At 45.5% G+C, this 144,179-nt stretch overlaps 1 long non-coding RNA gene across 4 annotated transcripts; it reads right to left on the bottom strand.

Moving 5' to 3' along the window:
• Window positions 1–35,120: 35,120 nt before the first annotated feature.
• On the bottom strand, window positions 35,121–97,938 carry LOC134965084 (uncharacterized). Of its 4 annotated transcripts, none has more exons than XR_010188307.1 (6): window positions 97,607–97,938; window positions 88,183–88,258; window positions 62,493–62,634; window positions 61,779–61,991; window positions 59,225–59,400; window positions 35,121–35,652 (listed from the first exon to the last, which is right to left on the bottom strand). It is a non-coding gene; the product is annotated as an uncharacterized LOC134965084 (long non-coding RNA). The 4 variants fall into 4 exon arrangements; XR_010188305.1 differs by having other exon boundaries at window positions 62,452–62,634; XR_010188306.1 differs by lacking the exon at window positions 97,607–97,938 and adding an exon at window positions 88,724–88,812 and having other exon boundaries at window positions 62,452–62,634.
• Window positions 97,939–144,179: the final 46,241 nt, after the last annotated feature.

Genomic DNA, 144,179 nt, shown 5'->3' on the forward strand with positions numbered 1-144,179 from the left:
TTATGCATCCTATATTTATGTTTCTTACTAGTATGAGGAATAAATACTCAAATCAAATGCCAATTTCTAGCCTTTGTCGTCATCATTGATCACATAATCAAGCCACTATCCCTATAGAATTTTCCCAAATGCATAGTAATGCATTATTGAGCGGTAAACTAACCAAGGTGTTAGGAAAAGGATTCATTTGTTTTTACAGCTGTGGAACCTGACAAATTGTGAAAAGATAGTCTACTGCACAAACACAATAGTGCATTTAAGATGTATTTCTTTTGTACAGTATCTGCGAAGATAAATATCACTGTACTAAATGACACTATAACATTTTTGAAGTTTAAATGTGTTTAAATTGCCCTGTACTTCAATGTTATTTTAGTTTTTTGTTTTTCAGTGTGAAAAACTTTCATCTCCATGGGAGCATATTGTAAATGCAAAGTGATGCGTTGAAAGAGGATTTTAATTACCTACCGGTAAATCCTTTTCTCGTAGTCCATAAGGGATACTGCGGTTGACTTAGGGGGTGATTCAGACCTGATCGCTCCCTAGCATTTTTGCTGGGCTGCTATCAGGTCAGAACTGCACATGCACCGCAATGTGCAGGCGTGTCGCACGGGTACAAAGTGGATCGTTGCTGTGCAATGGGTTTTTACGAAGGATCCATTCTCACAGTGGTTTGCAAGGAGATTGACAGGAAGAAGACATTTGTGGGTGGCAACTGACCATGCAGCAGCTCGGCATAGTTGCAACGCCGAGACTCCATGGGAAGCCGCCCAGGAAGACCCCACCGATCTTGTAGAGTGGGCCTTCAGAGATCGTGGAACAGGTAAGGCTGCCGACACATAGGCCTGTTGGACAGTCAGCCTAATCCAACGAGCAATGGACTGCTTAGAAGCAGGGCAAACCTTTTTTTTGCATCGTAAAGCACAAACAAGGAATCAGTCTTTCAGATCCGAGCCGTCCTCTTGATATAGACCTTCAAGACTTGCACAGCATCCAATGCCTCCGGAAGAGCCAACACTGGATGGAATCACAATGGGCTGGTTCAGGTGAAATGCAGAGACAACCTTCGGCAGGAACGGCTTTCTAGTCCTGAGCTCAGCTTTGTCTTCATAAAAGACCAAATAAGGACTTTTACACTAAAAGGCCCCCAATTCTGAGGCACGCTGAGCAGAAGCCAGGATCAGTAACATTACAGTCTTCCTTGTAAGGTACTTGTCTTCTACCATCAGCAAAGGTTCGAATCAGGAGGACTGTAGAAATTCCAATACAACATTCAAATCCCAAGGTGCCATGGGTGGCACAAAATGAGGTTGTATGTGGAGTATCCCTTGCAGGAAGGTCTGAACCTCCAGCAACACGGTCAACTTCTTCTGGAAGAAAAGTGAGAGGGCTGAAATCTGGACCTTTAATGGAACCCAGGCATAAGGCCATCCACACCAGCCTGCAGTAAATGTAAGAAACATCCTAAGTGGAATACAGCAGGCGCGTATGTGTGTTCCTTGCACCAAGAGACATATCTTTTCTAGATATGATGGTAGTGTTTTGACGTTACAGGTTGTCTGTCCTGAACCATGGTTGCAATAACATTCTTGGAAAGGACTTTTTGAGCTAAGATGTTCCGCTCAACTTCCATGCCATAAAAAGAAGTTGCAGTAAGTCCGGGTAGATGAACGGCCCCTGTTGCAGAAGATCTTTTCTGAGCAGCAGAGGCCAAGGGTCTGTAACGGACATGTCCAGAAGATCCGCGTACAACGCCCTCCGAGGCCAATCATGGGCAATCAGAATTGCCTGGACACCCTGATTTGCTTAAGCACCCTCGGGAGCAATGGAATCGGAGGAAACAGGTAAATGAGCCGGTACGGCCATCCAGATGTCAGCACATCCACAGCCCTCGCTTGAGGGTCCGTGGTCCTGGAGCAATACCAAGTAAGCTTCTTGTTGAGTCGAGACGACATCATGTCTATCTGAGGGCGATCCCACAGGGTGATGATCTGTTGAAACACCTACTGATGCAGGCCGCACTCCCCTGGGTGGAGATCGTGATGACTCAAGAAGTCTGCTTTCCAGTTGTCCACCCCCGGAATGAAGATGGCGCACATCGCCCTTGCATTTCTTTCTGCCCAAAGGAGTATCTTTGACACCTCTCGCATGCAGGCTCTGCTTTTTGTCCCTCCTTGTCGATTTATGTACTCAGACTGGACTTGGATTGCCCGATCCCTGAGCAGAGGAGCGGCCTGAAGCAGAGTATTGTAGATCGCCTAAAGTTCCAGAATGTTGATTGGAAGAAGGGCTTCATGGGTGGACCATCTGCCCTGTAACTGAGCCCCCGGAGTTACAGCTCCCCATCCCCTCAGACTCGCATCCATCATGGGGAGGATCCAATTTTGAATCCCAAAACTCTGACCTTCCAGTAGGTTTGAGGACTGTAACCACCACAGGTGGGGATCCTGGCCTTAGGTGACAGCCGTATTAGCCGGTGCATCTGAAGATGTGATCCGGACCACTTGCTCAGGAGCTCCACCTGAAATGTTTTGGCATGGAACCTTTCGTATTGGATGGCCTCGTATGAGGCTACCGTCTTTCCCAACAATTTTATGCAAAGATGGATGAGTAGGTCATAGGACCAGTCGGACCATCTCCTGGAGTGTCCTTGTTTTGTCCTCTTGGAGGAACACTTACTGAGCCACAGTATCCAGACACATACAGAGGAATAGGAGCTGCTGAGTAGGCTCCAGGTGGGACTTCTGTAAATTGAGAATCCACCTGTGTTGTGACAGCAGCTGAATAGTGCGGCCTATATTGAGCAGTAGAAGCTCCCTGGATCTCGCTTTTATCAAGAGTTCATTCAGGTGAGGGACAATATTGAATCCCTGAACTCTGAGCTGGAACATTATTTCTGAAAACACCTTCGTGAAGATCCTTGGAGCTGTAGACAGGCCAAAGGGTAGCACCTGGAACTGGTAGTGATCGTTCAGCAGGGCAAACCATAGGCAAGCCTGGTGGGGTGGACAAATTGGGATATGGAGATAAGTGTCCTTTATATCCAGGGAGATCATGAACTCCCATTCTTCCAGACCCGCAATCACTGCTCGCAGGGATTCCAACTTTAGGTAAGGGTTCAAGGATTTCAGATTCAGAACAGGTCTTACCGAACCATCCGGCTTGGTTACCACAACCCTGTCCCTGTTGTTGTAATGGCACTGGAACAATGACATGGGACTGTACCAACTTTTGGATGGCCAGCTGTAGGGTAACTCGAGTATCCTTCAAAGCTGGTAAGCTTGATTTGAAAAACCGTTGGGGAGGAGTGCTGTCGAAGTCCAGCTTGTAGCCCTGAGAACTGAGGTCCTTTACCCAGGTATCCTGGCAGGAGCTTTCCAAGATAGGGCTGTAGTGACGCAGTCGAGCTCACACCACATGCTGAGGTTTTAGTGGAAGCTGCACTGGTGCTTGGTTCATGAGAACTAGCGGCAGCTGGTTTTCTTGTCTTACCTCTGGTACCTCATGTCGCATTAGAGGCACCCCGGTACTGTTCAGGAATCTAGCAGACCAAAAGGACTGGGTAGATGGACCCTGGTAGGGTCGTCTCGCAGGTGGGGCTCCAGAGGGGAGAAACCTAGATTTACCTGCAGTAACCTTAGAAATCCATGTATCTAACTCAACCCCAAACAGCAATTTCCCTGAAAAAGGGAGAGACTCCACACTGCGCTTGGAATCTGCATCTGCAATCCACTGACACAGCCACAAAGCCCTTTGCACTGACACTGACATGGCAGTGGTCCTAGCATTAATAATGCCTATCTCTTTGATAGAGTCACACAGGACGCATGTAGTGTCTTGAATGCTTTTCACGAGGGTCACTGTAGGCATATCCTCTGCAAGTACCTCTTGAATTTGAGTAGCCCAGGTATGTATGGCATTAGTAATCCAACAACCTGCTATTACAGGTCTTTGTGACACACCAGCCGCTGTATAAATAGACTTCAGTGTAGTTTCTATTTTTCTATCCCCAGGATCTTTAAGTTGGGAGGAGCCAGGGGCAGGTAACACACCTTTTTGGAGAGACTCGAGACTAAGACATCTACGGCTGGGGGTTCTTCCCAATGTTTTCTACCTTCAGGTGTAAATGGGAAAGTACACAAAAATCACCTGGTAACCTGAAATTTATTTTCAGGATTCTTCCAGGCTTGCTTAAACATCTCCTCTAATTCTGGAGAATCAGGGAATGTGACACTGAGTTTTTCTATGCTAAGAAGAAACACTGCGATGTTGAAGCATCATCCAAAGGGAGTTTTAACACATCCCTGATGGCCAGTATGAGGGGCTCAATACCTTGTGCCAGAGTGGAATCCTCAGGAACAGGATCCACATCCTCACCTCTTCCTGTACTTCTTCCTCAGAGTCTCAGAACAAATCAGGTTGTCCACGCTTAGGTGGCCCTGAATTAAGGAGGGGGGTGTTTGTCTGCCTTAGCAGTTAAGTCAGCAACAGCCTGTTGCAGCTGTTGTGTTTGCTGTGTATTAGCAGTGAGTTGGGATGACATATCAGACATCATAGATTTCATGGTACTGAGCCAGGCAGGCTCCCGATTCCTTCCCCCCTCCAACATCTTCACTAACTTCAGAAGATTGACTACATAGCACACATGATAATGAACCAGTGGATGAGGGAGAGAATCTGGTGTGACATACACTGCACAGCTTGTGTTTTACAAGGTTTACAGTAAATAACACACAAAGATACAATAGCAAGTCTGCCCTTACTGTATGTGAGAAGAAGACATAGAATGAGGGAGGGACAGCACACCAAACCCTGACTAACTCGGTAAGCTGTACAGGCTTCTACTGATATAAATCACAGCATAACCAGATTATATGGTCCTTTACAGGACACTAGGATTGTGTACAATAGCGGCTCTCCCTCTTGTTACACCTCGGTACCAGTTTCCTGTGTATCCTGGAGGAGCTGTGTGTCCTTGCTGCTACAGCAGTAAGCAGAGGAAGGGGCCAAAAGCCGCTGGTCCCACTCTGAGGAAGCTCCACCCCCTACAATGGTGTCGGAGCTTGTGTAAATCTTTATACTGGCAAAGTCTCCTTACTGTATAAAACATCACATGAATGTTAGTTCTACATTATCACTGCCAGTGTACACAGGGTGGCTGAAGCGGGACCCCCCGTGGAGGGTCCCGTATGCTGTCCCTGTGCTGCGCCGCTCCAAGAACCGGGGAAACACCATAGTGGGGCCCCCGGTGGGTACTCAACACTGTGTGCAGCGTGCTGCGATTGCCAAGGCGCAGTGCCCCTGGGTACTACCAACCTCTTAGGAAGGTGGTCCTGCAGTGGGGAAGCAGCTCTGATGCCTTACAGATGCCGGTAACCGCCCCCCCCCCCCCCCAACTCCCACGGTGCAGATATACTGTTACCCCAACAGTATATCGAAAGCAAAAAGGTTTAAAATAAACTGTGGAAAACTCTCTCTGGAGCTCCAGAGTGCATCCTCTCCTGAGGGCACATTTTTCTAAACTGGCTGTAGGAGGGGGCATAGAGGTGAGGAGCCAGCACACCCAGTTGAAGAAAATTAAAGTGCACCGGCTCCTTTGGACCCCATCTATACCCCATCGTACTAAGTCATCCCCTTTTTCCCTTATAGATGTTAGAGAAATATACGTTATGGTAAGAACTTACCATTGATAATGGTATTTCTCCTATGTCCACAGGTTTCCACAGGATAATAATGGGATATCATGGAGCGACAGCGAATTGGCACCAAACGATCACAAGTTTTCAGTCCTCCCAGGATGCGACAGGCTCGTCCATTATCCCCGCCCACTGGCTCAGGCAAATCAGTTGTATTCGAAAGCATTTAGGCAGGAGCATTATGTAGAACCCTATTCAGGCAAGAAGAACACACATGCACACCCTTCCATGCAAGAGGGAAGAGTTTAGTGAGTATAAAGATTCTCAAATCAGGTGCGTCAGGGTGGGATCCCTGTGGAAACCTGTGGACATAGGAGAAATACTGTGGCGGAGGCCCGCACCATCAGGCGGATGGTTTCTGTTGTGGTTTGGAGGCTGGCCCTCTGGTGGCCTATTGCTTCTTTGCCTTACCAAACTTATTGTATTGGGGCTGCTTAGCATCACTTTTTCCTTTTGTTTTTCCTTGCCACCAACATGGCCGAATCCCCGAACTCCTTGATCTTCGGTTATAATTGGCAGGAAACCTGACCTTCTTGGATTCCGCTTCTGACTCCAGAATATCTGTCAATTGCTTACTAAACAGAATATTCCCTACAAAAGGCAAAGATTCCAGAACCTTCTTAGATTCGGAATCAGCTTTCCATGTACGTAGCCAAATTGCTCTGTGAGCAGCTACCATTAAGGCTGATGCTTTTGGAAGCAATAGTACCCATATCTATTGCTGCTTCATCTAAGAATACCGCAGCCTGCTTCATGTGAGCTATATGGGATTCCTGCTCCCTAGTAGGTGTCGAAAGCTCGTTTTCTAGTTCGTCAGCCCATTCAGCTACTGCCTTTGCCATCCAAGCTGAAACCATAGCTGGCCTTATGACTGCCCCTCACAGAGAAAATATGGTTTTCTAAAACCCATCCACTCTTCTGTCTGACATCATTTAATGATGTTGACGGTAAAGGCAAAATAGATTTTCGCACTAATCGAATGACATGCGTATCTACCTTAGGAGGCATTTCCCTTTTTAAACAATCCCCAGCTGGAAAAGGGTAATAGGAATCCCATTTCTTTGGAATTCTATATTTTTTATTGGGTGTCGCCCAAGCTTCCTCCATAATTTCCGTCAGCTGATCTGACCCTGGAAACTCGACCCTAACTGTTTTGGGACGTTTAAATACAGGTGCCTTAGTTTTTAATACCGGCTCTGCTGAATCCTCTAGAGACAGAATAGCCTTCATTGCTCTAATTAATTCAGCTATATCCTCTGAGCTGAAACCTTCTACCTGTTCTTCATATGCTGAAGCAGAGTATATAGAGCTATCATTATCTCATGTATTATCCTGTGTAGCCTGTGAATTTGATGATATATTTACCCTTGGTTTATCAGCTTGTTTACTTGGAGAAGCTGTAGGGGCTATACCATAAGAGGGAAGCTGCATGTATGGGTTAATAGTGTAACCTACCCCTGAAACTGAAGCTGTAGGGACTACCCGTTCAGCTATACTGGACAATGTTTGTGCAAACATAGCCCAAGGTGGATCTACCTGCCGCTGAGCAGGGATCTGCCTTGCAATCTGCTGAAACGCAAAACAATTTGCACATAACCCATCATGTGCCAGATCCTGAGAGGATAATCCCACTTTGCATGACAAACATGTTATGAGTGTTGGTGTTGTAACCTTGTCACCTTTGCCACTCTTAGACATGATATTCAGCTTTTCACAGTGTACTACACAATTTGTGACTGTAATCACTTTAAAGTGATATCAATCTGACCCCAACCCATGCACCAGCATTGAGGCTCAGAAGAAAACCCACTGACAAACATATATAAAGTCAGCAATCACACTAGCAGTCAGTCACGTTACATATTAGTCATATGAGCACATAATCAACTACAAACACATTTCAAAGTATGTAGGAGTACATATTACTGAATTCTGTTCTATACAGTTATTTAACGTATTCAGATGCATAGCGAAGAAAACCACAGTAATGTACACAGACTCATATGCAATAGGTACTAAAGTTAACTATTCATACTGATAAAAAGTAGATAGAAATTTTGTGCTGTATAACCCGTACTCAGTAGTGCAGATGTATACACTTAGCGCTGTCACCTACAGAGTGAGAGCAGCTGATCTTGGGGAGCTGATCCCAATTTCCCCACAAAATAAAAGAATCAAACAAAGAATAAGACAGCGCTTCTCACTTTGTATAAGAATCTGTTTACTTTATATCATAAAAAATATATATAATTTACTTACATACACAAATATCACACTAAGATTCCGGCCAGTACCAATAAACTAAAAATGTACAACAATAAAACAATACCAAATTAAGAAATCTAAAAATAGCACATTAATACCCTGTAGGTAATTAATTATACTTTCAATGTTGCATATTTAGCACATATAATTAAATATTCAGTTGTTATTGAACCCACATACAGACAACTCTAGATGTTAGTCCAGCAAACAGCAGGTAAGTATTTGGTGTGTCCGCATGCAAAACAGCACAAGATGTTAGTCAAGCAGATATTAATGGAGCCGGTGTAAATGTTAGTAGTCCATCAGTATTAAGCAGGCTGATTTTTGGTGCAATTAGCATATAGTTAGCAATACAGCTGGCTATCTGGTCTCAGCTGATTTTCCAAATGACACTTGTGAAAGGCAAGAACAATTACCGCAGTCCAGTACTCAGTAGAGTGGGATACCGGGAGACTCACCCCACTTCCAAGATCGATCAATACGTTAGCGAACACCGAGTGAATCCAGACGCTACTAGTTTACACTGCTACGGGAACTTTTAGTGAACACAGACGCACTGTGCATGCAGACGCATCGGTCAGATGCCTGTACAGAGACCCTGTTTCCTCGCGGTAGAACTTAGTGTACACAGACGCAGCGGCCTATGCTGCGACCGAGACCCCACGTGGTGGCGTCTGAGACGGAAGTGAGGCAATCAGTTCATGGTGGGAGACTGGCGGAAACTGGGCATGAACTGGGGGGAGGGGCGACCAGGAGAGCGTCTAACTCCCCATGCTGACATCAACCCTAGGAATCGCAGCCTCATACTAATCCTGGTGCTTATGACCCCTAAAGCCTTGCGCTGGAGCACCCGTGGTGGCGACGCGCCAGCTACTGTTTGGTAGTCTCCTCCCAGCTGTGTCCGTTATTCCCCTACTAAGAGGAACCGATGCCTTACCTTCTCCCCGTGCTTCGGCCACAGCCTGGTAACGTCTGCTGGACCTGCTATTTATATCCGATACAGATGCCCGTTGAGACAGCACTTGTACCGTGGGTAAGCGTTGTTGCGACCAGATGGAGAGTTGTTGGAGCTACTCTTTCCAATATGCATCTAAGACGCTGTTAGGAAAGATCACTCAGAAAACGTATTAAGACTATAAAAATAAAATAAGAAAGCTTAGGGCTGCCAAGTACAGCAGCCCTGTGACCATGGTCCGGCTTCTGCAGCACCAAACAAAAAACTGATTTGCCTGAGCCAATGGGCGGGGTTATATGGACGAGCCCGTTGCATCCTGGGAGGACTGAAATCTTGTGATCGTTTGGTGCTAATACGCTGTCGCTCCATCATATCCCATTGCTATCCTGTGGATAACCTGTGGACCCTGCCGGAAAAAGAAGCATTTGCATAGGTGTTTAAACTTTCAGCTTAAAAAACAGTAACAATGTAACAAGTAGAGATGAGCGGTTCGGATTTTAAGAAATCCGAACCGCTCTGAACTTCCAGGATCCAAGCCAATTGAGCCAGAGCGCGGATCTGCCCAGCTGTCATGGATACCAATTAGAGCTGAAACCTTGAGGTCCTACTATCAGATCTCGCGGTGTTGGTTTGGGCGCCAGTTTCAAAAATCCCACTGAAATCAATCAACGCATCCCCATAGAATACAATGGGGCAAAATGGCTGACCCACTGCACTAATGACACTGCTAGCAACACGCCCACGCTACCAGCACCCCCACACTGAGGATACCACTGGTATTCCCGCACTGCTGACACTTCTGGAGCCCCTGCATTGATGACATTGCTGGCACTCCAGCACTGCAGACACAACAGGCACCCCCACACTGCTGACACTACTGACATCCCCCGCATTGAAGGCACTGCCGGCACACCCACTCTGCCAGCACCCCCACACTGAGGATACCACCAGTACTCCTGCACTAAGAACACTGTCGGCACTCTCGCACTGCCAACACCCCCACACTGGAGACATTGCTGGCACTCCTGCACTGCCAACACAACTAACACCCCCACAATGCTGACTCAGCCGGCACCTTCACACTGCAGATACCAATGACAACCCCCACACTGAGGACATCGCTGGCACTCCTGCACTGCAGATGCTGCCAACACCCCCACATTGAGTATTTTTCCAATTTTCTACTAGGTGACAGATCTAGCTCCAGCATCACTTTCATGTTTGCCTACTTGTGTAACACATCCTATGCTTTCTCTTACTATGAATTTTAACCTGTTTCCTCAATCTGAGCACTTTGAGGTGGTTCTTGGTGAAGATTGTTTTTTTTCCCCAGACTCTGCTCATTGACACTGCCAGGGTTAAGACTTCTCTGGCTGGTAGTTTCCAACCCCATCCTGACAGTTAGGCATGTCTTTCTTTCCACAGCTGTGTATAATCCTGAGGCACATCTTTGTGCTCTTACCCTTTTTCCCATATAAATCAATCAATCAATCAATCAATCAATCAATCGTATACCTCAACTAAAGCATTTGCAAGCACGTTTGTTGTTCTGGGACTTACTCATTTGTATCGCCAGAAAGATCCTGTAGACGACATGAAATTAATCTTTGTATTTGTTTTTGTTAAGGTATATTGGATACATGCCAATTATATTTTTCCATTGGCTGTTGTGGCACTTGTTTAGCTGTTTAATCAGCTCTACTCTTTCCTTGTGTGTCTTGATCTGAATTGCCTATGTGTATGCTTGCTATTTCATTATTGAGCAACATGCTTGCTTTTCCATTTGGGTATTGTGTGCTTTGAGTGTTCCATTTCAAGTTATTAAGTTACTTATTTTCTACAGTGCCCCAAAGTAATATACCACCCAAATGTGAATCTGAACTCAATATATTATGTTTACTAATTTTCTTTCCAAATGACATACCCCTGCGAGTGATTCTTAGTTCTGTCAACTGCTCTGATGAATGTGATGGAGTAAAGTTCTGCGGTATTGCTTTTCCTTCACACTTTGACTCTCTTGATAGTCACCTTGGGGAGTGCTGCAGGATTTGATAAAGTGTGTTTTTAGTTTGATAAAAGTATGGGCTGGCAGTGCTAGTGCCCATTTTCTGAGTTTGTGCAATGTAATTAGCTAAGTCTGTTGGCAATTTATCAATGTGACAACTGTATGAGGTAAACGCAAGTAAAGTGGGCTTCCCAAAACAATGTGTTTTTTTTTCAACAATAGTATTGTTGTAGCAGCAGCTGCCCTGATGCAAACCATCATGGATTTAGCTACTGGATCAAGAGGTGAGCTATAGTAAACAGATGTTTTTTATGTATGAGGACTTTTGCACCCGCCGAGTAGCTCCCTGCCTGCACAGATGACTACCTGCCACTGTGGCCCGCCCCAGCAATGGTCCGGAAATGCCTGCATTGTCCAGACCGTGCCCCCCATGGTGTTCTAATGCCATTGGCGCGGCCCCTCTCGTCCAGCGACCACTTTGCCTGTCAATCAGACAGAGGCGATCGCACCAGGGAAATGCTTTTGCATCTCACTGGGAGCACATACGCAGTGCTCCCACTGCGCGGGGGCACACCACAAATGGCTGCAGAGTGCGATCTCTGCTGTTGGAGCAACTGCCTCTGAATTAGGCCCACAGTTTCTTAGCTGAGAAGGTATTATTGTACTTGCAGTGTACACTACCAAGATTTCAGAGTCTGGATTGGTTCTGTGTTGAGCTATAGTTCAATGTTCAATGTAATCTGGACAAGTAATCAAAAATGTAAACTGCACCATATTTACGATGTCTAGTGGTTAAACCTAAAGTATGTTAAGAGCCAGAGCAGATACAAGTATTCTCCATCTGAAATGGAATCTCCACAGTGCCATCAAAGGAGTTCCAAGTTTCCAAGCAGCCTGTCTTCATGTACCAAATTTAAATCAATGAATTAAAATAAAAATTGCTGGAATGTTGTGTCCCACCACCTGTGATCTTGACCCTGCCTCAAACAAGCTTCTAATAGGGTGCTTAGACATAACTGGCTCTGTATTTTAAAAAAAATGTTCAATGGTCTTTTCCTGACCCACTAAAGGAAACAATTGTTAGACCTGTTCTTAAAAAAACTCATTTAGATCCTAACTGCATGACCAACTACAGGCCGGTATCAAACTAGAGTTGTGTGTGGACCATCATGTTTTGGTTTTAATTCACCATCATGAATTGGCTTTGTCAAAACCACCCTTAAGTGTTTTGTTTCAGATTTGGTTTTTTGTTTGAACTAAAAATTGAAAAAAATTTATAATCATTGATAAAAATTAATAAAACGCAATAGAAACAGCTAAAATCATGTAATTTGTACCTGTTTACATGCAATCCAAAATGCAAATTTTAAAACCCCAAAATGATTCCAATCTGGAGCTCAATTTGACTTGGAACCCCACACATCTCTATATCAAACCTTCCTTTTCTAGGAAAGGTAATTGAGAAAGTGATTGCTGCTGCTAGATTGGCTTGCATGCAGGCCAATCTAGCGGGTCACTCACTTCACCCGCTGGGTGAAATGAGCGGCCCCCCCGTGTCCCCCCGCATGCTCAGCACACATCGCGCTGTGCTGAGCGGCGGGAGAGATGTGTACTGAGCGGTTCGCTCAGCACACATCTCTCCTGCATCGGCCCGTCTATATGGGACTTTACTTTTTTTCTTCTTATATTGAAGAGGTGAATTAACTATTTGATTATTTGTTTTTATCTTATGTAGTTTCTTTATTGTTTTATTTGTTATATGCTAACATTTTCAATATGAGTTTGTTTAATATACTTTATGGCATCTATAATGGAGGTAAACAAGTTAACTAGTGAATCAAGAGTAAAAATAATAATTTGAGCTTCTAATATAAAAGTTGAGTGTCATTATTGGATGTTCGATCTTGAAAACTTCTTTGCTGAATGAAACGTGTCAATGGAATAACAAGAACAACTTTTATCCCTGCCATTTGCAAGGTACCATTTTCATATATAGTACATATAGAACTTTGAGATTAATTACACTAAGAAAAAACTTTGATTTGTCAGCGTTGTCCACCTGACCAGATGCAGAGCCTTTCCTGTCATACTAATGTATAAACCAGAGTTTTGACTATATAAAGTATATGACAAATACAAAGAATCTATTAGACATATGTTCTTTGTATTATTCTAATCATTTTTATAGTCAAAACTTTCAGGTGGAAAGTCTATGACAGGTGAGGTAATGCCCCACCTGTCTACCTTTTTCACACATCTCTTATCAAATCTCACCAAATTTCAAGCTGTATAGTCTGCTGCATCTTTATATAATGCCTACATGAACCCATTGGGTCATACTGTATATTGTGTGTAAATCTTGCTCTGGTTCTTGCCAGTGCCTCCTGAGCTATTTACCTCATTGCATGTCCCTGATCATGGAATGGTATGTTTATGGGATTCATTTTGATGATTTATCCCTATGGAAATAGTATTCTATCACTAACCTTATACCTGTGCCTAAAAGATCTGTGTGACACACAAATATGACAATGAAATACATTATAACACAATCTGATTGCATTTATACTTCATTTCGGAGAGGCGTAATGTGGATGGGACAGTGCGTATTAACATACAGTAGGCAGGGTTCAGGAAGGACTTGTTCACACAAATATGGCCTATGTAGACATTCATGTAGGTGTAAATATGACTTTTCAGAGGTGTATCTTTTGTGCACCTACTACAGGACACTAATAATGAGGACTTTGGCATTGTTGAAGCACATGCATTTCATGATGTGTACAGTTCTGCACATGAGCAGAAATAAAAAAAAAATGACATACTCTTTTTTTACACAGAGTTTACTTCCAATTCTGCATCAGTCCCAGTGTTTACAGAAATTAACTACTGTAGATAAAAAAGCACATCAGATATATGAATGTTCTGAAGCAGGGCTACCATCCCTCCTTCGCTCACAGGGGAATTTCTAAGTGTGACAGAATTAGCTCTGCAGATACAATAGATATACCCTGATGGGTTCTACAGACCTCATTCACATCTGGATCACAGCCAGCAATGATCAATTGGACATTAACATGGTGCACTACAATATTGAGTAAATTAGCAAGTTGTATCTAATCATGAATAGAATCAAGGATTGAGTTAGCAAGTAGAGTTACAGATTCAAAAGCTTTATCTGCTTCATAAACTTACTATCAGCAGATATCTGTTTCACATATGCATAATAACATAACACACACACCTATCTATCTATCTATCTATCTACCTATCTATCTATCCAACTATACATTTCAGTTTAACTTTTATCAGGGACAAGATAATAGGCACAAAAACAGTATATTACCTTAATAGAAGACACATGAAGTGTGCAGAACACATGTGGTGAAACACTTCTGGGACTGGTCCGCATAGATGATGTCATCAGTTGTTGCCCCATCTATGACGCAGCTCATCATTCTGGAGAACTTTGCCAAAGAATTTAGGTGACATGATTAATCAGTAAACAAGGAAGCTTTATAACCTCCAGCACAGCAGAAACAGGACAAACATGTCTGATAGTTGTGCCAGAGGGAGTTTTGAGAGTCTCACTTTCCATACTTGACCATAGTCATGAACTACGCTGAAAGCATACTGTAGTCAGTGTATATGTTGACAAAATAGCCTGAAGGGAGGGTACATACTCTTGTTAATGCTATGAGCTCTGTAAGCTGAGTTGGCTGGAAGTGTTTTATCTGCTATTACTTAGTGTGGTCTGACTACTGTAAAGACAGATTTTCATTCACCTGGTTTGTTATAAAAGCATGTACCATCAATAAAAGATTTTACATTAGGACTGTGTAGGGGAATTAATTTGAAACACTGGTTTCAACAATAAAATGAAATCCAGTAATATGTAATCACTGACCTATTACTCAAAAAAAGGGGGTGCTCTCTTCTGGGGTATATGGGCACATCCAAAAACACAGCAGCTAGTAAAACAACACACCAGTCCAGGTTTTTTTTTGCACTCCAGCTGTAGATCATTTTATTGTGCAGTATTAAACAAAACATAAAAATAATTCGGAACCCATCTGGGCACTAGCTGAACATAATAGATTCCCTCTCTCAGAGTGGCAGGACCTTTTGCCCCTACTACAAACATAGGCATATGCACAGTACTTACAATTAGTAAATCACAGTGTCTCACAACAAGCTTGCTGCCTGTTTCCCCAAGCAGTGAGTTCTGAGCCAAACCCTGACCAAACTTATATCAGCCTCCTGCAGATGGAGGCCCTAATTAGCCTACTCTCAGGCTGAAGGCCTAAAGACCTGAAATGGGCCTTGTGGATGGAGTACTCCCTTCCATCTCAAACCCACAACCTGGGACACATATCCAGCTTTTACTAAAAAGGGTGAGACTGCCAATGAGTACTATAGATGGTTACACCATCCAGATAAGCAGTAGCATATTGTCTATTGGGCCTTAGAATGCTATCCATTATCCTCAGAAAGGTAGCAGCTGCCCCATGTAAAACAAATGGCAACATCTTGTATTGGAACAACCCTTATTATGCAGATAAAAAATGTCTTTACTTTGGCATTCTTGGTTAACAGCACATGGCAATAGCCATTCCCATCTGGCTTCGGAATAAGAACAATGGAACTTGACCACTCACCATGTGACTATTCAATTACCCCCAACTCCAACTTTCTTTTTCCATTTCTTTAGAATTTCCATTGAGCTTCTAGTATTCTGTAAGGCTTTAGGTTAACCTTAACTGCTGGGTCAATGTTTAAGTCATGTTTAATGACTGTTGTTTTATCCGGTATGTCTGAGAGCAAAACTTTATTTCCTATGAGAAATTTTTTAGCCTCCTGCTGTTGAACACTTGAGAGGATTTTAGCTATTGTTACTTTGGGAATTAAAAGCACTGGGTTTACTGGAGGTGCTGATATGGCTACATAGATGTTCTATCCTTCCAAGGCTTTATAAGATTTACACGGTAATTCTGTTTTGGCTTTGTTTACCCAGGCCGGTACACCTTAGAATTAACTTCCCCCACCTTTTTAGTATTTCAAAGGGTCCATGCCCTTAGGCAAAAATTTAATTTCACTGTTGGAATCAAAACAAGCACTCTGTCCCCAGGAGCAAAGGTGCATAACTGGACACTGATTGTACAACTGCTGCTGTGCCTGTTGAGCCTGTTCCATGTGGCACATGCTCAATAATAGTTTTATAAGGACTGGATTGCCCCTCCAATATCTCTTTGGAAATGTCCAGTAATCCCCTTGGGTGTCTCTTATACAACTCAAAAGGTGGATTAGGAAGCCTCGCTTATGGCCAGCAATAAATAAGGTAGTAAATAATCCCAATCTCTTCCACCTTTATCCACTATTTTCTTTAATATGTGTTTTAAAGTTGTGTTAAACCTCTCCACTAACCCATCATTCTGGGGGTGATACACAGAGGTTCTTAACTGAGTAATTTTAAATAAGCGGCATCATTCTTTCATGATTTTTTACATAAATGGGGTACGTTGATCAGTTAGGATCTCCTTAGGTATTCTCAATCTTCTAAATATATGTACTAGTTCTCTAGCAATAGTCTTTGTTGACATTTTTAGCAATGGTATTGCTTCTGGGTATTTGGTAGCATAATCCACTATCACCAAAAAATATTCATGGGCCAAAACATATTGATGGCAGATTTTATTAGTGGCCCAACCAAATCCATTGCTATTCTTTCAAAACCAACATCAATATTGGGTAATGGGAAAAGCAGACTTTTAAAATGTGGCCTTGGAACATGATACTGATATTCAGGACATGATGCACAGTATTCAGATACCACTTTATGGATCCCAGTCCAGAAAAACCTCTGTAAAATTATCTTAGTGGTTTTTTCTACTCCTAGATGACCGACAGTTATGTGACGATGAACTAGGTAAAATACTGTTCTTCTATATGCCTTGTGGACTACCAATTGTACACTATATCTTCCCCTTTCTTAGTCACTTGATACAAAAAAATCATGTATGACAACTTACTATCAGGGTCTATGGGGTTTCTGACAATCACTATTACATTCTCTCTAGCTTTTACAAGAGTAGGGTTATTTAGCAGCTGTAAGGCAGAGATCTCTTTTCTGATTTCAAGATCAGGCAGACAATCAACTGGTCCAACAACATTTTCTATTTCAGTAGGAGGTATATCATTCTGTACCCCTCTACTTTTCTGATCATTCTCTGGCTTGCATACAAAGACAAGGTAGCAGATGCACAATTTAAACACTACCAATTAATTAATAATAAATTATTGCAATAAAATTGTGCATTGTGAGTGAGGTTCTTTGCATAGTTATGGCCATAAATAACACTGCTCAACAATTTTTTTCTATAGTCAAGGATATTTGAATGAATTTAGGGTAATTTGAGGGTGCTGATTGGTTTTCCCAGATTGGCTCTATTTTTTTTAGATATTGCATATACCCTGAAATTGCATTTTCCCCATACGCGCTTTAGACCTGCTTGTCGTAGTAGTTGTGGTTTGATCTTCATTGTGTACTTACTTCATCTGATACTTTTAGTTACTTGTTTCTTTGCTCACAAACATAATTAAAGAGCAAAATTGGAACTTCCGGTTCCGGCATGGGAGAGTGAGCAGCTTCTCCCCGCGGCTCCGTTCCCCACACTGACCCACGAGTCTATCCACCCTGTCAGCCTCACGTACACACCGTTCCTGCTCCCTCCGCCACCCTGACGCGGTGATGGACAAATTTGTAGCGGTACAGACTCCGCTTAAACAGCCCTCTGCACCGCAGCAGCAGCACCAGGAGAAGTGGCGGGGAGATCACAATATGGCGTATATCACGGACAACGCCCAGGGGACACCAGCAGCAAAGAAGCCGATTTCAGACTCTCCTACCAGGGATAATACAAAATCAGGTATCTCTTCACTATCCTATGACGATTTAGTGTCAGCAATACAAACTACCATGTCTCCGTTACTTCAGAAAGCAGTCACGGATATCACTGTGCAGATCGGTCACCTCTCTAATAGGGTGCAAGTAACAGAGGCACACATAGGTGACAATATGGACAATATACATGCTTTACAGGAGTCGGTGCACACATTGGAGCTTGACAACAAACGTTTATCTGAGAAAATAGACAATATTGAAAATAGAACAAGAAGAAATAATTTAAGGCTTTCTGGGCTACCAGAGACTATAAAGGGACAGCAGCTAGATAATTTTGTATATAACACGCTACCTAAACTGCTGCACATTGAATCAGCCTGCGCAGACATGGTGATAGAAAGAGTTCATAGAATTGGTACCCTGACATCACAATCACCACAGAAACCAAGAGTGGTGATATTTAAAACCTTGAATTTTTTACATAAGCAAGCCATTTTGTCTGCTTCCAGAAAAATTCAACTTCAATGGGAAGGCTGCCCCCTACGCATATTTCAGGATTTCTCGGTTGAACTTTCCAGGGCTAGACGTTCTTTTTCTACAGTGTCCACCACTTTGATACAAGCAAACATCGTAAATTCTATGATATTTCCTGCACGACTTAGAATTTTCACAGACTCTGGATTTCGTGACTTTAGTACTGCTGCTGATGCTGAGGACTACGTGAAAGAAGAGGCTGCTGGATGTGGTTCTGAGGACATTACTGACTCTTCCCCTGGATGATCGCTATCCTCCCCCTCTCTCAATGATATGATATATCAAGGAGCTGTTTGCTATATTTTGCTGCTGCAGATAGATATTTTTCCTATTTCTCTATTTTTCTATTCTTCTATGATGTCTGTTTCTATTTGGTAAAAGATGGCTGTCTTACTAAATTGCTGGGTTAGAGCACTATTACTAATGACTTCACAGTTGTATTTTGATCTGCCATGGAATCTGTTTCGGTTGCTATATTTTTTCCTATTTTTTTTAATTCTTTTACGTTTCTCAGTCTATAAATAGTCGTGGGTTCTGACAAACAACAAGTTTTATGGGAAGAACTTACCCTTGTTAAAACTCTTTCTGCGAGGTACACTGGGCTCCACAGACAACGGGGTGTAGAGTAGGATCTTGATCCGAGGCACCAACAGGCTCAAAGCTTTGACCTTCTTCCCAAGATGCATAGCGCCGCCTCCTATATCACCCCGCCTCCCAGCACAGGAGCTCAGTTTAGTTAACCAGCCCAATGCAGTAGCAGGAAAAGAGACGACAACGGTTAGTAGCCACATACACCACACTCTCACGACAAGAGAAGTGTCAGCGGCTAATGCCATATCAACCCAAAGAAGCTAAGTGCGTGAGGGTGGGCGCCTTGTGGAGCCCAGTGTACCTCGCAGAAAGAGTTTTAACAAGGGTAAGTTCTTACCATAAAACTTGTTTTCTGCTGCGGGGTACACTGGGCTCCACAAGTCTGGACAATGGGGATGTCCTAAAGCAGTTCCTTATGGGAGGGGACGCACTGTAGCGGGCACAAGAACCCGGCGTCCAAAGGAAGCATCCTGGGAAGCGGCAGTATCGAAGGCATAGAACCTTATGAACGTGTTCCCAGAGGACCACGTAGCCGCCTTGCACAATTGATCAAGGGTCGCCCCACGTTGGGCCACCCAAGAAGGTCCAACAGACTGAGTAGAATGGGCCGTAATGTGAACAGGAGCTGACAGACCAGCCTTCACATAAGCATGCGCAATCACCATTCTGATCCACCTGGCCAGGGTCTGCTTGTGAGCAGGCCAGCCACGTTTGTGAAATCCAAACAAAACAAAGAGAGAATCAGACTTTCAAATAGAAGCAGTTCTCTTCACATAGATACGGAGAGCCCGTACCACATCCAAAGACCGCTCTTTGGGAGACAAATCAGGAGAAACAAAAGCTGGAACCACAATCTCCTGATTAAGGTGGAACGAAGAAACCACCTTAGGCAAATATCCGGGACGAGTCCTAAGAACCGCCCGGTCATGGTGAAAAATCAGATATGGGGAACTACAAGACAAGGCACCCAAATCCGACACTTTTCTAGCAGAGGCAATAACCAACAGAAACACCACCTTAAGGGAAAGCCACTTAAGGTCAGCTGAACCAAGAGGTTCAAATGGAGACTCTTGTAACGCCTCCAAAACCACGGACAAGTCCCAAGGAGCCACAGGCGGGACATAGGGAGGTTGGATATGCAACAATCCCTGAGTGAAAGTATGAACATCAGGTAAAGTCGCAATTTTTCTCTGAAACCACACTGACAAAGCAGAAATATAAACCTTGAGGGAGGCCAGACGCAGGCCTAAATCTAGGCCCTGCTGTAGAAAAGCCAAAAGTTTGGCTGTACTAAACTTTGAAGCGTCATAATGGTTAAATGCGCACCAAACAAAGTAGGAATGCCAGACCCGATGGTAAATCCGAGCAGAGGCCGGTTTCCGGGCCCGCAACATAGTTTTAATGACCTCTTCAGAAAAACCCTTAGCTCTTAAGATGGAAGCTTCAAGAGCGACGCCGTCAAAGACAGCTGGGCTAGGTCCTGGTAGACACAGGGGCCCTGAACGAGGAGGTCTGGGTGTTGTGGAAGTAGAAGTGGACGCTCTGATGATAGGCCTTGCAGGTCTGAGAACCAGTGCCGTCTGGGCCACGCCGGAGCTTAGAGAAGCAGATTTCCCTTTTCTTGCTTGAACTTCCAAATTACCCTGGGCAGGAGTGACACCGGAGAGAACACGTACGGCAGCCAAAACCTCCACGGCACTGCCAGCGCATCCACAAATGCTGCTTGAGGATCCCTTGTCCTTGCTCCGAAGACCGGAACCTTGTGATTGTGTCGAGACGCCATCAGATCCACATCTGGAAGACCCCACCTTTCCACGAGGAGTTGAAACACTTCTGGATGGAGGCCCCACTCGCCGGCATGCACGTCCTGACGACTGAGAAAGTCCGCTTCCCAATTCAGGACTCCCGGAATGAATATTGCCGATATTGCCGGTAGATGGCGTTCTGCCCAACGTAGAATGAGTGAGGCTTCCTTCATTGCCAAACGGCTTCGAGTGCCGCCTTGATGATTTATGTAAGCCACTCTGGTGGCGTTGTCCGACTGTACTTGAACAGGACGGTTCTGAATCAAATGCTGGGCTAGGTTCAATGCATTGAAGACCGCCCGCAATTCCAGAATGTTGATCGAGAGGAGAGATTCCTCCTTGGTCCACCGACCCTGCAAGAAGTGCTGCTCCAGCACCGCGCCCCAACCTCTTAGACTGGCATTTGTCGTCAACAGGACCCAGTTGGATATCCAGAAGGGACGGCCTCTGCACAATTGTCGGTCCTGGAGCCACCAGAGCAGCAACAGACGGACCTCCGGAGTCAAAGAGATCATTTGAGACCTGATCCGGTGAGGCTGGCCGCCCACTTGGCTAGAATCAGCTTCTGGAGGGGGCGAGAATGGAATTGAGCATACTCCACCATGTCGAATGCTGATACCATGAGGCCCAGCACCTGCATTGCCGAATGTATCGACACTTGCGGACGAGAAAGGAAGCAACGAATCCTGTCCTGAAGTTTCAGGACTTTCTCCTGAGACAAGAACAACCTCTGGTTGTGAGTGTCCAACAGCGCTCCCAGATGCACCATGCTCTGAGCAGGGACCAGGGAGGATTTCTTCCAGTTGATGAGCCACCCGTGGGCTTGTAGAAACCGGACCGTCATATCCAGATGACGCAGGAGAAGATCTGGGGAATTTGCCAGGATTAACATGTCGTCCAGATACGGCAGTATCCTGACCCCTTGACGGCGGAGTACCACCGTCATCACCGCCATAACTTTGGTGAAGACTCACTGAGCCGTTGTTAAACCAAAAGGTAACGCCCGAAACTGGTAATGGAGGTTGCCAATAGCGAACCTCAGGTATTGTTGATGTGACACTGCTATAGGAATATGCAGGTAAGCATCCTGTATGTCCCGGGAGACCATGTAGTCCCCAGGTTCCAAGGCCTGAACTATAGAGCGAAGGGTTTCCATACGGAACTTGGAAACCTTCACAAACTTGTTCAATGCCTTGAGGTTGGGAATGGGCCGGGAGGACCCATTCGGTTTCGGGACTACAAACAGCGGAGTATAGTACCCCGGCCCCTCTGAGCAAGAGGCACCTGTACTACGACTCCTATATCCAGGAGGGTCTGTACCACCGAATGCAGAGTGTTTGCCTTTGTCTGGTCCGACGGGACGTCTGTCTGGCAAAATCGATGAGGAGGTCGGTTTTTGAAGGCTATGGCGTAACCTCGAGTGACGACTTCCCATACCCAGGCATCTGAAGTGGTCTTCAACCATTCCTGGGTATACCCTAGAAGCCGGCCCCCCACCCTGGGATCCCCCAGGGGGAGGCCCGCCCCGTCATGCAGCAGGCTTATCGGTCTCGGCTGCTGGCTGACGGGCAGCCCAGGTTCTTTTGGGCTTCGGCTTACCAGGTTTGGAAGTGCGGGCCTGCTTATGGTACACCTGACCTTTTGCTTTACCTGAAGGACGAAAGGACGTGCCTTTGGCCTTCGACACAGAAGGAGCTGTATTAGGCAGACAGGCAGTTTTGGCAGTAGCCAAGTCAGCCACTATCTTATTTAAGTCCTCCCCAAACAGAATATCCCCCTTGAAAGGGAGTACCTCCAGGGTTTTTCTAGAGTCTAGATCCACAGACCAGGATCTCAACCACAATATCCTGCGAGCCAGGACTGACGTAGTAGAGGCCTTGGCTGCTAGGATACCGGCATCAGAAGCCGCCTCTTTAATATAGCGAGAAGCTGTGACAATATATGACAAGCATTGTCTAGCATGGTCAGAGGAGATTTCAGCTTCTAACTCCAAGGCCCATGCTTCAATAGCCTCTGCCGCCCATGTAGCTGCAATAGTGGGCCTTTGTGCAGCACCCGTGAGGGTGTAAATAGCTTTCAGACAACCCTCGACACGTTTATCCGTAGGCTCTTTTAGAGACATGACGGTAGTGACAGGTAGAGCTGAGGAAACCACCATCCTAGCCACATGTGCGTCTACTGGAGGAGGCATTTCCCAATTCTTAGACAGCTCTGGTGCGAGGGGATAGCGAGCCAGCATCTTCTTTTGAGGCACAAACTTCGTACCCGGGCTTTTCCAGGGTTCCTGACGTATATCCACTAGGTGGTCATAGTGAGGTAAAACTTGTTTAATCACCTTCTGATGCTTGAACCTATCTGGTTTCTTAGGAGGCACAGATGGCTCAGGATCATCCGTAAACTGCAGAATTAACTTAATAGCCTCCAAAAGATCAGGAACATCCACATGTGAACTACCCTTCCCATCAGCCGTATCTGAGTCAGAACCTGTGGGGTCAGTGTACGTGCTGTCTTCATCAGACGAGGTGTCAGTGACAGCAGTGGATTGTGAGGAGACGAGGGCTCGCTTAGAGGACCTCTTGGACTTAGGCGAACGATGGTCAGACTTTTTAGTAGTCAGGGACTGGTTCAACTTCTTTAATTGAGCAGATAAATCGTCCGCCCACGGCGGGTTAGCTGCAGGGACCACATATGGTTGTACCGGCATTGGGGGTCCCATAGGGGGTGTTAGTTTATGAACTAGCGTATGCAGAACCGTGGAAAAAGCGGCCCACGGAGGGTCAGTATGTGCCTCCGTTGCCACTGTCCCACTGGGGGGCAAGGAGCCCCCAGAACCAGAGCCCACAGCTGCTATATTCTCCCCATATGTGCCTGTGGCTTCAGCAACACCAGCAGTGTGTTCCGCCCCAGAACCGTTACCCTCAGAAGCAGACATGATATAACTTGCAATATGAGGTAACACAGTACAATTATTAGCAGCACTATATCCCTAAACCCAAACCCCAGCAGAGATAACGGAGAGATGTGGTGACTAAATCACAGAGAAAAATACGTAATACAGTATATCTTTGTGAAAATCCTATATTAAATAACACCTGACGCACCAAGCCCCCTGAGGTTATAGAATATAGGGATAGCAAGTTGAGTGGACACCACTCAGCTATCAATGCACACACAAATAGTCACAGTTTGTACAATGCAGAGGTTATTACAGACAATAATACTGCACTAGACTAGCTTACACAGCTATATAGTCAATAGATATAACACTACACAGTAAGAAACTGCATGTATATCACAGGGTAATTGTACTATAAACCCCTGACTAAATGCACTCTTTCTTACTAACACTGACTAAAAAGGCAGGTAGAATACTTAAGTGTCATGTAAAGGCACAGCGCTGACAACCAGGCGGCTTTACATAGGAGGATTTGCCCAAGCAGTCCCAGGAACAGTGAGCTGAGGAGTAATGGCGCCGCAGACACTCACCATGAGTGAGGAAAAGACAGAGATTCAGCTCCAGGGCGAGAACACTTGCTGGAAATGGCGCCCTGGGGCTGGGGGAGGGGCTTCAGGTCTAAGTCTTATCCCCCTTGCTGGCAAAACCACCGGGTACTGTGGGCGATATTAAAATCGGTTTTAAGAGAAAACCTGACCTGCGCCCATGCCCTGGTGATCTAGTGGGATCGCCTGTATCCACAGTGTCCACCACCAGCGCGCACGGCCCGCCTCCCGCTGACCACGCCGGATCGCGATAAAGACCGGGTCCCGCGAGCGGGACCCACTTACCACCTCCCGAAGCGCGGTCACGCGATCCTGGAGAGCCCCAGCCGTGTGTGTCTAACATGAAGAAACCGGAGCCTCCGCTGTAGGTACCCGGCAACCAGGGCTCGGGAGTGTACAGCGCCGCTGGGGAGAGCTGGAGCTGCAGCAGTGAATGTCATAAGACATTTACCACTGCTGCTGCCCTTGAAGTCTTCACTTTTTACCTCATAAAAAGCTTTTCTCAGGGCTGCTTGGAGCAGCCCTTCTGTTAAGTGCCTGCTTACTGCAGCACCAACTGACAAACTGAGCTCCTGTGCTGGGAGGCGGGGTGATATAGGAGGCGGCGCTATGCATCTTGGGAAGAAGGTCAAAGCTTTGAGCCTGTTGGTGCCTCGGATCAAGATTCTACTCTACACCCCATTGTCCAGACTTATGGAGCCCAGTGTACCCCGCAGCAGAAATGTCACTATTCCTATTGTGGTGGGTCGGGGTGGGGTATTGGAGCCTCGCCGGTTTGTTATGGTTGCTTGGATTTTTATATGCTGTCTGCTGTTTGCACTCTAGATAGTGCAGATATCAGACTATAACTGGAAGTTTTTGCTTAACTGTGACTTTTCTGCTCATTCTATGTCTATATGTATGTCTTTGTCTTTCCCCTCCCTTATGGTTCATCCCTTTCCCATTTCCTGCTTTAAGTGCCTTGTACCCCGCAATTATGTATCATCTCTTATAATATTCCAATGTCGCTTAGAATAGGTTCCCTCAATATTAGGGGTATCCACACACCGGCAAAACGTAGGAAGCTATTAACTTATCTTAACAAACAACATGTGGACATCATTTGTTTACAAGAAATGCACGTGATGCAAAATGAAGTACAAAAGTTACAAATGATGACTTGGCGCCTCTTGGGTTCTGCTTCTTTAAAATAAGAATTTACTCACCGGTAATTCTATTTCTCGTAGTCCGTAGTGGATGCTAGGACTCCATAAGGACCATGGGGAATAGCGGCTCCGCAGAAGACTGGGCACAACTATAAAGAAAGCTTTAGGTCTAACTGGTGTGCACTGGCTCCTCCCACTATGACCCTCCTCCAGACCTCAGTTAGGATACTGTGCCCGGAAGAGCTGACACAAGAAGGGAGGATTTTGAATCCCGGGTAAGACTCATACCAGCCACACCAATCACACCGTATAACTCGTGATACAATACCCAGTTAACAGTATGATAACAACTGAGCCTCTCAACAGATGGCTCAACAATAACCCTTTAGTTAAGCAATAACTATGTACAAGTATTGCAGACAATCCGCACTTGGGATGGGCGCCCAGCATCCACTACGGACTACGAGAAATAGAATTACCGGTGAGTAAATTCTTATTTTCTCTGACGTCCTAAGTGGATGCTGGGCCTCCGTAAGGACCATGGGGATTATACCAAAGCTCCCAAACGGGCGGGAGAGCGCGGATGACTCTGCAGCACTGAATGGGCAAACTCTAGGTCCTCCTCAGCCAGGGTGTCAAACTTGTAGAATTTAGCAAACGTGTTTGACCCTGACCAAGTAGCTGCTCAGCAAAGTTGAAGAGCCGAGACCCCTCGGGCAGCCGCCCAAGAAGAGCCCACCTTCCTCGTGGAATGGGCTTTCACTGATTTAGAATGCGGCAGTCCAGCTCGCAGAATGTGCAAGCTGAATCGTACTACAGATCCAGCGAGCAATAGTCTGCTTTGAAGCAGGTGCACCCAACTTGTTGGGCGCATACAGGATAAATAGCGAGTCAGTCTTTCTGACTCCAGCTGTCCTGGAAACATATATTTTCAGGGCCCTGACTACGTCCAACAACTTGGAAGCCTCCAAGTCTTTTGTTGCCGCAGGCACCACAATAGGTTGGTTCAGATGAAACGCTGATACCACTTTAGGGAGAAACTGGGGACGAGTCCTCAATTCTGCCCTATCCATATGAAAAATCAGATAAGGGCTTTTACACGATAAAGCTGCCAATTCTGATACACGCCTGGCCGAAGCCAAGGCCAACAACATGACCACTTTCCACGTGAGATATTTCAAATCCACGGTTTTCAGTGGCTCAAACCAATGTGACTTTAGGAAATCCAACACCACGTTGAGATCCCAAGGTGCCACTGGAGGCACAAAAGGGGGCTGAATATGCAGCACTCCCTTAACAAAAGTCTGAACTTCAGGTAGTGAAGCCAGTTCTCTCTGGAAGAAAATCGATAGAGCCAAAATCTGGACCTTAATGGAACCCAATTTAAGGCCCATAGTCACCCCTGACTGTAGGAAGTGCAGGAAACGGCCCAGCTGAAATTCCTCCGTTGGGGCCTTCCTGGCCTCACACCACGCAACATATTTTCGCCATATGCGGTGATAATGGTTTGCGGTTACTTCTTTCCTAGCTTTAATCAGCGTAGGAATGACTTTCTCCCGGAATGCCCTTTTCCTTCAGGATCCGGTGTTCAACCGCCATGCCGTCAAACGCAGCCGCGGTAAGTCTTGGAACAGACAGGGCCCCTGCAGCAGCAGGTCTTGTCTGAGCGGTAGAGGCCATGGGTCCTCTGAGATCATTTCTTGAAGTTCCGGGTACCAAGCTCTTCTTGGCCAATCCGGAACAATGAGTATAGTTCTTACTCCTCTTCTCCGTATTATCCTCAGTACCTTTGGTATGAGAGGAAGAGGAGGGAACACATAAACCGACCGGTACACCCACGGTGTCACTAGAGCGTCCACAGCTATCGCCTGCGGGTCTCTTGACCTGGCGCAATACTTTTCTAGCTTTTTGTTTAGGCGGGACGCCATCATGTCCACCTGTGGCCTTTCCCAACGGTTTACAATCATTTGGAAGACTTCTGGATGAAGTCCCCACTCTCCCGGGTGGAGGTCGTGCCTGCTGAGGAAGTCTGCTTCCCAGTTGTCCACTCCTGGAATGAACACTGCTGACAGTGCTAACACGTGATTTTCCACCCATCTGAGAATCCTTGTGGCTTCTGCCATTGCCGTCCTACTACTCGTGCCGCCCTGTCGGTTTACATGGGCGACCGCCGTGATGTTGTCTGACTGAATCAGTACCGGCTGGTTTTGAAGCAGGGGTTTTGCCTGACTTAGGGCATTGTAAATGGCCCTTAGTTCCAGAATATTTATGTGCAGGGAAGTCTCCTGACTTGACCATAGTCCTTGGAAGTTTCTTCCCTGTGTGACTGCCCCCCAGCCTCGAAGGCTGGCATCCGTGGTCACCAGGACCCAGTCCTGTATGCCGAATCTGCGGCCCTCTTGAAGATGAGCACTCTGCAGCCACCACAGCAGAGACACCCTTGTCCTTGGAGACAGGGTTATCAGTTGATGCATCTGAAGATGCGATCCGGACCACTTGTCCAACAGGTCCCACTGAAAGGTTCTTGCATGAAACCTGCCGAATGGAATCGCTTCGTAGGAAGCTACCATTTTTCCCAGGATCCGCGTGCAGTGATACACCGACACCTGTTTTGGTTTTAGGAGGCCTCTGACTAGAGATGACAGCTCCTTGGCCTTCTCCTCCGGGAGAAACACTTTTTTCTGTTCTGTGTCCAGAACCATCCCCAGGAACAGTAGACGTGTCGTAGGGACCAGCTGTGACTTTGGAATGTTTAGAATCCAGCCGTGCTGTTGTAGCACTTCCCGAGATAGTGCTACCCCGACCAACAACTGCTCTCTGGACCTCGCCTTTATCAGGAGATCGTCCAAGTACGGGATAATTAAAACTCCCTTCTTTCGAAGGAGTATCATCATTTCGGCCATTACCTTGGTAAAGACCCTCGGAGCCGTGGATAGACCGAACGGCAACGTCTGGAATTGGTAATGACAATCCTGTACCACAAATCTGAGGTACTCCTGGTGAGGATGGTAAATGGGGACATGCAGGTAAGCATCCTTGATGTCCAGTGATACCATGTAATCCCCCTCGTCCAGGCTTGCAATAACCACCCTGAGCGATTCCATCTTGAACTTTAATTTTTTTATATACGTGTTCAAGGATTTCAAATTTAAAATGGGTCTCACTGAACCGTCCGGTTTCGGTACCACAAACATTGTGGAATAGTAACCCCTTCCTTGTTGAAGTAGGGGTACCTTTACTATCACCTGTTGTGAATACAGCTTGTGAATTGCCTGTAACACTGCCTCCCTGCCTGAGGGAGTGGTTGGCAAGGCAGATTTGAGGAAACGGCGGGGAGGAGACGTCTCAAATTCCAGCTTGTACCCCTGAGATACTATCTGAAAAATCCAGGGATCCACCCGTGAGCGAGCCCACTGATTGCTGAAACATTTGAGACGGGCCCCCACCGTACCTGGCTCCGCCTGTGGAGCCCCAGCGTCATGCTGTGGACTTAGAGGAAGCGGGGGAGGACTTTTGCTCCTGGGAACTGGCTGTATGCTGCAGCTTTTTTCCCCTACCTCTGCCTCTGGGCAGAAAGGACGCGCCTTTAACCCGCTTGCCCCTATTGGGCCGAAAGGACTGTACCTGATAATACGGTGCTTTCTTAGGTTGTGAGGGAACATGGGGTAAAAATGTAGACTTCCCAGCTGTTGCTGTGGAAACGAGGCCTGAGAGACCATCCCCGAACAACTCCTCACCCTTATAAGGCAGAACTTCCATGTGTCTTTTGGAATCTGCATCTCCTGTCCACTGCCGGGTCCATAACCCTCTCCTGGCAGAAATGGATATTGCACTAATTTTGGATGCCAGCCGGCAAATATCCCTCTGTGCATCCCTCATGTATAAAAGTGCGTCTTTTATATGCTCTACGGTTAGCAATATAGTGTCCCTGTCTAGGGTATCTATATTTTCTGACAGGGAATCTGACCATGCAGCAGCAGCACTGCACATCCAGGCTGACGCAATAGCCGGTCTCAGTATAACACCTCTGTGTGTATATATAGATTTCAGGATAGCCTCCGGCTTTCTATCAGCAGATTCCTTCAGGGCGGCCGTATCCGGAGATGGTAGTGCCACCTTCTTTGACAAGCGTGTGAGCGCTTTATCCACCCTAGGGGATGTTTCCCAGCGTGACCTATCCTCTGGCGGGAAAGGGTACGCCATTAGTAACCTCTTAGAAATTACCAGCTTTTTATCAGGGGAAGCCCACGCTTCTTCACACACTTCATTTAACTCCTCAGATGGAGGAAAAGCTACTGGTAGTTTTTTCTCTCCAAACATTATACCCTTTTTTGTGGTACCGGGGGTAACATCAGAAATGTGCAACACATTTTTCATTGCCTCAATCATGTAACGTGTGGCCCTACTGGAAGTTACATTAGTCTCATCATCGTCGACACTGGAGTCAGTATCCGTGTCGACATCTGTGTCTGCCATCTGAGGTAGCGGGCATTTTAGAGCCCCTGATGGCTTTTGAGACACCTGGGCAGGCACAGGCTGAGAAGCCGGCTGTCCCACATTAGGTATGTCGTCAAACCTTTTATGCAAGGAGTCGACACTGTCGCGTAATTCCTTCCACAGCACCATCCACTCAGGTGTCGACCCCGCAGGGGGTGACATCACATTTACAGGCATCTGCTCTGCCTCCACATAAGCCTCCTCATCAAACATGTCGACACAGCCGTACCGACACACCGCAAACACACAGGGAATGCTCTGACAAAGGACAGGACCCCACAAAGCCCTTTGGGGAGACAGAGAGAGAGTATGCCAGCACACACCAGAGTGCTATATAACACAGGGATCCCACTATAAATTAGTGTTTTCCCTTATAGCTGCTTTTTATATATCAATATATATATATCAATATATATATATATATATATATATATATATATATATATCCTGCGCCTAAATTTAGTGCCCCCCCTCTCTTTTTTACCCTTCTGTAGTGTTCAGACTGCAGGGGAGAGCCAGGGAGCTTCCTTCCAGCGGAGCTGTGAGGGAAAAATGGCGCCAGTGTGCTGAGGGAGATGGCCCCGCCCCTTTTCCGGCAGACTTCTCCCGCTTTTTCTGGAATACTGGCAGGGGTATTTTTACATCTATATAGCCTCTAGGACTATATGATGTAGATTTGCCAGCCAAGGTGTCATATATTGCCCTCAGGGCGCCCCCCCCCAGCGCCCTGCACCCATCAGTGACCGGAGTGTGAGGTGTACATGAGGAGCAATGGCACACAGCTGCAGTGCTGTGCGCTACCTTGGTGAAGACCGAAGTCTTCTGCCGCCGATTTTCCGGACCTCTTTATGCTTCTGGCTCTGTAAGGGGGACGGCGGCGTGGCTCCGGGAACGAACACCAAGGTCGGGTCCTGCGGTCGATCCCTCTGGAGCTAATGGTGTCCAGTAGCCTAAGAAGCCCAAACTACCACCTGTTAGGTAGGTTCGCTTCTTCTCCCCTTAGTCCCTCGCTGCAGTGAGTCTGTTGCCAGCAGATCTCACTGTAAAATAAAAAACCTAAATATACTTTCTTTCTAGGAGCTCAGGAGAGCCCCTAGTGTGCATCCAGCTCAGCCGGGCACAAGATTCTAACTGAAGTCTGGAGGAGGGTCATAGTGGGAGGAGCCAGTGCACACCAGTTAGACCTAAAGCTTTCTTTATAGTTGTGCCCAGTCTCCTGCGGAGCCGCTATTCCCCATGGTCCTTACGGAGTCCCAGCATCCACTTAGGACGTCAGAGAAATACAAAATCTTGTGGAGTGGCAATATTGTCAAAAAATTCTTTGAATGTTCAGGTGTCGTCACTGGATACTGATCCCCAAGGTAGATATGTGATTGTTGGTATGACTGTTGGCAGCCGTGCATTTACCATATGCAATGTATATGCACCTACTCAGTATAAGAAGTCTTTTTTTATAGCATTAATGTCAAAACTGCACATGTATGATCCCGCCTCATTAATCATTTGTGGTGACCTCAACTTAATAACATCTCAGTTCATGGACAGATCTCCTGCACCGAAGCATATGATACCCTTACCTAAAATAGGTGTATCCTATCTTGCTAAATCTTTTAATTTGGTAGATATGTGGCGGGCTCTCAGTCCCACAGGACGAGTTTACCTGCTTATCGTTAACACATAATACGTGGTCTAGAATAGATTACATTCTCATTCCAGAGCCTTTTTTTCCTTCTACTGTGTCAGCTACCATTGACCCACCGGTGTTATCTGATCATGGACTGATATGTGTTGTTCTGGATTTTAGGAGATCTAGTAATATTAAGCCCCAGTGGAAATTTCCCTCACATTTATCCCAGTCACCAAATTTGCGTGATAAACTTTTGTCAGTGTGGAATGATTATAGCTCCTCGAATGCAGCTGTTGCGGTTTCTAACCCTCCAATTTATTGGCAGGCTGCAAAAGCGGTTCTTAGGGGTGAATTGATGTCATATGTCTCACATACCAAAAAACAACAAAAACATACTTACCTGGAATTGCAGAGTCAGTTATCAGATACATTTCAACTATATAAATTGTCTCCTTCGACTGAAACTAAACTTAATTTTCAAAAGGCCAAGTTGCTTTACAATGAATTTCTTCAGTTGAATGGAGATAAATATCTGTTTAACGTCCATTCCAAGTTTTACAAATTTGGAAACAAGGTGGGCAAATTGCTCACTGGTCTCCTGCGGGGCCCTAGGCAGCAAACTACGGTGCACCCTCTTTTAGCACCAAATGGACACCTGACGAACACTGATGCTCAAATTGTAGATGTTATGAGAGATTTTTATGAAAACTTATACTCCCCTCCCATGGGTAACCCGACTGATTCCTCTCATTCTAATACTCCTACTTTATCTCCTCCCCCTCCCCCTCCCCAACCCCAGTCTTACTGGGATTCGTTATCTTTGCCTCAAGTGCCTGAATTACTGGCTTGTCACTTGATTGAACCCATTGCACCTAAGGAGGTAACCTGGGCTATAAGGAAACTAGCATTGTCTAAAGCACCGGGCCCAGATGGATTTTCTAACGAATTTTATAAATTGATGGCCCCCCAAATTGTTCAACCATTGACAGACTGTTTTAATTCTATTATAAATCAGGGTTACCTACCTTTGTATTTTTCAGATGCTATAATCAAGGTTTTGCCAAAACCTGGACGAAACCTTGCCCAGCCAGGCTCCTATAGGCCAATCTCTCTTCTCAATATTGATTACAAAATATTTACGAAGCTATTGGCAGAGAGATTGAAGCCTATTTTGCCTTTGATTATTCATAAAGATCAAACGGGTTTCATTTCCGGGAGACATTCTGTAGTCAATGTACAGCGGGTACTGGCAGCTATACAATATGCTACTTCGGCCTCTTCTATTTCCTCCCCTAGTATGGTGCTCACATTAGACGCGGAAAAGGCTTTTGATTTAGTTTTATGGCCTCATCTATACCAAACCTTAGCAAATTTTGGCTTCCCTCATTCTTTCATAAATATACTACACTATACTCTTCCCCCATATCGCGAATAGCTTGTAATGGTATTCTCTCTTCCCCCTTCGTTCTGGGTAGAGGAACACGCCAAGGTTGCCCACTCTCACCCCTCCTTTTTGCAATGGCCATTGAGCCTCTTGCTGTTGCAGTACGTACCTCTCCTATCATCAAGGGATTACTATTAATTCTGAGGAATTAAAAATTGCCCTATTCGCAGATGATACTCTTATATTTCTCTCTAATACTACTCATTCATTACCTGCTCTACTGAAACTTATTGAATCATTCGGGTTGCTCTCGGGTTACAAGGTTAATTTAACAAAATCAGAGATATTACTTCTTGGAAATAAAACTTCTGATTTTCTGGAAAATCTCCATATACCACTTACTGTAGCATCTTCTTCCTTTAAATATTTAGGTGTCCAGATATGCTCTAATTTGTCACACCTTTATGCATTTAATTTTTCAACGGTGATAACAAAAATAGCCACTAAATTGGAAGCATGGTCAGAACTTCCTGTATCTTTACTGGGAAGGATTGCAATTATCCAGTCAATTATATTCCCGAAAATTTTGTATTTTATGCAGATGCTGCCTATTGCCCTGCAGAGAACAGATATGGCTAGGTTGGATACTATGGGGGTAATTCCAAGTTGATCACAGCAGGATTTTTTTTTAGCAGTTGGGCAAAACCATATGCACTGCAGGGGGGGGGGGGGGGCAGATATAACATGTGCAGAGAGAGTTAGATTTGGGTGGGTTATTTTATTTCTGTGCAGGGTAAATACTGGCTGCTTTATTTTTACACTGCAAATTAGATTTCAGATTGAACACACCACACCCAAATCTCTCTCTGCACATGTTATATCTGCCCCACCTGCAGTGCACATGGTTTTGCCCAACTGCCAAAAAAAAATCCTGCTGCGATCAACTTGTAATTACCCCCTATGTTTTCAAAATTTATTTGGCAGAATAAACAGCCAAGGATTGCCAGGGCTAAAATGAAAACCCCTAAAAAGATAGGTGGGTTGGGTTGTCCAGATTTGGTGACTTACTCGTCATCCATATTTTTCAGGTACATTAGTGACTGGATGTTAAGTAAAGCTATATACACTGACTCTGACCTTGAGCAAGCTATTTTTCATCCATTCGCCCCTGGGGTACTGCTTCAAACTACCCAGTCTAACATTCCAACTCGGATAAAAATGCACATCTTGTTTAGAGATACATATTCCTCATGGCTCTATATTAATGAACAATGTAACAGAAATCCTCACTTATTTCATTATATACCACTCTGGGGCAATCCCTCTTTTATTCCATCACTGACAAATTCTCTCTTTTGTCTTTGGAAATGTAAAGGTTTAGATTCTTCACACAAGGTTTTTGATCCGGGAGGGATTATATTTGACTTTCATGTTCTTGCCCGTCAATATCAACTACCCTATACACATAGATTTATGTACTTTCAAATGAGACACTACCTGACCACTATTAAAGCACCTAGCATACCTAACATTTCATTACCTATTACTTTATCACATGTCACCTCTATTGATAATCTATTACTTTATTTGCAGAATAAGAAATACAAACTTAAGATGTTATACTCGCTACTTATGGAGTCAGGTTATAATAATCACCCGCAGTGGGAGCTATTGCTCAGTAAATGGAAGGGTGATATTCCGACCTTAACGAAAATAGACGATATCATCCTGTATCAGTCTTCATCTCTAAAAGCCTTGCAGTCTAGTTATCTACAGGAGGTCTTCATACGTACGCTTCATAGGGCTTACATTACTCCTCATCAGAGACGTCACATGTCTGCCGAGGAGGACGGCAGCTGTCTCAAATGTGGAAAAGTAAATGCTGATTTTTTACATTGCATGTGGGATTGTTTCAAACTGTGGTGGTTTTGGTGTAAAGTAACTTCTTTTCTCAACTCTATTTTTCATACTCAATTACAGCCTGACCCCTTAGCTTGTATGGGTTTAAATTTTCATGCCTGGTCACTAGTGTCTGTCAAGAAACATGCGTTTTCCCTCCTCATTACGATCTTGACGGTTGCTAGAAAATGTATCTTAATACACTGGACTAAAAAGTCAGCTCCACAATTGACAGAAGTAAAGCAAAAACTATTGCAGATTTTGTACTTTGATAGAAAATATGCACGGCTAGATATGCATTCAGGTAGATACAAATTCTTACAAAAATGGTCACTGTTTATTGATGTACTTGATATCAACACAATCGCACATATTAGCATTACAAATTGTCAAAAACTGTTCCTACTCCTGGTTGTTCACTGATGTTGCCGGAATACTTCTTTAACATACTGTACGTGGTGAAATATAGCTCATTGAAATTATCATGTACAAGCGGATTGGTCTTTCATCATTTTCTAATACTGCACTTATTCCCTACCCTTTTTTCCCTCCCATTGTCTTGTCTTTGTTTGTCCTGTTATGACTTGTTACGAATTGTTTGGAGGTTTTCTTTCTTCCTTAGTTACATGTATTCATGTTCATACCAAAGTGTCCCATATTATATACAAATATTCTTATTGACTCCACTGAAATATTATCGAAAAATCGCAATGTCTTCTTATTCCTCAACAGTGTTGAGTTCCTTCTTACTACTCTCGGACGCTTTCTTCCTTTGGATCTATTACACACAGTTCATGTTCAGCCTTGTATGGTACATTTGTTGCATTTAATGTCTGTGTCTCTTTATCTGAAAATTTGAATAAATATATATATTATATATAAAAAAATAAATGTAAAGAGCAAAATTTGATGTTTTTCCAGGCAAACATGAGTTCATCTCGAAGATCTTGCTTAAATTATCCTGATGTATTTTGTTACATTTGTGGCGAATACACATTCCTCAAGCAAAGAAAAGACATCCCTGAATTTGTGAAGCAAGCCCATCTTACATATTTTGATATAAAGCTTGGTGATCAAGATAAGCCCTGGGCTCCCCACAAAGTCTGTAAAACTTGCATAGACAATCTTCGCCAGTGGCCATATGGAAACAAAAAAAGTTTGAACTTCGTTGTGCCTATGGTGTGGAGGGATCCCAAAAACCACTCTGATGACTGCTATTTTTGTGCTGTCAATGTTAAAGGTTTCAATAAACACGTGACTGTGATAATCACTCCTATAAAAGTAATCCTACAAGCAGCGTTTTTTAAAGCAATAAATGTCAAAAGTTTACCATGTTTATACTGTATGTTGTTTCATCAAATAAATATTAATTTTGAGTGTCTTCAATTTCTTTTGAAGTGATTTGTAGTAATCTCTACATGCTATGCTACATAGTTCTGCATATCCAAAACTTAATATGCGTTCTACTGTTTTTCATGGGGTACCCAATCATCTAAAAAAGTAGAGCCAATCTGGGAAAACCAATGTCATAGTCAGAATCAGCACCCTCAAAATTACCCTAAAGAGACTGAAAAATTCTTGATTATAGGCATGGGTGGTAGTCATGTGGCCGCCGGTCGGCTGACCGACAGTCACATGACCTCCTCCATGAGCCCGACGGCTCACTATCCCGATGGTCCGCATGCCGACCAACAGGGACTATTTCCACTCGTGGGTGTCCACGACACCCATAGAGTGGGAATAGAACCCGTGCCCGCAGCGTGGCGAGCGCAGCGAGCCCGCAAGGGGCTTGCTGCACTCGCCCCTCCCCGCCGGGATCCCGGTGTCGGTATGCTGCCGGGATCCCGGCGTCGGTAAGGTGACCGGCGGTCAGGAGACCGCCGGTCACCCGTACTACACCCATAAGCATATAGTGTTGACCAGTGTAACGGCTTGCCCACCGTGTCAAGGTGACCTCATGAATCGGGCAAGTCCCTAAACATTTTTTGGGGGGGTACAAATCTAGGGCACAGGACACCCCAAACCCAAGCAGCTGAGTGACCCCAGGGCAACACTAGAGTGAAAAAATATATAGTGAAAAAAAAAAAAGTGACAAGAGGTTTGTGAGAGAGGCTATGAAAACAGCAGGGGTTAATTAGTGAAAGGTAATGAGGTAAGAGATAAGTTAGTGAGAGGTAAAGTAGTGAGAAGTGAAGGTGGGAAATGAATTACATTTAAACACACATAATAGGGATGAAAGGAAATATGAAAATAAGTGTTAATATGTGTTGCTCCTGAGGCCAAACAGCCACAGCAGTCCAGGGGGACCCACACCCCGGAAATCCACACCCCATCTGATAATCTAATATACATTTGTGCAGGAGTCACATTGCCCTGCATACAGCCTAAGAAATGTCAGGAACCTAATTAAAACCAATATATAGGATAGGTGGGCGTGGGTGCTACCACCAGGCAGAAGAAATCTCCGGCCTTCTATTGTGTATGTAAATATACAGGATTAGGTATACAGGGGTGTGGTCCTGGGGTGCACGCTGGTAATGAGAGGTGTGACCCTGTAAAGACCTTTCAGTACTGCATACAAAGACAAGGTTGCAGGTGCACAATTATCTGGTTCCCAAATCACGCTTAAGAAAGGGCACATTTCAGACTCGGAAGATATTGCCACTATCAGCAACATTCTCAAACGGGTCTGGATTATTTACTTCTGTAACAAAACAGCTTTCCCACAGCTTCCAGAAGTAAACAAAGTCTCTCCCCAATATTTCTTCATATTATCAAGCCAGGAACCAAACTCAGAGACTACAGTGGAACCACACTGCGTTTCTTTATTCACCTCTGCAGTAACATAATATCGAGTGTACCCATGTATGCAAGTCACATCAGCAGTTTTCCCATTACGGTTTAAGAGGTTTACCAATTCAGTTTTTATAAGAGTAACCCGGCTACCAGAATCTAACAAAGCCCCTACCTGGTTGCCTTCTATAGTGACTATACACATTTGCTTACTTATATCAGCTTGTCAGTCCGTAGTGCAGGCTGGCTGAGTAAAGAAGACACTCTGTGATTGACATAAAAAAAACAACAACAACGGCTGCGCTGTATATCAGGAGTTAATAAATTAAAAACGAGAGCCAACGTGTAAATGAATAGAAGGAATATTTAATAACAGTGTTTCACAATTGAAACCTAAAATAATAATAAGGAAATATAATATTTAAATCAGTAAAAGCACACCTATAACTGTCCCAGGTGATAGAGGGCTAATTAGCCATATGTTAGATAATGAATGTATAAACGTCCATTTTCCACAAGGTGTAAATAGCTGAAATGCGGACGATTCAAAGATAGCAGTGCAGTTCCACGAAGCTAAATCTCAGAGTCACCGGGTTGGTGGTAGTGGAATACATTACCGCTCAGGTGGGCTGGTTTATTAGCCGAGCGTCCTCGGCTAAGAGTCCTGCAATACCCACTACACTCTGCCGCAGAGATGAAATGGCTGTTGTTAACCGCGGCAGTGGAATATACGGCAGCCGGCTGCAGCAAAGGATGGTCAGATGATTTTGTAACTAGACCAGTTCGGGTTGTGCAACCCGAACTGGTCTTAAGAATCTGGCTTCCCTAAGTGTCTGCAGAGGCCACCCCCATGGATTTCACAGTATATGAGCTGATGTCCAAAACTCCAGATTGGTGTCTGTCTCTTTAAATTTTAAACATAAAACTTTTCCTGCAGTACTGCTGTAATATTTAGTGTGTTGCTCACATTTGCTTCAACCAATTGTAAGGAGATCAGGGTAGGTGTGCCCTCTCCTGGGTTAGATGGGCACAACCAAACACACAGCAGCTAGGAAGACAACACACCAGTCCAGGGTTTTAGTACAATATAGCCGTTGCTAGTATTATTGTGCAGTATAAAACAAAACATTAAAATAAATCCTAGCCTGTCTGGGCACTAACTGAACATAGTAGATTCCCTTTCTCAGAGTGGTAGCACCCAATGCCCCTACTACAAACATAGGAATATGCACAGTACTTACATACAGTAAATCACAGTGTCTCACAACAAGCTTGCTGCCTGTACCCCCACATAGTGAGCTTTGAGCCAAGCCCTGACAGAGCTTATATCAGGGAGGGGCCTTAAGACTGCACACCTGTAGCTGCCAGTAATGTGAGGTGCTACCTACTGAGACTTGTAGTTCTACAGAAAAAAGGAGGGGTGTTGTAGGTGCACTATCTCTAGCATTACTGATAATAAATAGTGGAGTTTGGTTATGTATTGATCAATGCATGTAGCTGCAGCCCCGCGGCAAGGGACTCCACTCTGCTGCAGTACCTAACACTATAGGGGTTCAAACCTAGGGCACGGGACCCCCCAAACCACCACAGCCAAGCGACCCCAGGGCATCACAGGGAATGATTATGTGTAGTGAGAAGGATAAGGAATAGGTGAGAAAAGAGTGTTATGGGGTGAATTAATATAAGTGAAAAAGGTGTGACATGTATAATAAAACAAACAGTGAAAGTGCCAAATTAAACGTAATGCTGCGATGCCCTGTTGTCACCCGGCCACGGCAGTCCAGAAGGCCCCGCACCCCAGGAGCCACCCCATTACTGACTTATAGTAGAATAATTGGACTTACCTAGAATTGTGCCATATACAAAAGTGCAGTCATGCTCGGTACCCTAGTTAAAATAAATGAGGGTCAAGTGTGGGCGGGTGCAAGTCCAAAGAATGAAGGTGTCTCCTGAAGGAGTGAGATTTGGCGGTGGTGGTTTGGGGGGTCCCGTGCCCTAGGTTTGAACCCCTATAGTGTTAGGTACTGCAGCAGAGTGGAGTCCCTTGCCGCGGGGCTGCAGCTACATGCATTGATCAATACATAACCAAACTCCACTATTTATTATCAGTAATGCTAGAGATAGTGCACCTACAACACCCCTCCTTTTTTCTGCAGAGCTTATATCAGCCTCCTACAGGTGCAGGCCCTAATTAGTCTACTCTCAGGCTGAAGGCCTAAAGATCAGAAATGGGCCTTGTGGATGGAGACCTCCCTTCCAACTCAAATCCACACCCCTGGGACCCGTATCTGGCTTTTAACAAACTCTCATCAAGTCTGTTTAGCAAAACAGGCATTTCCTGGAGGTTTTAAATACATAAGCCAGAAAACTGGCTTATGGTTCCAGAGTCTCATGGTTTGACATCAGTTAGGCACTTTTACATTGCCTGTAAATATCTCTGGTTAGGTGGCTAATGCAAAAATTACCAGTGATATTTCCAATTCTGAAATAAAAAACCTCACATTTAGTCACTAATATCCCTATATTGAGGCATGATAACATTATCTGCATTTTATGTTTGCCCTTTTAAATTTGTATATACTATTAAAACATTTATAGTAGTAAATAAAAAGAAACCATCTATAACTTAAAAAAAAATCAGAAATTATAATGATTGTTATTAAATTGTTTTTAAATATTGTCTTTCTATGGAAATTTTGGGGGATTAATAATGACGTTAGACCTAACTGTGGGTAGCTGTTCCTTGTGTGTGTGACACATTAGCATGTGGTTCATCATCAGAGTGTAAAAATGTACCTGGGTTAAGATTTGTACACCTCTTCCTAATTTGGATGGTGGGAGGCTTAAAGATTCAAAGCCACTTATATTATATTAAGAAAGTTACAACTTTTTTCATCCTAAATGGGTTGCTAAGGACAACAATAGCTGTCTTATTTACTATGACGGCAGATGCTGCTATTGCCTGACAACATGTAAGTAGCGCATTAGCAACAGGATATAATTTAACGCTGTAGTACTACATGTAAGTGGTTTGTGTTTGTCACCATGCAGCTCTGTGATAGCTGCAGAGGCAAATCTTTGATTTGTGTGACAAAAAAGGTTAAAAGGTTTATGTTACATAATGGTTGTTCTGATACGTACCATTATGATGCTGGCACTTCAGCAAGCAGCTGGGTATCCATGTAGAATAAAAATGTGTGAGGGAGACTGGGAACAGAACACCCTAGACAGATCGGAAGATGATTCAGGTATATTTCAAGAATTACGCAATCAGAGGTACTATACATTGTGAAACTAAGATAGTTTACACCTAGGGTGAAACTTACTAAATAGGGGCTTTGCAAAATCTGCATCCAGTTTAGCAATAGTGACACAAAATCAAACTTTAGAACCAAAGAAGCCAACAAAATTTTTCTCCATTGCAAGTACAGTATTTTAAATAGCCTATGCAAACACACTGCAAAATTGTCCCAAAAAACTAAGTAGCCTCCGATTTTCGTGATTACTTAAAGAGCCACATGAATCCCAAGGATATGGACAGATCTATTGCGTGATTGTGTTTTGTTTAGACTTTTTGTTCATAGAAATATTTTGGAAGAAACAGTGTGGGATCCTCCCCACATTACCCCCCACTACACTAGGTTTTACCAGCCAGGGCTGTTGCAACTATAGTAGGGGGATAGACTTAGTGGGATCACTAGGATTAATTTCAAAACTCCTGTGCTGTGGATCTTAAATGAATAGCCTTAGTTTTAATAGAAGAAATAATAATTTGATTTACTGGCACACTAACTGTCACAGCAAGCCCTGTGATGCCCAATTTTAATGGCTGCAAGGGAATGCTGGCACTTAGAGAAACACAAATACCAGCATGCCCTGACATGCAGGGCCGTTTGGCACTTGTGGTGAACCTGAAAAAAGTAAAATAATCACTGTACACACTCATCAATCATTGGAGTAATTGGGGCTGCTGATGAGGTTGAAAATGGAAGATCCCACCAGATATTACCTATATCTGCTGTGGTCTCCCCTAGAAAAATCCTGGGGATGCTTAATATTTGCAGTTACCCCCCTAAAATGGATATTTTCAGAGGGTATCCCTCAAGTATTTGATGATAATGCAATTATGTACTATGTTATCCTGTGAATATTGCAATGTACAGGTTCAGCCATGATTTGATATAGTATTTGGAGCCTAACTCAGACCTGATCGCTCGCTAGGTTATTTTTTGCACTGCTGCAAACAGATAGTCGCTGCCCATAGGGGAGTGTATTTTTGTTTTGCAAGTGTGCAAACGCATGTGCAGCCGAGCAGTACAAAAAAAACTTTGTGCAGTTTCTGTGTTGTCCAGGACTGACTCAGCCGCTGCGATCGCTTTAGGCTGTTCGGGGCCGGAATTGATGTCAGACACACGCCCTGCAAATGTATGGACACGCCTGCGTTTTTCCAACCACTTCCAGAAAACAGTCAGTTGCCACCCACAAACGCCTTCTTTCTATCAATCATCTTGCGATCGGCTGTGCGAATGGATTCTTCGTAAAACCCATCGCACAGCAACGATCCGCTTTGTATCTGTGCGATGCGCCTGTGCATTGCGGTGCATACGCATGCGCAGTTCTGACCTGATCGCAGCGCTGCAAAAAACGCTAGCAAGTGATCAGGTCTGAATTACCCCCATTGTAGCTACAGTAGTAGTAGAAAACAATTGAATGCTTACTTGTGATTGAAGAGGATCAGTTCACACAGTGCTGCATTTATATTAGCATACCTACCAGCATACCAGTGCACATACCAGTGGATGACATAAACTATGAACAGCCCAGTTACTTAGCCAATAGCATTGGTTTATTGCTAGATAGAAGTTACAGCTGTACTCACTGTTACATGTATACTGGTGATGCAGTGGAGGGGGGTTTCATACAGCTTATCAGCAGGTGAGTGTATACTGCAAAGGGGTAGCGGTGCAGGGATGCTGGAAAAGCTTTACATCAGGTAATAACTAGGTCTCTCATAAGAGTAAAGCAGGAGAATACTGTGTCCCACCATGTCACACTATAAAGCAAAGAATAAGATGGTGCCTGCACATGCTCAGTAGAGATCCTGGGATAGGTCATGAAGCTTACCTGGAAAACGGAAGATTGGAGTCTGCACAGCAGTACACTCCTCTTTCAACAAATTACATTGCTAATTATTTCTTTGAACCTGCAGTACAACTACAAGGGTGGTTCATTAAATAAGCTAATAAGACCTATACAGGTTGAGTATCCCATATCCATATATTCCGAAATACGGAATATTCCGAAATACGGACTTTTTTGAGTGAGAGTGAGATAGTGAAACCTTTGTTTTTTGATGGCTCAATGTGCACAAACTTTGTTTAATACACAAAGTTATTAAAAATATTGTATTAAATGACCTTTAGGCTGTGTGTATAAGGTGTAAATGAAACATTAATGAATTGTGTGAATGTAGACACACTTTGTTTAATGCACAAAGTTATAAAAAATATTGTCTAAAATGACCTTCAGGCTGCGTGTATAAGGTGTATATGTAACATAAATGCATTCTGTGCTTAGATTTAGGTCCCATAACCATGATATCTCATTATGGTATGCAATTATTCCAAAATACGGAAAAATCCCATATCCAAAATACCTCTTGTCCCAAGCATTTTGGATAAGGGATACTCAACCTGTAATTGCATATACTGTATATACGTGTAATCAATAGTGTGGCCTTGGAACAGATTATTTTTCCATATAGTCCCCATACTTGTCTAAGCAGTGCTCTGGCCTGGTGGGAAATTAGAATGAAATGACATTACATTATTACATAAATGACATAAACATTACACACGAGAGAGGTCTTGTTACCTTATTAATACCCCTTTCACACCAGCACCTTTGAACACGGGTTATTGGCACATGAACGCGCATAACCCGCGTTAATGTGCGGTATGAAAGTGTACCGGGCTGAAATACCTGGTCCAGTGACCCAGTATTTCAACCCTGCTCTTGACCATGGTTGAACCCGCGTTCAACCTGGCTCACTGTGCGGTGTGAACGGGTGCCGAGTCAATGCGCCCTGGCTCCCGTTCACTCTCTATGTACAGGCGGCGCTTGGAGATCATGTGATCTCTAGCGCCCCCCCCCCCCCCCACGTTACCGCTGACTGCGGTATGCAAGGCGTCTTACCCGGGAATGTCCCTGCATGATCCCGAGACCGTATTCCCGGGTAAGACCCTGCATTTTTGGTGTGAAAGGGGTATTATTGAATCATCCTCATACTTTTATAATATAATCTGTGGTGGAGGCCCCCCGTTCAATTACAAACAGCATGGTGTTCCTTAGTTCAAGGGTCAAGAGTGCTATAAATCACAAAAATGTAATAGAAAAATATTGTTTGTTTGTAATGTTGTGATTTACTATAATCTACTATAATTGATGTTATGTTGTTTCCTGCAATTAAGCAGTAACGACATTTGCTATCGGCCCTAACAATACTATACTGGAAATCTGTGTATGTAGCAAATAAAACAGAGGGGGTTTTGTCATGTTTTGTTCAATACATTTAAGCTTGTAGCCTATCATCAAGGGACTCTAATTCTCTGCAAGACCCCAACCTAGCATATATGCCCCTTACATTGCAGATAAATGTCCCCAACCTAGCATATATGCCCCTTACATTGCAGCTAAATGTTCCTAACCTAGCATATATGCCTCTTACATTGCAGCTAAATGTCCCCAACCTAGCATATATGCCCCTTACATTACAGCTAAATGTCCCCAACCTAGCATATATGCCCCTTACATTGCAGCTAAATGTCCCTAACCTAGCATATATGCCTCTTACAGTGCAGCTAAATGTCCCCAACCTACCATATATGCCCCTTACATTGCAGCTAAATGTCCCCAACCTAGCATATATGCCCCTTACATTGCAGCTAAATGTCCCCAACCTAGCATATATGCCCCTTACATTGCAGCTAAATGTCCCCAACCTAGCATATATGCCTCTTACATTGCAGCTAAATGTCCCCAACCTAGCATATATGTCCCTTACATTGCAGCTAAATGTCCCCAACCTAGCATATATGCCCCTTACATTGCAGCTAAATGTCCCCAACCTAGCATATATGCCTCTTACATTGCAGCTAAATGTCCCCAACCTAGCATATATGCCCCTTACATTGCAGCTAAATGTCCCCAACCCCCTCATATATATGCCCCTTACATTGCAGCTAAATGTCCCCAATCTAGCACATATGCCCCTTACATTGCAGCTAAATGTCCCCAACCTAGCATATATGCCCCTTACATTGCAGCTAAATGTCCCCAACCTAGCATATATGCCCCTTACATTGCAGCTAAATGTCCCCAACCTAGCATATATGCCTCTTACATTGCAGCTAAATGTCCCCAACCTAGCATATATGCCCCTTACATTGCAGCTAAATGTCCCTAACCTAGCATATATGCCCCTTACATTGCAGCTAAATGTCCCCAACCTAGCATATATGCCCCTTACATTGCAGCTAAATGTCCCCAACCCCCACATATATATGCCCCTTACATTGCAGCTAAATGTCCCCAATCTAGCATATATGCCCCTTACATTGCAGCTAAATGTCCCCAACCTAGCATATATGCCCCTTACATTGCAGCTAAATGTCCCCAACCTAGCATATATGCCTCTTACATTGCAGCTAAATGTCCCCAACCTAGCATATATGTCCCTTACATTGCAGCTAAATGTCCCCAACCTAGCATATATGCCCCTTACATTGCAGCTAAATGTCCCCAACCTAGCATATATGCCTCTTACATTGCAGCTAAATGTCCCCAACCTAGCATATATGCCCCTTACATTGCAGCTAAATGTCCCCAACCCCCTCATATATATGCCCCTTACATTGCAGCTAAATGTCCCCAATCTAGCACATATGCCCCTTACATTGCAGCTAAATGTCCCCAACCTAGCATATATGCCCCTTACATTGCAGCTAAATGTCCCCAACCTAGCATATATGCCCCTTACATTTCACCTAAATGTCCCCAACCTAGCATATATGCCTCTTACATTGCAGTTAAATGTCCCCAACCTAGCATATATGCCCCTTACATTGCAGCTAAATGTCCCTAACCTAGCATATATGCCCCTTACATTGCAGCTAAATGTCCCCAACCTAGCATATATGCCCCTTACATTGCAGCTAAATGTCCCCAACCCCCACATATATATGCCCCTTACATTGCAGCTAAATGTCCCCAATCTAGCATATATGCCCCTTACATTACAGCTAAATGTCCCCAACCTAGCATATATGCCCCTTACATTGCAGCTAAATGTCCCCAACCTAGCATATATGCCCCTTACATTGCAGCTAAATGTCCCTAACCTAGCATATATGCTCTTACATTGCAGCTAAATGTCCCCAACCTAGCATATATGCCCCTTACATTGCAGCTAAATGTCCCCAACCTAGCATATATGCCTCTTACATTGCAGCTAAATGTCCCCAACCTAGCATATATGCCCCTTACATTGCAGCTAAATATCCCCAACCTAGCATATATGCCCCTTACATTGCAGCTAAATGTCCCCAACCTAGCATATATGCCCCTTACATTGCAGCTAAATGTCCCCAACCTAGCATATATGCCCCTTAAATTGCAGCTAAATGTCCCCAACCTAGCATATATGCCTCTTACATTGCAGCTAAATGTCCCCAACCTAGCATATATGCCCCTTACATTGCAGCTAAATGTCCCCAACCTAGCATATATGCCCCTTACATTGCAGCTAAATGTCCCCAACCTAGCATATATGCCTCTTACATTGCAGCTAAATGTCCCCAACCTAGCATATATGCCCCTTACATTGCAGCTAAATGTCCCCAATCTAGCATATATGCCCCTTACATTGTAAATGTCCCCAACCTAGCATATATGCCCCTTACATTGCAGCTAAATGTCCCTAACCTAGCATATATGCCCCTTACATTGCAGCTAAATGTTCCTAACCTAGCATATATGCCTCTTACATTGCAGCTAAATGTCCCTAACCTAGCATATAATAGAGATGTGCACCGGAAATTTTTCGGGTTTTGTGTTTTGGTTTTGGGTTCGGTTCCGTGGCCGTGTTTTGGGTTCGAACGCGTTTTGGCAAAACCTCACCGAATTTATTTTGTCGGATTCGGGTGTGTCGCTGGATGACTAAGCTCAGCGACCCAAGTGGCCGACACAAACACCTGGCCCATCTAGGAGTGGCACTGCAGTGTCACGCAGGATGGCCATTCCAAAAAACACTCCCCAAACAGCACATGACGCAAAGAAGAAAAAAAAGAGGCGCAATGGAGGTAGTTGTGTGAGTAAGCTAAGCGACCCTAGTGGCCGACACAAACACCTGGCCCATCTAGGAGTGGCACTGCAGTGTCAGGCCGGATGGCCCTTCCAAAAAATACTCCCCAAACAGCACATGACGCAAAGAAGAAAAAAAAGAGGCGCAATGAGGTAGCTGTGTGACTAAGATAAGTGACCCTAGTGGCCGACACAAACACCTGGCCCATCTAGGAGTGGCACTGCAGTGTCACGCAGGATGGCCCTTCCAAAAAACACTCCCCAAACAGCACATGACGCAAAGAAAAATGAAAGAAAAAAGAGGTGCAAGATGGAATTGTCCTTGGGCCCTCCCACCCACCCTTATGTTGTATAAACAGGACATGCACACTTTAACCAACCCATCATTTCAGTGACAGGGTCTGCCACACGACTGTGACTGAAATGACGGGTTGGTTTGGACCCCCACCAAAAAAGAAGCAATTAATCTCTCCTTGCACAAACTGGCTCTAAAGAGGCAAGATGTCCACCTCATCATCATCCTCCGATTCATCACCGTGTACATCCCCCTCCTCACAGATTATCAATTCGTCCCCACTGGAATCCACCATCACAGCTCCCTGTGTACTTTGTGGAGGCAATTGCTGCTGGTGAATGTCTCCATGGAGGAATTGATTGTAATTCATTTTAATGAACATCATCTTCTCCACATTTTCTGGAAGTAACCTCGTACGCCGATTGCTGACAAGGTGAGCGGCGGCACTAAACACTCTTTCGGAGTACACACTTGTGGGAGGGCAACTTAGGTAGAATAAAGCCAGTTTGTGCAAGGGCCTCCAAATTGCCTCTTTTTCCTGCCAGTATACATACGGACTGTCTGACGTGCCTACTTGGATGCGGTCACTCATATAATCCTCCACCATTCTTTCAATGGTGAGAGAATCATATGCAGTGACAGTAGACGACATGTCCATAATCGTTGGCAGGTCCTTCAGTCCGGACCAGATGTCAGCATCAGCAGTCGCTCCAGACTGCCCTGCATCACCGCCAGCGGGTGGGCTCGGAATTCTGAGCCTTTTCCTCGCACCCCCAGTTGCGGGAGAATGTGAAGGAGGAGATGTTGACAGGTCGCGTTCCGCTTGACTTGACAATTTTCTCACCAGCAGTTCTTTGAACCCCTGCAGACTTGTGTCTGCCGGAAAGAGAGATCCAAGGTAGGTTTTAAATCTAGGATCGAGCACGGTGGCCAAAATGTAGTGCTCCGATTTCAACAGATTGACTACCCGTGAATCCTTGTTAAGCGAATTAAGGGCTCCATTCACAAGTCCCACATGCCTAGCGGAATCGCTCAGTGTTAGCTCCTCCTTCAATGTCTCCAGCTTCTTCTGCAAAAGCCTGATGAGGGGAATGACCTGACTCAGGCTGGCAGTGTCTGAACTGACTTCACGTGTGGCAAGTTCAAAAGGTTGCAGAACCTTGCACAACGTTGAAATCATTCTCCACTGCGCTTGAGACAGGTGCATTCCACCTCCTATATCGTGGTCAGTTGTATAGGCTTGAATGGCCTTTTGCTGCTCCTCCAACCTCTGAAGCATATAGAGCAGGCCTGGCCAACCAGTGGCTCTCCAGATGTTGTGAAACTACACATCACAGCATGCCTTGCCACAGTTTTAGCATTTCCAAATAGCAAAACTGTGACAAAGCATGATGGGACTTGTAGTTTTACAACAGCTGGAGAGCCACAGGTTGGCCAGGCCTGATATAGAGGGTTGAATTCCACCTCGTTACCACTTCTTGCTTCAGATGATGGCAGGGCAGGTTCAGGCGTTTTTGGTGTTGCTCCAGTCTTCTGTACGTGGTGCCTGTACGCCGAAAGTGTCCCGCAATTCTTCTGGCCACCGACAGCATCTCTTGCACGCCCCTGTCGTTTTTTAAATAATTCTGCACCACCAAATTCAAGGTATGTGCAAAACATGGGACGTTCTGGAATTTGCCCATATTTAATGCACACACAATATTGCTGGCGTTGTCCGATGCCACAAATCCACAGGAGAGTCAAATTGGGGTAAGCCATTCTGCGATGATCTTCCTCAGTTGCCGTAAGAGGTTTTTAGCTGTGTGCGTATTCTGGAAAGCGGTGATACAAAGCGTAGCCTGCCTAGGAAAGAGTTGGCGTTTGCGAGATGCTGCTACTGGTGCCGCCGCTGCTGTTCTTGCGGCGGGAGTCAATACATCTACCCAGTGGGCTGTCACAGTCATATAGTCCAGAGTCTGCCCTGCTCCACTTGTCCACATGTCCGTGGTTAAGTGGACATTGGGTACAACTGCATTTTTTAGGACACTGGTGAGTCTTTTTCTGAGGTCTGTGTACATTTTCGGTATCGCCTGCCTAGAGAAATGGAACCTAGATGGTATTTGGTACCGGGGACACAGTACCTCAGTCAAGTCTATAATTGGCTCTGCAGTAATGATGGATACCGGAACCACGTTTCTCACCGCCCAGGATGCCAAGGCCTCAGTTATCCGCTTTGCAGCAGGATGACTGCTGTGATATTTCATCTTCCTCGCAAAGGACTGTTGGACAGTCAATTGCTTGGTGGAAGTAGTAAAAGTCGTCTTACGACTTCCCCTCTGGGATGACCATCGACTCCCAGCAGCAACAACAGCAGCGCCAGCAGCAGTAGGCGTTACACGCAAGGATGCATTGGAGGAATCCCAGGCAGGAGAGGACTCGTCAGAATTGCCAGTGACATGGCCTGCAGGACTATTGGCATTCCTGGGGAAGGAGGAAATTGACACTGAGGGAGTTGGTGGGGTGGTTTGCGTGAGCTTGGTTACAAGAGGAAGGGATTTACTGGTCAGTGGACTGCTTCCGCTGTTGCCCAAAGTTTTTGAACTTGTCACTGACTTATGATGAATGCGCTGCAGGTGACGTATAAGGGAGGATGTTCCGAGGTGGTTAACGTCCTTACCCCTACTTATTACAGCTTGACAAAGGCAACACACGGCTTGACAAATGTTGTCCGCATTTCTGTTGAAATACTTCCACACCGAAGAGCTGATTTTTTTGGTATTTTGACCAGGCATGTCAATGGCCATATTCCTCCCACGGACAACAGGTGTCTCCCCGGGTGCCTGACTTAAACAAGCCACCTCACCATCAGAATCCTCCTTGTCAATTTCCTCCCCAGCGCCAGCAACACCCATATCCTCCTCATCTTGGTGTACTTCAACACTGACATCTTCAATCTGACTATCAGGAACTGGACTGCGGGTGCTCCTTCCAGCATTTGCAGGGGGCGTGCAAATGGTGGAAGGCGCATGCTCTTCACGTCCAGTGTTGGGAAGGTCAGGCATCGCAACCGACACAATTGGACTCTCCTTGTGGATTTGTGATTTCGAAGAACGCACAGTTCTTTGCTGTGCTTTTGCCAGCTTAAGTCTTTTCATTTTTCTAGCGAGAGGCTGAGTGCTTCCATCCTCATGTGAAGCTGAACCACTAGCCATGAACATAGGCCAGGGCCTCAGCCGTTCCTTGCCACTCCGTGTGGTAAATGGCATATTGGCAAGTTTACGCTTCTCCTCCGACGATTTTATTTTAGATTTTTGAGTCCTTTTTTTACTGATATTTTGTGTTTTGGATTTTACATGCTCTGTACTATGACATTGGGCATCGGCCTTGGCAGACGACGTTGATGGAATTTCATCGTCTCGGCCATGACTAGTGGCAGCAGCTTCAGCACGAGGTGGAAGTGGATCTTGATCTTTCCCTATTTTTGGAACCTCAACATTTTTGTTCTCCATATTTTAATAGGCACAACTAAAAGGCACCTCAGGTAAACAATGGAGATGGATGGATACTAGTATACTTATGGATGACGAGTGACTGACGACACAGAGGTAGCTACAGCCGAGGACTACCGTACTGCGTCTGCTAGTATAGAGATGATAATGATATAAAAAATATATATATATCACTACTGCAGGTATATATAATATAATGACGGACCTGCTGGACACTGTCAGCAGACTCCTAAACTACTAGTATGAAGAAGATAGAAAAAAAAACCCCACCACAGGTAGGTATACAATTATGGACGAGCACTGACGACACAGAGGTAGCTACAGCCGTGGACTACCGTACTGCGTCTGCTAGTATAGAGATGATAATGATATAAAAAATATATATATATCACTACTGCAGGTATATATAATATAATGACGGACCTGCTGGACACTGTCAGCAGACTCCTAAACTACTAGTATGAAGAAGATAGAAAAAAAAAACCCACCACAGGTAGGTATACAATTATGGACGAGCACTGACGACACAGAGGTAGCTACAGCCGTGGACTACCGTACTGCGTCTGCTAGTATAGAGATGATAATGATATAAAAAATATATATATATCACTACTGCAGGTATATATAATATAATGACGGACCTGCTGGACACTGTCAGCAGACTCCTAAACTACTAGTATGAAGAAGATAGAAAAAAAAACCCCACCACAGGTAGGTAAACAATTATGGACGAGCACTGATGACACAGAGGTAGCCACAGCCGTGGACTACCGTACTGCGTCTGCTAATATAGAGATGATAAAGATGATAGAGATGAACAAAAAAAATATAACACTACTGCAGGTAAATATTTATATAATATAATGAATGACGGACCTGCTGGACACTGTCAGCAGAATGCGTTTATAGAATAAAAAAAAAAAAACACCACAGGAGTGTTTAACTTTTTCAGGCAGACAATATACTGGTGGTCACTGGTCAGTCACACTGGCAGCAAAAGTGTGCACTGTACTCCTGCTATAACTGCACCCCAGTCTCCCCCACAATTCAGCTGTGTGAGCAGTGAGCACTCAGCAGCACAGTCAGATATACATATAGATGATATTATCATGCAGCACACTGAGGCTGAGCACAGATATGGTATGTGACTGTGTATCGTTTTTTTTTAGGCAGAGAACGGATTATAAATAATAAATAAAACTGGTGGTCACTAGTAACTATCAGCAAAACTCTGCACTCTGAGTACTCCTAATGCTCCCCAAAATTACTAAATTTAGTAGTAAATCAACTCAAGTGTCTCTATCTAAACGGAGAGGACGCCAGCCACGTCCTCTCCCTATCAATCTCAATGCACGTGTGAAAATGGCGGCGACGCGCGGCTCCTTATAAAGAATCCGAGTCTCGCGATAGAATACGAGCCTCGCGAGAATCCGACAGCAGGATGATGACGTTCGGGCGCGCTCGTGTTAGCCGAGCAAGGCGGGAAGATCCGAGTCTGCCTCGGACCCGTGTAAAAAGGCTGAAGTTCGGGGGGGTTCGGATTCCGAGGAACCGAACCCGCTCACCTCTAGCATATATGCTCCTTACATTGCAGCTAAATGTCCCCAACCTAGCATATATGCCCCTTACATTGCAGCTAAATGTCCCCAACCTAGCATATATGCCCCTTACATTGCAGCTAAATGTCCCCAACCTAGCACATATGCCCCTTACATTGCAGCTAAATGTCCCCAACCTAGCATATATGGGGCATTCAGTTATGGGGCAGTTGTCTGCGGGGCAGTTGTCAGAAGTTTAGAAATATACGAAGTTTGGAAATTACAAAGTTAGGAAATTTTAAAAAGAACAGTTAAACCAACAGTTAGTCTACATATATCTCACTAAATATGGACTGATCAGCTTTCTATATATCTTTTCATCTCACAGGTATGTTGATTTCTGCTTGCTGATCCCTACACCTCTGCATTAACCCACAGACATCTTCATGCTGTATTTTCAAAAGTATGTTGATTTCTGCTTGCTGATCCCTACACCTCTGCATTAACCCACAGACATCTTCATGCTGTATTTTCAAAAGTATGTTGATTTCTGCTTGCTGATCCCTACACCTCTGCATTAACCCACAGACATCTTCATGCTGTATTTTCAAAAGTATGTTGATTTCTGCTTGCTGATCCCTACACCTCTGCATTAACCCACAGACATCTTCATGCTGTATTTTCAAAAGTATGTTGATTTCTGCTTGCTTATTCCTGCAAACTATAACTCTTGATCTCTATTCACACCAATGTATATTTTAGCAGTGTATGTAATTGTATTTGTAGAATATTAGTCATTGCTTATAGCTGATATTATCTCTTGTTGGTCAGTGGAGTGGAGTTTATTAGCATACATGGACTGGTGTTTACTTAACACAGGGTAATATAAGCCCTTTGATTAGATGTCCAATTAGCTTCAGCTGAAGCCTTTGTAATTTAGAACTAGTATATGTTAGCATTCAGTTATGGGGCAGTTGTCAGAAGTTTAGAAATATACGAAGTTTGGAAATTACAAAGTTAGGAAATTTTAAAAAGAACAGTTAAACCAACAGTTAGTCTACATATATGTCACTGAATATGGACTGATCAGCTTTCTATATATCTTTTCATCTCACAGGTATGTTGATTTCTGCTTGCTGATCCCTACACCTCTGCATTAACCCACAGACATCTTCATGCTGTATTTTCAAAAGTATGTTGATTTCTGCTTGCTGATCCCTACACCTCTGCATTAACCCACAGACATCTTCATGCTGTATTTTCAAAAGTATGTTGATTTCTGCTTGCTGATCCCTACACCTCTGCATTAACCCACAGACATCTTCATGCTGTATTTTCAAAAGTATGTTGATTTCTGCTTGCTTATTCCTGCAAACTATAACTCTTGATCTCTATTAACACCAATGTATATTTTAGCAGTGTATGTAATTGTATTTGTAGAATATTAGTCAGTGCTTATAGCTGATATTATCTCTTGTTGGTCAGTGGAGTGGAGTTTATTAGCATACATGGACTGGTGTTTACTTAACACAGGGTAATATAAGCCCTTTGATTAGATGTCCAATTAGCTTCAGCTGAAGCCTTAGTAATTTAGAACAAGTATATGTTAGCATTCAGTTATGGGGCAGTTGTCAGAAGTTTAAAAATATACGAAGTTTGGAAATTACAAAATTAGGAAATTTTAAAAAGAACAGTTAAACCAACAGTTGAACAAACATTGAAAAACATTGGAAAGCAGGTAAATCTACCATATAATTAACAATTTCCATAAGCATTTTCCTATCTATACTTTTCTCATTATAAACACCATGCTCCACAAACTGTTTTTCCTCATAGCACTTCATGGTATCCTCTATAAAATGACATCGTCCTTCACTATTCCTGTTATGTATCGCTCTGTACACATTGCAGCCTCATTAATCCACTCCCCTCTTATTAACATTCATGAGCTTTTAACCTATCTATGTACACTAACTGTCACCATAAGAAACTATCACACACCTCCCCCAACTATACCTATCTCTCTCTTCTTCTGCTTCTACTAGCTGGTGACATATCCCCAAATCCAGGTCCCATCCACATACCACGCTCACATTCAGCTGATTCACAACGGAATATAAAATCAACAAACCTTATCAACATCACTTGTCTCCCATCTACCTCCAAGTCACTAAAATGTGCTTTATGGAATGCACGCTCTGTTTGCAACAAATTAACAGCTATTCATGACCTTTTCATAGCAAAAAAATTCAATATGCTGGCTATAACAGAAACCTGGCTCACACAATCAGACACTGCCTCCCCTGCAGCACTGTCACATGGTGGCCTCCACTTCACACACACCCCCAGGCCTGGTAACATCAAAGGAGGGGGTGTTGGAATATTACTGTCCAAATGTTACAAGCACATTGTTTTACCACCTGTTCCCTCACTCACATTTACATCCTTTGAAGTACACTCTATTAGGATCTTCACTCCTTTCTCTCTGCGTGTTGCAGCTATCTATCGCCCACCTGGGCAACCCAAAAAGTTTCTGGAAGATTTTTCTGCATGGCTCCCTCACTTTCTATCCTCTGACATCTCCACCATCATTATGGGTGATTTCAATCTCTCTATTGACAGTCCACAATCTCCCCATGCCTCTAAACTACTCTCTCTAACCTCCTCTCTTGGCCTCTCCCAATGGACTGACTCCCCTACTCATCAGGAGGGCCACTGCCTTGATCTTGTATTCACCAGACTATGCTCTGTTTCTGAACTCACTAACACTCCTTTCCCTCTCTCAGATCACAACCTTATCACATGCATGCTCTCCTCCATTACTTCAAACTCCATGTCCCTAAAGTCTACAAGGACACCTCTTACCCGCAGAAATATTAACGCTATAAATTTTCAACAACTATCTACCTCTCTGCAACTACTCCTTTCACCAATTTCTACATTCACCTCTCCAGAGACTGCTGTGTCACACCTTAACCAAACTCTAGTAACAGCACTTGATGAAGTGGCTCCAGCTACCCATCACACTCCACGTAGACTTAGATGTCAGCCGTGGCACTCTAAATACACTAGACACTTACAAAAACTCTCACGAAAAGTTGAACGCCAGTGGCGTAAATCTCGTAGTTCAAGTGACTTTCTCACATATAAGACCACCTACCACTCTTATCGTACTGCTCTGGACACTGCCAAACAAAAATATTTTCAATCTCTCATCTCTGCTCAAGCCTCTAACCCCAAGCGACTTTTTAATACATTTAAATCACTTCTTGTCCCTCCCTCACCTAACCCACCAGCCACTGTCAGTGCGCAAGATCTTGCTTCCTATTTCAAGGACAAGATTGACAAGATCCGAAATGAAATGGTATGCTCTTCCACAGCAAGTGACCTGCTCAATTCCCTGCCTGAACCCTCTAACACCTTCTCTTCCTTTGATCCTACAAATGAAGATGAAGTATCTGCACTCTTTTCATCTGCCTACTCTAATACCTCTCCCCTTGACTCTATACCCTCACAAATTAGTAAAGCTCTGTCTACTGTGCTCATCCCAACCTTAACGAAAATCTGTAATCTCTCCCTGTCTACTGGTATCTTTCCTTCTCTATACAAGCATGCAGTGATTACTCCCATTCTGAAAAAACAAAACTCTGACCCAAACTCTCTCTCTAACTACCGTCCCATCTCTCAGCTCCCATGCCCCTCCAAGCTACTGGAGAGACTTGCCTACACTCGCCTCACACACTTTCTTAACTCACACAGCCTACTGGACGCACTTCAGTCAGGATTTCGTGCCCAACACTCCACAGAGACAGCACTGACTAAGGTAGTGAATGATTTGGTCACTGCTAAATCTAAAGGACATTACTCTCTACTTATTCTCCTTGATCTCTCTGCTGCTTTTGACACTGTTGACCACTCTCTTCTCATACAAACACTACAATCCCTAGGTATTCAGGACACAGCCCTTTCTTGGTTCTCATCCTACCTATCTAATCGCTCCTTCAGTGTTCGTTTCTCTGATTCCACCTCTCCTTCGCTACCTCTCTCAGTTGGAGTACCGCAAGGCTCAGTCCTAGGTCCTCTGCTTTTTTCTATCTATACCACATCTCTTGGCAAACTAATCAACTCTTTCGGATTTCAGTACCATCTGTATGCGGATGATACTCAAATCTACCTATCCTCCCCTGATTTGTCACCATCTGTATTGGGCCGTGTCACTGAATGCCTTTCTGCCATTTCATCTTGGATGACATCTCGCCACCTCAAACTTAATATTTCCAAAACAGAATTAATTATATTTCCACCGGCCAATAGTAGTTTCCAACCTGATATCTCTATCACTGTTGAGAACTCTGCAATCACCCCTACCCCACAAGCTCGCTGCCTAGGTGTCATTCTTGACTCTGAACTGTCCTTTGTTACCCACATTCAATCTGTCTCAAGATCATGTTACATACATCTAAGAAACATATCCAAAATACGCCCTTATCTTACACAAGACACAGCAAAAACTCTAATCCATGCTCTCATTATCTCCCGCATTGATTATTGTAATAGTCTCCTGACCGGTCTTCCCAAACATAGGCTCTCACCACTACAATCCATTTTGAATGCAGCTGCGAGGCTAATCTTCCTTGCCAGACGTTCATCGTCTGCAGATCCGCTCTGTCAGTCCCTCCATTGTTTACCGGAATTCTACCGTATTAAATATAAAATACTTTTACTCACATACAAGGCTATTAACCAAACTGCACCAACATACATCTCTTCACTCATCTCAAAATATCTCCCTACCCAACCTCTCCTCTCTGCACAAGATCTACGTCTCTCATCCACACGCATTACTTGTTCACACTCAAAATTACAGGACTTTATCCGGGCTTCACCCACCCTGTGGAATGCCCTCCCACGCACAGTAAGACTCGCCTCTAGTCTCCAAACCTTTAAATGTTCCCTGAAAACTCACCTCTTCAGACAAGCCTATCAAATTCCAGACCCACCCACATAACCTTCAGTGCTTCCCTATCTAATTACATCCTCTGTAGAATATACATAACATCACATATCTTGTCTTTCTTTAGTCTCACACCCTCCTGACACTTGGATAACTTTGTGGGGTATCATCATACAACCCATTAAGAACCTAGCAATCTGGTGGACCATTATGCAATAGGTAGCATCTATCCTTGTGTATCTATGCCTATTTCCCTATAGATTGTAAGCTTGCGAGCAGGGCCTTCCTACCTCTGTCTGTCTGTTTTTACCCAGTTTTGTTCTATTACTGTTGTTCTAATTGTAAAGCGCAACGGAATATGCTGCGCTATATAAGAAACTGTTAATAAATAAATAAATATATGCCTCTTACATTGCAGCTAAATGTCCCCAACCTAGCATATATGCCCCTTACATTGCAGCTAAATGTCCCCAACATAGCATATATGCCCCTTACATTGCAGCTAAATGTCCCCAACCTAGCATATATGCCCCTTACATTGCAGCTAAATGTCCCAACCTAGCATATATGCCCCTTACATTGCAGCTAAATGTCCCTAACCTAGCACATATGCCCCTTACATTGCAGCTAAATGTCCCTAACCTAGCATATATGCCCCTTACATTGCAGCTAAATGTCCCCAACCTAGCATATATGCTCCTTACATTGCAGCTAAATGTCCCTAACCTAGCATATGTGCCTCCTACATTGCAGCTAAATGTCCCCAACCTAGCATATATGCCCCTTACATTGCAGCTAAATGTCCCTAACCTAGCATATATGCCCCTTACATTGCAGCTAAATGTCCCTAACCTAGCATATATGCCCCTTACATTGCAGCTAAATGTCCCTAACCTAGCGTATATGCCCCTTACATTGCAGCTAAATGTTCCTAACCTAGCATATATGCCTCTTACATAGCAGCTAAATGTCCCTAACCTAGCATATATGCTCTTACATTGCAGCTAAATGTCCCCAACCTAGCATATATGCCTCTTACATTGCAGCTAAATGTCCCCAACCTAGCATATATGCTCCTTACATTGCAGCTAAATGTCCCCAACCTAGCACATATGCCCTTTACATTGCAGCTAAATGTACTCACCTCCCAGCTACCATGGGGAACAACTATACAGGGCTGGCTTGTGAGCCACACCCAACTAGGCATTGCATGCTGTTGCCCTTAACAATAATATACTGCAAGTTTCAAAATGCAACTTGTGTATGTCAGAATCTGTGGGTTGTCTGGGCATGGAGCAGGACCTGAGGGTTGTTTAAGTAAAAAACTGTGAGGTTTGAAGGAGTTTTGCCTCATAAGTAAGACTGAGCAGTCTATTGATACTGGCAGAGATCTGGGTAGGGCACAGTACTGCAGTTGCTGAATGCCTGAGGAAACTGGTAATAATATATAACAGGAACAGGCGACTGCAAATAGATTCTTCGTTAAATCCATCGCTCAGCAACGATCCGCTTTGTACCCGTACGACGCGCCTGCGCATTGTGGTGCATACGCATGCGTAGTTCGGACCTGATCGCAGTGCAGCGAAAAAAACCTAGCGTGCGATCAGGTCTGAATGACCCAATAGTTTTGCCCAATTGCTAACAAATTTGCTGTTGCGATCAACTCTGAATTACCCCCATAGAGTGTTGATGATCGACTATAATAAAATTTCACAACAGCTTCCTAGATTTATGCTATATTAGCAATACTTTAGTCACAATTGTAGATAGCATTATCTCTCAATTGTAACACTATAATAATAACAACAACAACAATAATAATAATATAATATAACATATAGCAAGTAGAATAGTATAACAAATGGTCCAAACTACTAAAAAAATACAGCCAATTGTCCGTAAGCTTTTGCAATTTCAAACTCATATCAATCTTAAAACATCACCCTATACAGTATATCAGTGTAAAATCTGTATTCCCAGGTAATACATACCACTGTGCATGCTATGAAGAGGACTGTAACACCCACTAGCTGAAACATAGCAGCTGGCAATTGGGCACATGAGAGGCATCTGTCGATGATGTTGACAGATAGACACATTGTAGGTTGAAGTGCTTGTGCACACCAATCAGCCATATGATGAGGCTCCTCAGACATTCCGGATAGAGCTACAAAAAAATAATATCTAAATCATTAACAATAAAAACATTTATATGACCTATTTAAAATTCTTTTTATTTTGTTTACATTAGTGAATGTGACACATTGCAGTGACTGTAAGCTCTCTCTGTTCTTAATAGTGTCTATTACCCTAGGAATGTTTTACTTTATTAGTAGATATAGTTCATGTCCCCAGTATGTACAGCAAGCAATATATGTTAGCGTTTTAGAATTAAGATGCACTACTAATAATATACACTTTTCCTACCTCTAGCAGGTTGTCCTTGCAGATAAAAAGTTTTTCTCCAGACTCTTTCTGAAGATGCAACACTCTTCTCCATATTCCCTAAAGTTTTCCAAGGACAGGCCATGTGAGGACTTCAGGAAGGGATCGTGGTCAACAAGCATAGGCATGCATGTCTGAAGACCAGGTCTTGGGGTATCATAGAGGTTATAGGACAATGAATCCTCTGTGGGGTATCTGGGTGTCTGGTACTTGGTCTTTTTCACTGGTCTACATAAAGCAACACTGGTACCAAAACTGGACTTTCCCACATCCTTTGGAGTTGCTTTTATCTTTCGCTTTTTAGGGCTCTTCTGCAGATTAGACATTTCTACAGAGAGTTAGATGGAGCTGCTGCCCCAATATCCTGCTGCTCATATCTGGAATGTTCAGGTTTTATATCCAGCTTTGCTCATTACTGATTGGCTGAGCCACGGATAACTTTGGTCAGTGGCGGCTCCAGAGGTGGGGCTGCAGTGCAGTCAAGAGTTCAAATAGGGGAGCCACACCAACTGCTAGTGAGTCAGTTTGGAATGACAGTTGGTGGCAGTTGCAATGGCACCCCTATTTGAATTTTGGACTGAGCTGCAGCCCAACCTCTGGAGCCGCCACTGCTTTGTATTGTGACTTCACAATGAGAGCTTTGCCTGGACCTCCTAGTATGGATAGCTAATTTCATGTCCATGTTGACCAAAACTGTGTCACAAAACACACAAATGCAACATTTAGGCGGGTATTATAAACCTTTAAAATACGGCCAAAACTCAGAAAATGCTATTTTAGGAGATATGGGCACATTCCCATATAATTATTATTATTATTATTATTACATTTTATTTATAAGGCACCACAACAATACAGGGTACCCAGAACTTGACATTACAGTAACTGAAAAACTAAAACTGAGCACAGGTAACAATTAGCACCACAATTCTCAGTACACAATACACAGAAAGGGTGCTAGTGGTAGGAAGAAAAGGGGTAAGGGTGTTAGATGGATGCCTACAGAATCCCTGAAATGGACCTAACCCCCCAAATCCCACTTCATAAGCTAACTTGACCTCACTCCGCAACAAACCCTCCTACAGAAACCATTAACCTTTCCCTGGCCAGAGGTAAGCACTCCCATGCATGGGTGTTTAATTACCTCCATGCATATTAAATGCATTCCGTCCTACATTTCAGGGAGCAGTGAGTGCAAGTACAATGCAGAATTAAATTTTTGCTGATACACTCCTGTATTTCGATTTTTTTGTATCCGCTGTCCTGCACAGTGAAAACGTCCTGGCACATTGCTCTGCCAGATGGGATCCAAAATGGCAGCGGTTGGGATGACGGCAATCACATGACCGGCCACGGCATCCCAACTTTTACAATACCAACAGGGTAATTAATTTACACCTCCACTGCCCCCTACCCTAAACACTGGGTGGTCTTCTGTTTGCCGGCGGTCGGGCTCCCGGCGCTCAGTATACCGGCGCCGGGAGCCCGACAGCCGGAATACCGACAATTATTTTCCCTCGTGGGGGTCCACGACCCCCATAGAGGGAGAATAAAATAGTGTGGCGCACGTAGCGCGCCACCGTGCCCGTAGCGTGGCGAGCGCAGCGAGCCCGCAAGGGGCTCATTTGCGCTCGCCAAGCTGTCGGTAAGCCGGCGGTCGGGCTCCCGGCGCCGGGATGCTGGTCGCCGGGAGCCCGACCGCCGGCCAGCCGTAGTGAACCCCTAACACTAACCTGCCTGTGGTGGCGGTTATCGCTATGGTAGTGGTGGCTATGGCTAATCACAGATGGTGGCAGTTAGGGATAAGACTCAGAGGGGGGTGGGTATGGCTATCTCCCTCTAGTGCCTAACGCTAACCCCTCCCGGGCCCTAACCCTCACCCCAATACTTACCTTCGGGATGCTGACAGTTGGAGTTCTGGCACTGGGATTCCATTTTGTGTTAGGATTCCAGTGTTGGTCACGTGACAGCCGGCATCCAGACCATTGGGATGCTGACTGAATCCTACTCTGCCTGCCAGTGTCATACAACAGGTGTCCATTAGAGATGGTGAGTAGATGTTAAACAAATAGGCAGAGTTAGGGCAGCTATATCTCTCACCAGGGCCATGATTTTGTTTTCCTGTGACAATTTCCCATCAAGTACATTCAGGAAAAAGAAATGTTGAAGGAAATAACCAATCATGGGGGCTCCCAGCTGGAATTGCAGTTTCTTTAAAATGGAGCACCCGAGGTTGAACGACTGCTGACAGTTGATGGTGTTGTGGCATATATCCAGCAGCTGCACAACATGTGGCCGTCTATGTGTCTCCACCTGAAGAGGAGCAAAACATGGGTAACGTGTGTAAGGATGAGTTCTGATACAAAGTAGTCTATAAACATTAATAGCCTGCAAGCAAAATGTCAAATAGACTGCCAGATCTGTCATTATACAGCTTAATTATTTGCAAACAGGCTACATACAGATCATGGAACATAGAGTGTTGATGATCAGCTAGAGTAAAAATATTTTCATTTTTAATGGAAACTTTCACAACTTCCTGGATTTATGTAATATTAGCAATACTTTGGTCACAGTTGTAGATACCATTATCTCTCAATCATGACAGTATAATATAATAATATAGCAAGTAGAATAGTATAACAAATGGTCTAAACTCCTAAAAAAATACAGCCAATTGGCCAAAAGTTTTTGCAACTACAAACTCATATCAGTCTTAAAACATCACCCTATATATATCAGTGTAAGATCTCTATACCCAGGTAATACATACTACTTTGCATGCTACAGTATGAAGAGGACTGTAACACCCACTAGCTGGAACATAACAGCTGGCACTTGGACACATCAGAGGTATCTGTCGATGTTGAAGACACAATGAGTCAAATTGTAGGTTGAAGTGCTTGTGCACCCCAATCAGCCATATGATGAGGCTCCTCCGACATTCCGGATAGAGCTACAAAAAAATAATATCTAAATCATTAAAAATAAAAACATTTATATGACCTATTTAAAATTCTTTTTATTTTGTTTACATTAGTGAATGTGACACATTGCAGTGACTGTAAGCTCTCTCTGTTCTTAATAGTGCTTAATACCCTAGGAATGTTTTACTTTATTACTAGATATATTTCATGTCCCAGTATGTACAGCAAGCAATATATGTTGGTGCTATAGAATTAAGATGCACTACTAATAATATACACTTTACCAACCTCTAGCTGGTTGTCCATGCAGATAAATAGTTTTTCTCCATCTTCCTGAAGATGTAACACTCTTCTCCATATTCCCTACATTTTCCAAGCACAGGCCATGTGAGGACTTTAGGACGGGATCGTGGTCAACAAGCATAGGCATGCATGTCTGAAGACCAGGCCTTGGGGTATCTTAGAGGTCATAGGACAATGAATCCTCTGTGGGGTATCTGGGTGTCTGGTACTTGGTCTTTTTCACTGGTCTACATAAAGCAACACTGGTACCAAAACTGGACTTTCCCACATCCTTTGGAGTTGCTTTTATCTTTCGCTTTTTAGGGCTCTTCTGCAGATTAGACATTTCTACAGAGAGTTAGATGGAGCTGGTGCCACAATATCCTGCTGCTCATATCTGGAATGTTCAGGTTTTATATCCAGCTTTGCTCATTACTGATTGGCTGAGCCACGGATAACTTTGGTCAGTGGCGGCTCCAGAGGTGGGGCTGCAGTGCAGTCAAGAGTTCAGATAGGGGAGCCACACCAACTGCTAGTGAGTCAGTTTGGAATGACAGTTGGTGGCAGTTGGAACGACTCCCCTATTTGAATGTGGTTACAGGTAATTTTTAGTGTGCTGCGGGAGGGATACCAGGGGAAAAAAAAGCACCCCCCCTCTCTGTCTGCTGTTTGTTTGTGACCCCTCCCCCTTTATAGCACCTAATATATAATTATCTCTAGGAATGATTGAGCAACTGCCACTGTTTTTCTGCATGTGTGAGAAGGCATTGAATGGGAGCAGCATTTGGAAGGCATGCTATTCCTTGTAGTGCTAATGGGAGATCCTGGGGGAGGATCCCAGGTAAGTTAGCCCTCTGTCTGGATGCATTTTAGTATGAGCGTTTATCATGAGGCCTTACTGTAGACAAATCACATGGCCCTATTTGGGCACTGCCATTATGTAGTGTTAGGACTGCTGATATCGGAGAATCCTTAATGTAGCCAGCAGCTAAACATGTCTTTGCAAATGCATGCGGACAATTTCTTTGAAATTCTATTATCAGATAGTTTCAGATATGGTTACAGGTCATTTTTAGTGTGCTGGGGGGATACCAGGGGGGAAAAAAGCATCCCCCCTCTCTGTCTGCTGTTTGTGACCCCTCCCCCTTTATAGCACCTGATATATAATTATCTCTAGGAATGATTGAGCAACTGCCACTGTTTGTCTTAAAATGCATGTAGCCATGCACATTTGAATGTATGTATCTATGATTTCTTTTTCTCTCGAAGAAAGTAACAGCTGCATTATGAGGATAAGGTGCAATCAGGGAGATTGATGAACTATTCAGGGAGTCAGGGAGATTGCTGCTATTTCAGGGAGTTTCCTGCAGAATGTGGGAGGGTAGATGCTGCCCTGTATGGAGCTCTGGGCTGCATTGTAGGCAGTGACAAAAACACCACTGTGCTGTGCACCAAGGGATAACACTCAGCAGCACCAGTGTAACACACTTAGACAATAGATATAACTATAAAAAATAATAAACATTAGCTACCCATCGTGTATCTAGCTCAGAAAATATTAACTTTAGAGCCTGAGGGGACTGGAGTGGATAGGTCAGCTCAGCAGTCATCAATTGAATAACACAGGCCGTAAGCACACAGCTCTCCGGTGGTCCTGTGTGAAATGGTGCCTGAATCACTGCAGGAGAAACTTATATCGAATCCAAAACATGCGAGAGCTGATTCCGGAAAGATGATGTTTTGCTTCATTTTCAGAAAACCGAGCCCGCTCATCTCTGCTACTAATAGCATTAATATTCATTTATAGTAGTTTGCAGACAGTTTTGTAATGATTACCAAGCAACAGATTGTAATTTGATTTTTACAATAACAATACTAGCAACCTCTGTGGCATTTGCACAGTGGCATAGCAGGGGCAGACAATGGAATATTTTTTGCAATAACAATATAAGCAACATGTGTGGATTCCAACAATGTTACAGCAGCGGTTGACTGCAGACTGATTTTTGCAATAACAAATTCTCAATCACTTCTATCCTGAAGTGCTGATTACACTGCATGATTTTGTTAATGGTTTGCTTGTGCTGTATTTTGTCAGGAATCTGGCTCATGTAATAAATGTTCATCTGCACGGTCCTCACATTTATAGCTTTTGTTAGTTCTTTGCTTATTTTCATGTTAATAAATAGTTATTGCAAAGTTTAGTAAAGACCAGCGTTGGCATCCAATTGTTGTAGGTATACATCTGTTATTGTCACAATACACAAACCGCAACCAGGCGCTAATGATTAGCTAATTTCAATTAATAAATCACCATTCGTTATTTTCAAGCTGCAACACAGAGCCACTGACTTGGGGTCTTCAAGTCAGAATAATTAGCACAGGTGAGCCCTGTGCTAGTTCCCAAAGCTAATCTAACACTTAACTATTTGCGCTAATTGTATATGGTATGGCTGATGTTCAAATAAACAAACTGCAAATTTTCTTATAATTCATGAGTTTTAATACACATAAAAGACTAGACCGGTCTAAGATATCTTAACAATATAAGAACAATATTATAATCAGTATTATCACAATACTATTAAAAATAACTCAAGGAGGTGGAGCCAAGCTAATCTGTGCACAGTTCTCAAACGGACAAATTAATAACTATATTTCAGTCCGCATAGTACACTTGTTATAATGCGCAACAATTTGCTTCTAGAACACATGTAGAAATATAAGTTCCTTAGATGTTTCTTATGTAAAAGCAATGTTCCTTATTTTATTACCCATCAGCATAGACAGAATAATGGCATGAAGATATGCTCCTATACGGAGCCTTACGTGTGGTTTCCGTCAATATCGTGTAACGCAAGATGAAGCCCCAATGGTAAGTACAGCGGTCCCGATTTCAGGGGATCCAGCGCCTGCAATGACACCCGCTGATGGCGAGGATGTCCAGCCACAGGGAACAACGAGACCGCACCGTTCCAGTGCTGCTTGCAAGCACCCAGGTCCCGGTCTCTCTCCTCTCAATAGGTGTCGGGCTGATGTTAATGGCGATGAACAGCAATACAAATGGGTTCAAAGGCAATATAAGGGTCCAAAATCCTCACCACTGATGCGTTTCGCTCCTTTCACAGAAGCTTTATCCAAGAATAATCTTTAGAGAATCCAGGACCCTTTTTAAAGGACAAATCTCCATCCCTATTGGTGCAGATAATGGTGAATAGTCATCACCTGTTGTTACACCTGCTTAGCTACACCTCCTGCTCCAACCTCCTTATATTTACTTGTAATAGGTGTAAAAAGACAAATTGGATTTCTATTGTTACATTTGGAGTGGACCATTCGGCGCGAATCTGGTATTCTATGGCCGGTATATAGATGACTTATTGTTTATTTGGGATGGGGATTTGCAATCAGCACTTGAGTTTGTCGCTTATTTGAATAAAAATAATTATAATTTAAAATTCACTCATACCTTTAGTAAGGTGTGTATTAATTATTTGTATCCGACTATCTTCTCGGACGAAGGGACTATATGTACAAAGAATCACAAAAAGGAAGTTAACACTAATAACTTCCTACATTTCTCCAGCAATCATCATAAACCATGGTTACGCAATGTGCCCCATAGTCAATTTGGCAGGTTGCGTAGGAATTGTTCAAATTTGAAAGATTATAGGGAAGAAGCTAAAGGAATGACTCAAGATTTTGTTTCCAGAGGCTATCCTAAAGATTTAGTATCTGCAGCACATGATAGAGTAGAGAAATGTGACAGAAATACCTTATTGACCACTAAGAAAAAGGTTAATGTACACGGGATAAATAATATAGAAACTCCAACAAGTATGAGGTTCATAACTAAATTTAATAATCAGTCATTGGAAATTAAAAGAGTGGTGAAAGAAAATTTCAGAATATTACAAAAGGACAGTATATTACAGACTGCCATTTTGGCGGACCCTCAAATTATTTTTAAAAAGAACAGGAATCTCAAAACCATGTTAGCCCCCAGTATGTTAAAGAAACCCCCTAAGGAGATCACTCATTCGAGCAGTATGTCTTGGTTAGGGAACCCAGTTGTGGGGTGTTTTAGATGTGGAAAAGGAAAATGTATTACATGTGGCTTTGTGGCAAATAAATCCACAGAAATTGAATCCTATGTCACAAAGGAAAAATTCACTATACGAGAGTTTATCAATTGTGACACGGTATATTGTGTCTACGTGCTGCAGTGCCCTTGTGGCTTGCAGTACGTGGGTAGGACTACCCGTTCACTGAAATCTCGGTTCAGGGAGCACCGATTGAATATCATAAAAGGATTTGTTAAGCATAGCGTTTCCCACCATTTCCTCATGGTACATCAATCAAATCCAAAAGGACTGAGGTGTGTAGGGGTTCATCATGTTAAGGGGACCGCCAGAGGGGGAGACCGTTTTCAGAGTTTATGTAAAAAGGAGGTACTATGGATATTTCGTTTGAAAACATTGTCACCACAGGGATTGAACGAAAGCATTGAGTTTGAATCTTTTGCTTAAGAGCCTGTTTTGGAAAGATAACGGACTGACCCCTTAGCCTGTATGAGAAAGGAACCTGTCGCACTCGATATTACTGGCTAAGCCAATCATATCATCTTGTTATTGTCTCGGATGCGAGAGAACATATGTACCTGATTGGGTTGGTAGGAATGTTTTGTTGATCCTAATTAGGTTTATATTGGTAGGGTATATTAGTTCATTTGGGATAGGGTTAATGACGATTGGTATGAACTTAGCGGTGGAGGAAAAATAGAGACATGGGTTGGGAAGAAGGAAGTATGGTGTTTGAATCATAGAAGGAGAGGATTGAATATTGTTTTTTTGTCTAGACACCATATATTTTCATCTCCATATAGTATTGGTCTAGTTTAGTATATGAGTTAAATACATTGATAGAGGGTAAATAGGATGAATTGGTTAAATGTTGGTTCGATTATTTAGTTTAGTGCACATATATATTTTACCAAAAGGGTAAATCAGTAAAGAACATGTACTCATACTCGCTATGAACCCAGCGGTGGAGGAACGGTAGAGAAATGGATTGAGGTTAGGTGTTCGAATCACATGAAGGGGCACTATTGTAGCGGTATATTTAAATTAATTCAAATATTTTAATTTCTTATTTTTTAATGTTGTTAGTATATAAGTTATGGTTAAATTCTGTTTGGCTAAAAATTATGATTTAGAAGTGGGCCGATATAATTATCCCACCGAGGTAATGATAGGTATATGTTGACGGATTTCTGGGGATTTAAGTAATTTTTTCACGGAAGGGATAAACAATATATTATTGGGTTTGACTATAACCGAATGAAGATGGGGGGATGATTAGGAATGGGATATGAAGAATACGACCTCAGGTTCGATATATGGTGGTCATGGTATATAGGAATATATTTTGGTGAATATTTTTGGACACATTAAAGTTGAAAAAGGGTAATTCTTGGACAAGCGGACATTTTTTCATATATGTGTATATGTATATTTGTTTTTACTATGTACACCAAGTTTTATATTTATATGTATATATAGGTGGATTACATAATAATGTGTTCATATATGGATACGTATTGGGATTTGCTAAGGAACAGTAGAAATCCAATTTGTCTTTTTACACCTATTACAAGTAAATATAAGGAAGTTGGAGCAGGAGGTGTAGCTAAGCAGGTGTAACAACAGATGATGACTATTCACCATTATCTGCACCAATAGGGATGGAGATTTGTCTTTTAAAAAGGGTCCTGTATTCTCTGGAGATTATTCTTGGATAAAGCTTCTGTGAAAGGAGCGAAACGCGTCAGTGGTGTGGATTTTGGTACCTTATATTGCCTTTGAACCCATTTGTACTGCTGTTCATCGCCATTAACATCAGCCCGACACCTATTGAGAGGAGAGAGACCGGGACCTGGGTGCTTGCAAGCAGCACTGGAACGGTGCGGTCTCGTTGTTCCCTGTGGCTGGACATCCTCACCATCAGTGGGCGTCATTGCTGGCGCTGGATCCCCTGAAATCGGGACCGCTGTACTTACCATTGGGGCTTCATCTTGCGTTACACGATATTGACGGAAACCACATGTAAGGCTCCGTATAGGAGTATATCTTCATTAGTGATGTGAACCTGAAATTTTTCGGGTTTTGTGTTTTGGTTTTGGGTTCGGTTCCGTGGCCGTGTTATGGGTTCGGACGCGTTTTGGCAAAACCTCACCGAATTTTTTTTGTCGGATTCGGGTGTGTTTTGTATTCGGGTGTTTGTTTCAAAAAACCCTAAAAAACAGCTTAAATCATAGAATTTGGGGGTCATTTTGATCCCATAGTATTATTAACCTCAATAACCATAATTTCCACTAATTTTCAGTCTATTCTGAACACCTCACACCTCACAATATTATTTTTAGTCCTAAAATTTGCACCGAGGTCGCTGGATGGCTAAGCTAAGCGACCCTAGTGGCCGACACAAACACCTGGCCCATCTAGGAGTGGCACTGCAGTGTCACGCAGGATGGCCCTTCAAAAAAATACTCCACAAACAACACATGGCGCAAAGAAAAATGAAAGATAAAAAAAGGTGCAAGATGGAATTGTCCTTGGGCCCTCCCACCCACCCTTATGTTGTAAAAACAGGACATGCACACTTTAACGAACCCATCATTTCAGCGACAGAGTCTGCCACACGACTGTGACTGAAATGACTGGTTGGTTTGAGCCCCCACCAAAAAAGAAGCAATCAATCTCTCCTTGCACAAACTGGCTCTACGGAGGCAAGATGTCCACCTCATCATCATCGTCCGATTCATCACCCCTTTCACTGTGTACATCCCCCTCCTCACAGATTATTAATTCGTCCCCACTGGAATCCACCATCTCAGGTCCCCGTGTACTTTCTGGAGGCAATTGCTGCTGGTGAATGTCTCCACGGAGGAATTGATTATAATTCATTTTAATGAACATCATCTTCTCCACATTTTCTGGAAGTAACCTCGTACGCCGATTGCTGACAAGGTGAGCGGCGGCACTAAACACTCTTTCGGAGTACACACTGGAGGGAGGGCAACTTAGGTAGAATAAAGCCAGTTTGTGCAAGGGCCTCCAAATTGCCTCTTTTTCCTGCCAGTATACGTACGGACTGTCTGACGTGCCTACTTGGATGCGGTCACTCATATAATCCTCCACCATTCTTTCAATGGTGAGAGAATCATATGCAGTAACAGTAGACGACTTGTCAGTAATCGTTGGCAGGTCCTTCAGTCCGGACCAGATGTCAGCATCAGCAGTCGCTCCAGACTGCCCTGCATCACCGCCAGCGGGTGGGCTCGGAATTCTGAGCCTTTTCCTCGCACCCCCAGTTGCGGGAGAATGTGAAGGAGGAGATGTTGACGGGTCGCGTTCCGCTTGACTTGACAATTTTGTCACCAGCAGGTCTTTGAACCTCTGCAGACTTGTGTCTGCCGTAAAGAGAGATCCAAGGTAGGTTTTAAATCTAGGATCGAGCACGGTGGCCAAAATGTAGTGCTCCGATTTCAACAGATTGACCACACGTGAATCCTGGTTAAGCGAATGAAGGGCTCCATCCACAAGTTCCACATGCCTAGCGGAATCGCTCTGTTTTAGCTCCTCCTTCAATGCCTCCAGCTTCTTCTGCAAAAGCCTGATGAGGGGAATGACCTGACTCAGGCTGGCAGTGTCTGAACTGACTTCACGTGTGGCAAGTTCAAAAGGTTGCAGAACCTTGCACAACGTTGAAATCATTCTCCACTGCGCTTGAGACAGGTGCATTCCACCTCCTTTGCCTATATCATGGCCAGATGTATAGGCTTGAATGGCCTTTTGCTGTTCCTCCATCCTCTGAAGCATATAGAGGGTTGAATTCCATCTCGTTACCACCTCTTGCTTCAGATGATGGCAGGGCAGGTTCAGGTGTTTTTGGTGGTGCTCCAGTCTTCTGTACGCGGTGCCTGTACACCGAAAGTGGCCCGCAATTCTTCTGGCCACCGACAGCATCTCTTGCACGCCCCTGTCGTTTTTAAATAATTCTGCACCACCAAATTCAAGGTATGTGCAAAACATGGGACGTGCTGGAATTTGCCCAGATGTAATGCACTCACAATATTGCTGGCGTTGTCCGATGTCACAAATCCCCAGGAGAGTCCAAATGGGGTAAGCCATTCTGCGATGATCTTCCTCAGTTGCCGTAAGAGGTTTTCAGCTGTGTGCGTATTCTGGAAAGCGGTGATACAAAGCGTAGCCTGCCTAGGAACGAGTTGGCGTTTGCGAGATGCTGCTACTGGTGCCGCCGCTGCTGTTCTTGCAGCGGGAGGCAATACATCTACCCAGTGGGCTGTCACAGTCATGTAGTCCTGAGTCTGCCCTGCTCCACTTGTCCGTGGTTAAGTGGACATTGGGTACAACTGCATTTTTTTAGGACACTGGTGAGTCTTTTTCTGACGTCCGTGTACATTCTCGGTATCGCCTGCCTAGAGAAGTGGAACCTAGATGGTATTTGGTAACGGGGGCACACTACCTCAAGAAATTGTCTAGTTCCCTGTGAACTAACGGCGGATACCGGACACACGTCTAACACCAACATAGTTGTCAAGGCCTCAGTTATCCGCTTTGCAGCAGGATGACTGCTGTGATATTTCATCTTCCTCGCAAAGGACTGTTGGACAGTCAATTGCTTACTGGAAGTAGTACAAGTGGTCTTCCAACTTCCCCTCTGGGATGACGATCGACTCCCAGCAGCAACAACAGCAGCGCCAGCAGCAGTAGGCGTTACACTCAAGGATGCATCGGAGGAATCCCAGGCAGGAGAGGACTCGTCAGACTTGCCAGTGACATGGCCTGCAGGACTATTGGCTTTCCTGGGTAAGGAGGAAATTGACACTGAGGGAGTTGGTGGTGTGGTTTGCGCGAGCTTGGTTACAAGAGGAAGGGATTTACTGGTCAGTGGACTGCTTCCGCTGTCGCCCAAAGTTTTTGAACTTGTCACTGACTTATTATGAATGCGCTGCAGGTGACGTATAAGGGAGGATGTTCCGAGGTGGTTAACGTCCTTACCCCTACTTATTACAGCTTGACAAAGGCAACACACGGCTTGACACCTGTTGTCCGCATTTCTGTTGAAATACTTCCACACTGAAGAGCTGATTTTTTTGGTATTTTCACCAGGCATGTCAATGGCCATATTCCTCCCACGGACAACAGGTGTCTCCCCGGGTGCCTGACTTAAACAAACCACCTCACCATCAGAATCCTCCTTGTCAATTTCCTCCGCAGCGCCAGCAACACCCATATCCTCCTCATCCTGGTGTACTTCAACAGTGACATCTTCAATTTCAGTATCAGGAACTGGACTGCGGGTGCTCCTTTCAACACTTGCAGGGGGCGTGCAAATGGTGGAAGGTGCAAGCTCTTCCCGTCCAGTGTTGGGAAGGTCAGGCATCGCAACCGACACAATTGGACTCTCCTTTGGGATTTGTGATTTCGAAGAACGCACAGTTCTTTGCTGTTCTTTTGCCGCAAGTCTTTTCTTTTTTCTAGCGAGAGGATGAGTGCTTCCATCCTCATGTGAAGCTGAACCACTAGCCATGAACATAGGCCAGGGCCTCAGCCGTTCCTTGCCACTCCGTGTCGTAAATGGCATATTGGCAAGTTAACGCTTCTCCTCAGACGCTTTTAATTTTGATTTTTGGGTCATTTTTTTACTGATCTTTTGTGCTTTGGATTTTACATGCTCTGTACTATGACATTGGGCAATGGCTTTGGCAGACGACGTTGATGGCATTTCATCGTCTCGGCCATGACTAGTGGCAGCAGCTTCAGCACGAGGTGGAAGTGGATCTTAATCTTTCCCTATTTTTTTAACCTCCACATTTTTGTTCTCCATATTTTGCGCACAACTAAAAGCCACCACAGGTATACAATGTAGATGGATGGATAGTATAGTATTATATTACTTATGGACGACGAGTGACGACACAGAGGTAGGTACAGCCGTGGCCTACCGTACTGCTGCTTATATATATAATATACTGTATAACGGACCTGGTGGACACTGTCAGCAGACTGCTAAAAAAGTATGAAGAAAAAAATAACACCACAGGTATACAATGTAGATGGATGGATAGTATAGTATTATATTACTTATGGACGACGAGTGACGACACAGAGGTAGGTACAGCCGTGGCCTACCGTACTGCTGCTTATATATATAATATACTGTATAACGGACCTGGTGGACACTGTCAGCAGACTGCTAAACTAGGATGAAGAAAAAAAAAACACCACAGGTATACAATGTAGATGGATGGATAGTATAAGTATTATATTACTTATGGACGACGAGTGCACTGACGACACAGAGGTAGGTACAGCCGTGGCCTACCGTACTGCTGCTTATATATATAAAATATACTGTATAACGGACCTGGTGGACACTGTCAGCAGACTGCTAAACTAGTATGAAGAAAAAAAAAACACCACAGGTATACAATTTAGATGGATGGATAGTATAGTATTATATTACTTATGGACGACAAGTGCACTGACGACACAGAGGTAGGTACAGCCGTGGCCTACCGTACTGCTGCTTATATATATAATATACTGTATAACGGACCTGGTGGACACTGTCAGCAGACTGCTAAACTAGTATGAAAAACAAAACAAAACACAGGAGTGTTTTTCAGGCAGACAAACGTATACTGGACTGGTGGTCACTGTCAGCAAAACTGTGCACTGTACTCCTGCTATAACTGCTCCCCAGTCCCCACAATTAGGCAGTGTGAGCAGCAGAGCCGGCCTTAGCTATAGGCAGGCTAGGCATTTGCCTAGGGCATTCAAGCATGTCTAGGGGCATCCAAGCATGTCCCTGCAGCATCTCATGCTGAGAGGGACAGTCCACAAACTTACTGTTACTTTCCAAATGTATTCAATCAGTACTTGTATACACTGCTGTTTACATTGGTCAAAAAAAATCCACACTGTGCCTTAAACTTCCTCTGACATGCTTGAATGCCCCTGACTTGTGAGACCTCAGACAGACAGCAGAAGTCCAGTAAATGCAATTCCTGGACCTGTGACATTTTTACTGACTATATAAGGTTATTACTGGATGGCTTCTTATGATAACACATGTGTATTTTGGAAGACTGCTTCACAGAAACCTGACATCACCTATACTGCTTGTGCACATGGGGGAGGGGGACCCTGCCATCCTGTGTGTGTCCCTTATCCCTGTGCAAACCCCAGGTGTCTGCAGGGACATAACATGGGCAGTGTTCTCCCCACACTTTATGTCCTAGTCAGTCCATACCGTAAAATTCCCCTGCCATCTAGCACTGTAACGTGGTCAGTAAGTTGCGTTGTGCTATTTCTATATGAAACATCAGTGTAGCGTGACTTTCGGACATATCAGACTGGAGGGCAGAGCATTTAGCTCCCACAGTATAAAGTAAAGTGCATGCAGTTAACGGGAGTAACAGACACCAGCAAACACACTGAATAGTGAAGAGAATGGACAGTTTCTACATGTTTGATACTGATCTTTTTGTATAACCAGCAAGTGTGGCAGTATCTGTGGCAGTATATGTGTATTATGGGCATTACTAATGTGGGGCATATGTGTAAGGTGCATTACTGTGTGGCATTATGTGTATTATGGGCATTACTAATGTGGGGCATATGTGTAAGGTTCCTTTACTGTGTGGAATTATATGTATTATGGTCATTACTGTGTGGCATTGTGCAGAGTTGAACTGGCCCACAGGGTAACCCCCCGGTGGGCCCCACTACCTGAGCGTTGCAGGTACAGATGCAGAACTAGCGGCGGAGCTAGGGGGCACCAGACAAAATTTTGCCTACGGCATCAAATTGGCTAGGGCCGGCTCTGGTGAGCAGAGCAGTGCACTCAGCACAGATATATCATGCAGCAGTGCAGCACACTGAGTGAGCACAGATATGGGGGTCGGAGCGTTTTTTTCAGGCAGAGAAACAAAGGATTAAACTCACTGGTGGTATAATCAAAACCCTGCACTGTACTCCCTAACAGCTGCTCCCCGTCCCCAATCCTCCCCACAATTATAACTAACTAAGTCACTCTGTGTTCTACTATAACGGAGAGGACACCAGCCACGTCCTCTCCCTATCAATCTCAATGCACGTGTGAAAATGGCGGCGACGCGCGGCTCCTTATATAGAATCCGAGTCTCGCGAGAATCCGACAGCGGGATGATGACGTTCAGGCGCGCTCGGGTTAACCGAGCGAGGCGGGAGGATCCGAGTCGCTCGGACCCGTGTAAAAAAAAAGGTGAAGTTCGGGCGGGTCGGATTCCGAGGATCCGAACCCGCTCATCACTAATCTTCATGCCATTATTCTGTCTATGCTGATGGGCAATAAAATAAGGAACATTGCTTTTACATAAGAAACATCTAAGGAACTTATATTTCTACATGGGTTCTAGAAGCAAATTGTTGCGCATTATAACAAGTGTATTATGCGGACTGAAATATAGTTATTAATTTGTCCGTTTGAGAACTGTGCACAGATTAGCTTGGCTCCACCTCCTTGAGTTATTTTTAATAGTATTGTGATAATACTGATTATAATATTGTTCTTATATTGTTAAGATCTTAGACCGGTCTAATACATCTGTTATTGTGGGGATCCAGTCGGGATACCGGCTCTCTGAATACTGATGCCGGAATCCCGACACTGACCAGAATCCTGGCGTCGGCATCCCAAATAAGATCACAATGCCGACGCTGGCATCCCAATCTAGTGACTGCTGGGCCGCTGGAGAGATAAGCCGTAGGTGGGGGGAGGTTAGGTTTAGGCTGCAGGGTGAGGGTTAGAGATAGGCTGCGGGAAGGGGGGGTTAGGTTTAGGCTGCGGAGGGCTGTGGTTAGGGTTAGGCATCACCATGGAGGGTTAGGTGTAGGCTGTGGGGGGAGGGGGGTGGGTTAGGTTTAGGCTGAGGGGAGGGGGGCTTAGGGACTACTGGGGAGGGATAGCTGAGGGCAGTGCCGTTTCTAGCGGCGGGCGAGCCGTGCAACCGCACGGGGCGCCCGCCGCGGCACTTTGTGACTCTTTATCTCCTCTCCCCGAGCGCTCCTGCTCGGGGGGCGGGGCTTTGCGGAATGACGCGTTTGCGTCGTGACGTCACGACGCAATCGCGTCATTCCGCAAAGCCCCGCCCCCCGAGCAGGAGCGCTCGGGGAGAGGAGATAAGGAGATACGCATGGAAGGAGGAGGCGGCCGGCGCGAGGGACGTGAGGCGGCGGGACCGAAGAGCGGGAAGATGTAAGTATCCTCTCTCTCTTTCTCCCTCTTCCTTCCCCCCCACTTGAAACCTGCCTGCCGCACTGTGTAAAATGGGGACACCTGCCTATGGGGATACCTGCCTGCCGCACTGTATAAAATGGGGACACCTGCATATGGGGTTGCCTGCTGCACTGTATAAAATGGGGACACCTGCCTATGGGGTTGCCTGCCGCACTGTATAAAATGGGGGCACCTGCCTATGGGGATGCCTTCCGCACTGTATAAAATGGGGACACCTGCCTATGGGATTGCCTGCCGCACTGTATAAAATGGGGACACCTGCCTATGGGGTTGCCTGCCGCACTGTATTAAATGGGGACACCTGCCTATGGGGTTGCCTGCCGCACTGTATTAAATGGGGACACCTGCCTATGGGGTTGCCTGCCGCACTGTATAAAATGGGGACACCTGCCTGCCGCACTGTGTAAAATGGGGACACCTGCCTGCCGCACTGTATAAAATGGGGACACCTGCCTATGGGGTTGCCTGCCGCACTGTATAAAATGGGGACACCTGCCTATGGGGTTGCCTGCCGCACTGTGTAAAATGGGGACACCTGCCTGCCGCACTGTGTAAAATGGGGACACCTGCCTGCCGCACTGTGTAAAATGGGGACACCTGCCTATGGGGATACCTGCCTGCCGCACTGTATAAAATGGGGACACCTGCATATGGGGTTGCCTGCCGCACTGTATAAAATGGGAACACCTGCCTATGGGGATGCCTGCCGCACTGTATAAAATGGGGACACCTGCCTATGGGGTTGCCTGCCGCACTGTATAAAATGGGGACACCTGCCTATGGGGTTGCCTGCCGCACTGTATAAAATGGGGACACCTGCCTATGGGGTTGCCTGCCGCACTGTATAAAATGGGGACACCTGCCTATGGGGTTGCCTGCCGCACTGTGTAAAATGGGGACACCTGCCTGCCGCACTGTGTAAAATGGGGACACCTGCCTATGGGGATACCTGCCTGCCGCACTGTATAAAATGGGGACACCTGCATATGGGGTTGCCTGCTGCACTGTATAAAATGGGGACACCTGCCTATGGGGTTGCCTGCCGCACTGTGTAAAATGGGGACACCTGCCTGCCGCACTGTGTAAAATGGGGACACCTGCCTGCCGCACTGTGTAAAATGGGGACACCTGCCTGTCGCGCTGTGCAATATGGGGACACCTGCCTGCTGTAATGTGTAAAAAGGGGACTTTTTTTATTTTTATTTTTTTTCCCCTGTGGTGGGTGTGATGATATCAGACGAGGCTGCGCCCACTTTAATGAGACCACACCCATTTTAATCAGGCCACACACCCTTGTTGGGAGCGCGCGCCTTCGGCGCTCGCATGCTTTTTCTTTTTACGGCTATATGAAGGGGGGGGGGGGCGCATTTTGAAATCTCGCACTGGGAGCCAAATTGTCTAGAAACGGCCCTGGCTGAGGGTAGAGGGAGGGTTAGGTTTAGGCTGCAGTAAGGATGGATTAGGGTTAGGGGGTAAGGGATACCATGCTTACTATGGGATTGCCTGCCGCACTGTATAAAATGGGGACACCTGCCTATGGGGTTGCCTGCCGCACTGTATAAAATGGGGACACCTGCCTATGGGGTTGCCTGCCGCACTGTATAAAATGGGGACACCTGCCTATGGGGTTGCCTGCCGCACTGTATAAAATGGGGACACCTGCCTGCCGCACTGTGTAAAATGGGGACACCTGCCTGCCGCACTGTATAAAATGGGGACACCTGCCTATGGGGTTGCCTGCCGCACTGTATAAAATGGGGACACCTGCCTATGGGGTTGCCTGCCGCACTGTGTAAAATGGGGACACCTGCCTGCCGCACTGTGTAAAATGGGGACACCTGCCTGCCGCACTGTGTAAAATGGGGACACCTGCCTATGGGGATACCTGCCTGCCGCACTGTATAAAATGGGGACACCTGCATATGGGGTTGCCTGCCGCACTGTATAAAATGGGAACACCTGCCTATGGGGATGCCTGCCGCACTGTATAAAATGGGGACACCTGCCTATGGGGTTGCCTGCCGCACTGTATAAAATGGGGACACCTGCCTATGGGGTTGCCTGCCGCACTGTATAAAATGGGGACACCTGCCTATGGGGTTGCCTGCCGCACTGTATAAAATGGGGACACCTGCCTATGGGGTTGCCTGCCGCACTGTGTAAAATGGGGACACCTGCCTGCCGCACTGTGTAAAATGGGGACACCTGCCTGCCGCACTGTGTAAAATGGGGACACCTGCCTGTCGCGCTGTGTAATATGGGGACACCTGCCTGCTGTAATGTGTAAAAAGGGGACTTTTTTTATTTTTATTTTTTTTCCCCTGTGGTGGGTGTGATGATATCAGACGAGGCTGCGCCCACTTTAAAGAGACCACACCCATTTTAATCAGGCCACACACCCTTGTTGGGAGCGCGCATGCTTTTTCTTTTTATGGCTATATTAAGGGGGGGGGGGGCGCATTTTGAAATCTCGCACTGGGAGCCAAATTGTCTAGAAACGGCCCTGGCTGAGGGTAGAGGGAGGGTTAGGTTTAGGCTGCAGTAAGGATGGATTAGGGTTAGGGGGTAAGGGATACCATGCTTACTATGGGATTGCCTGCCGCACTGTATAAAATGGGGACACCTGCCTATGGGGTTGCCTGCCGCACTGTATAAAATGGGGACACCTGCCTATGGGGTTGCCTGCCGCACTGTATAAAATGGGGACACCTGCCTATGGGGTTGCCTGCCGCACTGTATAAAATGGGGACACCTGCCTGCCGCACTGTGTAAAATGGGGACACCTGCCTGCCGCACTGTATAAAATGGGGACACCTGCCTATGGGGTTGCCTGCCGCACTGTATAAAATGGGGACACCTGCCTATGGGGTTGCCTGCCGCACTGTGTAAAATGGGGACACCTGCCTGCCGCACTGTGTAAAATGGAGACACCTGCCTGCCGCACTGTGTAAAATGGGGACACCTGCCTATGGGGATACCTGCCTGCCGCACTGTATAAAATGGGGACACCTGCATATGGGGTTGCCTGCCGCACTGTATAAAATGGGAACACCTGCCTATGGGGATGCCTGCCGCACTGTATAAAATGGGGACACCTGCCTATGGGGTTGCCTGCCGCACTGTATAAAATGGGGACACCTGCCTATGGGGTTGCCTGCCGCACTGTATAAAATGGGGACACCTGCCTATGGGGTTGCCTGCCGCACTGTATAAAATGGGGACACCTGCCTATGGGGTTGCCTGCCGCACTGTGTAAAATGGGGACACCTGCCTGCCGCACTGTGTAAAATGGGGACACCTGCCTGCCGCACTGTGTAAAATGGGGACACCTGCCTGTCGCGCTGTGTAATATGGGGACACCTGCCTGCTGTAATGTGTAAAAAGGGGACTTTTTTATTTTTATTTTTTTTCCCCTGTGGTGGGTGTGATGATATCAGACGAGGCTGCGCCCACTTTAAAGAGACCACACCCATTTTAATCAGGCCACACACCCTTGTTGGGAGCGCGCATGCTTTTTCTTTTTATGGCTATATTAAGGGGGGGGGGCGCATTTTGAAATCTCGCACTGGGAGCCAAATGGTCTAGAAACGGCCCTGGCTGAGGGTAGAGGGAGGGTTAGGTTTAGGCTGCAGTAAGGATGGATTAGGGTTAGGGGGTAAGGGATACCATGCTTACTCTACCCCTGCTGGGATTGTAAACAGCAGAATGCCATGGTTGGTATTCTCTCTGCCAGCATCCTGAATGCCAGTATTTCAACCACAACCCGTTACTGTGTCCCATTCCTTAACCACCTGTAATCAAATACATATTGCTTTTGCTTTGGATCTGAGAATAAACTCCACTCCTAAATCTGGAGAATAATTTTACATGTGTGTTTGACTGTTTGTGCATGTGGTGGGGTTGGGGGGTGTTTTGGAGACAATAATCAATTTTACATGAATATCATGATTATGATTTTGAATTATAATTAAAATACCTGGCTATAAATATGCATTAATGTCCATTCAATTAATGTTATACTGTATATGTGGATATTTTGGCACTGTATAATTCACAATATGCTTTTACACAAATATTTACTAAGTGACGGCTTTTCAAACCATCTTATCAGCAGTTGTAATGTTTCAGTTTAAAGGAAAGCCAAAAAGTGGCTGCTTTGAAAAGCCACCACTTGGAAAATATACCTCCATGGACTATATAACCTGATAAAAACATAAAACATTGATGCTGGCCAATGGCATTCCCAAAGTGCCCTGTATTATATTGGGACATAATATAAAGAGTTTACCATATCTAATACAGCACTTGGATTAAGATCTAGTGGTTCACGAGGCCACTAAATGGAAGTTATTGCCTTGATCCTGGAACCATTACAAGACTTTCCTAGGCTTTTGACTTGGAGTTTTATATAAAAAAAATGCCTTGGGGACTCAGTTTCAGAAACAGTGGCCCTGACACCATCCACACCATTACAACACATTTATACTGCTATTACCTGCAGTTATTACTGACAACTGATATTATGGCTTCTTAGAACTAGAGATGAGCGGGTTCGGTTCCTCGGAATCCGAACCCGCCCGAACTTCATGTTTTTTTTCACGGGTCCGAGCGACTCGGATCTTCCCGCCTTGCTCGGTTAACCCGAGCGCGCCCGAACGTCATCATGACGCTGTCGGATTCTCGCGAGGCTCGGATTCTATCGCGAGACTCGGATTCTATATAAGGAGCCGCGCGTCGCCGCCATTTTCACTCGTGCATTGAGATTGATAGGGAGAGGACGTGTCTGGCGTCCTCTCCATTAGAATAGAGATAGATTAGATAGAGAGAGAGAGATTGTGCAGAGTCGCAGACAGAGTTAGTTTACCACAGTCAGTGACCAGTGCAGTTGCTAGTTAACTTTTATTTAATATAATATATCCGTTCACTTCTCTCTGCTATATCCGTTCTCTGCCTGAAAAAAAAAACGATACACAGCACAGTCAGTCACACAGTGTGACTCAGTCTGTGTGCACTCAGCTCAGCCCAGTGTGCTGCACAGTCATCAATGTATAAATTAAAAGCTTATAATTAATTGTGGGGGAGACTGGGGAGCACTGCAGGTTGTTAGCAGGAGCCAGGAGTACAATTATATTAATTAACAGTGCACACTTTTGCTGCAGGAGTGGTGACCAGTGCCTGACCACCAGTATAGTATTGTTGTATACTACTAATATCTCTTTAAATATCAACCAGTCTATATTAGCAGCAGACACAGAACAGTGCGGTAGTTCACGGCTGTGGCTACCTCTGTGTCGGCACACGGCAGGCAGTCCGTCCGACCAGAATTGTATTATTTATTATTATATACCTACCACCTAACCGTGGTTTTTTTTTCATTCTTTATACCGTCATAGTGTCATCCTAATTGTTACGAGTATACTACTATCTCTTTATCAACCAGTGTACAGTGCGGTAGTTCACGGCTGTGGCTACCTCTGTGTCGGCACACGGCAGGCAGTCCGTCCGACCAGAATTGTATTATTTATTATTATATACCTACCACCTAACCGTGGTTTTTTTTTCATTCTTTATACCGTCATAGTGTCATCCTAATTGTTACGAGTATACTACTATCTCTTTATCAACCAGTGTACAGTGCGGTAGTTCACGGCTGTGGCTACCTCTGTGTCGGCACACGGCAGGCAGTCCGTCCGACCAGAATTGTATTATTTATTATTATATACCTACCACCTAACCGTGGTTTTTTTTTTCATTCTTTATACCGTCATAGTGTCATCCTAATTGTTACGAGTATACTACTATCTCTTTATCAACCAGTGTACAGTGCGGTAGTTCACGGCTGTGGCTACCTCTGTGTCGGCACACGGCAGGCAGTCCGTCCGACCAGAATTGTATTATTTATTATTATATACCTACCACCTAACCGTGGTTTTTTTTTTCATTCTTTATACCGTCATAGTGTCATCCTAATTGTTACGAGTATACTACTATCTCTTTATCAACCAGTGTACAGTGCGGTAGTTCACGGCTGTGGCTACCTCTGTGTCGGCACACGGCAGGCAGTCCGTCCGACCAGAATTGTATTATTTATTATTATATACCTACCACCTAACCGTGGTTTTTTTTTTATTCTTTATACCGTCATAGTGTCATCCTAATTGTTACGAGTATACTACTATCTCTTTATCAACCAGTGTACAGTGCGGTAGTTCACGGCTGTGGCTACCTCTGTGTCGGCACACGGCAGGCAGTCCGTCCGACCAGAATTGTATTATTTATTATTATATACCTACCACCTAACCGTGGTTTTTTTTTCATTCTTTATACCGTCATAGTGTCATCCTAATTGTTACGAGTATACTACTATCTCTTTATCAACCAGTGTACAGTGCGGTAGTTCACGGCTGTGGCTACCTCTGTGTCGGCACACGGCAGGCAGTCCGTCCGACCAGAATTGTATTATTTATTATTATATACCTACCACCTAACCGTGGTTTTTTTTTCATTCTTTATACCGTCATAGTGTCATCCTAATTGTTACGAGTATACTACTATCTCTTTATCAACCAGTGTACAGTGCGGTAGTTCACGGCTGTGGCTACCTCTGTGTCGGCACACGGCAGGCAGTCCGTCCGACCAGAATTGTATTATTTATTATTATATACCTACCACCTAACCGTGGTTTTTTTTTCATTCTTTATACCGTCATAGTGTCATCCTAATTGTTACGAGTATACTACTATCTCTTTATCAACCAGTGTACAGTGCGGTAGTTCACGGCTGTGGCTACCTCTGTGTCGGCAGTCGGCAGGCAGTCCGTCCATCCATAATTGTATTATTATTATAATATATACCACCTAACCGTGGTTTTTTTATACCACCTAACCGTGGCAGTCCGTCCATAATTGTATACTAGTATCCAATCCATCCATCTCCATTGTTTACCTGAGGTGCCTTTTAGTTCTGCCTATAAAATATGGAGAACAAAAAAGTTGAGGTTCCAAAATTAGGGAAAGATCAAGATCCACTTCCACCTCGTGCTGAAGCTGCTGCCACTAGTCATGGCCGAGACGATGAAATGCCAGCAACGTCGTCTGCCAAGGCCGATGCCCAATGTCATAGTACAGAGCATGTCAAATCCAAAACACCAAATATCAGAAAAAAAAGGACTCCAAAACCTAAAATAAAATTGTCGGAGGAGAAGCGTAAACTTGCCAATATGCCATTTACCACACGGAGTGGCAAGGAACGGCTGAGGCCCTGGCCTATGTTCATGGCTAGTGGTTCAGCTTCACATGAGGATGGAAGCACTCAGCCTCTCGCTAGAAAACTGAAAAGACTCAAGCTGGCAAAAGCACCGCAAAGAACTGTGCGTTCTTTGAAATCCCAAATCCACAAGGAGAGTCCAATTGTGTCGTTTGCGATGCCTGACCTTCCCAACACTGGACGTGAAGAGCATGCGCCTTCCACTATTTGCATGCCCCCTGCAAGTGCTGGAAGGAGCACCCGCAGTCCAGTTCCTGATAGTCAGATTGAAGATGTCAGTGTTGAAGTACACCAGGATGAGGAGGATATGGGTGTTGCTGGCGCTGGGGAGGAAATTGACCAGGAGGATTCTGATGGTGAGGTGGTTTGTTTAAGTCAGGCACCCGGGGAGACACCTGTTGTCCGTGGGAGGAATATGGCCGTTGACATGCCAGGTGAAAATACCAAAAAAATCAGCTCTTCGGTGTGGAGGTATTTCACCACAAATGCGGACAACAGGTGTCAAGCCGTGTGTTCCCTTTGTCAAGCTGTAATAAGTAGGGGTAAGGACGTTAACCACCTCGGAACATCCTCCCTTATACGTCACCTGCAGCGCATTCATAATAAGTCAGTGACAAGTTCAAAAACTTTGGGTGACAGCGGAAGCAGTCCACTGACCAGTAAATCCCTTCCTCTTGTAACCAAGCTCACGCAAACCACCCCACCAACTCCCTCAGTGTCAATTTCCTCCTTCCCCAGGAATGCCAATAGTCCTGCAGGCCATGTCACTGGCAAGTCTGACGAGTCCTCTCCTGCCTGGGATTCCTCCGATGCATCCTTGCGTGTAACGCCTACTGCTGCTGGCGCTGCTGTTGTTGCCGCTGGGAGTCGATGGTCATCCCAGAGGGGAAGTCGTAAGCCCACTTGTACTACTTCCAGTAAGCAATTGACTGTTCAACAGTCCTTTGCGAGGAAGATGAAATATCACAGCAGTCATCCTACTGCAAAGCGGATAACTGAGGCCTTGGCATCCTGGGTGGTGAGAAACGTGGTTCCGGTATCCATCATTACTGCAGAGCCAACTAGAGACTTGTTGGAGGTACTGTGTCCCCGGTACCAAATACCATCTAGGTTCCATTTCTCTAGGCAGGCGATACCGAAAATGTACACAGACCTCAGAAAAAGAGTCACCAGTGTCCTAAAAAATGCAGCTGTACCCAATGTCCACTTAACCACGGACATGTGGACAAGTGGAGCAGGGCAGGGTCAGGACTATATGACTGTGACAGCCCACTGGGTAGATGTATGGACTCCCGCCGCAAGAACAGCAGCGGCGGCACCAGTAGCAGCATCTCGCAAACGCCAACTCTTTCCTAGGCAGGCTACGCTTTGTATCACCGCTTTCCAGAATACGCACACAGCTGAAAACCTCTTACGGCAACTGAGGAAGATCATCGCGGAATGGCTTACCCCAATTGGACTCTCCTGTGGATTTGTGGCATCGGACAACGCCAGCAATATTGTGTGTGCATTAAATCTGGGCCAATTCCAGCACGTCCCATGTTTTGCACATACCTTGAATTTGGTGGTGCAGAATTTTTTAAAAAACGACAGGGCCGTGCAAGAGATGCTGTCGGTGGCCAGAAGAATTGCGGGACACTTTCGGCGTACAGGCACCACGTACAGAAAACTGGAGCACCACCAAAAACTACTGAACCTGCCCTGCCATCATCTGAAGCAAGAAGTGGTAACGAGGTGGAATTCAACCCTCTATATGCTTCAGAGGTTGGAGGAGCAGCAAAAGGCCATTCAAGCCTATACAATTGAGCACGATATAGTAGGTGGAATGCACCTGTCTCAAGTGCAGTGGAGAATGATTTCAACGTTGTGCAAGGTTCTGATGCCCTTTGAACTTGCCACACGTGAAGTCAGTTCAGACACTGCCAGCCTGAGTCAGGTCATTCCCCTCATCAGGCTTTTGCAGAAGAAGCTGGAGGCATTGAAGGAGGAGCTAACACGGAGCGATTCCGCTAGGCATGTGGGACTTGTGGATGCAGCCCTTAATTCGCTTAACAAGGATTCACGGGTGGTCAATCTGTTGAAATCAGAGCACTACATTTTGGCCACCGTGCTCGATCCTAGATTTAAAGCCTACCTTGGATCTCTCTTTCCGGCAGACACAGGTCTGCTGGGGTTGAAAGACCTGCTGGTGACAAAATTGTCAAGTCAAGCGGAACGCGACCTGTCAACATCTCCTCCTTCACATTCTCCCGCAACTGGGGGTGCGAGGAAAAGGCTCAGAATTCCGAGCCCACCCGCTGGCGGTGATGCAGGGCAGTCTGGAGCGACTGCTGATGCTGACATCTGGTCCGGACTGAAGGACCTGACAACGATTACGGACATGTCGTCTACTGTCACTGCATATGATTCTCTCAACATTGATAGAATGGTGGAGGATTATATGAGTGACCGCATCCAAGTAGGCACGTCACACAGTCCGTACTTATACTGGCAGGAAAAAGAGGCAATTTGGAGGCCCTTGCACAAACTGGCTTTATTCTACCTAAGTTGCCCTCCCACAAGTGTGTACTCCGAAAGAGTGTTTAGTGCCGCCGCTCACCTTGTCAGCAATCGGCGTACGAGGTTACATCCAGAAAATGTGGAGAAGATGATGTTCATTAAAATGAATTATAATCAATTCCTCCGCGGAGACATTGACCAGCAGCAATTGCCTCCAAAAAGTACACAGGGAGCTGAGATGGTGGATTCCAGTGGGGACGAATTGATAATCTGTGAGGAGGGGGATGTACACGGTGATATATCGGAGGGTGAAGATGAGGTGGACATCTTGCCTCTGTAGAGCCAGTTTGTGCAAGGAGAGATTAATTGCTTCTTTTTTGGGGGGGGTCCAAACCAACCCGTCATATCAGTCACAGTCGTGTGGCAGACCCTGTCACTGAAATGATGGGTTGGTTAAAGTGTGCATGTCCTGTTTTGTTTATACAACATAAGGGTGGGTGGGAGGGCCCAAGGATAATTCCATCTTGCACCTCTTTTTTCTTTTCTTTTTCTTTGCATCATGTGCTGATTGGGGTGGGTTTTTTGGAAGGGACACCCTGCGTGACACTGCAGTGCCACTCCTAGATGGGCCCGGTGTTTGTGTCGGCCACTAGGGTCGCTAATCTTACTCACACAGCTACCTCATTGCGCCTCTTTTTTTCTTTGCGTCATGTGCTGTTTGGGGAGGGTTTTTTGGAAGGGACATCCTGCGTGACACTGCAGTGCCACTCCTAGATGTGCCCGGTGTTTGTGTCGGCCACTAGGGTCGCTAATCTTACTCACACAGTCAGCTACCTCATTGCGCCTCTTTTTTTCTTTGCGTCATGTGCTGTTTGGGGAGGGTTTTTTGGAAGGGCCATCCTGCGTGACACTGCAGTGCCACTCCTAGATGGGCCCGGTGTTTGTGTCGGCCACTAGGGTCGCTAATCTTACTCACACAGCTACCTCATTGCGCCTCTTTTTTTCTTTGCGTCATGTGCTGTTTGGGGAGGGTTTTTTGGAAGGGACATCCTGCGTGACACTGCAGTGCCACTCCTAGATGGGCCCGGTGTTTGTGTCGGCCACTAGGGTCGCTTATCTTACTCACACAGCGACCTCGGTGCAAATTTTAGGACTAAAAATAATATTGTGAGGTGTGAGGTATTCAGAATAGACTGAAAATGAGTGTAAATTATGGTTTTTGAGGTTAATAATACTTTGGGATCAAAATGACCCCCAAATTCTATGATTTAAGCTGTTTTTTAGTGTTTTTTGAAAAAAACACCCGAATCCAAAACACACCCGAATCCGACAAAAAAAATTCGGTGAGGTTTTGCCAAAACGCGTTCGAACCCAAAACACGGCCGCGGAACCGAACCCAAAACCAAAACACAAAACCCGAAAAATTTCAGGCGCTCATCTCTACTTAGAACTGCAGAGTCTTATCCATACTTGCCTACCTGACCCTCTCCATGAGGGAGAAAATGCTCTGTTCCTGGACTCTCCTGGTAATGTATGATTGTCATCACCTGTGGTGAGCTAGTTAATTAATAAGAAAGGTGTTTCACCACAGGTGATGGCAATCATACATTACCAGGAAAGTCCAGGAACAGAGCATTTTCTCCCTCATGGAGAGGGTCAGGTAGGCAAGTATGGTCTTATCATATCCTGGTTCCCCTATCAGGGTGAAATCCATGAAGTGGGATTCATCAAACCAGGGTAAGTTTATCAAAATTGGGAAGTTTTTTATCTAACTTATCTTTGACAAGGTGATCAGGGGGAGATTCAGTTAGAGGCAAGGTCCCATCAGAATCTCACATGCTAGGTTATCAATGAAGGAAATCTAGACTGATTTTGTGGGCATCCCGTAAAGGTACAAGCGGTAACGGGCAAGATTTGCTCCCATACAGTAAATACATGCACTCTGTACTCTGATATACTTGTTTTTTTTAGCAATATTTTTCTATTCACCAGTTAGTTGACTAATTTTAACCTCTCGTTTACTCTGCACATGACACATCTGCCTCTGTTGGTTCCTTTCAGGAAAAGTATTTATCAAACACAGAACTGTTGTTGGTTGGATGTGATTTAGTTAAAGGCTTATTCTCAGTACACCTGTAACAAGTTTGTGCAATAATACTCACCAGTAACACTTTTCCTGCCACACTGCTGCTGGTGCATCATGCCCTGCCTACATCTCTTGTCTTACTTTTTGTCCTCCTGAATAGCAAACACAATCAGTTACATTCCTACCTGTTTAAATTGCAGTACCTACACATATTGGGCCTGATTCAGAGATGAACACAGTTGCAACACTTTTGTGATTTTTTTCTGGGTTTGCAACTGCGGTTAGGTGCAAAAGCTTGTATCAGCCTTTCTCTTGTGTACTTGCATGCAATGGTATGTGCAAGCCATGAAATGCACACTTTCAATGACCAAGGATCACATACACCGGGTAAAAGTACCACACTGCAGGCTTATTTTCCACAACATGTCAGAGGCAGGCAATTCACAAATGAACATAAGCCATTACCAGCAAGACATTACAGAATAGTTCACAGCAGTTCTTAGCACACAAAGTGTAAATTCTCCAGAGACCATTGCATACCTCCCAACATGACCCTCTCCAGGAGGGACACAATGCTCTGTTCCTTGACTTCCCTCTTAATCTATGATTGCCATCACCTGTGCTGAAATGCCTTTCTTATCCATTAACCCAGTGTTTCCCAACCACGGTCCTCAAGGCACACTAACAGTGCAGGTTTTAGTGATATCCAGGCTTGAACACAGGTGACTTAATGCCTGCATTAACCTGTTCAAAACAGGTGCCGGCAATCATACATTCAGAGAAAGTCCAGAAGTGGAGCATTCTGTCCCTCCTGGAGAGGGTTTTGTTGGGAGGTATGCTATTGATCCAGGCCCCTAACAGTAGTCACCCCCCATGGCCTATCACCTGGGTGACCAGTTCACCATCAGGAGCACTGTCTCTTGTGTCTAAAACCATCTTAACAGCAGGCTGACAGTGGTCTGCAATTATGTTTACTGTTGCTCAGTCTTGATCAAACTGAATACCAGATACCAGGACTGGATTCCAAACCCTGCTGTTCCACATCCCTGTCAGGCATGTTTATGCTGTCCATATGACACCATAGACCAGGCATTCCCAACCACGGTCCTCAAGGCACACTAACAGTGCAGGTTTTTGTGATATCCAGGCTTCAGCACAGGTGACTTAATTAGTAGCTAAGTTATTTTGATTTAACCATATGTGCTGCAGCCTGGATATCACTAAAACCTGCACTGTTGGTGTGCCTTGAGGACCGTGGTTGAGAATGCCTGCCATAGACCAAAGGTCTGCAAACTCGGTACTCATTACCCCACACAGTGCATGTTTTGCAGGTCTCCTCACAGAATCACAAGTGAGATAACTAACTCCACCTGCGGACTTTTTAAAATGTGTCTGTGAGTAAATAATACACCTGTGCACCTGCTGGGTTACCTGCAAAACATGCACTGTGTGGAGTAATGAGGACCGAGTTTGCAGACCTATGCCATAGACCAGTGGTTCTCAAACTCGGTCCTCAGGACCCTACACAGTGCATGTTTTGCAGGTAACCCAGCAGGTGCACAGGTGTATTAATTACTCACTGACGCATTTTAAAAGGTCCACAGGTGGAGCTAATTATTTCACTTGTGATTCTGTGAGGAGACCTGCAAAACATGCACTGTGTGGGGTCCTGAGGACCAAGTTTGAGAACCTGTGCCATAGACAGTTTAAAGCCACCATCTGTTGTACATACTCCCCCACTGATTCATCCTCGCTCTCACCATCGACACTTAAACCAGCCTATTGCAAACGCAGTTTCTCCTTCCATACTCTTGCTAAACACAGCCTCTGTGGCTGCGGTACAGGGCATGAGAACACAGCCGCTTGCACTGACATGCCCAAGACACTTCTATAACACAACCATGAGAAGGCCTCAATTAGCAGTTACTTCAGACCACCTCCCAGTCACTACCCAGGAACGTCCATGGTTTTGGCTCTCCATTCCTGATGCCAACGATCCCATATGCAAAAGTATATGGAGTTGTCCAGTCAGGGAAGTGCATGTGCTGTCTGGGTTTTCAGGACTTTTCCCGCGTATGCAGTGGTAAATGATTGTTCAAATGCACAAACATTGGCACTGCGTCCACCTTTAAATCAGGTACATTGTTCCATCATTGAGACGTCAATTACGTAGTAAGAACTGGTGTCCAATAAACTGCTCAATCAGTGTATAAAAAGTACACACATTATAATGCATAGGGCTAATGAAATGTGTGGACTAGTATTACTTGTATATCTGTGCATTCTGTTGTTTGGCTATATGCCCAAAGTGCAGACACCATCTGCAGTGTAACTTGTAAAGCTGTGTGGGTAATACCTGTACTGATCAGTGGCCTAATTAGCCTTGTACAGTCCTGTTAACATTCATTATCTTACCATGTAGAACAATGACATTCAGTGATATGCATTCAGCATCCATCCTCTGCTCAATACATGTTTGCTAATATTACCAAAATCCCATTGTTATCTGCTCCCTTTTTGTTAATGATTGGCAGTTACATTCATTTAAATAATCTATACTAATTATGTTAGCTAATTAATGCAGCATCTCTGCTTTAATTATTAGCCCCTAACAAGATTATCTGCATGATACCCAACTAAAGAGAGCAGCACTTTATGAAAATATTCACTTAATATTGGTGATTTTTACCATTTAAAAAGCAAAAGTTAAAGGTAAATATTAACGTCTCAGGGTTGTTTCATCAGAAGATTACTGCAAATTACCCATAATGAGCCTGATTTTGAGTCGTATCTCGCTGAAATCTGCAAACTGCGCATGCATCATAGAATGGCGTCACGGACTGCGCATTACCATGTATACGCACAGAGAGGGAGATTGAAAGTGAGGACAGATTAATCTGTCCTACCACTAATTAGTCCTTTTGTGAAATATCTGGGCTGCTACCATGTGATCGCACTGAACTCAGGGACGTGCGGTGAGCTAAATGGCTCAGGAGGCACTAGCTGGCCCCAGAGCCAGATTTACACACAATATATGAGTCAAAGGGTACATCTGGGCATTATACACAGGTGCAGCAGTATAAACTCCTGGAAATTTGGTGAGTTTTGATCAGAGATGAGCGGAAAAGATAGACAGGGAAGGCACTGCCTCACCTGCCATAGACTTTTTACTCCACAGTTATTCCCTGTTATGGGGGTGACGTGCATGGAGGTACAGTAGGAAAGCCTGCTTTAGATGGATCTTTTGCACTCAGCTTGGTGGTGGTGTTAAGTCCAAATAATAATAATGAAAGCTGCGGACAGTGAAACAGTGAGTGGAGCCGCGAGTAGTGGTCAATGGGATGTTCTCCAACTGGGCACAAGTAGTCAGCGGAATAGAACAAGGGTCCGTACTTGGCCTGCTACTGTTCAATATATTTATTAACGATCTAGGAATAGGCCTGGGAATCACAGTGTCAATCTTTGCAGATGATACTAAACTGTGTAAGGTAATTAATTCCAAAATCGATGTGGAATCTCTACAGAATGACTTATTTAAACTTGAAACCTGGGCCTCTAAATGGAGAATGAGGTTTAATATTGAAAAATGCAAAGTTATGCATTTTGGGATAAAAAATCAAACTTGCATCCTACACACTTAATGAGGAAATATAGAGGTAACAGTAGTGGAAAAAGATTTGGGGGTGCTCATAGATAATAGGCTTAATAACAGTACACAATGTCAAAATGCAGCAAAGAAGGCAAGTAAAGTGCTTGCTAGCATAAAACGGGGTATTGAGACAAGGGACGAGGATGTAATCCTGCCACTGTACAAATCATTGGTACGTCCACACCTGGAATAGTGTTCAGTTCTGGGCACCATATTATAAAAAAGATATCAGGGAACTCGAAAGAGTGCAAAGGCGAGCTACTAAACTGATTAAAGGGTTAGAGACACTAGAGTACGAGGAAAGGATTACTAGGGTAAATATGTATACACTAGAAAAGAGGCGTCTAAGAGGAGACATTATTAATATCTTCAAATACAGTATGTAAAGGGTCGTTACAAAGAGTTAGCAGGGGATTTGTTTTTTAATAGAACTCTGTATAGGACACGTGGGCACTCACTGAGGCTAGAAGAGAGAAAATTCTGCACAAACCTAGGAAAGGGTTCTTCACCAAAAGGGCAATAAAGATTTGGAACTCCCTGCCAGAGAAGGTAATAAATGCATTTAAAAACTGATTGGACAGTTTTCTAGCTGAAAAAAGTATCCAGGGCTATAGCATTTAATATACTGACATTAAATATCTGGGAGTGGTATGAACTATAGTTGTCAATTGGTACTAAACCATTACTTCAGCTGGTACATTATAATTAGAGATGAGCGGGTTCGGTTCCTCGAGATCCAAACCCCCCCGAACTTCACCTATTTTACACGGTTCCGAGGCAGCCTCGGATCTTCCCGCCTTGCTCGGTTAACCCGAGCGCGCCCGAACGTCATCATCCCGCTGTCGTATTTTTGCGAGATTCGTATTGCATATAAAGAGCCGCGCGTCACCGCCATTTTCACTCGTGCATTGGAGATGATAGCGAGAGGACGTGGCTGCGTTCTCTCAGTTTCTGTGTTCAGTGTGCTGCAAATATCTGTGCTCAGTGTGCTGCAAATATCTACGTTCTCTGCCTGAAAACGCTCCATATCTGTGCTGCATTGTAGTTGTGCGCAGTATATAGTAGGAGGACAGTGCAGAATTTTGCTGACCACCAGTATATATATAGCAGTACGGTACAGTAGTCCATTGCTTTACCTCTGTGTCGTCAAGTATACTATCCATATCTGTGCTGCATTGTAGTTGTGCGCAGTATATAGTAGGAGGACAGTGCAGAATTTTGCTGACCACCAGTGTATATATATATATATATATATATATATATATATATATATATATATATTTATCTCTGCATCATGTGATGTTTGGGGCTAATTTTTTTAAGTGCCATCCTGTCTGACACTGCAGTGCCACTCCTAGATGGGCCAGGTGTTTGTGTCGGCCACTTGGGTCGCTTAGCTTAGCCATCCAGCGACCTTGGTGCACCTCTTTTTTTCTTTGCATTATGTGCTGTTTGGGGACTATTTTTTGAAGTGCCATCCTGTCTGACACTGCAGTGCCACTCCTAGATGGGCCAGGTGTTTGTGCCGCCCACTTGGGTCGCTTAGCTAAGTCATCCAGCAACTTCGGTGCAAATTTTAGGACTAAAAATAATATTGTGAAGTGTGAGGTGTTCAGAATAGACTGGAAATGAGTGGAAATTATGGTTATTGAGGTTAATAATACTATGGGATCAAAATTACCCCCAAATTTAAGTAGTTTTTGAAGGGTTTTTGAAAAAAAAACACCCGAATCCAAAACACACCCGAATCCGACAAAAATTTTTCAGGGAGGTTTTGCCAAAACGCGTCCTAATCCAAAACACGGGCGCGGAACCGCATCCAAAACCAAAACACAAAACCTGAAAAATGTCCGGTGCACATCTCTAATTATAATGTGCACTGCTTAATACAGAATACAGGTTGAACCCGATGGGCATTTTGCCTCTTTTCAACCTCATTAACTATGTTACTATGTTACTATGCAAACACATGAAGCAGGTGCCACCAAATTTCTGCACATTTACTATAACTACAGTAGGTACTGACTGCAGGGCAGTTTCTAGACCATTTGGCTCCAGCTGCAAATAGTCAAAATGCACCCCTCCCTACACTTCCCATGAATAGCAAAGGATGGGACCTTTAAGCGTGCATAAAGTGCACCCCCCAAAAAGGAGTGTGACCTCATGGGGAAGGGTGTGGCCTCATGACACCCCCATCCCCCCATTTTTATCTGGGGGGTGACACTGACTGACATGACCCAGCACAGACAGGCATGCAACAAAAATCTTAGCAGCCAGCAGTGGTGTTATCACCATGTCACACAGCCCATCCCGGTAACCATCACACCTCCCACCCAGCTGCTCTCTTATCTTCATCCTCCCATCCCGTCACTAGGACAACAGTGCCCTCCAGGTTCCACCCCCAGTCCTGTCAGCATTACTTGCACAGAGACGAACCCTCAGCAACTGGGCGCCCACCACACCACCCCCTACTTGTCACTCATCACACGCACAGCCAGCTCCAGAGTCTGGACATTTCTCCTGACAACGCAAGTCAGGCCCTCTTACTGCCCTGTTATCATGGTCCACAACAAAATGTCCCTTCAGCGAATGGAGAAGATTAACGGCTGCAGGTGAACATGGTGGGTTCTGCACTGCCACACCAATCTCCCTGTGGCAGAGAATATTTAATTAAAAACATTACCCACCCCAGTGGAGCTTTCAATCTATATTCACTACCACATGAACATGCATACACAGTAGGGGTAATTTTTTATCAGAAGCCTATTAACATACCAGTATATATTTGGATTGTGGGAGGAGCAAGTCTGGTGCATTGCAGTGCATGCTGGAGAGATGGCTGGGGGTGTCAGAGAATGGGGTACTGGAGAGATGGCTGGGGGTGTCAGAGAATGGGGTACTGGAGAGATGGCTGGGGGTGTCAGAGAATGGGGTACTGGAGAGATGGCTGGAGGTGTCAGAGAATGGGATGCTGGAGAGGATACAATGTACAATGAGACCAGCTTAGGCCACCTGACTGTGGGCCTGTCATCATTGTGGGCCATGGGGCCCATCCATAGGAATAGCCCTGGCTGACAGTCATGAAGCTGCACAGCAATAGCAAACTTAGTGGAAATTAAAAGTTTTGTTAATATTTTTGATTACTTCACACATGGGGGCTGATGCTGAGTTGGTAGCAAAAGACATAAGTGCATGCAGGGGTGTATCTAGGGGTCCGAGCGCCCCTGGCAAAGTAAGGGGCTGGCGACCCCCATTCCCTACACATATTTGAAATAAGGTGCGAGTATTGGAAATGGGGCATTGTCTTGTGGGGGAAGGGTGTGGACACAATAGTACTTCCAATTCATATTATGCCACACAATAGTGTCCCTTATTCACATTACACTGCACAGTAGTGTCTCGTATTCACGCTACACCATCCCTCCCCCTAACCCACCTTTCCCACAGCCTGACCCTAACCCGCCCTCCCCCAGCCTCTTCAGTGGTGCCTGACCCTAACCCACCCTTCCTAATCTCCCTCCCTGCAGCCTAACCCTCCCACCCTCGCATCCTAACCCTCACCCTCCCACGCGGCTTGTCAGTGGAGACTTTGGCAACAACTCGATCCGGATTTTGGCATTCTGCATCACTATCTATGTTGGGATGCCAGCATCAGCATTCCGAGCAGTTTCGGGATGCAGGCGTCAGCTTCCGACCACCGGGATACCAAATGCCTTAATGTCTCATAAGTCACCCCTGCCTGAACTTCCTCCTTCCCTTACTACCCCCTTGCACCTCTCATGCCCTCTGTTCCTCTTTAGCCCTGTAGTTTTCACTCCCTCATTACATCTCTCAGTCTCACCCCTGCACCTCTCACTTCCTCCCTCTATCACCCATGTACCTCACTCCCTCCTTCCATCTCTCACATCACACCTGTACCTCACTTCCAACTTCCATCTCTCACACCTCTTCTTCACTCCCACCTTCCATCTCCCCTGTACCTCGCTCCCACCTTCCATCTCCCCTGCACCTCGCTCCCACCTTCTATCTCTCACACTTCTTCTTCACTCCCACCTTCCATCCCCCACACCTGTACCTTGGTCCCACCTTCTATCTCCCCTACACCTCGCTCCCACCTTCCATGTCTCCCACCTGTACCTTGCTCCCACCTTCTATCCCCCCTACACCTCACTCCCACCTTCCATGTCTCACACCTGTACCTTGGTCCCAGCTTCCATCTTCCCTGTACCTCACTCCCACTTTCCATCTCTCACACCTGCACCTTGCTCCCTCAGACAGATTATTTCCCCCTAGTACAGGGATCCCCCTTCCTCTCAGACACATTATCTCCCTTAGCACAGACTAGCCCCCCTCCTCCCAATATAGTAGATTCCCCGGAGACAGATCTCCCCCTATCAGCCAGTACAGCTCACACACAGAGCCTTCTCCTGGTATGCGGTGTGCGCTCCATTGGCAGGTTAGGAATCATGGAGGACAGTGTCATAGTGGGAGTCGGGAAGAGATGATACCCACACATTGCGACTGCATAGTGTGTATTATGTGTAATTAGTCACCAAGTGCTGGCCAGGGCTGGTTCTATATTAAATATTCTGACTGGGCATGTGGGAAGTGCCCAACATCAGGGTGTGCCTGTGCACACATGCCACCCACCGTGTGCATGCCTATGCCCCCTCCCCCATAGCAGAGCAATTAGCCCCCTGAGCCCCCACTCCCCATGTGTCTCTGCCTCATGTCCTACCCACTAATAGCAGTGCTATCAGCTGCTCCTACACCCCCTTGTATCCTCTCAAAAGCAGTCATATTCCCCTGTGCCCCCACTTTCCATAGTTCTCCCTCTCATAGCAGTGTAATTACCCCCTTTACCCCACTCCCCATAGGTCTCCCGCTCCCACATAGCAGTGTCATTACTCCCCTTCCCCCACTCCATACAAGTCTCTCCTCATAGCAGTGTCATTATCCACCTTACTCCACTCCCCATAGGTCTCCCACTCCCACATAGCAGTGTCATTACCCCCCTCCCCCACTCCCCATAGGTCTCCCACTCACACATAGCAGTGTCATTACCCCCCTTCCCCCACTCCCCATAGGTCTCCCACTCCCACATAGCAGTGTCATTACCCCCCTCCCCCACTCCCCATAGGTCTCCCACTCCCACATAGCAGTGTCATTACCCCCCTCCCCCACTCCCCATAGGTCTCCCACTCCCACATAGCAGTGTCATTACCCACCTTACTCCACTCCCCATAGGTCTCCCACTCCCACATAGCAGTGTCATTACCCCCCTCCCCCACTCCCCATAGGTCTCCCACTCCCACATAGCAGTGTCATTACCCCCCTTCCCCCACTCCCCATAGGTCTCCCACTCCCACATAGTAGTGTCATTACCCCCCTTCCCCCACTCCTCATAGGTCTCCCCCCACCCATAGCAGTGTCATTACCCCCCTTCCCCCACTCCCCATAGGTCTCCCACTCCCACATAGCAGTGTCATTACCCCCTTCCCCCACTCCCCATAGGTCTCCCACTCCCACATAGCAGTGTCATTACCCCACTCCCCATAGGTCTCCCACTCCCACATAGCAGTGTCATTACCCACCTTACTCCACTCCCCATAGGTCTCCCACTCCCACATAGCAGTGTCATTACCCCCCTCCCCCACTCCCCATAGGTCTCCCACTCCCACATAGCAGTGTCATTACCCCCCTTCCCCCACTCCCCATAGGTCTCCCACTCCCATATAGTAGTGTCATTACCCCCTTCCCCCACTCCTCATAGGTCTCCCCCCACCCATAGCAGTGTTATTAGCCACCTTCCTCTTCCCGTAAGTCCCCTATTAACCCATCCATATCTTACCTTTGTGCTGTGATGCTGCAGTGCTGGGGCAGGGTCCTGGCTCTGTAGGCTCAATGCCTGGCTTCGTCTGCAGCTGCCGTCTGTGCTCAGCCACAGGGCAGGCAGAAAGTGAAAGTAAAGTCACTTCTTACCTGTGTGAGCAGAAATTCGGCTCTGTGTGCTGCTGCAACCTCCGTCCTAACTCTCCTCTCTCCTTCTGGCTGGCTGCAATAACAGAGCTGGCCAAAGCATTGGGAATGGATGCCCCTGGGTATTCTAGATGCCCTAGGAATTTGCCTATAATGCCTATTGGCTAGGGCCGGCTCTGGATGAGAGTCTGTTACTGCCGGTGTCCGTCAGCACCGCACTGCACTAGTGATCAGACTAGTGTCCGGCAGCACCGCACTTGTAATCAGACTCAAAATAAACTACAGCTCCCAGTAGCCCTTGCTGCTGGGAGCTCCCAGAGCAGTGCGGTGCTGACGGACACCAGTGCTGCGCCGGCAGTAACAGACTCTCACCAGGTACAGTCTGACAATACTACTCTTCTACCCTTTGCCCATGGGTGGCACAGCCAGGCGGTGCCCCCTCCTTGCCTGGCGCCCCTGGCGAGTGCCATCCTGGCCAATAGGAAGATACACCCCTGAGTGCATGCACAAGTACAAATGTACAGTACAGATATCCTAATGTGTACAGTACAGTTCTCCTAATGTGTATGCCTCCGCATCAGCAGCGTAAGTGCTACTTTCTGACAAGTCCTCATCAGTTGTTACGTGCACCTGCCCCTGTAGCAGGGGCATATAAGATACACCTCTATATGTAACATCCTCTCTCGCCTCCCCATTCCACATCTTCAGCCATAAGTTTAAATACAGTATTTGCAGAATGTGTGCAGGTCCAAAGACGCAGCAGCGATGCTCACAGTGCCTATCTCTTAATTAGGTCCTAAATCACAAAAAAATAGACTAATCTACATTTTTTTATAATGTGGTATTTAGTCTAATTTTAATGAAAGGATTTGATATCAATCACAGGTTTGCAGTTCTCCTAGGTACAGTAGCATAATCTTTCCATACAGATTTAATGAATTCACAAGAACAATACCAGTGATGTTGCTGCATGAATAACGCACGTGCTACATTTGTTCCTATACGGAGCGAGACCTCCACTGATCGTACTGCAGTGGGAGAAAAAACTTATTTACTTTACTTTTTAACAACACTTCAGTGGAAAGACATATTAAGACTGTAGATTGCATTTCAGACTTTTCTAGTTTTAGGTTTTGTTAGATTGACCTTTTAAACAACAAAAAGCAACAGTTCTAGTGTGATTGATGATTTATGAATGATCAGCTTCACCGGTTTTGTTACCTGAGGCCTTGATGCATTCAGTATTTAAAATACGTTCTTCGCCGATTGATTCTGTGTGTGCAGGAGATAAGTTAAATATATCTCTGGATCCTGTGTTGGGCTCTCTGTTACTTTAGCTCAGGCATGTCAAACTCATGGTCATCCAGCTGTAGTGAAACTACAAGTCCCAGCATGCTTTACCAGCTGATCAGTGGAAGGTATGCTGGCAAAGCATGCTGGGACTTGTAGTTTCACAACAGCTGGAGGGCCACGAGTTTGACATGCCTGCTTTAGCTGTTTCCTAATGAGAGAGACTGCATTGTTAAGTTTAATTCTTGCCCTGCTTTGTGCACTTTTTGGAAACGTAACAGCAGAACAGATTTAGGTGGGGATTCAATGCCTGTTGTCATTTACAGCGGGATGATTGATCCCCCGGGCAGTTGCGGGCTGGGCAGCATGCCTTTTGCAGACCTCAGTGGCCTATATGATTTAAGCTGTGGGGGGCCGCTAGCTGCCTGCATGCTTTGTGCCACTTTTTATTGTTGGTTCAGCATTATGGGGTATATTCAATATGTGTCGGATCCATTCCGACATGCATTTGTCGGAATGGATCCGACAAGGGCTATTCAATGAACAGCCAAATCCGACTGTTGGATTTGGCTGTTCCTGGTGTCCTGCCCTGCTGCTGCTGTCAGCGGTTGCCGGGTGCGCTGACAGCGGCAGCGGGGGGAGCTGATGGTGGGGGTGCATGTCTGCGGCGGCAGGGGGAGGCGCCGCCAGGAGTTAGGAGCCTGGCTAGGGGGACGCCCTGCTCAATCCTATTTTTTTAAAGTCAGATTGAGATTGTCGGAAAGGGGGCCAAAACCTGTCGATTTGGCCCCGTTTCCGACAGAAGCACGCGAATCGGATGAAATGGGGGCTGTTATCGGAGATTTTGCTTCGCCTACCGGAGGCAGGTGAAACAAAATCCCTGATAAACCATGGCACGCGCTGGCTTATCGGGGCCAATTAGATAGCCCCCACCGGCAAAACTTATCACCCTACAGTTACGATAAGCCTTGCCCACTGAGCTGAGAGCCTGGTGTCTTATGAGCTCCTAGCGCACTCAGCTAGTGCTTAATCAGCTTTTCATTGAGCTATGTCAGGTCTGTAACTGTGTCTGTTCCCGGAGGGGGCACTAGTGGGTCAGTGGTGGTGCGGTGGAGGAAACGAGGAGCCTGCAGAAAATTCCTGCCCATGTGCGCAATTATATTTATTTAGCACACTGGGATAAGAAGCTGATGGAGATATAACAACAGTCACAGGTGATGATCTGTAAACCAGTGAAGTTAATAACAGTGATGACTGGCCTGGAAGCCGATGGCAACAGGATCAAATATGCAGACGATAGTAATGCAACTGATGACAGTGAACACAGGCAATAGTAACTCTGGAGATTGGGCTGGAAATCAACAGCATTAGATTCCCACAGTCTGTATATATGCACAAGTCCACAAAGCCAAGCAAGGCCAGAGCAGGAGACAGTTTGTAATTTGCAAGCTGGTTGTTTTAAATGCCAGATGGAATAGCACAGTGCTGAACGCAGATAAACAACACACAGGTGAGAACGGTAAGTAGCACCTGGAGAGAGTCTCTTACTGCATGCTAAGGTGGAAGCTGACTGTGGAAGGAGTTGTAGCAGAGCAGGATGGCTGGAGCCTGTAGTTCCACAGAGACACTGGAGCAAGGAAATCACTGGAGACAGAAGACTGGAGACACTGTACACTGGATGTGACACATTGTTCAAGGCGATGAGACTGAGCCGATGTTCTGGATGTATACCCCCTGTCACGATCCGGGTAACTGGACGCCATTATCTACCTTTCAGGTGTCTCCTGAGGCTGGCTCAGCGTTCCAGGGCCGGGTCTCAGGTGTGTTGCCGACATCCTCACTCCACATCACCTCCTTGTCATTCCCCAGGCGCTGTCACAGAAGTCTCATAAAGTTAAGAATGACGTCTCCTGCCCTCCGCGCCCTCCGCCGCCATTCCTGCACTCCCAATGTATAATAAAGCTGCATGGCGTCTCCTGCCCATTGCCGCCATCAATATGGTTCAAGTTTACAAATAAGTCTGCATGGCGTCTCCTGCCCGCTGCGGCCTCCGTCGCCATCTCTGTGGTTCAAGTGTGCAAGTTGGCGTCTCTGGACTCTGCGGCCTCCGCCGCCATTACTGTGTTTCCTCACATGGCTCCACAAACTAACTTTCCCTTCAAGTGCTAGTATGGGTGCAGCCATGTTGGTTTCAGTCACATGACATTATTCCACCAATCCGCTGTGCTGCTGGACTCTGCAAAAATTGATCAGCCAATGCCTGCTCCTCTGCGGGTATAAATATCCTGTTCCTGAACCAGGAAATCGTCAGTGCTTTGGTTGTCAACCCAGTGATACCAGTCTACCTGCTTTGTGGTTGATTGCTCTCTTCAGGTATTCCAGCTCCTGTCATCAACTCCACTAGAGACCCGCACCAGTTTAACACCCAGCAGTGCAGCCTGACTCTGCAGTGTTCTAACATTGCTCCCTGCGACTGGCAGTGTCTAACACCGGCTTCCAGCATCCAGCTTCCAGCGGTGTTCTGCTTCTACATACCATCGGTGCTCCGCCATCGAATTCCAGATACCATCGGTGCTCCGCCATCGAATTCCAGATATCATTGGTGCTCCGCCATTGACCTTCTAAGTTCAGCGATCTCTAGCATCACCAGTGCTACTAGCTAATCTCCAGCTACATTGGTGCATCAACTTTACCACACAGTTCATCATTGTCCGGTTCCATCTGGCCTACTCAGCAGCACTAGTATTTCAAACCAATACAACCAGCTTCCAGAGAACATCTGCTGGTTAGTTCCTGCCGCTATTACATTACTCAGCGGATGACTGCTGGATAAGGACATACCATCTCCTAGGTCTACCAAGACCATCTATATTACTGCACCCAGAGGCATCTCCATCACTACTGCTTTTACAGGAACTGTGCATTGTCATTTCATTTACCATATCTGACACCGCCTCTACAACTGAGGCTTCCTCCAGTCAGCACCAGCCCTCAGTTGTGACACCCCCTGGTCAGCAGGCATTGGATGCTTGAATCATGTGTGCAGACACAGCGCAGGATTGAGTGTTTGCAGGTCAGCTGACCGCAAGTGTCATGGTGGCGCCCATGCTGCACAGATGGTGGGTACACACTATATGGACTTCAGGGGTACACAATAACAATGGGAACCGTGCCCGTGGACAGAGCATTCATGCAGCCACAGACTGGGGCCATGACCTCTGGAGGCCTGCACACCAGCGCGCTGGTAAGTGAGATTCCACTGAACGCCGATTCCTGACACATTAATTGTAAAGTTAGACTTTGAAAGGTATATAAACAGCCTTCCACTCACTGCAGACATGGCCCATGATGAAAACAGGTGAAATGGCTGTCTGGCTCTGTGATGGCTGTTGGGCCCCTGTGATGGTTGTACAAGTTATTTGCTGACCTTGCAATAAACCTGTGTTGACTACTTAAAAGTAGTGATGTGCACCGGACATTTTTCGGGTTTTGTGTTTTGGTATTGGATTCGGTTCCGCTGCTGTGTTTTGGATTCGGACGCATTTTGGCAAAACCTCCCTGAAAATTTTTGTCGGATTCGGGTGTGTTTTGGATTCGGGTGTTTTTTTACAAAAAAACCCTCAAAAACAGCTTAAATCATAGAATTTGGGGGTCGTTTTGATTCCATAGTATTATTAACCTCAATAACCATAATTTCCTCTCATTTCCAGTCTATTCTGAACACCTCACAATATTATTTTTAGTCCTAAAATTTGCACCGAGGTCGCTGAATGACTAAGCTAAGCGATCCAAGTGGCCGACACAAACACCTGGCCCATCTAGGAGTGGCACTACAGTGTCAGACAGGATGGCACTTCAAAAAATAGTCCCCAAACAGCACATGATGCAAAGAAAAAAAGAGGTGCACCAAGGTCGCTGTGTGACTAAGCTAAGCGACCCAAGTGGCCGACACAAACACCTGGCCCATCTAGGAGTGGCACTGCAGTGTCAGACAGGATGGCAGATTTAAAAAATAGTCCCCAAACAGCACATGATGCAAAGAAAAAAAGAGGTCCAATGAGGTAGCTGTGTGGCTAAGCTAAGCGACCCAAGTGGCCGACACAAACACCTGGCCCATCTAGGAGTGGCACTGCAGTGTCAGACAGGATGGCACTTCAAAAAATAGTCCCCAAACAGCACATGATGCAAAGAAAAAAACAGGTGCACCAAGGTCGCTGTGTGACTAAGCTAAGCGACCCAAGTGGCCGACACAAACACCTGGCCCATCTAGGAGTGGCACTGCAGTTTTCTAACGAGAGGATAAGTGCTTCCATCCTCATGTGAATCTTAACCACTAGCAATGAACATCTGCCATGGCCTCAGCCGTTCCTTGCCACTCCGTGTCGTAAATGGCATATTGGCAAGTTTACGCTTCTCATCAGATGCTTTTAATTTTGATTTTTGGGTCATTTTACTGAACTTTTGTTTTTCGGATTTTACATGCTCTCTACTATGACATTGGGCATCAGCCTTGGCAGACGACGTTGAATGCATTTCAACGTCTCAGCCATGACTAGTGGCAGCAGCTTCAGCACGAGGTGGAAGTGGATCTTGATCTTTCCCTATTTTACCCTCCACATTTTCGTTCTCCATTTTTTAATGTGTGGAATTATATGCCAGGAATATATCAATAGCAATGGCCTACTGTACCGTACTGCTATATATTATATACTGGTGGTCCGCAAAATTATGCACTGTCCTCCTACTACTGCGCACAACAACTAAAATGCACCACAGGTATGGATGGATAGTAACTTGACGACACAGAGGTAGGTAGAGCAGTGGACTACTGTACCGTACTGCTATATATTATATACTGGTGGTCAGCAAAATTATGCACTGTCCTCCTACTACTGCGCACAACAACTAAAATGCACCACAGGTATGGATGGATAGTATACTTGACGACACAGAGGTAGGTAGAGCAGTGGACTACTGTACCGTACTGCTATATATTATATACTGGTGGTCAGCAAAATTATGCACTGTCCTCCTACTACTGCACAAAACTTAAATGCACCACAGGTATGGATGGATAGTATACTTGACGACACAGAGGTAGGTAGAACAGTGGACTACTGTACCGTACTGATATAATACTGGTGGTCACTGGTCAGCAAAATTCTGCACTGTACTCCTACTATATACTACAATGCAGCACAGATATGGAGCGTTTTTCAGGCAGAGAACGTAGATATTTTCAGCACACTGAGCACAGATATTTGCAAGCACACTGAGCACAGATATTTGCAGCACACTGAGCACAGATATTTGCAGCACACTGAACACAACTGAGAGAACGCTGCACACGTCCTCTCCCTATCATCTCCAATGCACGAGTGAAAATGGCGGCGGCGCGAGAATCCGACAGCGGGATGATGACGTTCGGGCGCGCTCGGGTTAACCGAGCAAGGCGGGAGGATCCGAGTCTGCCTCGGACCCGTGTATAATGGGTGAAGTTCGGGGGGGTTCGGATTCCGAGGAACCGAACCCGCTCATCACTACTTAAAAGTGAGTGCTGGTTCTGACTTCATTTTGCCTGATGCGATTTTACTTTGAACCCTGCACCGTATTATGGATCGGAAAGAGTGCTGCCTCATATCCACATGCATATATATATATACATATATATACATATATATATATATATATATATATATATATATATACACAGTAGGTAGATACTGTAGATAGATTCTGAAAAAAGCCAGGTCCACTTACTTGTGTTTGTCCCCCAGTATCCAAGTTTCCAGCCAGTCCCTACCACTAAGACTATACAATTAGCCCCGAAGCAGCGGCCGTGGCAGCTATTATTGGGTATTTTTCTTCAGAGCCTCAGCAGGCTCCGAATAAAAAAGCCTGATAATTAGGCTCATTTTTGCAAATCATGCAGCGAAAACACATAGGTATGTGGACTTATCATGGATTCTATGTGTTTTCACGTGAAAATAGATAGTTTTTTGGGTGAAAAAAACGAGGCTAATTTGGTAGCCTGGACAAAAAAAAAACGAAAAATGGGGGGAGGGGGGGATCACCAAAAAAACATCCCAAAAATATCGTTGGGCAATTGAATTCCCCCTTGTATAAAAGTATAACATATCCTAAATCTAGTGTTCTACAGCTGTCATAATGGTGTCTTATCAGGGCTTGATTCAACCGAGTACGCTAAGCAGTAGAAGCTGCAATGAAATTATGCTAATTGTGTTACCGCTAAATTATGGTAATACCGCAGGAGGTGTCTTGTGTAACGAGATGCCTCCTGCCGGATTCTGTAATCTGCTGCTTCGTCCGAAAAATGCAACGGATCACTTGTGTGACATCGCCCATCTCAGTAACCCTCAGCTTATGATGTACTGGGGTTGTATGCAAGCCACAGATTTATAATCAGGCTCCCAGTACTAGGGTAGAATACTGTGTACATTTCTACACCATCTCTGCAGTTCTATAAATGAATTGCGGAATTGTAAACACAAAATTTGTGCTTGTTTACACCTACGGTGGTGGTAATCCAATCCAATCACGCCTCAGCGCACACTCCTCTGACCCCTGATGCTCAGACTGTGATTGGGGCTGAGTCAATAGGGACACAACAGCAGGAGTAACAGCCCCTGCTGCACTCTCATTATAACTGCTGGCCAGTGTCTGCACACAGCCATTAACACTTTAGTTACTGACCTGGAGCACAATCGGAACTGCAGCACCATTTCCCCATTCTTAGCCAAAAATAAAGAGTACTGGGGAAACTGTAACTTAGTTGGCAATTTAATTAGGAACAGAGTTTGCATTTTAACCTGCAATTTTCCATTCTGAAAAAAATGAAAAGCTTTTCAGACCAAAACCGGGGTGAATGTATGCACACTGTAATTTGCTTATTTTGGTTTGCATCTCCAAAGGTGGTGAAAAAGTTTCACTTGAATATGAAAATAGTACAAAATATCAAATAAACTCCTTAATAAAATAAAAAGTATTAAAAATGTTTTTTTTTTTCTTCTGAGAGTAACTGTGTTGGTACATTGACATTCTGGGCCTTATTCAGGTTTGTTAGCAAACCAAAAAAGCACACTAATGGGCAAAACCATGTTGCACTGCAGGTGGGGCAGATGTAACATGTGCAGAGAAATTATAGTTGGATGAGGTGTGGTCAAACTGAAATCTAAATTGCAGTGTAAAAATAAGGCATCCAGTATTTACCCTGCTCAGAAACAATATAACCCACCCAAATCTAACTCTCTCTGCACATGTTACATCTGCCCCACCTGCAGTTCAACATGGTTTAGCCCATTAGTGTGCTTTTTTGGTTTGCTAACACACCTGAATAACCCCCTCTGTCTGCTTTTTAAAATGATCTATAAGATACGCTGTACTTTTACACTACCCCGCAGATTTTGGGACACGTTATAAAAAGGAAACAATAGTACAGTATGTAAGATATATATTTTTAAAAAGATTAATATTAATTGAAGACAATGGTGTTTGCTGAATTACCGTTCAACAGCAAGTAGCTATTCAAGTTTGTCAAGACAAGCCACAGACACAACACCAATTGGGCCAAATTCTTATGCCAATTTGATACAGAAGTGATAACTATGTGGGCGTAGGGTTGCCATACTATCCCTTTAATCTGGGACACCTATGATTTACAAGTTAGCTCTCTGTCTGGATGTGTTTTAGTAATAGCCTTTAAATTATGAGGCCTACTGCGACAAATTACTTGGCCCTATGTGGGCACTGCTATCATGTAGTGTTAGGAGGACTGCTGACATCGGAGAAGCCTTGAAAGATGCTCAGCAGCTTAAACATGTGTTTGCAAACATGTGTAAACTAATTCTCTGAATTTCTATTACCAGATAGGTTCAGGTATGGTCACAGGTAATTTTTTAGTGCGCTGAAGGAAAATGTAGAGGTGGGATTTGCAACCCCCCCCCCTCTCTGTCTGTACACCTATGATTTACACAGGTTCAGGGACTGATTAAAACCAGGTGAAACGCAGGTTTGAATTTAGCCAGCCACAGAACCTGTGTAATTCATATGTGTCCAGGATTAAAGGGATATTATGGCCAGAGCCGGCCTTAGGCATAGGCAAACTAGGCAAATGCCTAGGGCATTTGTTATGCTTAGGGGCACCAGCAGCTTCTGCTGATTAAAATGATATGCGGCATGCCTATATTCTGTGTGTGGCTGCGGCTGTATCTGCATACAAAATACTACATTGCAGTGTATTTACTGGAAATCACTGTAATTTAGCATTCTGTATGCAGATACAGCCGCAGTCGCACACAGAATATAGGCATGCTGCATATTATTTTAATCAGCAGAGGCTGCTTGTGCATCCTAGCCACATAGTAATGCAAATAAGATGCATTTTCACAAACAAAAGGCGCCAGACGTTAGCAGAGCTGCCAGATGACTCATGCCATGCATCTCCTCCAGAACTAGTGGCTGTGCTAGGGGGCACCAGCCAAAATCTTGCCTAGGGCATCATATTGGTTAGGGCCGGCTCTGATTATGGCAACCCTATACAGTGGGATTAATCTTTTTATACTTCAAGCTACACCCACCCATGTACTTCATACATCTTGTACTGGTTTTAACCCATATGGAAGGAAAAGTTAGTACAGCCACACACGCATTGTATTATCCCTTCCCTTATAAAGTTTGTCTATAAATGTATCACATTAATGTACAAGGGAGTTGCATGTACATTCTAAGAGCAAGAACAAACCAAGCACTCTGTTAATAGGCAATCAATGACTCATTTGTAGATGTGTTTCTATGAGTATGAGCATAGTGAAACGTGTATCAGGAGGAAGGAATACACGCTGCTAGTGTTAATATTTTGCTCATATAAGTATGCTCTCCTTCACTATGAGTTTGTATATAGCATTCTGTGGTTTATATTATGTAAGGAAAGCACAGACTGCTATTTTATATATACAGCGCCTGTCAGAATCAGGCCAGTTGACACTGTGTGACCTGTTGGAAAAAGATCCCAAAAGTCTTCTATAATAATGACTCTGTCACTGCCTGTTCTTGTGTGTGAAATGTGCAACTCAGCAGAAGATTTGAACAATTACGTACTCTCTCCAAACTACAGTACCAGTCAAAAGTTTGGACACACTTTCTCATTCAAATGAATGTGTATATAAGGGCACATAGCAGTTTTATGCTTCCCATTGATGCATGAACAGACATGCTATATCTATAAACATCTGATAACTGGTCCCACAGCAGATCAGTAAACTACAGTTCATTTTCAGCTATACAACTTTAAAAGATATATCTTCTAGGGGCCATTTTTCGACTTTTGTGTCTTGGTTTTAGATCTGGATCTCCTTCGTGTTTTGGATCTGGATTGGTTTTGCCAAAACCATCCTTGCGGATTTTGGTTTTGTATCTGGATTAAAAAAAAAAAAAAATCATCAAAACAACTAAAATAACAGAATTTGGGGTTTGTTTGTTCTTAGTTCATACAGTATTATTAACCTCAATAACATTCATTTCCACTCATTTACAGACTATTCTGAACACCTCACAGCTCACAATATTGTTTTTATCCAGTTTAGGCCAAAAGGATGCACCGAGGTAACTGGACTGAGCAGCAGCAGCCCTTGGATGTATATACTGGGAGGACAAAATATATAAAAAAAGAATGTATTTAAAAATAGACGCATTAGGCAAGGCTCAAGATTTCAGTTCACAAAAAGATGATTAAGGCAAAGAAGAATAAAAAAGACCATATTTTCCTCAAAGATAATTTCGATATGTATAAAGTTCACTATATGAGTGTGGAGAGTTTATTTATATTCATTTAATTTAAATTTATCTAACTTATCATTATTATTAATAATATTTGAATTAATTACAATGTGGTGATAAGAAGAGTTATGAAAATAGGACAATAAGTTATAGTAAGAATTTGAGCTACAGACACCACACCCTGAAATGGACAGAGCACGCCTGGATGTATTCTGGGAGGATACAGTACAAAATATATATAAAAATGTCTTTTATTTTGGGTGGACTGACAGAACACCCCTAGATGGATGAAGCAGCTGCAGTACCTGCATGTATACTAGGATGACACAGCACAAAATACTAATTTAAATCAAAATCAATATTTTATTTTTTTATATCACACGCTGTGGTTACAGTTTCGTACAAATCAGTCAAATATATATATATAATTACACACTGCGGTTGACTACACCAACAGCGTCGCACAATGTATTTATGAGTAGGAAATAATATACTGCGGCCTGACCGGCAGTGTCACAGTACTTATGAAAATAAAATAAAAATTGTATAGTACACTGGGGTACAGCACAAACAAAAAACTTGACTTTTTTTATAATTATAATTTTAGGCTTTTTGTTTTTAGCTTTTATTATAATTTTACACTGGGGCGGAGCCCTGGGATGGACGGATAGATCACCCCTTTCAGATACAGCAGACAGAGCACCCCTTTCAAATACATAATAGAATTTTTTTTTGGCTTTATATATATATATATATAGCAGTAGTGTACGGCAGTACTGGTAGTCGGCAGTGAGTGATGCACCAATAGAAATATATATTTTTTGCTCTGAATCACACATAGAGGATATATAGGAGTACTGTACTGCAGTCACTGTACTAGTAGTCAGAGATATGCACCAATAGAAATATTTTTTTGCTTTGGATCACACACAGAGAATATATAGCAGTAGTGTATGGCAGCTGCTGTTACCAGTAGTCAGAGTGACACACCAATAGAAAGATACTTTTTGCTTTGGATCACACACACATATATAGCAGTAGTGTACGGCAGTACTGGTAGTCGTCACTGAGTGATACACCAATAGAAATATATGTTTTGCTCTGGATCTCACACACAGATAATATAGCAGCAGTGTACGGCAGTACCGGTAGTCGTCACTGAGTGATGCACCAATAGAAATATATTTTTTGCTCTGGATCACACATAGAGGATATGTAGTATACGGCAGCCGCTGTACTAGTAGTCAGAGTGATGCACCAATAGAAATATATTTTTTGCTTTGGACCACACACAGATATATAGCAGCTGTCAGGAATCGACTCACCACTGCCACATCTGTCCGTCGGTGCGGACTCCGTCCGGGGTCCCTACGTTCTGCTGTCGTCCGCCCCTCTGCCGCCAGACGTCATCCTGGGCCTAGGAACGCTCCTGTAACAGCGGGCGTGTGAGCACGCCGCATTCCCGCCGGGCCGTGGCATGGGCGCCGCCATGACAGTCTCCATCGGTCAGAGTACGGCGGCCAATCCGGAGCTTGGCCGCACCTCCTTTTCCCACTCCAACCAATGTCTGCACACCAGGGGGTATATCAGGAGCTGCAGGGTGAGCCTGTGGTTGTCCTGAACTTTGTGTCACTCCTGCGACCCATGTGCCTGGATTCCTCCGTGTTCCTGGTTACCTTCCTGGATCCTCCGTGTTCCTGGTTACCTACCTGTTCCTCCGTGTTCCTGGTTACCTTCCTACATCTCCGTGGAACTACAAGCATCAGCAACCCCTGCATCTGTATTTGGCTCCACACCTAACTACAACCGCAGTGTGCTTCAGCCTCTGCGGTAGAGACTCTCTCCAGGTGCATTCCATCACCTCACCTGTGAAGCAGCTTGCTAGCTGCCTGAGCTTAACGAACTGCTCTGTAAACCTCCACCTGAGTCTCCTGCATCTGCTACCAGGTTTGCTACATATATATTACCATCTCTGCTGGCTCCACGTTTTAAATCATTCTGGTTCTCACACCAGTGAACTTATCCATCATTACCATTTCCTCCATAGACTCTCAGCTTTCAAGCTGCACCATTTCCATTGCATACTTTTTATTGTTTATTCCTGCACGTTATTCTGCTGCCTTATTGTGTGAACTTTTATGTTAATAAAACACCATTGCGCTGATGCGCAGAAACCCAATCCAGCCTCCTCACTTCTTCCATCCTACCTCCACTGACCCACTAGCGCCCCCTCCGGGGACACAAGCAAAACCGAACCTGACAGTAAGTTCAGGAACGATGGACTCGGACGGTGGTCAGAGTGTGGGGTCAGGGGCCTTACAAAATCTGGTCTCCCGCTTGGATGGTCAAGAGGCTGTGCAGCAGCAGATGTTCCAGTTTCTGCAAGGGATGTCCTCCCGGATTGATACACTACAGCAAACCCTGCCTAGTTTACTTGCTACTCCAGTTCCAGTTACCCCAGCACCTGCAAGTGCTGTGAGTTCTTCTACGCCGGCTGCATCAGCTCCAGTGTCACGCTTGCACCTGCCTGTGCCTAGCAAATATGATGGCAGTCCGAAGCTATGTCGCGGGTTCCTTAACCAATGTGAAATCCAGTTTGAATTATTATCACACAATTTCCCCACGTCAAGATCCAAGGTTGCCTACATTATCTCACTGCTCTCTGGTTCTGCCTTGAGTTGGGTGTCTCCTCTGTGGGAACGTGCTGACCCTCTGATGAACAACTACGCTGAATTCATGTCAACCTTCAGACGTATCTTTGACGAGCCAGGTCGTGCAACATCACCCTCTGCAGACCTTATTCAGCTTCGTCAAGGTACCCGGAGTATGGGACAATATGTCATCCAGTTCCAGACGTTAGCCGCAGAGATTCAGTGGAATAATCAAGCCCTGGTAGCAGCCTTCTGGCATGGACTTTCAGATCGGATCAAGGATGAACTGGCAACCCGCGATGTCCCTGAGCAATTGCCTGAACTGATTTCTCTATGCATCAAGTTGGACTCTCGCATCCGCGAACGCAACAGTGAGCATGCTCGTAGTGAGCCGCGCAAGTCAAGAATGGTACCTTCTGTACAATTTCAGCCTCCACCTTCTGATGAGCCTATGCAAGTTAATAGGTCCCGCTTAACTCCTGAGGAGCGGTCAAGAAGACTCCGTGAGAGACTGTGTCTTTATTGTGCGGCTGCAGGTCACCAGATCAATTCTTGTACAGTGCGTTCGGGAAACGCCAGATCCTGACTTGTAAAGGAGGAGTCAAGTTGGGATCTTCTAGACAAGCTCCTTCAAACCAAGATCTCATTCTTCCTGTGACTTTAGAGACTACAGATGGTCTTCAGTCTGCATCTGCGTTAGTGGACTGTGGAGCCGCAGGAAACTTCATCACTCAAGCTGCGGTAGATAAGTTTCGTTTGCCTATCTGCGAACTCTCATATCCAGTCTACATCACTGCAGTAGATGGTAGCCGAATCTCCAAGGGGAATATCTCTCACCAAACCAGACCAGTGGTTCTGGGAGTCGGGTTCCTGCATTCTGAATTAATAAAGTTTTTAGTTATTCCTCAGGCAACCCAGGAGATCGTGTTGGGAATGCCCTGGCTCCAACTACATAATCCGCAGATTGATTGGTCTACGTTACAACTCACTTCCTGGGGTTCACATTGTCGCCAGTCCTGCTTAGCTCAAGTTTGTCCTATCAAGTCTTCTGAAGTCAAAACCCAGTCAAATCTTCCTGCGGCTTACCAAGATTTCTCTGACGTCTTCAGTGAAAAGGCCGCGGATGTTCTGCCGCCCCATAGAGAGTGGGATTGCCCCATTGACCTCATTCCCGGCAAGAAACCACCAAGGGGGCGTACCTATCCATTATCCGTTCCTGAAACTGAGGCGATGAGCGACTACATCAGGGAGAACTTACAGAAAGGATTTATCCGTCCCTCATCTTCACCCGCTGGTGCGGGCTTCTTCTTTGTTAAAAAAAAGGATGGAGGATTACGTTCATGCATTGACTACCGGGGTCTCAATGACATTACCATCAAGAACAGTTATCCATTACCACTCATCACTGAATTGTTTGATAGAGTTAAGGGAGCCCGCATCTTCACCAAGTTAGATCTCCGCGGTGCCTACAACCTCATCAGAATCCGTAGTGGTGACGAATGGAAGACAGCTTTTAATACTCGAGATGGTCATTACGAGTACCTGGTAATGCCATTCGGGTTGAGCAATGCCCCAGCAGTGTTCCAGCACTTTGTTAACAAAATCTTCCGTGACGTTCTGTACAAATACCTCGTAGTTTACCTGGATGATATCCTCATCTTCTCCCAAGATCTCTCTTCTCATCGTCTGCAAGTCCGTGAGGTCCTCCGACGTCTTCGTGAGAATCGTCTCTACGGCAAATTATCCAAGTGTACCTTCGAAGTTCCCTCCATACCCTTCCTGGGGTATATAATTTCCGGATCGGATCTCCAGATGGACCCGACAAAGTTGGAAGCCATTGCCAATTGGTCCATTCCACGTAGTCTTAAGTCTATTCAGCGATTCCTGGGATTCGCCAATTATTATAGGAAGTTTATCCGAGGATTTTCAACTCTCATCGCTCCTATTACCAACTTAACTCGGAAAGGGGCAGATCATTCCAACTGGTCAGAAGAAGCTTTAGCGGCATTTCAAAAGATCAAGCTGGCCTTTATATCTGCTCCAGTTCTGTCTCAACCGGATGTAAACAAGCCATTCGAGTTGGAGGTGGATGCTTCCACAGTAGGAGTTGGAGCTGTTCTCTCCCAGAAGGGAACTGATGGGAAGATTCACCCTTGTGGATTTTATTCTCGTAAATTCCTCCCTGCAGAAGCTAACTATTCCATTGGAGATTAAGAACTACTAGCGATCAAGCTGGCCCTTGAGGAATGGAGGTATCTCCTGGAAGGGGCCAAATTTCCGTTCAACATCTATACGGATCATAAAAATCTGCTTTATTTGAAGGCAGCCCAGTGCCTCAATCCTCGCCAGTCCCGGTGGGCTATGTTCTTCTCTCGTTTTAACTTTAAGCTTCATTTCCGCCCAGGTTCTCAGAATATCAAGGCAGACGCTTTATCCCGATCTATGGAGTCCGAAGAGGAGACCTCCGACTCGGTTCCGCATTCCATCCTGAGTCCAGTGGTATTTGCTGCGTCTCAAGTTTCTCCTGCTCCACCTCCTGGTAAGACTTTTGTTTCCCCAGAACTCCGTTCCAAGTTGCTGTCTTGGGCTCATCAGTCCAAATTCACTGGGCATCCTGGTGTCCTGAAAACTTTCAAGTTCCTCTCTGAGACATACTGGTGGCCGAAGATGAAAGTTGACATCAAAGATTTTGTGGCATCCTGCCCGAAGTGTGCGCAGCATAAGACTCCTCGACAATCTCCAGCAGGTCAGTTACAACCATTATCTGTTCCCAACCGTCCCTGGTCACACTTGTCCATGGATTTCATCTCTGACCTTCCCTCTTCTCAAGGATTCAATACCATCTGGGTTGTGGTTGACAGGTTTACCAAAATGGCCCATTTTGTACCACTCCAGGGTCTTCCTTCCGCACCAAAGCTTGCCGAAATCTTCCTACGGGAGATTTTCCGCTTACATGGACTACCTACTGAAATTATATCTGACCGTGGAGTTCAGTTTGTGGCAAGATTTTGGAGAGCCCTTTGTTCTGCCATGCAAGTCAACCTCAAGTTTTCGTCAGCCTACCACCCTCAGACGAATGGGCAGACGGAGAGGGTAAACCAAGAGTTAGAAACCTTTTTAAGACTTTATGTTTCGTCTTCTCAAGATGACTGGTTGGACCTGCTCCCATGGGCTGAATTTGCCCACAATTTCCGCTACCATACTGCTACAGAAACAACTCCGTTCTTTGCTGTATATGGACAACATCCCCGTGTTCCAGATTTTCAAGAACTTCCTCACATTGATGTTCCTGCTGCCACTGCTGTCTTGAGTCAGTTCTCTTCAACCTGGAGGAAGATTCAGGCTTCTCTCAAGAAGGCTTCTAGCCGGTATAAGTTCTTTGCTGACCGCAAAAGACGTGCAGTTCCTAGCCTGAAACCTGGTGACAAGGTTTGGCTTTCCACCCGGAACCTCCGTCTTAGAGTCCCGTCGATGAAATTTGCACCACGTTTCTTCGGTCCCTTTTCCATCGAAAGAGTCATCAGTCCTGTGGCCTACAAGCTCAAGTTACCACCTTCTCTACGAATCCCTAATGCCTTTCATGTCTCTCTCCTCAGACCGTTAGTCCTGAATCGCTTCCAAAGAGCTCTTCCAGTCGGCCCCAAAGTGCGAACTCAGCAGGGCGTGGAGTTCGAGATAGAGAAGATTCTGGATTCCCGTTGCCGGTACGGTCGTCTACAATACCTTATCGACTGGTCCGGTTATGGTCCTGAGGAGAGAAGTTGGGTGAATTCATCAGATGTCCATGCTCCAAGGTTGGTCCGTGTCTTCCACAGAACTCATCCTTCCAAGCCACGTGGGTGTTCAGTGCCCACCCATAAAGGAGGGGGTACTGTCAGGAATCGACTCACCACTGCCACATCTGTCCGTCGGTGCGGACTCCGTCCGGGGTCCCTACGTTCTGCTGTCGTCCGCCCCTCTGCCGCCAGACGTCATCCTGGGCCTGGGAACGCTCCTGTAACAGCATTCCCGCCGGGCCGCGGCATGGGCGCCGCCATGACAGTCTCCATCGGTCAGAGTACGGCGGCCAATCCGGAGCTTGGCCGCACCTCCTTTTCCCACTCTAACCAAAGTCTGCACACCAGGGGCTATATCAGGAGCTGCAGGGTGAGCCTGTGGTTGTCCTGAACTTTGTGTCACTCCTGCGACCCATGTGTCTGGATTCCTCCGTGTTCCTGGTTACCTTCCTGGATCCTCCGTGTTCCTGGTTACCTACCTGTTCCTCTGTGTTCCTGGTTACCTTCCTACATCTCCGTGGAACTACAAGCATCAGCAACCCCTGCATCTGTATTTGGCTCCACACCTAACTACAACCGCAGTGTGCTTCAGCCTCTGCAGTAGAGACTCTCTCCAGGTGCATTCCATCACCTCACCTGTGAAGCAGCTTGCTAGCTGCCTGAGCTTAACGAACTGCTCTGTAAACTTCCACCTGAGTCTCCTGCATCTGCTACCAGGTTTGCTACATATATATTACCATCTCTGCTGGCTCCACGTTTTAAATCATTCTGGTTCTCACACCAGTGAACTTATCCATCATTACCATTTCCTCCATAGACTCTCAGCTTTCAAGCTGCACCATTTCCATTGCATACTTTTTATTGTTTATTCCTGCACGTTATTCTGCTGCCTTATTGTGTGAACTTTTATGTTAATAAAACACCATTGCGCTGATGCGCAGAAACCCAATCCAGCCTCCTCACTTCTTCCATCCTACCTCCACTGACCCACTAGCGCCCCCTCCGGGGACACAAGCAAAACCGAACCTGACAGCAGCATTGTACTGCAATACTTGTAGTCATCACTGAGTGACGCAGTACTACTAGTCAGAGTGATGCACCAATAGATATATATTTATTGCTTAGGATCACACACAGAGGACATAAAAGTAGTGTATGGCAGTACACAACCTCTTATAGATAACTCAACTCTCCTGCTGCAACCCTCCTGCACCCCTTCCCTAGTCTGCCTATCCGGTTACAGCACAGAATACAGCACAGAAGGACCACATCCTTAATATGCACTCTCCAAGTCCGGAGTGAAGATGGCGCCGATCACAAGACTATATAGAGTCCAAAACCCACAAGATTCGACAGCAGAATGATGATGTTTTGCCTCGTTTTTGGATCCGAGTCAGGCGTGAAAAACCGAGCCTGACTCAGATCCAGGCTCAGAACTCATAGTTCGGGTGGGTTCGATTCTCAGAGAACCAAACCTGCTCATCCCTAATATCTTCTTAAATACATATATATATAGAATAGTGTATACTGTAGGTTGCGTCCAGCAGTATAATTGACTCTTAATATCAACAAGTGAATCAGTAGGGCCAGTTATATGCTTAATAAGCTTATACCCAGGGCCATATAAATGCCAGATGGATGGATTGTCTGATGGACTGGCCCCAGGAACGTGCTGGGTGGTAGGCATGTGCAACCTGGACAGGACCACTGTTGAATAATTCAGTTTGTACTCATCAAGCATATATTATTAGACATGGCCTCAGACCTGCACATAAGCTGCCAGTGCAGCCATGTCATTAGTGTGTAAGCAGAGGTGAGGGAAGGGCCACCAGGGAAGACAGTAATAGACAGGAAAGCAGCCCTTTGGAGATCCATGGCCACTAGAAGCTGACTATAGATGTTTTTACTTAATAAAGAAAGCAGCACCTGTCCATGAAGAGACCATGTGATTGGTGGTCCCTCCTCCTCCCAGGGTGCAATGGGACCAGCCTTCTTCACAATGGCCATGCTGTGTGGGAGTGCCAAAAAGAAGTTAAAGCAGACAGCAATAGGTAATTGACCCAATGGGATGGATCGGTATAGTTGAGACATGTAGTCTTAAGAAAAAGGGGTTAGTTATGTTTGTTTTGATTATGAGGGTGAATAGGATAATGATGTAATAGAATTAATTAAAATGAGGTGGTTCTTTTGATGGTACTGTAGAAGGTAATTAGTGGGTTAATGAATGTGAGTTGAATTCATTAATAATGTGGGAGTTAATTATGTGGAAGTGGGAGATAATGATTATAAAGGGGTTATGTTGAATTGCATTTTTATGATGCTGCTGGAAATGCTAGTGATTTTGCGGAGGATTAATTAATGATGTAATTATGATATTGTGTGGGTGTCACAAAAATGCTCTATTATGGTGGTCACTAGGATGCTCTCTATATTGTATAACAGTCTCTAGGGTGCTCGCAATATTGGGCCATTCCATGAAAATGAGTAAATTTTATCAAGAATTTAAAAAAATATTTTGTTAACTATAATATTATTATTAGCTGCTTCAATCCCTAAAGTAAAATAATTCAGATGCCATTTTTTAAATGTTTTATTTGTAAGTCTGTTTTAAAGATGGCCCCCATTATCTGATTGCTGGTGTCAGCATTGCTTGTTTGCTTGTTCTAGAAAAGTACGTATGACATTATTGATGTTTTGTATTTTTATATATTAATTTTTATATTAATATTTTTAATGGTTTTGATTTTTTTTATATGAAACTATAGCTTTTAAATACAGATGTGTCCTGCTACATTGTTGCTGTGTATAGCAGTTTACTGTAGCAGGAACGTGATGAGACTGCAGCATAGCATGGTGCTCGTTTGCATCACTGCCAGGTCCCATTGAAGTGAATGGGAGGTGGGCGCATGTGCATGCCGGCTCCCATTCACTTCAATGGCATAGCAGAAGCGTGCAAAGCACGTGCCCCGCTATGCCACGACATCCTTGCTGCAATGCAAGCATGTCAAAGGACACTTCTGTAACTTTTTTAAATACTTTTAAGATTCTCATATAAAGAAACTTAGTTTTAAATTACATTTCAAAAGTACTTGTTTTTAATGTCGCGTATGTGACATAAGTGAGGTTAGTTTTCTTTTTCTACAAATAAATTATTTTGTAAAGGTCATTTATAAACAGTGTTGGGTCAGTTTAATTAGCATGGATGTCTGGCATTTACAGACTGCATATTAGGAAAGGCACTACGATGATAATTCCTGAATACATTTATAAAATTTGTCAGTTTAGGGATAAGTTTGGTGAGCAAGGACCACTGGGTTGGTGTGGCCTGGATACTTTGGGGCATCACATTGTAATACTTAATCTAGCACTGTTTTTAGCACCAAATTATGTTTCTACCTACTGTATGTAACACCTTTTAACATTTCTACTCACTAATGTAAAACTCCTAACACATAGCTTCTGCTTCTAACTTATGTAATACTTAAACCTCTCACTAGTGTGATGCCCTGGGAAGGTTGGTCTGTGCTGACTTGGGGAGTCCCCTGGCCTGGACTTGAACCTTAGTGTTAGGGACCTACCAGATGAGGTCACCAGGTCGTGGATGGTGGGCCCAAATTTTTAGCCAAAAATTATGCTATGCTCCTCAATTTTGCTCTATATTATCTATAATTATTATAGTGCTCAGTACTAGAGTGTGCATCTGCATTTAATTTTTTTTCAGTGTTGGGTCATGCCAAGCCATCAGTGATATTTTTTTTTAAACATTAAGTTTTTTATTGAAGAGTTTACACATAAAAATGGGAAACAGAATAAAGAAATAGGAAAACACAGGGGAAGTCCGGAATGGTTACTATAAGCAAACTTAAACAACGCACAGTCTAAGGGGTATACAATTGGTTACATTGAACATACAGACACAAGAAAAGGAGAAAGCACCAAAAGGAGAGATGAAGAGGACATATCTAGTAGCACGGCATTCACGTAGAGATAATTCTAGGAGAGGTCGAGAACGGACGTGTCAATTGGAGAGCTATATACTGTTAGCCTACCTTCTCTACTTCTATAATCAGACCAACCCAACCATTTCATGTGGATAGAGTTAGCCGAAGAGGAGTATTTAGCCTCTGCGGTTTCAAATATTAAATGTTTGTGGATCTTATTTTGGATGAGCTCCAAGGTGGGAACACTCTCAGATTTCCATAACTGTGCTATAGCCGCTTTAGCGGCTATCAAAATGTGCCCCAAGACATAACGGTCACCTGCGGAGAGGCGATCTACATACAAGTGAAACAGCGCCAGAGCTGGGTCCATGGGGATGCTAAGCCCTAACACCATGCCGGCCATATTTAAAACTTCTCTCCAAAGAGGTTGTATACGAGGACATGCCCAGAAGACATGAAAGATATCCCCCGTGGAGCCAAATTTCCTTCAACATAATTTAGATTGGGAAGGCCAGATTCTGTGCTGCTTGGCAGGGGTGAAGTAGGCCCTCTGTATAAGCTTGTAAAACATTTCTGAGTGGTTAACACATTTAGAGACTTTAAAACAAGACCCAAATATACCATCCCACTCTGCCTCAGAAAAGGACCTATTCAAATCTCTTTCCCATAAAGTCTGAGTTTTCAATTTTATCTGGGGGCCGTTTGTCAGTTGAAATTGATACCACCACGTAATCCCATATTTATGTGAGGGTGTCTCCAGTCGGCTCACAATGTAAGTCGGAAGAGACAGTTTGTGGAGATGTGAGGGAGTACATGAGTGCAGCCAACTTCTGACCTGCAGGTATTTAAAGAAATCCTGAGCCCGAATCCCAAATCTCTCTTGTAATTGAGAGAAGGACATCAAGATGTCCCCTTCATATAAATCGCCCACGGTAGTGAGCCCCTTCCGAGTCCACTCCACAAGGGAAACATTGGGGATCAATGACATAAGAGCAGTTAACGACAGGCAGGGGGCGGGTAAATTAAGCTCTTCTGAAGAGAGTACTAATTTATGCCAGGAATCTATGGTCGTTTTAATAGACTTGCAGGATTCGGCCTTACTCCTAGCAGTGGGCGGTGGTAACCAAAACATATCAGGGAGAGAAACAGCGTCCAAGCAGGAGGCTTCCAGATTAACCCAAGGCTTCAGACTCGTGGTGTCAAACCAGTCCCTAGACTGACTTATCAGACATGCCGCATGGTACTTTTCTATATCTGGGAAAGCTACCCCCCCCCCCCCAGACAGTTTAGGCCGTACAAGAGTCTTCTTAGCAATTTTTGGTCTAGATCCTCCCCACACATATCTGGTCAAGACCTGGTTAAATTTATTATAGAGGAGTCTGGGAAGGGGCATTGGTATGGCGCGAAACAGGTACATTAATTTCGGCAATAAAACCATCTTAGCAGCAGCAATCCTACCTAACCAAGACACCTCCTGCAGCATCCACTCCCCAGTCAGCTCAGCAAACGCTTTTAATAACGGGGCATAGTTACACTCAATCAAGTTGTCTTCTCTGGTTAAGTTTATCCCCAGGTATCTCAGGGAGCAGGACTTCCAGGCATATTTATACCTATCCTTCAACCAAGAGACCACAGTCGGAGGTATATGGAGTGGGAGGGCTTCAGTTTTATTTGTGTTTAACTTATAAAAAGAAACCTCTGAATAGCTTTGAAGGACCTCGTTCAAAACTGGCAAGGAAGCTTTGGGGTCAATTAGACATAGCAGAAGATCGTCCGCAAACAAACTAATTTTGTGAGAAATGGCCCCTATAACAGGACCACTAATCGCATCCCGAGATCTAATGCAAGCAGCCAAGGGTTCTATTGCCAGCGCAAAAATAAGAGGGGATAGCGGGCATCCTTGATGCGTGCCATTAGAGATATTAAAGGGTGAGGAAAGGCATCCGTTAACAAAGACCCGTGCACTCGGGGAGGAATAAAGAGCCAAGATAGAGTCCAAGATCCTTCCAGAGAAGCCAAATTTGTCCAGAGTTAATCTCATAAAATCCCAATTCAATCTATCAAAAGCCTTTTCGGCGTCGAGAGACAAGACTAGGAGGGGTTCTCTTCTACCTGCTGCATGCTCAATCACATTAATCACCCTGCGGGTATTATCCGGGGGCCTGTCTGTTCAGTACGAAACCCACTTGATCGGGGTTGATAAGAGAGGGGAGCAGAGGGCTGATACGGTTGGCTATTAATTTGGCATAAATTTTTAAATCCGTATTTAGTAACGCGATCGGTCTAAAATTTTGGACGGAGGTGGGGTTTTTTCCCGGTTTGGGGATGGTAATGATTTGAGCTTCCAGCATCTCTTTAGGGAAGTGGCCTGCCTCTGAGGCTTCATTGAACACCGACAAGAGCACCGGGGCCAAACTCTCCCTAAAGGATTTATAGAAACCGGCAGGATAACCGTCGGGACCCGGGGCCTTATCTGCTGGGAGGGAGTCAATAGCCTTTTCGACTTCAGCTAAAGTCCAAGGCGCACTTAGAGAGCTATAAGACCCCGGCGACAGCGAGGGGAGAGGAAAGTTGCTCAGGAAATTCTGAACATCTACGCCTGTAGGTTGAAAGGTAGAAGAGTCCCCCTTCAGGTTGTATAGTTTGGAGTAATAGGATGCAAAGACATCTGCAATTCCGTCTGGATCATAGACTCTGTTACCCCTATCCGAATGGACAATGTGAATTTTTCCTTGAGCCTTCCTACCCCTCAGCTTCCTCGCCTGCAGTCCACCAGCCCTATTACCATAAACATAACATTTTTGATTCAGTCTATGTAGGTTGCGTTGTACCTCCGCTAGATAGAAGACATTCACCGCCTCCCTTGCTTCTTTCAAAGACTTAAGAAGGGCTTTATCGTGCGGATGTGCCTTGTGAGAACTCTCCAGGGAGGCGACTGTAAGCTCAGCTTGTTCAAATTTTTTACGATATGCCCGTTTAAGTTTAGCCGCTGTTTGAATTGCCATCCCTCGTGTCGCTGCTTTGAGGGCGCACCAGAATGTGAAGATAGACGTCTCCTGGGGAGAGTTCTCAGAAAGATAATAATCTAAGGTGGATTGGATCGCCTGCGTGGTCTCTGGCCGAAGAAGACTGAGTTTACCCAAACGCCAGGGGGCCGGGGTAACCTTTCTATTATTTATATCCCATTCGATGAATAGTGGGGAGTGATCCGACCAGAACATGGGAAAGATGGTGATTTTACGGATGGACTGTAGGGTCCACTTATCCGCCAATGCTAAATCTATTCTAGAGTAGGATGCGTGCACCGAGGAATAAAATGTGTAATCTCTATCCATTGGATGCATAACGCGACAGAGGTCTAAAAGATCATATTCCGCCAGTAGCTGGCTAAAGCCCTTTGCATTCCTATGGAGCTGACTGGAGAGTGAGGGTATTAATTTTATTTATATTTTTTTATCATATATATATATATATATATATATTTTTTTTTTTATGGGTTATTATACCATCTTTACACTCCTTAGAATAATAGTTATCTGCATAATCAACTTACCACCCATGGACAGTATATTTCTTTATTGTTATGGTTGTTCTTTTCTTTTTTCATGCTTTATTCAACTAAGCAATCAAATATTGCAACGTTTTTCTTAGAGATGTGCACTTGAAATTTTTCGGGTTTTGTGTTTTGGTTTTGGGTTCGGTTCCGCGGCCGTGTTTTGGGTTCGACCGCGTTTTGGCAAAACCTCACCGAATTTTTTTTGTCGGATTCGGGTGTGTTTTGGATTCGGGTGTTTTTTTCAAAAAAACACTAAAAAACAGCTTAAATCATAGAATTTGGGGGTCATTTTGATCCCAAAGTATTATTAACCTCAAAAACCATAATTTCCACTCATTTTCAGTCTATTCTGAATACCTCACACCTCACAATATTATATTTAGTCCTAAAATTTGCATCTAGGTCGCTGGATGACTAAGCTAAGCGACCCTAGTGGCCGACACAAACACCGTGCCCATCTAGGAGTGGCACTGCAGTGTCACGCAGGATGGCCCTTCCAAAAAACACTCCCCAAACAGCACATGACGCAAAGAAAAAAAGAGGCGCAATGAGGTAGCTGTGTGAGTAAGATAAGCGACCCTAGTGGCCGACACAAACACCGTGCCCATCTAGGAGTGGCACTGCTGTGTCACGCAGGATGGCCCTTCCAAAAAACCCTCTCCAAACAGCACATGACGCAAAGAAAAAAAGAGGCGCAATGAGGTAGCTGTGTGAGTAAGATAAGCGACCCTAGTGGCCGACACAAACACCGTGCCCATCTAGGAGTGGCACTGCAGTGTCACGCAGGATGGCCCTTCCAAAAAACCCTCCCCAAACAGCACATGACGCAAAGAAAAAAAGAGGCGCAATGAGGTAGCTGTGTGAGTAAGATAAGCGACCCTAGTGGCCGACACAAACACCGGGCCCATCTAGGAGTGGCACTGCAGTGTCACGCAGGATGGCCCTTCCAAAAAACCCTCCCCAAACAGCACATGACGCAAAGAAAAAAAGAGGCGCAATGAGGTAGCTGTGTGAGTAAGATAAGCGACCCTAGTGGCCGACACAAACACCGGGCCCATCTAGGAGTGGCACTGCAGTGTCACGCAGGATGGCCCTTCCAAAAAACCCTCCCCAAACAGCACATGACGCAAAGAAAAAAAGAGGCGCAATGAGGTAGCTGTGTGAGTAAGATAAGCGACCCTAGTGGCCGACACAAACACCGGGCCCATCTAGGAGTGGCACTGCAGTGTCACGCAGGATGGCCCTTCCAAAAAACCCTCCCCAAACAGCACATGACGCAAAGAAAAAAAGAGGCGCAATGAGGTAGCTGTGTGAGTAAGATAAGCGACCCTAGTGGCCGACACAAACACCGTGCCCATCTAGGAGTGGCACTGCAGTGTCACGCAGGATGGCCCTTCCAAAAAACCCTCCCCAAACAGCACATGACGCAAAGAAAAAAAGAGGCGCAATGAGGTAGCTGTGTGAGTAAGATAAGCGACCCTAGTGGCCGACACAAACACCGGGCCCATCTAGGAGTGGCACTGCAGTGTCACGCAGGATGGCCCTTCCAAAAAACCCTCCCCAAACAGCACATGACGCAAAGAAAAAAAGAGGCGCAATGAGGTAGCTGTGTGAGTAAGATAAGCGACCCTAGTGGCCGACACAAACACCGTGCCCATCTAGGAGTGGCACTGCAGTGTCACGCAGGATGGCACTTCCAAAAAACCCTCCCCAAACAGCACATGACGCAAAGAAAAAAAGAGGCGCAATGAGGTAGCTGTGTGAGTAAGATAAGCGACCCTAGTGGCCGACACAAACACCGGGCCCATCTAGGAGTGGCACTGCAGTGTCACGCAGGATGGCCCTTCCAAAAAACCCTCCCCAAACAGCACATGACACAAAGAAAAAAAGAGGCGCAATGAGGTAGCTGTGTGAGTAAGATAAGCGACCCTAGTGGCCGACACAAACACCGTGCCCATCTAGGAGTGGCACTGCAGTGTCACGCAGGATGGCACTTCCAAAAAACCCTCCCCAAACAGCACATGACGCAAAGAAAAAAAGAGGCGCAATGAGGTAGCTGTGTGAGTAAGATAAGCGACCCGGGTGGTCTTCTGTATACCGGCGGTCGGGCTCCCGGCGCTCAGTATACCGGCGCCGGGAGCCCGACCGCCGGCATACCGACACTTATTTTCCCTCGTGGGGGTCCACGACCCCCATAGAGGGAGAATAAAATAGTGTGGCGCGCGTAGCGCGCCACCGTGCCCGTAGCGTGGCAAGCGCAGCGAGCCCGCAAGGGGCTCATTTGCGCTCGCCACACTGTCGGTCAGCCGGCGGTCGGGCTCCCGGCGCCGGTATGCTGGGCGCCGGGAGCCCGACCGCCGGCCAGCCGTAGTGAACCCAAGCGACCCTAGTGGCCGACACAAACACCGGGCCCATCTAGGAGTGGCACTGCAGTGTCACGCAGGATGGCCCTTCCAAAAAACATTCCACAAACAGCACATGACGCAAAGAAAAATTAAAGAAAAAAGAGGTGCAAGATGGAATTGTCCTTGGGCCCTCCCACCCACCCTTATGTTGTATAAACAGGACATGCACACTTTAACCAACCCATCATTTCAGTGACAGGGTCTGCCACACGACTGTGACTGAAATGACGGGTTGGTTTGGACCCCCACCAAAAAAGAAGCAATTAATCTCTCCTTGCACAAACTGGCTCTACAGAGGCAAGATGTCCACCTCATCATCATCCTCCGATATATCACCGTGTACATCCCCCTCCTCACAGATTATCAATTCGTCCCCACTGGAATCCACCATCTCAGCTCCCTGTGTACTTTGTGGAGGCAATTGCTGCTGGTCAATGTCTCCACGGAGGAATTGATTATAATTCATTTTAATGAACATCATCTTCTCCACATTTTCTGGATGTAACCTCGTACGCCGATTGCTGACAAGGTGAGCGGCGGCACTAAACATTCTTTCGGAGTACACACTTGTGGGAGGGCAACTTAGGTAGAATAAAGCCAGTTTGTGCAAGGGCCTCCAAATTGCCTCTTTTTCCTGCCAGTATAAGTATGGACTGTGTGACGTGCCTACTTGGATGCGGTCACTCATATAATCCTCCACCATTCTTTCAATGGTGAGAGAATCATATGCAGTGACAGTAGACGACATGTCCGTAATCGTTGTCAGGTCCTTCAGTCCGGACCAGATGTCAGCATCAGCAGTCGCTCCAGACTGCCCTGCATCACCGCCAGCGGGTGGGCTCGGAATTCTGAGCCTTTTCCTCGCACCCCCAGTTGCGGGAGAATGTGAAGGAGGAGATGTTGACAGGTCGCGTTCCGCTTGACTTGACAATTTTCTCACCAGCAGGTCTTTCAACACCAGCAGACTTGTGTCTGCCGGAAAGAGAGATCCAAGGTAGGCTTTAAATCTAGGATCGAGCACGGTGGCCAAAATGTAGTGCTCTGATTTCAACAGATTGACCACCCGTGAATCCTTGTTAAGCGAATTAAGGGCTCCATCCACAAGTCCCACATGCCTAGCGGAATCGCTCCGTGTTAGCTCCTCCTTCAATGTCTCCAGCTTCTTCTGCAAAAGCCTGATGAGGGGAATGACCTCACTCAGGCTGGCAGTGTCTGAACTGACTTCACGTGTGGCAAGTTCAAAGGGCATCAGAACCTTGCACAACGTTGAAATCATTCTCCACTGCGCTTGAGACAGGTGCATTCCACCTCCTATATCGTGCTCAATTGTATAGGCTTGAATGACCTTTTGCTGCTCCTCCAACCTCTGAAGCATATAGAGGGTTGAATTCCACCTCGTTACCACTTCTTGCTTCAGATGATGGCAGGGCAGGTTCAGTAGTTTTTGGTGGTGCTCCAGTCTTCTGTACGTGGTGCCTGTACGCCGAAAGTGTCCCGCAATTCTTCTGGCCACCGACAGCATCTCTTGCACGCCCCTGTCGTTTTTTAAAAAATTCTGCACCACCAATTTCAAGGTATGTGCAAAACATGGGACGTGCTGGAATTTGCCCATATTTAATGCACACACAATATTGCTGGCGTTGTCCGATGCCACAAATCCACAGGAGAGTCCAATTGGGGTAAGCCATTCCGCGATGATCTTCCTCAGTTGCCGTAAGAGGTTTTCAGCTGTGTGCGTATTCTGGAAAGCGGTGATACAAAGCGTAGCCTGCCTAGGAAAGAGTTGGCGTTTGCGAGATGCTGCTACTGGTGCCGCCGCTGCTGTTCTTGCGACGGGAGTCCATACATCTACCCAGTGGGCTGTCACAGTCATATAGTCCTGACCCTGCCCTGCTCCACTTGTCCACATGTCCGTGGTTAAGTGGACATTGGGTACAGCTGCATTTTTTAGGACACTGGTGACTCTTTTTCTGAGGTCTGTGTACATTTTCGGTATCGCCTGCCTAGAGAAGTGGAACCTAGATGGTATTTGGTAACGGGGGCACACTACCTCAAGAAATTGTGTAGTTCCCTGTGAACTAACGGCGGATACCGGACGCACGTCTAACACCAACATAGTTGTCAAGGCCTCAGTTATCCGCTTTGCAGCAGGATGACTGCTGTGATATTTCATCTTCCTCGCAAAGGACTGTTGGACAGTCAATTGCTTACTGGAAGTAGTACAAGTGGTCTTCCGACTTCCCCTCTGGGATGACCATCGACTCCCAGCAGCAACAACAGCAGCGCCAGCAGCAGTAGGCGTTACACGCAAGGATGCATCGGAGGAATCCCAGGCAGGAGAGGAATCGTCAGAATTGCCAGTGACATGGCCTGCAGGACTATTGGCATTCCTGGGGAAGGAGGAAATTGACACTGAGGGAGTTGGTGGTGTGGTTTGCGCGAGCTTGGTTACAAGAGGAAGGGATTTACTGGTCAGTGGACTGCTTCCGCTGTCACCCAAAGTTTTTGAACTTGTCACTGACTTATTATGAATGCGCTGCAGGTGACGTATAAGGGAGGATGTTCCGAGGTGGTTAACGTCCTTACCCCTACTTATTACAGCTTGACAAAGGCAACACACGGCTTGACACCTGTTGTCCGCTTTTCTGTTGAAATACCTCCACACTGAAGAGCTGATTTTTTTGGTATTTTCACCAGGCATGTCAACGGCCATATTCCTCCCACGGACAACAGGTGTCTCCCCGGGTGCCTGACTTAAACAAACCACCTCACCATCAGAATCCTCCTGGTCAATTTCCTCCCCAGCGCCAGCAACACCCATATCCTCCTCATCCTGGTGTACTTCAACACTGACATCTTCAATCTGACTATCAGGAACTGGACTGCGGGTGCTCCTTCCAGCACTTGCAGGGGGCGTGCAAATGGTGGCGCATGCTCTTCACGTCCAGTGTTGGGAAGGTCAGGCATCGCAACCGACACAATTGGACTCTCCTTGTGGATTTGGGATTTCGAAGAACGCACAGTTCTTTGCGGTGCTTTTGCCTGCTTAAGTCTTTTCAGTTTTCTAGCGAGAGGCTGAGTGCTTCCATCCTCATGTGAAGCTGAACCACTAGCCATGAACATAGGCCAGGGCCTCAGCCGTTCCTTGCCACTCCGTGTGGTAAATGGCATATTGGCAAGTTTACGCTTCTCCTCCGACAATTTTATTTTAGGTTTTGGAGTCCTTTTTTTACTGATATTTGGTGTTTTGGATTTGACATGCTCTGTACTATGACATTGGGCATCGGCCTTGGCAGACGACGTTGCTGGCATTTCATCGTCTCGGCCATGACTAGTGGCAGCAGCTTCAGCACGAGGTGGAAGTGGATCTTGATCTTTCCCTAATTTTGGAACCTCAACATTTTTGTTCTCATATTTTAATAGGCACAACTAAAAGGCACCTCAGGTAAACAATGGAGATGGATGGATACTAGTATACTTATGGATGGACTGCCGAGTGCCGACACAGAGGTAGCTACAGCCGTGGACTACCGTACTGTGTCTGCTGCTAATATAGGCCCTCATTCCGAGTTGTTCGCTCGCAAGGCGATTTTAGCAGTATTGCACACGCTAAGCCGCCGCCTACTGGGAATGAATCTTAGTTTCTAAAAATTGCGAACGATGTATTCGCAATATTGCGATTACACACCTCGTAGCAGTTTCAGAGTAGCTTCAGACTTACTCGGCATCTGCGATCAGTTCAGTGCTTGTCGTTCCTGGTTTGACGTCACAAACACACCCAGCGTTCGCCCAGACACTCCTCCGTTTCTCCAGCCACTCCCGCGTTTTTTCCGGAAACGGTAGCGTTTTTATCCACACGCCCATAAAACGCCGTGTTTCCGCCCAGTAACACCCATTTCCTGTCAATCACACTACGATCGCCGGAGCGAAGAAAAAGCCGTGAGTAAAAATCCTATCTTCATAGCAAATTTACTTGGCGCAGTCGCAGTGCGGACATTGCGCATGCGCACTAAGCGGAAAATCGCTGCGATGCGATGAAATTTACCGAGCGAACAACTCGGAATGAGGGCCATAGACTGGATGATTGATAATGAGATGAAATCAATATATATATGTATGTATATATAATATCACTAGTACTGCAGCCGGACAGGTAGATAATATATTTATTAGGTAATGATGACTGATGACGGACCTGCTGGACACTGTCAGCTCAGCAGCACCGCAGACTGCTACAGTAAGCTACTATACTCTATAGTAGTATGTACAAAGAAGAAAGAAAGAAAAAAACCACGGGTAGGTGGTATACAATTATGGATGGACTGCCGAGTGCCGACACAGAGGTAGCTACAGCCGTGGACTAACGTACTGTGTCTGCTGCTAATATAGACTGGATGATTGATAATGAGATGAAATCAATATATATATGTATGTATATATAATATCACTAGTACTGCAGCCGGACAGGTAGATAATATATTTATTAGGTAATGATGACTGATGACGGACCTGCTGGACACTGTCAGCTCAGCAGCACCGCAGACTGCTACAGTAAGCTACTATACTCTATAGTAGTATGTACAAAGAAGAAAGAAAAAAAAAACCACAGGTAGGTGGTATACAATTATGGATGGACTGCCGAGTGCCGACACAGAGGTAGCTACAGCCGTGGACTAACGTACTGTGTCTGCTGCTAATATAGACTGGATGATTGATAATGAGATGAAATCAATATATATATGTATGTATATATAATATCACTAGTGCTGCAGCTGGACAGGTAGATAATATATTTATTAGGTAATGATGACTGATGACGGACCTGCTGGACACTGTCAGCTCAGCAGCACCGCAGACTGCTACAGTAAGCTACTATACTCTATAGTAGTATGTACAAAGAAGAAAAAAAAAAAAAACCACGGGTAGGTGGTATACAATTATGGATGGACTGCCGAGTGCCGACACAGAGGTAGCTACAGCCGTGGACTAACGTACTGTGTCTGCTGCTAATATAGACTGGATGATTGATAATGAGATGAAATCAATATATATATGTATGTATATATAATATCACTAGTACTGCAGCCGGACAGGTAGATAATATATTTATTAGGTAATGATGACTGATGACGGACCTGCTGGACACTGTCAGCTCAGCAGCACCGCAGACTGCTACAGTAAGCTACTATACTATAGTAGTATGTACAAAGAAGAACGAAAAAAAAAAAACCACGGGTAGGTGGTATACAATTATGGATGGACTGCCGAGTGCCGACACAGAGGTAGCTACAGCCGTGGACTAACGTACTGTGTCTGCTGCTAATATAGACTGGATGATTGATAATGAGATGAAATCAATATATATATGTATGTATATATAATATCACTAGTACTGCAGCCGGACAGGTAGATAATATATTTATTAGGTAATGATGACTGATGACGGACCTGCTGGACACTGTCAGCTCAGCAGCACCGCAGACTGCTACAGTAAGCTACTATACTCTATAGTAGTATGTACAAAGAAGAAAGAAAAAAAAAACCACGGGTAGGTGGTATACAATTATGGATGGACTGCCGAGTGCCGACACAGAGGTAGCTACAGCCGTGGACTAACGTACTGTGTCTGCTGCTAATATAGAGTCTAGACTGGATGATAAATTATTGATAATGAGGTGAAATCAATATAATATCACTAGTACTGCAGCCGGACAGGTACTATATATATTTATTATGTAATGACTGATGACGGACCTGCTGGACACTGTCAGGTCAGCACAGCACCGCAGACTGCTACAGTAAGCTACTATAATAGTATGTATAAAGAAGAATGAAAAAAAAAAAACCACGGGTAGGTGGTATACAATAGTGATGAGCGCCTGAAATTTTTCGGGTTTTGTGTTTTGGTTTTGGGTTCGGTTCCGCGGCCGTGTTTTGGGTTCGACCGCGTTTTGGCAAAACCTCACCGAATTTTTTTTGTCGGATTCGGGTGTGTTTTGGATTCGGGTGTTTTTTTCAAAAAACCCTAAAAAACAGCTTAAATGATAAAATTTGGGGGTCATTTTGATCCCATATTATTATTAACCTCAAAAACCATAATTTCCACTCATTTTCAGTCTATTCTGAATACCTCACACCTCACAATATTATTTTTAGTCCTAAAATTTGCACCGAGGTCGCTGGATGACTAAGCTAAGCGACCCTAGTGGCCGACACAAACACCTGGCCCATCTAGGAGTGGCACTGCAGTGTCACGCAGGATGTCCCTTCCAAAAAACCCTCCCCAAACAGCACATGACGCAAAGAAAAAAAGAGGCGCAATGAGGTAGCTGTGTGAGTAAGATTAGCGACCCTAGTGGCCGACACAAACACCGGGCCAATTTAGGAGTGGCACTGCAGTGTCACGCAGGATGTCCCTTCCAAAAAACCCTCCCCAAACAGCACATGACGCAAAGAAAAAAAGAGGCGCAATGAGGTAGCTGTGTGAGTAAGATTAGCGACCCTAGTGGCCGACACAAACACCGGGCCCATCTAGGAGTGGCACTGCAGTGTCACGCAGGATGGCCCTTCCAAAAAACACTCCCCAAACAGCACATGACGCAAAGAAAAAAAGAGGCGCAATGAGGTAGCTGACTGTGTGAGTAAGATAAGCGACCCTAGTGGCCGACACAAACACCGGGCCCATTTAGGAGTGGCACTGCAGTGTCACGCAGGATGTCCCTTCCAAAAAACCCTCCCCAAACAGCACATGACGCAAAGAAAAAAAGAGGCGCAATGAGGTAGCTGTGTGAGTAAGATTAGCGACCCTAGTGGCCGACACAAACACCGGGCCCATCTAGGAGTGGCACTGCAGTGTCACGCAGGATGTCCCTTCCAAAAAACCCTCCCCAAACAGCACATGACGCAAAGAAAAAAAGAGGCGCAACGAGGTAGCTGTGTGAGTAAGATTAGCGACCGTAGTGGCCGACACAAACACCGGGCCCATTTAGGAGTGGCACTGCAGTGTCACGCAGGATGTCCCTTCCAAAAAACCCTCCCCAAACAGCACATGACGCAAAGAAAAAAAGAGGCGCAATGAGGTAGCTGTGTGAGTAAGATTAGCGACCCTAGTGGCCGACTCAAACACCGGGCCCATCTAGGAGTGGCACTGCAGTGTCACGTAGGATGTCCCTTCCAAAAAACCCTCCCCAAACAGCACATGACGCAAAGAAAAAAAGAGGCGCAATGAGGTAGCTGTGTGAGTAAGATTAGCGACCGTAGTGGCCGACACAAACACCGGGCCCATTTAGGAGTGGCACTGCAGTGTCACGCAGGATGTCCCTTCCAAAAAACCCTCCCCAAACAGCACATGACGCAAAGAAAAAAAGAGGCGCAATGAGGTAGCTGTGTGAGTAAGATTAGCGACCGTAGTGGCCGACACAAACACCGGGCCCATTTAGGAGTGGCACTGCAGTGTCACGCAGGATGTCCCTTCCAAAAAACCCTCCCCAAACAGCACATGACGCAAAGAAAAAAAGAGGCGCAATGAGGTAGCTGTGTGAGTAAGATTAGCGACCCTAGTGGCCGACACAAACACCGGGCCCATCTAGGAGTGGCACTGCAGTGTCACGCAGGACGGCCCTTCCAAAAAACCCTCCCCAAACAGCACATGACGCAAAGAAAAATAAAAGAAAAAAGAGGTGCAAGATGGAATTGTCCTTGGGCCCTCCCACCCACCCTTATGTTGTATAAACAAAACAGGACATGCACACTTTAACCAACCCATCATTTCAGTGACAGGGTCTGCCACACGACTGTGACTGATATGACGGGTTGGTTTGGACCCCCCCCCAAAAAAGAAGCAATTAATCTCTCCTTGCACAAACTGGCTCTACAGAGGCAAGATGTCCACCTCATCATCATCCTCCGATATATCACCGTGTACATCCCCCTCCTCACAGATTATCAATTCGTCCCCACTGGAATCCACCATCTCAGCTCCCTGTGTACTTTGTGGAGGCAATTGCTGCTGGTCAATGTCTCCGCGGAGGAATTGATTATAATTCATTTTAATGAACATCATCTTCTCCACATTTTCTGGATGTAACCTCGTACGCCGATTGCTGACAAGGTGAGCGGCGGCACTAAACACTCTTTCGGAGTACACACTTGTGGGAGGGCAACTTAGGTAGAATAAAGCCAGTTTGTGCAAGGGCCTCCAAATTGCCTCTTTTTCCTGCCAGTATAAGTATGGACTGTGTGACGTGCCTACTTGGATGCGGTCACTCATATAATCCTCCACCATTCTTTCAATGGTGAGAGAATCATATGCAGTGACAGTAGACGACATGTCCGTAATCGTTGTCAGGTCCTTCAGTCCGGACCAGATGTCAGCATCAGCAGTCGCTCCAGACTGCCCTGCATCACCGCCAGCGGGTGGGCTCGGAATTCTGAGCCTTTTCCTCGCACCCCCAGTTGCGGGAGAATGTGAAGGAGGAGATGTTGACAGGTCGCGTTCCGCTTGACTTGACAATTTTCTCACCAGCAGGTCTTTCAACCCCAGCAGACTTGTGTCTGCCGGAAAGAGAGATCCAAGGTAGGCTTTAAATCTAGGATCGAGCATGGTGGCCAAAATGTAGTGCTCTGATTTCAACAGATTGACCACCCGTGAATCCTTGTTAAGCGAATTAAGGGCTCCATCCACAAGTCCCACATGACTAGCGGAATCGCTCCGTGTTAGCTCCTCCTTCAATGTCTCCAGCTTCTTCTGCAAAAGCCTGATGAGGGGAATGACCTGACTCAGGCTGGCAGTGTCTGAACTGACTTCACGTGTGGCAAGTTCAAAGGGCAGCAGAACCTTGCACAACGTTGAAATCATTCTCCACTGCGCTTGAGACAGGTGCATTCCACCTCCTATATCGTGCTCAATTGTATAGGCTTGAATGGCCTTTTGCTGCTCCTCCAACCTCTGAAGCATATAGAGGGTTGAATTCCACCTCGTTACCACTTCTTGCTTCAGATGATGGCAGGGCAGGTTCAGTAGTTTTTGGTGGTGCTCCAGTCTTCTGTACGTGGTGCCTGTACGCCGAAAGTGTCCCGCAATTCTTCTGGCCACCGACAGCATCTCTTGCACGCCCCTGTCGTTTTTTAAATAATTCTGCACCACCAAATTCAAGGTATGTGCAAAACATGGGACGTGCTGGAATTTGCCCATATTTAATGCACACACAATATTGCTGGCGTTGTCCGATGCCACAAATCCACAGGAGAGTCCAATTGGGGTAAGCCATTCCGCGATGATCTTCCTCAGTTGCCGTAAGAGGTTTTCAGCTGTGTGCGTATTCTGGAAAGCGGTGATACAAAGCGTAGCCTGCCTAGGAAAGAGTTGGCGTTTGCGAGATGCTGCTACTGGTGCCGCCGCTGCTGTTCTTGCGGCGGGAGTCCATACATCTACCCAGTGGGCTGTCACAGTCATATAGTCCTGACCCTGCCCTGCTCCACTTGTCCACATGTCCGTGGTTAAGTGGACATTGGGTACAGCTGCATTTTTTAGGACACTGGTGACTCTTTTTCTGAGGTCTGTGTACATTTTCGGTATCGCCTGCCTAGAGAAATGGAACCTAGATGGTATTTGGTACCGGGGACACAGTACCTCCAACAAGTCTCTAGTTGGCTCTGCAGTAATGATGGATACCGGAACCATGTTTCTCACCACCCAGGATGCCAAGGCCTCAGTTATCCGCTTTGCAGTAGGATGACTGCTGTGATATTTCATCTTCCTCGCAAAGGACTGTTGGACAGTCAATTGCTTACTGGAAGTAGTACAAGTGGTCTTCCGACTTCCCCTCTGGGATGACCATCGACTCCCAGCAGCAACAACAGCAGCGCCAGCAGCAGTAGGCGTTACACGCAAGGATGCATCGGAGGAATCCCAGGCAGGAGAGGAATCGTCAGAATTGCCAGTGACATGGCCTGCAGGACTATTGGCATTCCTGGGGAAGGAGGAAATTGACACTGAGGGAGTTGGTGGGGTGGTTTGCGTGAGCTTGGTTACAAGAGGAAGGGATTTACTGGTCAGTGGACTGCTTCCGCTGTCACCCAAAGTTTTTGAACTTGTCACTGACTTATTATGAATGCGCTGCAGGTGACGTATAAGGGAGGATGTTCCGAGGTGGTTAACGTCCTTACCCCTACTTATTACAGCTTGACAAAGGCAACACACGGCTTGACACCTGTTGTCCGCTTTTCTGTTGAAATACCTCCACACTGAAGAGCTGATTTTTTTTGGTATTTTCACCAGGCATGTCAACGGCCATATTCTTCCCACGGACAACAGGTGTCTCCCCGGGTGCCTGACTTAAACAAACCACCTCACCATCAGAATCCTCCTGGTCAATTTCCTCCCCAGCGCCAGCAACACCCATATCCTCCTCATCCTGGTGTACTTCAACACTGACATCTTCAATCTGACTATCAGGAACTGGACTGCGGGTGCTCCTTCCAGCACTTGCAGGGGGCGTGCAAATGGTGGAAGGCGCATGCTCTTCACATCCAGTGTTGGGAAGGTCAGGCATCGCAACCGACACAATTGGACTCTCCTTGTGGATTTGGGATTTCGAAGAACGCACAGTTCTTTGCGGTGCTTTTGCCTGCTTGAGTCTTTTCAGTTTTCTAGCGAGAGGCTGAGTGCTTCCATCCTCATGTGAAGCTGAACCACTAGCCATGAACATAGGCCAGGGCCTCAGCCGTTCCTTGCCACTCCGTGTGGTAAATGGCATATTGGCAAGTTTACGCTTCTCCTCCGACAATTTTATTTTAGGTTTTGGAGTCCTTTTTTTACTGATATTTGGTGTTTTGGATTTGACATGCTCTGTACTATGACATTGGGCATCGGCCTTGGCAGACGACGTTGCTGGCATTTCATCGTCTCGGCCATGACTAGTGGCAGCAGCTTCAGCACGAGGTGGAAGTGGATCTTGATCTTTCCCTAATTTTGGAACCTCAACATTTTTGTTCTCATATTTTAATAGGCACAACTAAAAGGCACCTCAGGTAAACAATGGAGATGGATGGATACTAGTATACTTATGGATGGACTGCCGAGTGCCGACACAGAGGTAGCTACAGCCGTGGACTACCGTACTGTGTCTGCTGCTAATATAGGCCCTCATTCCGAGTTGTTCGCTCGCAAGGCGATTTTAGCAGTATTGCACACGCTAAGCCGCCGCCTACTGGGAGTGAATCTTAGCTTCTTAAAATTGCGAACGATGTATTCGCAATATTGCGATTACACACCTCGTAGCAGTTTCAGAGTAGCTTCAGACTTACTCGGCATCTGCGATCAGTTCAGTGCTTGTCGTTCCTGGTTTGACGTCACAAACACACCCAGCGTTCGCCCAGACACTCCTCCGTTTCTCCAGCCACTCCCGCGTTTTTTCCGGAAACGGTAGCGTTTTTATCCACACGCCCATAAAACGCCGTGTTTCCGCCCAGTAACACCCATTTCCTGTCAATCACACTACGATCGCCGGAGCGAAGAAAAAGCCGTGAGTAAAAATCCTATCTTCATAGCAAATTTACTTGGCGCAGTCGCAGTGCGGACATTGCGCATGCGCACTAAGCGGAAAATCGCTGCGATGCGATGAAATTTACCGAGCGAACAACTCGGAATGAGGGCCATAGACTGGATGATTGATAATGAGATGAAATCAATATATATATGTATGTATATATAATATCACTAGTACTGCAGCCGGACAGGTAGATAATATATTTATTAGGTAATGATGACTGATGACGGACCTGCTGGACACTGTCAGCTCAGCAGCACCGCAGACTGCTACAGTAAGCTACTATACTCTATAGTAGTATGTACAAAGAAGAAAGAAAAAAAAAAACACGGGTAGGTGGTATACAATTATGGATGGACTGCCGAGTGCCGACACAGAGGTAGCTACAGCCGTGGACTAACGTACTGTGTCTGCTGCTAATATAGACTGGATGATTGATAATGAGATGAAATCAATATATATATGTATGTATATATAATATCACTAGTACTGCAGCCGGACAGGTAGATAATATATTTATTAGGTAATGATGACTGATGACGGACCTGCTGGACACTGTCAGCTCAGCAGCACCGCAGACTGCTACAGTAAGCTACTATACTCTATAGTAGTATGTACAAAGAAGAAAGAAAAAAAAAAACCACAGGTAGGTGGTATACAATTATGGATGGACTGCCGAGTGCCGACACAGAGGTAGCTACAGCCGTGGACTAACGTACTGTGTCTGCTGCTAATATAGACTGGATGATTGATAATGAGATGAAATCAATATATATATGTATGTATATATAATATCACTAGTACTGCAGCCGGACAGGTAGATAATATATTTATTAGGTAATGATGACTGATGACGGACCTGCTGGACACTGTCAGCTCAGCAGCACCGCAGACTGCTACAGTAAGCTACTATACTCTATAGTAGTATGTACAAAGAAGAAAGAAAACAAAAAACCACGGGTAGGTGGTATACAATTATGGATGGACTGCCGAGTGCCGACACAGAGGTAGCTACAGCCGTGGACTAACGTACTGTGTCTGCTGCTAATATAGACTGGATGATTGATAATGAGATGAAATCAATATATATATGTATGTATATATAATATCACTAGTACTGCAGCCGGACAGGTAGATAATATATTTATTAGGTAATGATGACTGATGACGGACCTGCTGGACACTGTCAGCTCAGCAGCACCGCAGACTGCTACAGTAAGCTACTATACTCTATAGTAGTATGTACAAAGAAGAAAGAAAAAAAAAAACCACAGGTAGGTGGTATACAATTATGGATGGACTGCCGAGTGCCGACACAGAGGTAGCTACAGCCGTGGACTAACGTACTGTGTCTGCTGCTAATATAGACTGGATGATTGATAATGAGATGAAATCAATATATATATGTATGTATATATAATATCACTAGTACTGCAGCCGGACAGGTAGATAATATATTTATTAGGTAATGATGACTGATGACGGACCTGCTGGACACTGTCAGCTCAGCAGCACCGCAGACTGCTACAGTAAGCTACTATACTCTATAGTAGTATGTACAAAGAAGAAAGAAAAAAAAAAACCACGGGTAGGTGGTATACAATTATGGATGGACTGCCGAGTGCCGACACAGAGGTAGCTACAGCCGTGGACTAACGTACTGTGTCTGCTGCTAATATAGAGTCTAGACTGGATGATAAATTATTGATAATGAGGTGAAATCAATATAATATCACTAGTACTGCAGCCGGACAGGTACTATATATATTTATTATGTAATGACTGATGACGGACCTGCTGGACACTGTCAGGTCAGCACAGCACCGCAGACTGCTACAGTAAGCTACTATAGTAGTATGTATAAAGAAGAATGAAGAAAAAAAAAAACCACGGGTAGGTGGTATACAATAGTGATGAGCGCCTGAAATTTTTCGGGTTTTGTGTTTTGGTTTTGGGTTCGGTTCCGCGGCCGTGTTTTGGGTTCGACCGCGTTTTGGCAAAACCTCACCGAATTTTTTTTGTCGGATTCGGGTGTGTTTTGGATTCGGGTGTTTTTTTCAAAAAACCCTAAAAAACAGCTTAAATGATAGAATTTGGGGGTCATTTTGATCCCATATTATTATTAACCTCAAAAACCATAATTTCCACTCATTTTCAGTCTATTCTGAATACCTCACACCTCACAATATTATTTTTAGTCCTAAAATTTGCACCGAGGTCGCTGGATGACTAAGCTAAGCGACCCTAGTGGCCGACACAAACACCTGGCCCATCTAGGAGTGGCACTGCAGTGTCACGCAGGATGTCCCTTCCAAAAAACCCTCCCCAAACAGCACATGACGCAAAGAAAAAAAGAGGCGCAATGAGGTAGCTGTGTGAGTAAGATTAGCGACCCTAGTGGCCGACACAAACACCGGGCCCATTTAGGAGTGGCACTGCAGTGTCACGCAGGATGTCCCTTCCAAAAAACCCTCCCCAAACAGCACATGACGCAAAGAAAAAAAGAGGCGCAATGAGGTAGCTGTGTGAGTAAGATTAGCGACCCTAGTGGCCGACACAAACACCGGGCCCATCTAGGAGTGGCACTGCAGTGTCACGCAGGATGGCCCTTCCAAAAAACACTCCCCAAACAGCACATGACGCAAAGAAAAAAAGAGGCGCAATGAGGTAGCTGACTATGTGAGTAAGATAAGCGACCCTAGTGGCCGACACAAACACCGGGCCCATTTAGGAGTGGCACTGCAGTGTCACGCAGGATGTCCCTTCCAAAAAACCCTCCCCAAACAGCACATGACGCAAAGAAAAAAAGAGGCGCAATGAGGTAGCTGTGTGAGTAAGATTAGCGACCGTAGTGGCCGACACAAACACCGGGCCCATTTAGGAGTGGCACTGCAGTGTCACGCAGGATGTCCCTTCCAAAAAACCCTCCCCATACAGCACATGACGCAAAGAAAAAAAGAGGCGCAATGAGGTAGCTGTGTGAGTAAGATTAGCGACCCTAGTGGCCGACACAAACACCAGGCTTATCTAGGAGTGGCACTGCAGTGTCACGTAGGATGTCCCTTCCAAAAAACCCTCCCCAAACAGCACATGACGCAAAGAAAAAAAGAGGCGCAACGAGGTAGCTGTGTGAGTAAGATTAGCGACCGTAGTGGCCGACACAAACACCGGGCCCATTTAGGAGTGGCACTGCAGTGTCAGGCAGGATGTCCCTTCCAAAAAACCCTCCCCAAACAGCACATGACGCAAAGAAAAAAAGAGGCGCAATGAGGTAGCTGTGTGAGTAAGATTAGCGACCCTAGTGGCCGACTCAAACACCGGGCCCATCTAGGAGTGGCACTGCAGTGTCACGTAGGATGTCCCTTCCAAAAAACCCTCCCCAAACAGCACATGACGCAAAGAAAAAAAGAGGCGCAATGAGGTAGCTGTGTGAGTAAGATTAGCGACCGTAGTGGCCGACACAAACACCGGGCCCATTTAGGAGTGGCACTGCAGTGTCACGCAGGATGTCCCTTCCAAAAAACCCTCCCCAAACAGCACATGACGCAAAGAAAAAAAGAGGCGCAATGAGGTAGCTGTGTGAGTAAGATTAGCGACCGTAGTGGCCGACACAAACACCGGGCCCATTTAGGAGTGGCACTGCAGTGTCACGCAGGATGTCCCTTCCAAAAAACCCTCCCCAAACAGCACATGACGCAAAGAAAAAAAGAGGCGCAATGAGGTAGCTGTGTGAGTAAGATTAGCGACCCTAGTGGCCGACACAAACACCGGGCCCATCTAGGAGTGGCACTGCAGTGTCACGCAGGATGGCCCTTCCAAAAAACCCTCCCCAAACAGCACATGACGCAAAGAAAAATAAAAGAAAAAAGAGGTGCAAGATGGAATTGTCCTTGGGCCCTCCCACCCACCCTTATGTTGTATAAACAAAACAGGACATGCACACTTTAACCAACCCATCATTTCAGTGACAGGGTCTGCCACACGACTGTGACTGATATGACGGGTTGGTTTGGACCCCCCCCAAAAAAGAAGCAATTAATCTCTCCTTGCACAAACTGGCTCTACAGAGGCAAGATGTCCACCTCATCATCATCCTCCGATATATCACCGTGTACATCCCCCTCCTCACAGATTATCAATTCGTCCCCACTGGAATCCACCATCTCAGCTCCCTGTGTACTTTGTGGAGGCAATTGCTGCTGGTCAATGTCTCCGCGGAGGAATTGATTATAATTCATTTTAATGAACATCATCTTCTCCACATTTTCTGGATGTAACCTCGTACGCCGATTGCTGACAAGGTGAGCGGCGGCACTAAACACTCTTTCGGAGTACACACTTGTGGGAGGGCAACTTAGGTAGAATAAAGCCAGTTTGTGCAAGGGCCTCCAAATTGCCTCTTTTTCCTGCCAGTATAAGTATGGACTGTGTGACGTGCCTACTTGGATGCGGTCACTCATATAATCCTCCACCATTCTTTCAATGGTGAGAGAATCATATGCAGTGACAGTAGACGACATGTCCGTAATCGTTGTCAGGTCCTTCAGTCCGGACCAGATGTCAGCATCAGCAGTCGCTCCAGACTGCCCTGCATCACCGCCAGCGGGTGGGCTCGGAATTCTGAGCCTTTTCCTCGCACCCCCAGTTGCGGGAGAATGTGAAGGAGGAGATGTTGACAGGTCGCGTTCCGCTTGACTTGACAATTTTCTCACCAGCAGGTCTTTCAACCCCAGCAGACTTGTGTCTGCCGGAAAGAGAGATCCAAGGTAGGCTTTAAATCTAGGATCGAGCATGGTGGCCAAAATGTAGTGCTCTGATTTCAACAGATTGACCACCCGTGAATCCTTGTTAAGCGAATTAAGGGCTCCATCCACAAGTCCCACATGACTAGCGGAATCGCTCCGTGTTAGCTCCTCCTTCAATGTCTCCAGCTTCTTCTGCAAAAGCCTGATGAGGGGAATGACCTGACTCAGGCTGGCAGTGTCTGAACTGACTTCACGTGTGGCAAGTTCAAAGGGCAGCAGAACCTTGCACAACGTTGAAATCATTCTCCACTGCGCTTGAGACAGGTGCATTCCACCTCCTATATCGTGCTCAATTGTATAGGCTTGAATGGCCTTTTGCTGCTCCTCCAACCTCTGAAGCATATAGAGGGTTGAATTCCACCTCGTTACCACTTCTTGCTTCAGATGATGGCAGGGCAGGTTCAGTAGTTTTTGGTGGTGCTCCAGTCTTCTGTACGTGGTGCCTGTACGCCGAAAGTGTCCCGCAATTCTTCTGGCCACCGACAGCATCTCTTGCACGCCCCTGTCGTTTTTTAAATAATTCTGCACCACCAAATTCAAGGTATGTGCAAAACATGGGACGTGCTGGAATTTGCCCATATTTAATGCACACACAATATTGCTGGCGTTGTCCGATGCCACAAATCCACAGGAGAGTCCAATTGGGGTAAGCCATTCCGCGATGATCTTCCTCAGTTGCCGTAAGAGGTTTTCAGCTGTGTGCGTATTCTGGAAAGCGGTGATACAAAGCGTAGCCTGCCTAGGAAAGAGTTGGCGTTTGCGAGATGCTGCTACTGGTGCCGCCGCTGCTGTTCTTGCGGCGGGAGTCCATACATCTACCCAGTGGGCTGTCACAGTCATATAGTCCTGACCCTGCCCTGCTCCACTTGTCCACATGTCCGTGGTTAAGTGGACATTGGGTACAGCTGCATTTTTTAGGACACTGGTGACTCTTTTTCTGAGGTCTGTGTACATTTTCGGTATCGCCTGCCTAGAGAAATGGAACCTAGATGGTATTTGGTACCGGGGACACAGTACCTCCAACAAGTCTCTAGTTGGCTCTGCAGTAATGATGGATACCGGAACCATGTTTCTCACCACCCAGGATGCCAAGGCCTCAGTTATCCGCTTTGCAGTAGGATGACTGCTGTGATATTTCATCTTCCTCGCAAAGGACTGTTGGACAGTCAATTGCTTGGTGGAAGTAGTAAAAGTGGTCTTACGACTTCCCCTCTGGGATGACCATCGACTCCCAGCAGCAACAACAGCAGCGCCAGCAGCAGTAGGCGTTACACGCAAGGATGCATCGGAGGAATCCCAGGCAGGAGAGGAATCATCAGAATTGCCAGTGACATGGCCTGCAGGACTATTGGCATTCCTGGGGAAGGAGGAAATTGACACTGAGGGAGTTGGTGGGGTGGTTTGCGTGAGCTTGGTTACAAGAGGAGGGGATTTACTGGTCAGTGGACTGCTTCCGCTGTCACCCAAAGTTTTTGAACTTGTCACTGACTTATTATGAATGCGCTGCAGGTGACGTATAAGGGAGGATGTTCCGAGGTGGTTAACGTCCTTACCCCTACTTATTACAGCTTGACAAAGGGAACACACGGCTTGACACCTGTTGTCCGCATTTCTGTTGAAATACCTCCACACCGAAGAGCTGATTTTTTTGGTATTTTCACCAGGCATGTCAACGGCCATATTCCTCCCACGGACAACAGGTGTCTCCCCGGGTGCCTGACTTAAACAAACCACCTCACCATCAGAATCCTCCTGGTCAATTTCCTCCCCAGCGCCAGCAACACCCATATCCTCCTCATCCTGGTGTACTTCAACACTGACATCTTCAATCTGACTATCAGGAACTGGACTGCGGGTGCTCCTTCCAGCACTTGCAGGGGGCGTGCAAATGGTGGAAGGCGCATGCTCTTCACGTCCAGTGTTGGGAAGGTCAGGCATCACAACCGACACAATTGGACTCTCCTTGTGGATTTGGGATTTCGAAGAACGCACAGTTCTTTGCGGTGCTACTGCTTTTGCCAGCTTGAGTCTTTTCATTTTTCTAGCGAGAGGCTGAGTGCCTCCATCCTCATGTGAAGCTGAACCACTAGCCATGAACATAGGCCAGGGCCTCAGCCGTTCCTTGCCACTCCGTGTGGTAAATGGCATATTGGCAAGTTTACGCTTCTCCTCCGACAATTTTATTTTAGGTTTTGGAGTCCTTTTTTTACTGATATTTGGTGTTTTGGATTTGACATGCTCTGTACTATGACATTGGGCATCGGCCTTGGCAGACGACGTTGCTGGCATTTCATCGTCTCGGCCATGACTAGTGGCAGCAGCTTCAGCACGAGGTGGAAGTGGATCTTGATCTTTCCCTAATTTTGGAACCTCAACATTTTTGTTCTCCATATTTTAATAGGCACAACTAAAAGGCACCTCAGGTAAACAATGGAGATGGATGGATACTAGTATACAATTATGGACGGACTGCCGAGTGCCGACACAGAGGTAGCTACAGCCGTGGACTACCGTACTGTACTGTGTCTGCTGCTAATATAGACTGGTTGATAAAGAGATGTAGTAGTATGTATGTATAAAGAAGAAAGAAAAAAAAACCACGGGTAGGTGGTATACAATTATGGACGGACTGCCGAGTGCCGACACAGAGGTAGCTACAGCCGTGGACTACCGTACT

The sequence above is a fragment of the Pseudophryne corroboree genome, chromosome 10 (genome assembly GCF_028390025.1).
Source record: "Pseudophryne corroboree isolate aPseCor3 chromosome 10, aPseCor3.hap2, whole genome shotgun sequence".
NCBI classification, from domain to species: domain Eukaryota; kingdom Metazoa; phylum Chordata; class Amphibia; order Anura; family Myobatrachidae; genus Pseudophryne; species Pseudophryne corroboree.